The following is a 109,796-nucleotide window of genomic DNA, read 5'->3' as shown; positions in this document are numbered from 1 at the left end:
TGGACTACAATTCCCACCCCACACCGCTGTTTTCTGACTCATTGTGCCTTCCTAAATACTGTGAAATGAGAACAAGAAGCAAGGACCATCTTTTGGCACTTTCGGAGGAACATGAAGACCCAGAATTAAATGTTATCTAATTTTTTGGCAGGTTTCCCTCATGCCCAGCAGAACAATCCCATTGTCCAAAGACAGCATTAGAAAGCAGAACTAGTTTTTCTGAGTGTCAACAAGAAATACACACAACATGAGATCACCTCATATCCAGATCCCTCCTTTTCATGTTGATTTGTAAGAGGGAAAGTGTGTTTAAGAGCAGGGTTTGAGACCCAAGATGGCGATCTGAGTTCCGTCATGTGTAACTACGCTCTCAAGGAACTGCAGGCCACAGAACGGGAAGCGAGTCTTGGTGCAAACCTTGAGGCAAAGAGATTCCTTCCTGCTTTTTGGTCAGAGAGCCTTCAAATCACTTCAGCTGTATTCCACTGCCCTCTCCTGGGCCTAGGATAAGTAATCTCTGCTACCTGTCACTTGATTGTCGCTGCTACCTGTCACTTGATTTATCCCTAGCAAAAGATCCCCCTCGTGTCAAAGAGGTGTGTGTAATGGGACACTTGGATGGCAGGTTCACACATTCAGGTTCCCAACAGATGTGTGTTAACAGCCTTTTCCCCCTCACTCTTTGGCTGGTTCTCTGAACATTGCAAAAAGTTTGTTGGTAGCATTTGACTTATTTATCTGTAACCCAGCCTTTCTACCGGTTTGTTTTTTCTCAATTCTTTTCCACCCTTCCCAATTCATCCCAGTCCATTCATCATTATTTATGTGTGTGTGTGTTATATTGTCTCTTGTCTGTGTCTTAGTTACTTACACTATTAACCTTCAATTAGAATAGTTACTTGGATGGTGTTACTTCCCCCTCTCCCCGCAACCCCCAATTTTGGCCATAGTGTTAAGCTTTGCATTTTATTTATAGCTACATCGTCTCAATTAATCATATTCATTTATCCTTCCGTTCATAACCAACTTACCTTTTGTTAATCCTTTTCCATCCTTTCCAATCCAATATAGTCCCTCCTTTATTATGTAGGTGTGTTGACATGTTTGTGTCTTAATAGTTACTTATATTTATCAATTACTTACTAGTCTTCAGTTCTTAATTATTTGGGCAGCATCACTTCCCCCCCCCATGGCCATGATGTTCTGGTTATGGCCATTTTAAGAGAAATTGTTTTTTAAACAACCAGAAAAAATCCTCAATTTACCTGTCCGAAATCTGGCAGGGTTAAGTCCCCCAGACAGGGGTACTATGTCTATAGGTTTTGTGCACCTGTGTGAAAAAATACGGCCATTTTGGTTTCTCAATGTGACCAAAGCTTTGGTTTTCCAAATATTTCTTCAGATTCATGGTCCAAGGCAAGCCCCCACCCCCTGAAGCAATCCAAAGCAGGCCCTAAAATAAAGCAAGGGGTGGGCTTGTACTTACTTAGTAAATAGCTTGTATTGTCGCTGTGTACTTACTTACTGCCTTTGGTGGCAATACATTAGTAATTCAGTTGAATTGTGTAGATGGACCTCGGTGGAGCTTCATAATGATGAAATATCTGAAGCCACCTATGCCACATTACAATCCTAACAGCCCTAGCGAGCTTCCTTTGTGATTATTAGAAGTTTTATACACAGGCAGAAACTTTGTACTAATCTCCCAAAGCAGATTGTTTTGCTCTAATCAAGGCTGAAGTGGTTCCAGTAGCTGACACGATGATATGTCTGGACTGATTAATTGCAGTGGAATGCAAATGGTGGTCAAATGGTTCTGTGGTCTTCCCTGAGCCAGAAGAGTTTGCCATCACTTTTTCAGCAAAAAGTTTAACAAATGTCGGGCACAATGATGAGAAGAGGGAAAAGGAGATACTTTTAAAAGAGATGCCATAAATTATATTTCCATATTCTTTCTTGTAGATTATCAACAGTGACTTGTTTTTCCTTCAATAACAGGTTCCTAAAATGTGAAGGGGGAAAAATGGAATGGATAGAATTTCTGTCCTACAGAGAGATGGCTTGTGGTAGCCTCCAACTTAGATGGTTTTAAAAGGGGATTAGACAAATTCATGGAAGATTAAACTATCAGTGGCTGCCAGTCATGATAACTATCTGCAGGACCAGAAGCAGCATGTCTCCAAAAATGAGTCACAGGAACAGTGGAAGAGGGCTATTGATTTCATGTCTTACTTTGGGGCTTCTCAAGGATGTCTGGATGGGCACCATGGGAAACGGGATGCTGGAGTACATTCCAAAAGTGGTACTGTATCTTTTCCTCCATGTTACATGAAATTCCCCTGTTGTAAATGTGATCAAACTAAGAAAACCAAATGATTCCTATACAAGAACAAAATAATTGTTTAGGTTGTCTTCTGTCCTGCTTCAGACAAAGATATAATAGGTTGAAGCTAACAGCAAAAATTCTCAATGCATCTTTTTGACAAGGTGAGTGAATGTTTTTGATAATGGAAGTGATACATTTGTTTATGCCCTGAAGCATAATTGGCAGTCTTTTGTCCTATTAACAGTGACTGCAGAAGCTCATTTAGGCATGTTCATCTTGAAACAGGATTTCTTTCTTCAGCAAAGTTCAGTACTTTTGGCATCTAAATGACTCTTACAACTTAATGCCTTTTTAAAAAAAAGCCTGTGAAAGGAAGTCTTAAGTTCTGTTCTATGTTAATGTTTTTCTAGTTTGCTGAAAATAATTTGAAAATGCAGAACATGGACTCCACAGGGTGCCAGTTATCTTCTCTCTAGGGTGCATTTTACTTCAAAAGAAACAGATTGATGTATGTGGCACTTACGAGTTTCAGCAGCATTGCTTGGCGTGGAGGCAAAAAAGAGCTATGTTCCTTTTTGTAGACTTAGGGGCATAGCCTCATGAAATACAATATAGATGCCCTTTTGCATGATCCGTTATTAGTTAGGCAAAACAACACACATGCTTATGCTCTCGTTATGTTGAAGGAACATCATAACTTATTAGCTCAGTCCAAGACTGAACACCAGGACCAGGTTTTCAGATTGAAGGCTTGCTGTTGTCACCATCTCTCACCAGATTAAATAGCCATGCCAGGTAAGAAAATCAGGAGAGCTTAATGTAGTGTAACTACACAGTTGGCTGTGAGCAAACCGCATGGCCACAAGAGCTCCATTGTGCCTGTATCACCATAAAAACATCCTTCAACTCGCAGAGATACAGGATGTCAGAACACAGCATCTTTTGTTTCTTTGATCCTTTCACAAAGAATGCTCATTTTGTATCCTTTGTTGAAAGAGGAGGGTGGGGGAGATAGATTGGAATATCTTTCCACCCCACATGAAATAATGTCTGATTTGGGCCTTCTCTGACTTTTTTCAAATTAAAATGTAAATCTCAACTCTCTTTTGTGTTTGACTCGTGTTATATCATTTTGGCCGTTCTCTGTCTAGTAAAATGAACAAAGCATATGGGCCAGGCACCAGGCACAATCTAACCTCATTAAGGGCTATAACCCTGTGCACACCTATCACTAGAGAGCAAGTTTAATTTAATGTGATAGGACTTATTTCTGAGCAAACATGTTTAGGATTGCCCTGTAAGTCCACAAAGAGCTCCTCCATTCTCTTAAGACCATTAAGAACTGCAGAATGGGGTTTCCATCTTGCCTTCTGCAAAAAAAAAAAGAAAAAAGAAAAAATTCCCTCTAGATGTTTCCACACCGCTGTGTGATTTTTATGGTTGTCTGAGTTGGCTCTAATAAAGATGATACTGTTTTTAAATTCCCTATTTAATTTCAATGGAACTGATTGTAAAAATCATTTCAGCGTGATTTCCTTACCTCCAGTCTTGAATGAAGTGACAATCTCCCATTAATCAGAACAAATCCTGAACCATAATTTGAAAGCTTCTCTAGACTCCAGGGTGGAACAGGACCTCTCCTCATTTCACATGACATAACTGATTCAAAATAAGAATTCAGGTTTTTTTTTTTTAAATCAATGTGGCTTTTGCACTTCTAAACAAAATATGGTTCTAGCCACAGAAAACTAATATCTTTTTTCTAGACTTCTGCATTCTAGCCCCTTTAAGGGTGGGGGAACAACCAGCTGAATCTGTTTGATTTAAGGCTGCAATCCAGTGTGAAGATGAACAGCCTGGTAGAGAAAGGGAGAGAGAACAGTATTTTTTGTCCTACAGAGCATTTACCCCCATGTTGTACTGCTTCATAGCTGTTAAAAGTAGGTTTCACCACTAATAAATAAGCTTTGAACTTTGCATTGCATTTTGCAACTAGGTAGAAGAAGCATCCACGCAAAAGCATCCTGAACTCGGCCGCATCCTTTCTAGTAACCCAAACTGGAAAATGGTAGCCCAATGTGACATGACATAAGGGATGCCAATGCCCAGTGAATGAACAGAACAGCTATCAAAGTTGAAACATGCTTAAAATATTTATTTAGCTTAAGAAACAGTAGTAAGCAGGGAAACAGCTTTATCTTTATCACAATCACATGCCTGCCAATACTATACAAAAACTGATGCACAGTAAATTAAAAGATTGTTGCCAAAAATAAACAGCAGTACACAGAAAAATGAAAGCATAAGAGTTTAGTTTTTTACATTACAATGTTATACATCACTATCATTTTATTATATTTATAGGAATCCTTGGAGGGTTTCCTGAATGCACTCATTTTTGGAACCAGCCAGAATGACTATAAATTCTGATACAGGAAAATGAACATTAATGTGGTTAGGTAGAAGACTACCATTGACTGTTTCAGGGACACAGCGAGAGACATGAAGTAGCATTCAGATGGTGACTGATTTCAGCTGCTTTGTTGGGTTCTTTATTGAAGGACAAATCCAAATTCTACTTTTTCTTCTCTTCCCCTAGCTAAACTGTGACTTCTGGGATGCATGCAGTCATGCACTGACACTCATCCACATAGATGTAGTCATAATTGATGCTTTTGCCATCCTGGCAGGTCAATGTCACCTTTCTCCTGTGGCTCTTGAGCTCCTGGCAGCAGGTACACTTGTGCTGCATTGCCTTTGCCTCATTGGAATACCTGTCCAGGTGAAAGATATTCAGTTAGATGTTTTCCAGAAAATGTAATTGTGTCACACAGACTCATTGCTGGATCTCATGGTTCCCAACTTAGATTTACCAAATCCCAATGATAGGCAAAAACTTCCCTTCTGCTCTAAACCCTAGTAGGAAACAGGTTTAGATGATGTGCTGATTTCAAATATATATCTTTGTTTTCAAGTCTTCCATGCATAGTTCTAGTTTCATAAGCAATTTAGGCTTCAAGGTGTTGGCAAATCAAGGGAGGAACTAAAGCAACTTGGAGGGACAGAAAATATCTACCCAGAACACTTTCCTTACTCACGGTTCAAGTTTTAGTTCCAAACCAGAAGAAATATGGGAAGGGGAAGCTGTTCTGGGGAAATAGGTGTGATATAGATTGGATTTGTCACTCTAATATCACACATTTCTGTGCATAGACTGAAAAACCTGTGCACAGGCCAGGATTCTCCAGGTCTCCTACATGGATGGGAAATCACAGTGCCAAACACATGGGAACAATGTACCTTGTGGGTCTGAGTGCTTGAAATTAGTGAACCTGAATGCCGAAGTGTCTAAACTGGAAGAGTGGTCCAATCGATTTACAATCTTTGATTAATAAGAATGATTAAAATACTGCTGTAACCTCATTTTTCTATTATTTAGGGGAAAGCATAATAAAAAGAGTGCAATATATCCCCAATACAGATGAGAATACAGCAATATTTCTACTGTATATAGTTGTTTTAGAATCAGGATGGTAGTCTTTTATGCTCTGATTGGCTGTGAATACACAAGGGAAGCAATCGTATGCACAACGCTTTATGTTGCAGCTCTAAAAATGATTATTTCTGAATCTGAGGTGATACCCAATTGCAGCATCCTGCTTGTGCTATGGACTTTCCTTTACACAAACAGGGCTTCCCCTTCCTCGGCTCTCCCTTGCAGTCTTCCTTGTGCCCCCAGAATCTGCTCCAGAGAGTAGAGGAACTTTAAAGAGCAGATTTAGAGGATGGAGAGGCTACAGGAAGGAGGAAAAGGGGAAATCCAGTTGCATTCACTAGTGTGACATTGGCTCTCTCTCCTGGTTTTTGACATTAGGAACAGCATGTTTTTGGGTATCGAGTGCAAGCTGTAGTGAGATAATGGCACTGATCTTGTGGTATCAATCAGTATAGCAGTAATCAGTATACTGGTGTATTCATATACAGGAGACAACATAATGGGAGTGTTCATGCTTCAAAATGCATATGAAGCTCATTGTGAAGACCTACATAATTCTGTGCTCAGTATCACTTGAATATCTCAAAAGGAAGTAGATAAGTAGACAGGACTTTTTGTCACTTACACTGAAGAACTTGGACAAGCCCCTTCACAATAGGTCAATTCTACGATTTCAGAAGATATGCATTCATTCTGACGAATAAGAGTTTGGTTCTTGTGGACGTTGCAGACATTTGCTAAAAGAAAAAGAGGGGAAAATCAATAAATATGTCTATGCTTACTACTATGGATCTGTATCTCTATGGCTACAGATGAGCTACAGAAGAAAAGAGGTACACTAGCATCAAACAGCAGCCTTCATTTAGTACTTCAGTAATAGATAGAATTCCACTAAGTGTTATTTATGGAATGTTTCTTGATTTTTTTTTTAAAAAGCAACCATGTTCTGTGATCCTCCTTGGGAAGACTCAATGCAAAATGAAGGTTTCAGCAAAGGGAAACTGGACAAGGGTGGGGGTTTCAGAAGTCGCTTCTCTCTGTCTCAGAGAACAGGTGGCTCTTAACCTGTGGGTGAAGCTAGGCTTGTACCTAGGCATAGCATTGCTCAGCCACTTCTTGTAAAATATCCTCATAATCACCACACTTTTTGATGGAGATAAGCAAAAGCTTCACTTACTTTTAGGTTTACATGTTTCACAGCAGCCATCAGGAGTCAGTTCAGTTTCATTCTATGGAGCAGGGGGAAAAGTTTTTTAAAAAATCACTGCTACACTAGATGTAAAGGCAGAAACTTTCTAGTACTGGGTTTGCATTGTACCCTTACCCGTAACACCTTCCTGCAGTTGAATTTGTAATGAATGCTTCAATTTCTATTGTTTTTAAATGAGCTATTCATCATTTGGCAAGTTATGAACTCCTTTCTCAGTGGGAAGAAATGCCCTGGAAACTCATTTCTGTTCCCTGATCTCTTTTGCAATGCTACAAATATTTTCAGTGAGCAAACAGGTTCAATTTTATTGGTAGATGCATTTTAGATGAGGAATTTAAAATTTTATTTTATTTATTTATTTATTTATACTGGTGACTGGAAAGAGAAGACCACTTCTGGATTCCAATATCAAATGAATATTGCAGCTACAGTATTCAACCTGCTGGCAACAGAAGCCAGAATCTCAAGGAAGTTGTGAGGAAGCATGACACTGAAAAGAACCAGCAATGTTCTTGAGAGGACTATCGTTTCCATTCGTACCACAAAATAGGGTTTTTTCCTGCCTTATCAAGAGTTTGCCATTGATCCAGCTCTTCACCTACAGGGGGACTCTGATTAACAGTGGCTCTCCAAGTTCTCAGGCAGAGATCTAGTGAAGATCTTTAACTTACAGCTTTTAAGGGTTGAACCTGGGACTTTATATACCGTATATTCTGGCATATAAGACGACTGGGCGTATAAGACGACCCCCAACTTTTCCAGTTAAAATATAGAGTTTGGGATATACTCGCCGTATAAGACTACCCCTGCTTATGACATGCAGGTACTTAGCAGGAAAACTGTCACTTATAAACTTATAAATATTAATATTTGGATTGTCCAGTTGTTTTGTTTTTGTGCCTAGGAATTACCACCAAAAACTGGGGAAAGATGTGAGAAATCTTTTTTTTAAAAGCAACATTAAATGCCTAGACTCTAGTTTCCAACACTATGGAGTATTTATTGATTGATTAAGAGAATTTATATCCTGCCCTTTTGCTGTTAAAAACAGAGCTCAGCACAGCTTACAAATATAGTAAAAACAATAAAAATACACAGAGAAAAACAAGCCAAAATGTCAGGAAAAGGAGTCTTTCACACCACATGCTCAGTTCTAAATACTGTTGCAGCAAGTTTTACAAGTTCCTCCAGTATTCCACTGGTGCAGGCACTCAGACATTCAAAGTACTGTATGTTTCTTAGGTTTTATAAAAGCAGAGCTTTGCTTAACTCAAAATTTCTTCTCCCTTTGATAACCACATCTACACAGGTTCCACCTCCATACTCAAAACGAAACTGAGCCTGGAAGTGTACAACAACCCCACACATACCTTGCTAATTCGATTATCAATGCCAGGATGTCTGTCTTATCGACTACTCTCCTGCTCCCCCCCCCCACACACACACACACCGGGCATCATGAAAGACCCAGTCCTGGGCTCAGAAAGAAAATAAATATCTGGTCCTCTTCAAAGTATTGATAAGCCTCTTGTTTTAATTGAAATAATAATTATAAATTCTTGTTCTTATCACTAATGGGAGTTAATTATCTTGCATATGCTGCTGTTGCTTCCATGGCTGTAACGGAGTGAGGTTAAAGATAAGTGAAATGCAAATAGGAAAAAAAAATACAGAAGGCAGTAACACTTTCCTAAATGTAATACCATACCAACCACAACAAGATTCCTATAAGGCAAAAAACTAAGCATCTCACAACCAGTCAGGATTCCTAACCAAAAACCAAAAATATGATAAATGAAGAAATATTTATATAAGCATAACTATCAAATATATTTATTATTTACACAAACTGTAAAGATATTTATAGTGCAATCCTAAATTTATTTATTCAGAAGCAAGTCCCAGCATATTCAATGGGGCTTACTCAAACAGGGACAGAAATGCAACCTCAAGTGATAAGCAACTTCATTCACACAACCCAAAATTCCGAATCATGCCACTTTACACTGTTTTGCAACTGTTTATACTTGTTTTTATGGTTATTGGATTTTAAATGGCTTTATTTCTTGTTGTGAGCTGCCTTGGTTTCCAACCCTACCTCACAGGGGTGTTGGAAAGACTCCATACACACACGCACACACTGCAGATGTATAAATACATACAGCCCATATAATAGTTTATTGTCAAACCAATTGGTCATTGCAGAAAAATCAGTATTAGTTTTTTAAAAATCAGTATTAGTTTCCTACAGAATAAAAACTGCAATACCTAAGTAAGCCCTGCCTACTTGCTTTAAAATAGGACTGGGGGGGGGCAGAAAGAGAACACAAACACAATTCTTTTTTACATTCACTCCAAAGTCCCATTGATTTTCAGCACATTCATAATCGTGTCTACTCAAAAGTAATTCCTACTGAATTCAATGGGATTTACTCTGGACATATGGGATTAGCACTGTTTTTACCCCCAAAAGCAACTATTGGGAAGGTTTTCAAAACACTGCCCAGGATCTGACTCCTACACACAACGGGGGGAAAAACTGAAATGTACATACCTACCCAATTTATGAGATTTTCAGATAAACAGGAGGGGAAACCACCATTTTTTGGCCTCGCAATTGCAGACACTGCCACCAAACAAACACTTCACTGATTGGCTGAAATCCTGAACGGGTGGGGTTAAAGCTACGAAGTGCTATACAGTAGTTTAAAAAAAGATTTAACCAGGGGGGGGTGCCTGACGTTTTTATATATATCTCGAGAACCGCACCACCTAGAAACTTAATTTTTTTAAAAATGAAAGCTGAGAATCCGGGCCACCTAAGGGGCTATCCGGGCGCCGGGTGGCATGCTTAGAATCCGGGTAAAACCCGGCTATCCGGGCAATATGGCAACCCTAATAAGACGACCCCCGACGTATAAGACGACCCCCGACTTTGGAGAAGATTTTCCAGGGTTAAAAAGTCGTTTTATACGCCAGAATATACGGTATGCCAAATGTAAAAAACCACAGAACTAAGGCCCTTCCCTAGTAAGCTTTTATAAATGGCATTTGTCAGGTAGCCACGCATCAAGTAGCAATGATTTCATACATATGATTCAAATTATGAATGCACAATAAGAAGCAACAATTCCTGCACCTGTGTAATTATTACACACTACTGGAATCCCCAGGGATGTTGTGTCTGAGTGGGTGCTATCAGAATGCCTCTTCTGGAGCCTTTCTTTCAAAGATTTTCACTATGTCTCAGCACTGGTGAATACGATGTTGCCAATGCTAGCCTAGCTTGATGCTTTAGTTGTCACCTGTTCCACTTGATCAAGTAGATTAGTCCCCAAGTGGCAGATGCATTGTCCAGGAGACAACAACCAAGTGCTCAATATATGTAATAAGAGTTCTTAGCAAGAATGCTCCTGATAAACATGCATAAGTCTCACCCTTGAATGACCCAGCAATAGTGGAGGTACATATACTCTAAACTTACTAAAAACACATGATTACTTTTATATTGTCTGAGTTTCAACGGAGTAGAAATAGTTTTAAAAACTTACAGATTCACATTCCGTAGGGTCAAAGATAGGGCATTTTCTTTTAAGATGGACCGAAATGAATGTATTATTATTTTGCTCACATTCATATTGTCTGCACTTATTGCCTTCTGGTTGCCAAATCTCACCAGGCTGTTATGAGTAAAACAGAGCATTATTATTTTTGTTTGCAAGCTTCAGCAGAGCAAATGCAGTCTAAAGATTTTAATTAGCTAGATTTCCCCCCATCACTTCTCAGTGGCTCCGGACATGTCACAGTTCATTCTAACTGCCCATCTTGATCACAACTCTGTCATTACAATCCCAAATACATTTGCTTGAAATTTGGATCTTTTGATTTATACCCAAGTAAGTCGGCTTAGGTCCTCTGTGTGTGAGATATATGGTGCTGAGAGACACTGACTTGTCCCAGGGCCAGTCACCCTGTGAAATTTATGTCCAACCTGGCATTTGAACTATCTTCTCCTGTCATCCAAATCCAGCACATTATAACTATATTTGATAAGCAGTTATGGATTTAAGACTACTTTTAAATGCTACTAGATCAATTCAAACGGTGGCATTAATGTCACTGTAAGAAGCCATTCTTCTTCCTTGTCCTATTGATTTTCATTTAAGCCAGGGGTGGGGACCCTGTGGCCCTTCAGATATTGCTAGACTACAACTCCTATCATCCCTGATGACTAAGGTTGAAGGGAGTTGGAGTCCAACAACATGTGGAGGGCTATTGGTTCCCTGCCAATGATTTAAGCACTGGAACAGTTTGACCAACTGATCTCACTGGACGGAGCTCGAACTCAGTGCTTGATAAACACAAGGCAACTGTATAATTTGGTTTCGGTTGCTATGAATTACTGGCGCAGAGAGCCCAAGTGTGGAGATGACAATTTGCTCCATTTCAGCCCAGTTATAGATTGGGCCATGATCTCATTTTTCAGCACAATGGATGGCTAGGATGGAGAGGGGTTCTTCATTGTATCTTTTATCTGCTTTTTACTTTATGACTGGACATCATTTATGGCCTATTCGATTATTTTCAGAATCAGGTTCTTTACCTTCTACAGGTAACTCCTAATCTTTCTGGTACCTAGCTTCTGTATTTCCTTATTTGATGTGTCACAGCTCACTAAATCCTTGCTTCACAGAGCATTCGCATATCATCCTTCTGGCCTCCTAGCCAAGGCATATACAAGTTCTCACATACCATGTAGACAGCTGCTACCATTATAGTCATACTTGGAAATACTGCATGATCATTCAATTTTTAGCAGAATTGCCTGTTCTTTTTAGCCTATTCACATTTCAGTAGATATATTGACCCCTCAGTGTGCATTTGAGCATGCACTGTGGACTTTATCTAAATACATTTGTCCTAATTTGAAAAGAAGGCCAAGAATGAGAATTAGTATGAGCAAGAAACATAAATGCAGGAAAGAGATTGGAATTGCCCAGTGTCAGCTTTGCCTACAATTGTCATTGTTTGTTGGTAAACAAAGTACAAGACGAATGAGAAGGCATTATTACCTTGAGAATTTCAGTGGTGTGATTAATGCTGATTATGCAGGCCACTTGGACACACTTTCCACAACACTCTCCAGCCTCTACCTGGTACTCGTAACCCTGTTGGGCAGACAGTAAGAGTTAACCATGCACAATATGTATGGAAGAAGCAGCCATAATGACTAAGGCTGCAATCCTAACCCCGCTTACCTGAGGGGAAGGCCCATTGAGTTCAATAGTACTTATTTTTGAGTAGCATAGTTAATATTGTGCTGTTAGAAAATAAGCAATAAGAGGGAAATAGCCTTGCGCTTACCATTGGGCATTCTGTATCACATGTAACTGGTTTACATTCAACAAGATTTCTCTGGGTGGCTGGGTCCTGTTCAGAACCACAGATGCATGTTTCACAAGGCTTACTAGGAACTGGCATTCCAGGCTGGGAAAAGTAAAAAAAACAGGAGTTGTAGTTATAAGCAAACTGACTGCATAAAGCAACTTTGTGAACTGTAGATCATATTCTTCTTAAACGTTTCTAGCATACAGTGTTTTCAATTCTTGATTTCATTTAACTTTACAAGAACCACAGTTGTATACTAAATAAACACATGGGGAATGGATAAGTGATGAATTATAACTTGTCTAAGGCTACTCAAGTGAGTTCAAAACTGAGCGAGGGTTTGAATTCACATTTCTAAGAATCCAAGTTTTAGGATTAATTCACACTTTATAAGACAACTGTGCTTGTCATGGCTACACCAAAATTATATTTGCATTTCCTTCAGTAAGCATGTAAAGTGTGAAAAGATATTCATGCCTAATAGGGTTGCAGCCTTTTCACCAACCTCAGCTGCTGTGTCTTTAACAGCAGTATGACCTGGGGAGATTAGAGAGTGATAATGCTTATCTCCATACCATGAAAAACTTCACCTGTTAATTTTTGAAAATCAAGCTGCTGCTAAAGGCACAAGAGCAGGCCAGGTCAGTTTTTTTCTAGACAGTTGGCAACCCCAGCCTAATCATGCAGTGGGCACTCCCTGGCATGTGTCCCTGAATATTTTGGAATGTGTATCTGCCCTTCATGCATTACATGTTTACTGTGGAAAACAGCAATATCACACCAATGTAACCAAAGCAAAATATGGTTGTGAAGCAGCTCTAAAAGAGTGAGCCTAGGGCTGAACTCCTGAGCATATTTATTACCAAATGGATGGGGAACTGAAAGCCCTTAATAAAATTCACTAATAAGCAAAAAACCTTGCAGTTTAAGAATGTACCTATAGCCGACAGATATTTCTATCAAAGTTTAAAAGGCAGGGAAATTGGGCAGCTATAATGAATACACCAGGGGAGCAGGAGGCCTGACCTCCTCTCTGAGATATTGTACTGCCCTACAAATTTGTCAAAATGCAAACACAATTTGCGTTGGCCTTTCACAGTCTAATCCGCTTCCTGTGTAGCTTGGAAGAAATTGGTAAAGTGCCTCTGAGCATAAAAAAAGTTGAAATCAGCAGCTGACATACCCCCCTCCCCACACTTCCCTTGTTCCACTAAACAGTTGATATACAAATATCAGCTCTTTAAAAAGGGCTTTATGCATGCTGCCCCTAAATTCAGAGGGACTTACTTCCAAGTAAGCATGCTGAACAGTAAGCCAGAACATACCTAGTGAATTAATTTTACTCTATTAATTGTTAGAACATCTAGACATGTGGCAGAGCATAAGAAGAGCCTGCTGGATCAGGCCAATGACCTATTGAGTCCAGCATGCTGTTTGCATAGCAGCTAGCCAGATGTCTGGGGGACTCCTGAAAACAGGACTTGAGTGAAACAGCACTCTTCCCACTTGTGGTTCCTAGCTACTGGCATTCGGAAGCATACCGTCTCTGACAGTGGACATGGAACATAGCCTTATCCTCCATGAATTTGTCTAATCCTCTTTTGAAGCCATCCAGGTTGGTGGCCATCACTGCCCCTTGTGAGAGCTAATTCCATAGTTTAACTATGTGCTGTGTGAAGAAGTACTTCCTTTTGTCTGTCCTGATTCCAACATTCAGCTTCATTGGATGTCCATGAGTTTTAGTTTTATGAAAGAGAAAATTGTTCTCTATCCACTTTCTCCACTCAATGCATCTATTTTCAACACAGAAAATAGGCAGAAGAGTCTTCTGCTTATTATCAAACATTTTTCAGAGTTAATGAAGCAGGCATCCCTTTAAAATGGTTATTTAATATGCTCCCTATTTTGACACTTAAATAGTGGTTTAAATATTCATTTCATTTACACCTTTCCTCAAAAATTGCTTGCTTGGAAAGCCCCCTACCCGCTCTGCTGTAGTATTCTAATCATGAACCTGAAGTTTTCATCTTGCATCTTTCCCAACCAAATAGGATGCTCAGAGTAGCTTGCAGGAAAAAAAATCATAGAACAGAACAACAAAACAAGCAATAAAATAACCAATACGGCAGTGAACAGCCCATTAAAATCATTATAGGGCTGAGGCAGGGATGGGGAAACCAGATGTTGTTGTACTCCAACTCACATCACTCTCAGACAGTATTCCTAATGCTCAGGGATTATGGGAGTTGTAATTCTTCCACCCCTGTAGAATCATTAATTTCCCAATCCTGGTTTAGGAGAACAGGTGTCTAAGGTCTGCTTGCCCTGTCTAGATGGAGCCATTTGTGGGGATGCCTTGCCTTCTGGGGTGAAATATATAGTAACCTAGAATAGGGCCTTTTCTCTGGTGGTGCCCCCTCTGGAACACCTTCCCCAGGGTAGCTCACCTGGCACTGATACTGCTGTTTTTTTTGACACCAGGCAAAGACCTTCTTTTATCTCCCCAGAACATTCTGATGTTTGTTTTATTGTGTGTTTTTATATTATGTGATTTTTAACTTCCATTTTTATAGATGTTTGGCTATTCTGCTGTTTCACTGCTGTTATTAGTTGTTTTTATATGGTTGTTTTTAATCATCATTAGCTACTTTGGGAATACTTCACAGCTGAAAGGAATAAAAACATCTGAAACAAAATAAGTAAAAAAAAGCAAACTCAAAACAGCATTGCTTTCACTTGAGATCTTAATGTGCTCAGGAATGTGGCTGGCCATGTACCCCTATACAATGAATTTCAAAGTCTGGATGCTGCTGTCATAATCTCTGCCTATGACCATAAAACAAACAATAGACAAGAAGGATATTATATATATATATAGGAATAACTCTAACATTCTCACCCTGTAAACTGTTCCATTGACCACACAGATATCTGGGACTCGTTCTGAAAAAAGAAACATCAAATTACTTAAAAATATAGTGGGAAAATTATGATTATATTTGAAAATGTCCTAAATGAAATAAAAATGTCCACTATGTAATAATAGAAATACTGTATTCTTTAAATCAGCGGAGAACAGTCTTGCAGGATCTTTGTTGTGTTTTTACTAGAACCATGAGAGCCACCAGCTGGAACCAGGTGCAAAAGTCATACACTTAGAATTAAAGCATTTGGTGCCTCTGGGCGACTGATGAGCAAAGGAATGTGTCTTGACTACCAAAGGTGAGCTGTGCTCACAGTCCTTCCACACAAAGGTCCATTCCTGGATCCTGGTTACCCCAAGATTTCTTCATTAATTTTCAGCAGTCTAATTTAGGGGGTGGGGGATCATTTTGTTGTTGCTATTGTTTCCCAAGTTGGAGTCAGATATATTTGCAGATCTAGTGCAAACCAGCTGGAGATCTACCAGTTTGTTTTCAGAATGTTTTTAATAATATTGATATGTTTGCGGCCTTAAGTTCCTTTGGGAGAAAGAGCAGGATATAAATTGAATAAATGGTAATAATAAGAGATCCCAATCTACCTTCTGCTCACGTCAGCTTTAAATAACCTAGCTGACAGGAGAACTTTCCAAAGCAGACTGGGGGGGCGCAGGGGGAAGCACGGGGATTACATGAGGGAAAGAGAGGAAGGTGAAGTCCCATTGCTCATGTGGGGTTTTCTCTCCCTCTCTCTGCATGCCAAAAAGCTAGTGCTTACCACACTTGACACAGCAGTCTCCTTCAAAAAGGACTGACTTGTATCCAGGTTCACAAGTTTTGTTTTGGTTGGGGCAGGCACTGGTATTGCATTCTGTGGAATAATCAGAAAACAAAGAGCTGAATAAGTAGTCTAGCACACCAGTCTTAAATGTTTGGTCCACCATATCTTCCTGTGATGCTAGGACAATAATCTTATAATACTGATTCAAAATCATGATAGATGGGTGATAGTTAGGGATGGGCAAATCTGCCAATTTCAATTTTTCTCACTTTCTCATTTTTCCAGTCTTAAATACAGTTCTTCACATTTTTACATTAGTTTGTGAAGTTTTTTTCCTAAAAAAAAACCCTTCTGAAAAATTCATCAGCATTTCAGTGCAAATTTCTTTTAATAAACACATTTTTCTATGCACCTTTGCCTAATACACACAATTTTGCAAATATATTTGTGAATTTTTTCACTAATATATGCATTTTATGCACACGTTAGTCTAATATATGCATTTTTGAATACATTATTTGGCTAGGGAACTGCCTTGCAAAATTTGGAGAAGTGCAAATTTCAAAGGATGGCTGTGTTCCAGTTTGCGTATGGTTTTGGAAAGTGCAAATTAGCTAGGTTTGCTTTTAAATGCAAGCTGAATTGAATTTCTCCCCCATCCCTAGTGACAGTGAACTGGGGCTGGGCAAGCACAAGACCACCTTGACCCCTCCAAGTAAATGTGTATAGGACTGCAGACTAAGGGTTGTATCCAACTAAGTGCTACTCAGAGTAGGCCCATTGAAATTAATGAAAGTAAGTTAGTCATGTCTATTAACTTCAATGGGTCTACTCTGAGTAGAACCAGCATTTATTTATTTATGCTTGTCAGCTAATTTGTTAGAATACCACCCTCACTGCAGTAAAGCTGTTTGGACAGATGGTGAACAAAGAATATGATCCCAGAGGGCTTTTTTTAGTGGGGGTGCACAGCTTCTGTACATCAAACATATGGCTTGGCTGTTCAGTTGCTTTTAGTAGGGTCCATTTAGTATTGCCTGTCAGATCTTCTCTCTAATGAGAAAAAATATTACATATAGCTCATGACAGAAGGGCTATCCCCATCTTCTAAGGAAACATGATATACAGATACTAAACTACATAACAATAATTTTAACATTTTTCCTTCTTGATACTCCTGCCATTTCTCATGGACAAAATGGACTGCTTTCAAGTCGATCCCGACTTATGGCGACCCTATGAATAGGGGTTTCATGGTAAGCGGTATTCAGAGGAGGTTCCTCTGAGGCTGAGAAGCAGTCACTGGCCCAAGGTCACCCAGTGAGCTTCATGGCTATGTGGGGATTCGAACCCTGGTCTCCCAGGTCGTAGTCCAACACTCCAACCACTACACCACACTGGCTCTCACCATTTCCCATATGACAACAGAAAAATATTTTTAAAAGCAGCTCAGTGTGCTTATTTACTGTACAGATAATTAAGTTGGGATAGAAAGGTGCCATTGATGCTACCTGTCAACATGTAACGACTGAATGCCTCTGTTACCTGGCAACCAAAATAACAGCAACCAATACACGACCAATTATTTTATCTCACTCATAGTTGTGAAGGGGTGGACCCCATCTTCAAGCTATAGGTCTCACTGATTTTTTTCCTTTTCTTTTTTGCTACCCCTGCAGCATATCTTGTTTAAATAGGCTCTGAAGATTAAGCTGTGTGCAGACATAAGCGGAGGGCAGAATTTGGGCAAAGTGACTGCTTGGGATTGGCTAATAATAAAGAATACTAGCAAATACATACTGCATTGCATTTCTGGACAGCATGGATCTTCCAGTGTCAGCACAGGGACAGCCACGAACCCTTCTTTCTCACATTTGGGTGTTCCTGATGTCTCACAGGCCTGTGGCTTACATTGTACACTCACAGACAATGGGTCACAGATACACTCTTGACAGTTGCTCTTCCATTTGGTACCAGGCTATAAAAGAAAGAACGTATTATTTGTTCTTAAGACTTCTGTAATATCAAACATAACTGTGCAGCAAGCTTTGGGCTAGAGTCATATATCACAACTTGGAGGGGCTTCTTAGGGATTTTGTTTTTGGTAATAAACTTTTTTAAATGGTTGTAAAGAATCTTCTTATGTTATAAGCTACAGAAAGTTGTGGTGAATTAGATTCAATTTCCTTGTAACCAGTTTTTGGGAGATGTGGCTGGCACTGGATCTATATCTCATAAGCGGGAACTTCTTAGCTCCCCTGGACAGCTTGTTGGTTTTCCTTTGAGACCCAAGCAGAGAATCTATGATGGAGGCTGCAACATCTATACAATGCTGCCTTTTGCATTACTTCCATGCAGAGTCAGTCTCTGGGGTCACAAGGATTGTATCCAATGTACTTCTACTCAGATCTAGGGTCGGGTGAGAAATTTGATAAAAGTGAACTGTACATTGGACTACTCTACAGTTTGCCCTCTTTGTGGACCCATTTTGTTTGCTACAAGCTTCTGTGGGTTTTCCTGATACCAAATTTCTTTTTTGAAAAACCAGCAGCAAATATAACAACATTGTTATTGATGACATCTTTGATCTGAACTGCTTAAATGTGTATTTCCTTTAACTTCTGTGTCACTGAGGTGATGACAGTAGCCATTAACATTCCTTGTTTGATTCTTAACCTGTCTCCCCCTTGTATCTGTTTTTCTCCCATCTCTGTGACTTCAGCCATACTCACAGTTCTTTACTAGTCTGTTGCCTGAGGCAAGCAAAGAGTATCTCATCACCAGCACACTGAAAAACTGATCAAGGTGTGGGTGGAGGAGGAAGAAGCAAAATAAGCTGGTTAACTTCAAATAGGCTAACTGTAAGGTCAAGAACTCAGCAGAGAGCAGTGCTCAAGGCTTGAAGATAAACTGGGTTCAGTTTTCAGCTTTCAAAATTACATCACAGAGCTGAGCGGGGGAGAAATCAACTGCAGAAGCCTCGTTTAATTGCAGGGGGGGGCACACCTGTGTCTCCTTTCATCGAACAGACAATAACCCAGAGCCAAGATGCCTGCTTGATGGGCAATTACCTGGCTCATTTACTGTTGAATAAAAAATTGCAGGCCATTGTTAGAAAAATTGAAAACAATAATGCTGTTTTTCAGCAATGGAAAAGGTTGAAATGGGAAAAGCAGAAGATAATGAAGCGATAGGTGCAACAGGCTGTATCTAGCTGCCAGTTTGTTGAAATCACCAAACTGGCACCAAACTATGAAGTACATCCCTCCTCACCGCAAACCTATTTACATTAATAGGCATGAGTAACTTAAGTCCATTAATTTTAATGGGTCTACTCTGAGTATATCTTGGTTGGATCTAACCCAGAATGTTTCAAAGGCTTCAGGGGATGACCTATGCATTCCCCAACGCAGAAGGGTGTGGAAAGTGTGCTGGTACTTTTGTATAATCCACTTGACAATTATGGAGGCCAAGAGAGGCTGTTTCAGATTGTGTCTTCTTCAGGAGCACCTATATACTTCTGATCAAGTCACTGTTTCTGCATACTGAGTGAATGTTATTATAAACAATGAAGTGGATCCATGCACCAGATATGAATACCAAAACTGCAAATCTCTCTGCTAAAAAGGAGTGTGACTATTTGACCTGCATTGCTTTCTTTTTGGTATTCTTCCTGATGGAGTTGGTCAATCAGGAAAAAATATATAAATGTCATAGGACTTTTTAAAGATAAGCTAAAATGTCATGAAATAGTGAACAGGCTTTTGAGTTCTCCAGCTTTTCCCTCTTCTCCTACCTCACTGTTTTGTTTAACACCCAGCCTAAAGAACAGTTCTGGGCATTTTGAAAGCTTGCTCACTACTTTGTGACATTGTAGTTAGTCCACAGGAGATGATTTTTTTTTCAGGTAGTTTAAACTTGACTAAATCTAAGATCAAGCATTTGACGCATACTGTGAATTCTGCCTCCCTCAACTGAAAGATTTTTCTCTTCCCTCCTAAAATTTGGAACGGTTTCCTGTCCCCATTAATATATAAAATGGTGCCCTTGTCTAGTAAAGCAGCTTAGGGCTAACAAGAACAACAGCTGGCCTTGTTGTGAATGTGTGTGTTGGAATGTAGGGTGTTGGAGTCATATTGAGGCCAATTAATGGTCCTTGTTAGTTCTGGATGATTGTCCAGGTGATAGACTATGTTGCCCGTGTACTGGCAACAGCCTAGGTATCATGTGCTCAGTGACATACTCACCAGTTTGGGCAATCCATCTGGTCCCACGCAACCTGTAAAAAAATTAAGGCATAAGAATTCATACAGCTCCCTTATATATAAGCTGGCTAAACTTTAACGCAAGGGACGTCATTTGTTTCCCACTTCCATAATCATTTGCTTTTAAAAATTACCATGAGCGATACAGGTAGATTCCATACAATAGTGGGCAAAATGAACATTTCTTTTAATTGTCCCTTCTTAAAGCAGTTGTAAGTATTCTTCTCCCACTACACCAAAAAGGATGCCTCTCAGAAATTTATGCTGGTTTGTGTTTATTTTTTCCAGCTGGGTGAGCAATTTATACATGGAATGTCATCATAAGTATCTAAAGGATTCTTCTTAAATTAATCTTTAAAAATGTGCCACCGTGAGATAGAATCAAAATACCAGCTTACCAATGCTGTGTTAGTTTTCAATCACATCGTAGTAAAACTTAGGAACACCGGAAGCTGCCTTATACCGAGTCAGACCATTGGTCCATCTAGCTCAGTATTGTCTACAGTGACTGGCAGTGACTGTCTAGTGTTTCAGTCAGGCACAGAGTCTCTCCCAGTTCTACCTGGAGATGCCGGGGATTGAACTTGGTGCCTTCTGCATGCAAGGCAGATGCTCTGCCTCTGAAGTACAGCCCTTCCCCAGTTAATTTCATCACATGGAGGAGGTGCCCTTATTTGTAATCCCACAAGAAAAGCAGAGAAATGGAACTTCAGGGTGCCACAACACTCTGCTAACCATGCCATTGTGGCATGCATGCTGCAGGCTGACCACACATGTTGAACATACAGACAGAATTTGAAATTACAAAAATGCCAATAAATGTTATAAAAAGCTAAAATTACACATGCATTATTGAGGCTCCAATCATATACGCACACTTACCTAGAAGCAAGTCCCACTGACCTCAATAGGACTTACTTTCTGAGTAGATATGTATAGGATTGCCCTGCAAAGCACTTTAAAATGGCCAACTACAAAAAAAGTTTCTACATTTTTTAAATAATATGTTTTAACCTTTTTTTAAAAAAAAGATGTTTTTAAAGTTTTTTAAGAATGTCTTTAATGTTGTTTTGTTTTAATGTATTTTAAGGTCTTTTTATGATGTTTTAAAGTGTTTTTAGCGTTTCTGTTTGCCACCCTGGGCTCCTGCTGGGAGGAAGGGCGGGATATAAATAAAATAATAAATAAAATAAAAATAATATCCGCCTCTTATGAGCATCATAATAAGTTTACTATGGTCAACAGACTAGAAATAAGACCAGAAATAAACCTTACAGGGCAATACAAAAAAGTGTTAACATAACAATTTGGCCTCACTGCCACTGTTCTAGATGGGGTTACACTCCCCTTGAAGGAACAGGTTCATAGTTTGGGGGTCCTTCTTGACCCTTCCTTGTCGCTTGAGGCTCAAGTGGCCTCGGTGGCACGGAATGCGTTTTACCATCTTCGCTTAGTACCCCAACTACGCCCCTATCTGGACAGTGACGATCTCGCCTCTGTTGTTCACGCTCTGGTAACTTCTAGATTGGACTACTGTAATGCGCTCTACGTAGGGCTGCCCTTGAAGACTGTTCGGAAACTTCAGCTAGTGCAAAACGCGGTGGCCAGGTTGTTGACGAGGACCCATTGGTCCGCGCATATAACACCTGTCCTGGCCCGTTTGCACTGGCTACCTATTTGTTTCCGAGCCAGATTCAAGGTGCTGGTTTTGACCTATAAAGCCTTACACGGTGTGGGACCGCAATACCTTGTGGAACGCCTCTCCCGCTATGAACCTACCCGTTCACTTCGTTCAGTATCTAAGGCCCTCCTCCAGGTACCAACTCATCAGGATGCCCGGAGGATTGTTATTAGATCTAGGGCCTTTTCTGTGGTGGCCCCCAAACTGTGGAACAGCTTACCTGAGGAGATACGCCTGGTGCCTACGGTACTTTCTTTTAGGCGCCAGGTTAAGACCTGGTTATACTCCCAGGCATTTTAACGTTCATGTTTTATATTCAATGTTTTTTACTCTACCTTGCTGTCATTTGTTATTGATTTTATTGTAACCTTGTATTTTAATCCTGTTTGTTCACTGCCCAGAGAGCTACTCGCTATGGGCGGTTTATAAATAAAATGAAATAAATAAATAAAATAAATAAATAGAAACTTTGCCACTATCAAAGAAACCTGTGGGATTTTATCTCCCAGTTAGAATATAACATAGCATTGATCTGACCTTCCTGGAAGCTTGGTCAATAAAGGATCAGTCATTAGCTGATGAGCTCCACCACCTTTAATTATGTACCTGCTCCTGGTTTAACTTGTGTCATCATCACTCCACCATGAAAAGAGAAACTTACCACATTCTTCAACACATATGTCAGTGTATGAATTGAATAGGATTTTGTCCTTAGGGCAGAAGCAACCTTCAGCGACATGCTCGCTAGTATCCTGGGTTTGTCTGCCAAGAAAAGAGGATCATATCATATTTCTAATTTTGTCATCCAACAGTTTAATAGCATCACCAAGCGCCACAGCAGACATAAATATACAATTTTCACAAAAATCATATTTCTCTAAGAGATTCTTTAAATGCAAAAGAAAATTGGCATTTTCCTAAGAAGGAAATAACTATTTAAGGGCTTCAGTTCTTGAATGGCTCCAATAAGCTCTGGGAAACAGCTTAAAGACCTTATCTTGGAAGACAATCTTACTCGGCCACGAGTGATCGGCAGTGAAAAAAATGATAGATGGCATAATAAGAGATTGCAGGTTAATTGGAACAGTTTATGTATAGAGTAAATATCGGAGGTGGGGGGCGGGAATCCTATCAGCACCATCTGATGCATGTCTACTTAGAGTAATCATTGGATTCCATGGTTTTTACATCTTAGCGTGTATACAATTGTAGACTATCACCATAATCCTAATAATGTCTACTCAGAAGTACTTTTTTTTATTGAGTTCAATGGGGCTTATTTCTGAGTAAATGGGGTTAGGATATGGGGTTGAGACTAAGTATATGCATGACTAGGAAGTAAAACAATAATGTCTGTTTAGATGCAGATGTACTGTAGAGCCCACAACATCTTCAAGTGTGCAGGCCACACATGTCCCCTGCAGGCATGACATGGAGTTTGAATCATAGTATGTGGGTAAGGAAGATCCTCCGTGGCACAGAGTGGTAAGCGGCGGTAACGCAGCCGAAGCTCTGCTCACGGCTGGAGTTCGATTCCAACAGAAGGAGGAAGTCGAATCTCTGGTAAAAGGAGTCGAGGTCCACTCAGCCTTCCATCCATCCGTGGTTGGTAAAATAAGTACCCGGCATATGCTGGGGGGTAAAGAAAGGCCGGGGAAGGAACTGGCAATCCCACCCCATATATATGGTCTGCCTAGTAAATGTCGCAAGACGTCACCCTAAGAGTCAGAAACGACTCGGACTACAAGTGCGGGGACACCTTTACCTTTTTTATGTGGGTAAGGTAAGGTAAATCCTTCTCTCTTCAGCTGTGACTCCCCACAATATCCTGCCCCCCATGGAAGAATAACTTAGGGGAAAAGTTTCCATTGGCACCAATGAAAGCTTGCTTCATAAGCCTAATTGCTGTTCACGGGGGTGGGCAGAGGCAAGGAGGGAGGGCCAAGGGCTTGATCAAAAAGTACTGTGGGCTGAATCTGGCCTACAGGCTGCCATGTCTTCATCCCTAATTTAAACCAACGAAAGGCTGTCTGCCAGCCCACTCTGAACTCTGATCAAGTTGGGAATACTAGAAGAAAGAAAAGAGTTGAAAGGATCTATTTTACAACATCTGTTTTACAATGCCATCTGATGACATTGTGCATATGATCAAGATGGAAACAGAATCCTTTTTCTGAATTGATGTCAAGATAATGTGGAAAATTCTGGCCTTAATCTCTTTTCATCCGCCCTTCTTTACTTAGTTCAGAAAGTTTATGGAACAAAACCCACCTTTTAACACTCCTAACTTAAGGTATGCAAGCTGAATAAAAAGAGTTAAGGCTAGGATAAGTATTCTGCATTACCATGATTTTCTTTCTTTCTTTACTACACTTATAGCCCACCTTTCTTCCAAGGAGCTCAGTGTGGCATACATGGTTCTCATCCTCCCCATTTTATCCTCACATCAAACCTGTGAGGTAGGTTAGGCTGAGAGGCAATGACTGGTCCATGGTCACCCACTGAGCTTCATGGCTGAGCAGGGATTTGAACCCTGGTCTCCAAGGTCCAAGTCTAACACTCTAACCACTACATCACACTGGCTTTGTTATGGTGCCAAGTATGAACTCTAATCCTGGTATGTGGCCCAGATTTGTATTTATGCCACATTAACTAATGCAGAGTACAAGGGAGTATGGGATTCTATCTAGAATAGAAGCAGTTAGCCCTAGACACTAGAATTACTGTGCCCTGGATTAGCACAGGGTTAAGGCCTGGAAAATTTCAAAGGGGAGGGTTTGTGCTGCCCAGCAGGCGTGGATGAACCCTTAGACTATCATTGTAAAATGAGGAACTGAGCAGAAAGGCCAAGACTGGGACTTCCATGGTAGGGATTCCTCAGAAATGATTGTGGCTGTGGCAGGTTTAAAGTATCTACCATAAAAGAGTGGAGTTAGCCAGGGGTAGAAACCTGAAGTTGACATTCATGATCATTGGGTGGGGGGATGGATTTGGCATGAATGATCATATAAATAGGTAAGATTTTCCTATTTCTACTAAATAATATAGCATTCCCCTACTATTTAACACATCAGTTGTCTACTGCTGACATACTTGGGACCAAACTAAGGAAATCAAATCATCATCCAAGTATAAGCACATTCATAATATTCTAGCAAGTCATATCCATATTTCACATTGGTCTCTTATGCAAAAGATACAGAGGGGCAGCCATTAACATTCATTACAGAAGAACTAATTATTTGGTTCATTCATACCCATTATCACAGGTGGCAGGATGAATAGGGCCACAGGCATCGTACACCTTGTCTTTGGGGCAATGGTATGCTGTATATAAAAGAACAAATGATTTCATAAATAAGCAAAAAGAAAATGTCTCCAATACGAGGCCTTCTGGGGCAGAACTGTTACATGATGTTTTTTCCTGACAGCTTTTTTTTAAATCACATAAAGCAACCATGTCTGGCTTCAAACTGAGTGAAGGAGTGGCTTTTTGCGGTGGATGCAGTGTGGGGGATGGGTCACAAAGGACTCTGAAAGCACAGAGGCCCTGATAAGCCCTTGGGCATGTTCAGTCCTGACCTACAAATGGATATACCCATAGCTAGGACCAAAATATATAATGGATTTTGATCCAGTGGAGAAAACCTGCTTTGAAAACAGGGGGAGGCAACTTTTGCTAATTTCCCCATCTCCCTGGTGCACAGTTGCAAAGGCTGCAGGGGAATGGAGAAACTGCCAAAAATTAACTCCCCTCTCTGGCATAACCACCCTTTAAGCGGAACTCCATTCTGCAGGATCACAGTCTGGATCCTATCCAATATGAAGTGCAGAAACTGGAATCTTTGCTATTATTTTAATATAAGGTTCTAGCTAGGGATGGGATCCATTCGCCGGTGCTAGTTCAAAAACATTCTGTTGACCTAACAGGCCAGTATCAATTCGAGTTTGTCCACTAGCCACTGCTTTTACCAATCTGTTGTTTCCCTGGCAAAAAATATTGATATTAATATAGATATTTTTAATTTATATTTTGAAAGGAAATATTGATAAAATTATCATTCTTAATATTGATATTTTAGAGCTTTGTTTTTATAAAAAACATTTTCAAAATTAGCTGCAGAAAATCGCTAAATAAAAATCCAATTTGCAGCGACAGAGAATAAGGGAATTAATGGAAAATTTGGTACCAAATCCGCATTGGGCAGAATTCTAACACATCCCCAGTACTAGCTGAGGGAAAAGGCTGATGATGGTTGCAGAGAGAGTCCTAGAACATTAGAGGGAGTCAGAGCTTATGTTTCACCCATGGCTCCTGACCTCTTCACCTTTTGCTCCCTTAATACCCCTTGCTGCTTTTCCTTCTGCCTTTTCGATCCTGGTGTGTGTGTGTGTGTGGAAATAGAAAATGACAAGCATTGTGGGAAACAAAAGAAAGAATAACACATGCAAATGAAGGTATTAACACAGCGATTTGTTCCGTTTGCATTGATTGCTGTTCATCTGCTGGCACAGTTTTGAATGCATGATTGATTGATTAGGTCTCTCAGCTGTTACTGCTCTATGATAAATGGTTGTTTTTAACTGTGGGATGAGCAAATATATGTCATCTTCTACTTACGACATTTTCCTTGGGTTCTGCTCCTCCAGTCAGTACAAATCCCTTTAGCTGTGCAGAGGGAAGCATACATCTCTACATTGTAGCAAGTCAGAGAATCATTGGAATTCCGACAGGCTTCAAGGAGGCAGGCTTCATAGAATTCTCTGGGAGGCAAGACTTTATGGCAATCTGCAAAGAGACTTTAAATACAGAAGACACAGTTGAACCCCATTGTATAAAGCCCATTTTCTTTAGTATGAAACTGTAACAGAAAGGATAATATCTTGACAAAGATGTACATTTTGAGTTGATGTTAATTTAGAAATATCAACTGTGTATTACACAGTAAAAATCCTGGAGTGTTGCAATATCCCTGTTCTTTATGATACAAAAGGAAACTAAAGCTAGCTTGAGCTCCTAGAAGATGCTAAAGTAACACTATGCTTAGCATTTGATGAATCTGTGAAATATCCCAAGAGCAAGAAAGGAAAGTGGTGCTATATATCGCTAGAAAATAAAAGCATACATTTCTGATGTCCTGGCAAAATATACGAATATAAGAAGAGGCCTGATGGACCAGACCAAAGCTCTATCTATCTAGTCCAGTGGTCAACCTGTCGTTTATATCCTGCATACAAGCAAGACAGGATAGTGTGCTTCCTGTGTGTTATTAGAGGTCATGGTCTTGTTATTTTGTGTTAATATTTATTTATTTATTATTGATTTATATCCTGCCCTTCCTCCCAACAGGAGCCCAGGGTGGCAATATGTGTGCATCAGTTCATTTTTTTAAACAAAGTTGCCAAATTAAGTGTTTGCTCTGCAGCACATAATAGCTAAAATGTTTGTAAGAGCTGCATTTAACTTACTCGCTCACAATCAGCTCACACAGAGGAGATGGAGTAGTGCAGGGTGTTGGTGGTTGTGGTGGTGGTTCTGTTGGTGTCACTCCATGACAATAGGGCTTATTCTTATCATAAACCTTCCAGTAGGAAGCCATTTCTGAACAAGAGGAAGCATTATGACCATTGGGCAGGCGGCAATCATCTGACCTGTCATTTGAACAAATCCCTGGAAGGAAGAAAAGGCCACATCATAACCGTGCTGAATATACAGCATGCATTAGTGTTAACTCATCTACTTCGAGTGGCATCAAGATTATGAAGCTGATTTCCTAACTGAAAAATTATATCGTTATTATTTAGCTATCAGAAAGTGTACATAATATGCATATTATGTTTCCTCCTCTTGGATATGAGTCAGACCAATGGTCTATCCAGCTCATTTTGGTCTACTTTGACTGGCAGCAAATCTTTCTTAGCTCTGAGATCCTTCAAATGTAAATAACAGGGACTGAACTTGGAACACTCTAACACCAGACGCATGGATTCTACCATTAAGTTATGGCCCCTCCCTCCAGTTGTGACGTTTTCTTTATTATTTTTTTATAATGCTCTGCATTCTGATGTGTATAGAAATTTGTTTGGATGGGATGGCCTTGCGGGAAAGGATTTGAAGTGCAGTGATGTTTTAATCCCTTTACTTACCACACTGCCCCTCTGTGTTGTGTTGAAATAGGCTAAATGGAAGTTGTACCAAGAAGGTGAGCCCATTGAAGGATATAAAGGCATGGATGGCAGCAATTTCAACAGTCATTACAGTACCAGCACTAGTAACCGAAATGCCATCTTTGGTGAAACCTCCACTGACTGGTTCATTGTTGAAAAGAACCTAAAAACAGCAATATAAAATAGCCAAAAGAATGTAAATCTGGACAATTTAGCTTAAAGTCTTTCAGAGCAGTTTAAATCATTTATGTTCATGTTGATATATGTTAGCTGCCCTGCTATTATACTACTTTGAATACTGCAAACATTGTTTTATAATATTTTATATCAAAATTCGTTAAGTCTTTCTGGTAGTTTTAATTGAAAACTGGTATATATATATTTTTAAAAATTAAGTCTGCAATCCTACACCCATTAACTGGAAGTAAGTTCTACTGAACTCAGTGGGACTTACTTCTGAGCAGATTATTATAGAGTTTCACTGTCTGAAGAATGGCAGTCCGCATAATGCAATTAAGTAGGGGATTATTCTACAAATACACATGTTCCCATGATAGTTTTGTAAGTGATACAACCATTAGCTGGCTTATATAGTGTAATTTTGACATTTTTTGTTTTGTTTTGGTAAAATTATTATTGTAGGAAATAACATAATTTAAAAAATCTATGACACATTACCTTGTTAATTCTCACTCCTTCATGCATTTGACTGCTTAACACAACTTCCATTGAGTTGTAATTTACAATGATGGATCTGGAACAGGATTGATTATTATCTGCATCACAGAAATAGTTGTCAACCAAAACACTGAAGTTTCCATGTTTATTCAAAATCTCTTTTACCAGGATGTAAGTGCAGTTATCCTGGAAAGTGTAATAAGTGCCACCAAATGTCTCATAGTTAGAGTTGTCCCAACCGGTGCAAATACCTATAATGTAGAAATAAAAAGATCAAAAAGTGTACACTTAGAGTTCAGTCTTGAGCAAACTTGAAACAAAATAAAATTTACAGTGTAAAATCATTAGTAATAATCCTATTGTTTCTATTAACTTTGAAGGGATATATTATTGACTGGTACACCAATTAGAAAGTATGAATAATAAGTGAAGACAAAGAGAACAATTCTATGGTGGTGCAGATTCTGTGGTGGAACAACTGCTACTGGGCCAAGTTCAAGGTTCTAGTTTTGGTGTACAAAGCCCTATACAGCTTGGGACCAGGATACCTGAAAGACCATCTTATCCTTTATGTACCCAGTCGATTACTGCGCTCTGCAGGTGAGGGCCTCCTGCAGATACCATCTTATCAGGAGGTTTGTTCTACACAGTATAGGAAACGGACCTTTAGTGTGGCAGCACCTACCCTGTGGAATTCCCTCCCACGCCAGTCTGCGTCTGTGTCAGAATTGTTTAATATGTTTTTTAATAATGCTTTTAACCCTTTTTTAAAGTTGTTTTTTTAATGTTTTTTAACGCTGTTTTATTTTAATGTATTTTAAGATCTGTTTTTATGATGTTTTAAAGTGTTTTTAGCACTTTGTTTGTCGCCCTGGGCTCCTGCTGGGAGGAAGGGCGGGATACAAATTAAATAATAAACAAACAAACAAACAAACAAACTGCCACATTCAAGGCCCTGCTGGCTAGCTGCAGGCAGGAGCCAGTGGAGGCACAGCTTTCCCCCCCCTTCCATTTAATATATATATATATATATATATATATATATATATATATATATATATATATATATATATTCCCTCTCATGGGCTCAACCAGGAGTATGTTGGAGAAACCAGAGGGCTTAGGTTCCTGCAAATCCACAGCCTCCCCTGACACTCCCTCAAAACATCTGATTTCCCCCTCCTCAGCATGGACAGAATTGCACCTGCAGATCATTACGTCAACTGAGCTTTATGTGGTTGCCTCTGGCAGTGTGGGTGCCATCCCATCAGAGGACCTCCAACAGCAGAGTGGCACTTACAACTCCTCCAATGGCCCCTCAGCTGGACGGCTTTAGGGATTGCTCTGTTTGTTAGGAAAATGAACTGTATATCTGTAGTATCATGCAATTCTGTAAGTTACATATCTTAACCTCTTATTCCATATAATTAAAATATGTGTATTTTCTCTTAATGCTCACTAAATAATTATACTTACATTCACACTCATAGCGTTCGGTACAGCCATCTTTATCTACTATTTTTATCGGCGGGAGTCCACTCACACATTCTGGTTTTTCTACAGGTATTTCAGGCACCACAACAATTTTGTTGTTTCCTTCGCAAGTTGCCATAGTGCAGTTGTTTAACATCCACGTTTCATTGGTCTGGGAGTGAACCACAAGAAGTTTATTATAAAATTGTTGGACTGTTAGGAAGAGTTCATCTCTCCTGACAAGGGTTCATGTCCCACTAGGAGAGTAAAATGCATATGGGGGCAAAAATGAGGCCTTCGGGGGACGCTGTTGCTAATTCATAGAGTGCATAGTTTGCATGCAAAAGGTCCCATGTTCAATCCTTGGCAACTGTAGGTAGCATTGGGGAAGACTCCTGTCTGAGACTCTGAAGAGCCACTACTAGTCAGTGAAGACAATCATGAGATCCATAGCCTGCCTCAGTTTAAGTAAGCTTCCTATGTTTTAGAAAGGTGTGATAAACAAGAATATTTGGAACAGATTGAGATTACTCCACATGTAGCTATGCGGCAGGGATGGGCCCTCCCAATGTTGGATTCCAATTCCCATTAGTTCCAGCCACCACAGACAGTGGTCAGGCATGATGGGAGTTTGAGTCCAATAACATCTGGATGGCCAGAGTTTCCCCATTCCTGTTCTGTGAATATCAAGGATAAGAGCCATGTTTAAAAACAAAAGTGATAATTGTGACCAAGTGCATGTTCACAAGGGAGCTCCCCAGTCCAACAATGTTCACACTATAGGAACTGTAGGCAAATATCCCTGGAATAGCAAGGATTTTTTTTCTACTTAGACATCCCATTCACCAAGATTGGACTCATCTGATGATTTTTAAGAGCTGAAAATGGTACAAGAGAGGCAGTGTTGCCTTTGTTATACAACTGCTTCCCCCAACCTAGAGTCCTCCTGACCTTTTGGACTATAACCCCCATCAGCCACAGCAAGCATGGCCAATGGTCATGAATGATAGTCAATTGTGGTTCAATACATATGGAAGGATGGTGTATTTTTGACTCACTGCTGTCTCTGCTATACAGGTTTACCACTTTCTGAAACACAATAAAAGCCCCCAAATCCTGTATACCAGAGATAATGGAATGAGTGTTCACACCACAAGCAATGATGTCTTTCTCATATCACCTTTCATACTGCAAAAACAATCAGCCATCCTCCATCTTTACAGTGAAAATCTTGTTGTATAGGTTGTACAGCATGTGTAGTTTCTACATTTGTCCCTTTAAGCTGTATGCATGAGCAGAAGATAACTGCATGTTAAATGCCAGGATATATGCATGTAGACTGTGGAAATCAAATACGCTGGTCTGATGTAGCTATCGAGCATGTGTAACACTTGCTGAATCAGGAAACATGGGCATAAGGTGCATATCTAACTAAGACTCTTACTATTTGCACTGTATGGCTTTCAACAATATTCAAATGCACATTCAAAAACACACTCCATTGTGGTGCAACCAGTCATGCATTGTTGCTTTTTTCTGTAAATGGAAAATTAATAATAAGACTAGAAGGTTAATCATTTGTTTTCTCAGGAATGTTACTGGTTTTTATTGAGAGCATATCTTTAGGGGGATCACACTATACCAAATTACATGGAAAATTCACATATAACCTACAAAATTCACGAGTAGTTCCATTTAATATTTTAATGGAAAATTTGTCATTAATGCATGTATGAGAAACAATGCTAATTACCTTTCTAGGTGGATCAATATCAGGGCAACCTGGTACAGGAGTTGGAATTATTATTTGGTGAGTTGGTATCGCTGTGGTAGTGTATAGTGCAGTTGATGGAACAATAACAGTGGGTTTGGAGACGGATGGAGACAATGATGTTCCTGCAGTTGTAACTGATGGAGTTGATGGATGGGAAGTTGTTGAAGGACATGGTTCCTGGAACCTTTCAATTTCACAGTTTTTGTTGCAAAGTGCATAAAAACTGCATCCAGAACTATCAGTTCTATTGTATATTACTTCCCCTATTTAAAAAGAGGGAGGGATTAATTGTAAAGCAACATGTACAAAAATGGTAAAACAGAATACATCGTAACATTTTCAAATGCAAACATAGTTCAAATGTATTTATTTACCTAAGCATGTTTTCTCAGAAGTCTGAGTAAATGCCACACATTGGACTGAGTTGTTATTTATAATTGGCAAGATCCAACCCCACACCACAATGAGTATAGCTGCATTCATGGGAGGGGATCAGCATGAGGTCTAACAGAGGCTTTTCCCCTCCTTAGCTAGTAAGCCATATGTAACTTATGACTCCTCATCCTAGGGAGAAAAGGTACACTGTGGGTGGCCTAATGACTGGAACTTGCTAGTAGATGTGCATGAATAAGAGCCACCTAAGAAATGGTATGGGAGAAAGATGGATCCATTGAATTCTCTGTGGATCAATGCCACTCAAAGAGTGTGTGGTCTGTTAGAACTACAGAACTGATCATAGACAATACCTTAATACCATAGGTTGATAAAACATGCAAAGCAGTGCATAGTAAAAGAAAGCACCTATATAAAATCAATAAAACACTGAAAATATCAGCCTAAAACTGGCAAAAGCCAGATAAAATGGGATTTTAAAACCCTGCATAAGTAAAAATATTTCTACTAGTCATCTCAGCCTGCACAGTGGAGAACCAAAGTGGACTTTTCTGGGCACAGTAGTCTAGAATTGTGATGCAGGTATGAGAAAGGAACTATTAAAAGCAGATGTATAATCAAAGCAACATGAAAATGAAAATTTTACTTCATGTGCTTCTCAAATTCATTAAGATTCGTTAAGACAAACTTACCAGGAGAAAACAACCCCCCAGTAGCTCCAGACACATGGCAGAAACACGGAGTTGTTCTGCTTAAAGGAACAGTTGGAGATCCTATTGTAGAACCTATGGAAGTACTTGACGCTCCTCAAGACATGAGATAAAAGAAAGAAATTAGTACAGCAGTTATTTTGTGAACTATGCCAATTAAAGATGTACTAGTGGAAACTGGTGTTCTTCACTTACCTGCTGTAAAGGCAGAGGTTAAAGAAGGTACAGTTCCAGAGACCAAGGGCAAAGTAGAAAATGGAACTGTGAGAGTGGATGAAGTGCCAACAGGCAGTGTAGATGACCGTAAAGTGGAACCGGTGGTGGGTATCGTTGACGTTTGTTTGGAAATGGGGGAAGATTGGAGAGATGTGGAGGTCACAGTGAAGACCTCTCCGGTGGTGGCAGAAGGTGTGCTGAGCTCGGCTGGTGATGTGACCAGAAGAGTGGTAAGGGGAGTTGAAAGGGTGGTGGTTGTTTGCTTTCCGCTTGTTACTCCTGGAGTTGTAGAAAGAACTGTGGTACTCTGGGTGGTGGTGGATAAAAGAGGAGGTAGAGTGGAGCCTGTGGAGGATGCTGGAGGTGTGGTCTTGCCTGGAGTGCTGCCCGGTGTTTCTGTGGTGGCGGGAGTTGTTGGGCCCAGTGGTGTGGAAATTCCTTCTCGCGTTGTGGACACTAGGGGTGGCAGAGTGGTTGTAGAGCTCTGAGGGACCGTGGATGGTGGTAAAGTGGTCCCGGTGGTGGTTATCGTTGACGTTGGTTTGGAAATAGGGGTAGAGTGGAGAGATGTGGCTGTCACAGTGGAGATCTCTCTGGTGGTGGCAGAAGGTGTGCTGAGCTCGGCTGGTGATGTGACCAGAAAAGTAGTAAGGGGAGTTGAAAGGGTGGTGGTCACTGGCTTTCCGCTTGTTACTCCTGGAGTTGTGGAAAGAACTGTGGTGCTCTGGGTGGTGGTGGATACAAGAGGAGGTGGTTTGGAGCCTGTGGAGGATGCTGGAGGTGTGGTCTTGCCCGGAGTGCTGCTTGGTGTTTCTGTGGTGGCGGTAGTTGTTACACCCAGTGGCGTTGTGCTTGTTTGGCAGTGCTTGTAGTCGCAGCAGAGGAACCTGACCTCATAGTCATAGCACATCTTGAACTTCCCTGTCTGCTCCTCATTCTTGCAGAGGAGTCCGACACCAGTGTTGCACTGCAAGTTCTGTCCAAGGAGAGACAGGCTCAGCTCAGGGTAGTCTACGGCCCTGCATTCGATGTCTTGGGGGTGCTCACAGACATTGCCTCCGGCTCCTCGGATCATATCAGGATTCTCAATATCGCCATCACCTGGACTGGAACTTGGATTGTGCTCACTATACCAAGAGGTCCATTGGCAGTTGGGCTGGCAAATGGTAGAGGTGCTTTCTGGCGTAGTGGAAACTGCAGGAGGCAGAGTAGTCGTAGTGACAACAGGCACTGTAGATGACTGCAAAGTGGTCCCGGTGGTGGGTATTGTTGACGTTGGTTTGGAAATAGGGGTAGATTGGAGAGATGTGGCTGTCACAGTGGAGATCTCTCCGGTGGTGGCAGAAGGTGTGCTGAGCTTGCCTGGTGATGTGACCAGAAGAGTGGTATGGGGAGTTGAAAGGGTGGTGGTTGTTTGCTTTCCGCTTGTTACTCCTGGAGTTGTAGAAAGAACAGTGGTACTCTGGGTGGTGGTGGATACAAGAGGAGGTGGAGTGGAGCCTGTGGAGGATGATGGAGGTGTGGTGTTGCCTGGAGTGCTGCCCGGTGTTTCTGTGGTGGCGGGAGTTGTTGGGCCCAGTGGTGTGGAAATTCCTTCTCGCGTTGTGGACACTAGGGGTGGCAGAGTGGTTGTAGAGCTCTGAGGGACCGTGGATGGTGGTAAAGTGGTCCCGGTGGTGGTTATCATTGACGTTGGTTTGGAAATAGGGGTAGAGTGGAGAGATGTGGCTGTCACAGTGGAGATCTCTCCGGTGGTGGCAGAAGGTGTGCTGAGCTCGCCTGGTGATGTGACTAGAACAGTAGTAAGGGGAGTTGAAAGGGTGGTGGTCACTGGCTTTCCGCTTGTTACTCCTGGAGTTGTGGAAAGAACTGTGGTGCTCTGGGTGGTGGTGGATACAAGAGGAGATGGCGTGGAGCCTGTGGAGGATGCTGGAGGTGTGGTCTTGCCCGGAGTGCTGCTTGGTGTTTCTGTGGTGGCGGTAGTTGTTACACCCAGTGGCGTTGTGCTTGTTTGGCAGTGCTTGTAGTCGCAGCAGAGGAACCTGACCTCATAGTCATAGCACATCTTGAACTTCCCTGTCTGCTCCTTATTCTTGCAGAGGAGTCCGACACCAGTGTTGCACTGCAAGTTCTGTCCAAGGAGAGACAGGCTCAGCTCAGGGTAGTCTACGGCCCTGCATTCGATGTCTTCGGGGTGCTCACAGACATTGCCTCCGGCTCCTCGGATCTTATCAGGATTCTCAATATCGCCATCACCTGGACTGGAACTTGGATTGTGCTCACTATACCAAGAGGTCCAGTGGCAGTTGGGCTGGCAAATGGTAGAGGTGCTTTCTTCCGTAGTGGAAACTGCAGGAGGCAGAGTAGTCGTAGTGACAACAGGCACTGTAGATGACTGCAAAGTGGTCCCGGTGGTGGGTATTGTTGACGTTGGTTTGGAAATAGGGGTAGATTGGAGAGATGTGGCTGTCACAGTGGAGATCTCTCCGGTGGTGGCAGAGGGTGTGCTGAGCTCGCCTGGTGATGTGACCAGAAGAGTGGTAAGGGGAGTTGAAAGGGTGGTGGTTGTTTGCTTTCCGCTTGTTACTCCTGGAGTTGTAGAAAGAACTGTGGTACTCTGGGTGGTGGTGGATACAAGAGGAGGTGGAGTGGAGCCTGTGGAGGATGCTGGAGGTGTGGTCTTGCCTGGAGTGCTGCCCGGTGTTTCTGTGGTGGCGGGAGTTGTTGGGCCCAGTGGTGTGGAAATTCCTTCTTGTGTTGTGGACACTAGGGGTGGCAGAGTGGTTGTAGAGCTCTGAGGGACCGTGGATGGTGGTAAAGTGGTCCCGGTGGTGGTTATCATTGACGTTGGTTTGGAAATAGGGGTAGAGTGGAGAGATGTGGCTGTCACAGTGGAGATCTCTCTGGTGGTGGCAGAAGGTGTGCTGAGCTCGCCTGGTGATGTGACTAGAACAGTAGTAAGGGGAGTGGAAAGGGTGGTGGTCACTGGCTTTCCGCTTGTTACTCCTGGAGTTGTGGAAAGAACTGTGGTGCTCTGGGTGGTGGTGGATACAAGAGGAGGTGGTTTGGAGCCTGTGGAGGATGCTGGAGGTGTGGTCTTGCCCGGAGTGCTGCTTGGTGTTTCTGTGGTGGCGGTAGTTGTTACACCCAGTGGCGTTGTGCTTGTTTGGCAGTGCTTGTAGTCGCAGCAGAGGAACCTGACCTCATAGTCATAGCACATCTTGAACTTCCCTGTCTGCTCCTTATTCTTGCAGAGGAGTCCGACACCAGTGTTGCACTGCAAGTTCTGTCCAAGGAGAGACAGGCTCAGCTCAGGGTAGTCTACGGCCCTGCATTCGATGTCTTCGGGGTGCTCACAGACATTGCCTCCGGCTCCTCGGATCTTATCAGGATTCTCAATATCGCCATCACCTGGACTGGAACTTGGATTGTGCTCACTATACCAAGAGGTCCATTGGCATTTGGGCTGGCAGATGGTAGAGGTGCTTTCTGGCGTAGTGGAAACTGCAGGAGGCAGAGTAGTCGCAGTGACAACAGGCACTGTAGATGACTGCAAAGTGGTCCCGGTGGTGGGTATTGTTGACGTTGGTTTGGAAAAAGGGGTAGATTGGAGAGATGTGGATGTCACAGTGGAGATCTCTCCGGTGGTGGCAGAGGGTGTGCTGAGCTCGCCTGGTGATGTGACCAGAAGAGTGGTAAGGGGAGTTGAAAGGATGGTGGTCGTTTGCTTTCCGCTCGTTACTCCTGGAGTTGTGGAAAGAACTGTGGTGCTCTGGGTGGTGGTGGATACAAGAGGAGGTGGAGTGGAGCCTGTGGAGGATGCTGGAGGTGTGGTGTTGCCTGGAGTGCTGCCCGGTGTTTCTGTGGTGGCGGGAGTTGTTGGGCCCAGTGGTGTGGAAATTCCTTCTCGCGTTGTGGACACTAGGGGTGGCAGAGTGGTTGTAGAGCTCTGAGGGACCGTGGATGGTGGTAAAGTGGTCCCGGTGGTGGTTATCATTGATGTTGGTTTGGAAATAGGGGTAGAGTGGAGAGATGTGGCTGTCACAGTGGAGATCTCTCCGGTGGTGGCAGAAGGTGTGCTGAGCTCGCCTGGTGATGTGACTAGAACAGTAGTAAGGGGAGTTGAAAGGGTGGTGGTCACTGGCTTTCCGCTTGTTACTCCTGGAGTTGTGGAAAGAACTGTGGTGCTCTGGGTGGTGGTGGATACAAGAGGAGGTGGCGTGGAGCCTGTGGAGGATGCTGGAGGTGAGGTCTTGCCCGGAGTGCTGCTTGGTGTTTCTGTGGTGGCGGTAGTTGTTACACCCAGTGGCGTTGTGCTTGTTTGGCAGTGCTTGTAGTCGCAGCAGAGGAACCTGACCTCATAGTCATAGCACATCTTGAACTTCCCTGTCTGCTCCTTATTCTTGCAGAGGAGTCCGACACCAGTGTTGCACTGCAAGTTCTGTCCAAGGAGAGACAGGCTCAGCTCAGGGTAGTCTACGGCCCTGCATTCGATGTCTTGGGGGTGCTCACAGACATTGCCTCCGGCTCCTCGGATCTTATCAGGATTCTCAATATCGCCATCACCTGGACTGGAACTTGGATTGTGCTCACTATACCAAGAGGTCCATTGGCAGTTCGGCTGGCAAATGGTAGAGGTGCTTTCTGGCGTAGTGGAAACTGCAGGAGACAGAGTAGTCGTAGTGACAACAGGCACTGTAGATGACTGCAAAGTGGTCCCGGTGGTGGGTATTGTTGACGTTGGTTTGGAAATAGGGGTAGATTGGAGAGATGTGGCTGTCACAGTGGAGATCTCTCCGGTGGTGGCAGAAGGTGTGCTGAGCTTGCCTGGTGATGTGACCAGAAGAGTAGTATGGGGAGTTGAAAGGGTGGTGGTTGTTTGCTTTCCGCTTGTTACTCCTGGAGTTGTGGAAAGAACTGTGGTGCTCTGGGTGGTGGTGGATACAAGAGGAGGTGGAGTGGAGCCTGTGGAGGATGCTGGAGGTGTGGTGTTGCCTGGAGTGCTGCCCGGTGTTTCTGTGGTGGCGGGAGTTGTTGGGCCCAGTGGTGTGGAAATTCCTTCTCGCGTTGTGGACACTAGGGGTGGCAGAGTGGTTGTAGAGCTCTGAGGGACCGTGGATGGTGGTAAAGTGGTCCCGGTGGTGGTTATCATTGATGTTGGTTTGGAAATAGGGGTAGAGTGGAGAGATGTGGCTGTCACAGTGGAGATCTCTCCGGTGGTGGCAGAAGGTGTGCTGAGCTCGCCTGGTGATGTGACTAGAACAGTAGTAAGGGGAGTTGAAAGGGTGGTGGTCACTGGCTTTCCGCTTGTTACTCCTGGAGTTGTGGAAAGAACTGTGGTGCTCTGGGTGGTGGTGGATGCAAGAGGAGGTGGTGTGGAGCCTGTGGAGGATGCTGGAGGTGTGGTCTTGCCCGGAGTGCTGCTTGGTGTTTCTGTGGTGGCGGTAGTTGTTATACCTAGTGGCGTTGTGCTTGTTTGGCAGTGCTTGTAGTCGCAGCAGAGGAACCTGACCTCATAATCATAGCACATCTTGAACTTCCCTGTCTGCTCCTTATTCTTGCAGAGGAGTCCGACACCAGTGTTGCACTGCAAGTTCTGTCCAAGGAGAGACAGGCTCAGCTCAGGGTAGTCTACGGCCCTGCATTCGATGTCTTGGGGGTGCTCACAGACATTGCCTCCGGCTCCTCGGATCTTATCAGGATTCTCAATATCGCCATCACCTGGACTGGAACTTGGATTGTGCTCACTATACCAAGAGGTCCAGTGGCAGTTCGGCTGGCAAAAGGTAGAGGTGCTTTCTGGCGTAGTGGAAACTGCAGGAGGCAGAGTAGTCGTAGTGACAACAGGCACTGTAGATGACTGCAAAGTGGTCCCGGTGGTGGGTATTGTTGACGTTGGTTTGGAAATAGGGGTAGATTGGAGAGATGTGGCTGTCACAGTGGAGATCTCTCCGGTGGTGGCAGAAGGTGTGCTGAGCTTGCCTGGTGATGTGACCAGAAGAGTGGTATGGGGAGTTGAAAGGGTGGTGGTTGTTTGCTTTCCGCTTGTTACTCCTGGAGTTGTAGAAAGAACAGTGGTACTCTGGGTGGTGGTGGATACAAGAGGAGGTGGAGTGGAGCCTGTGGAGGATGATGGAGGTGTGGTGTTGCCTGGAGTGCTGCCCGGTGTTTCTGTGGTGGCGGGAGTTGTTGGGCCCAGTGGTGTGGAAATTCCTTCTCGCGTTGTGGACACTAGGGGTGGCAGAGTGGTTGTAGAGCTCTGAGGGACCGTGGATGGTGGTAAAGTGGTCCCGGTGGTGGTTATCATTGACGTTGGTTTGGAAATAGGGGTAGAGTGGAGAGATGTGGCTGTCACAGTGGAGATCTCTCCGGTGGTGGCAGAAGGTGTGCTGAGCTCGCCTGGTGATGTGACTAGAACAGTAGTAAGGGGAGTTGAAAGGGTGGTGGTCACTGGCTTTCCGCTTGTTACTCCTGGAGTTGTGGAAAGAACTGTGGTGCTCTGGGTGGTGGTGGATGCAAGAGGAGGTGGTGTGGAGCCTGTGGAGGATGCTGGAGGTGTGGTCTTGCCCGGAGTGCTGCTTGGTGTTTCTGTGGTGGCGGTAGTTGTTATACCTAGTGGCGTTGTGCTTGTTTGGCAGTGCTTGTAGTCGCAGCAGAGGAACCTGACCTCATAATCATAGCACATCTTGAACTTCCCTGTCTGCTCCTTATTCTTGCAGAGGAGTCCGACACCAGTGTTGCACTGCAAGTTCTGTCCAAGGAGAGACAGGCTCAGCTCAGGGTAGTCTACGGCCCTGCATTCGATGTCTTGGGGGTGCTCACAGACATTGCCTCCGGCTCCTCGGATCTTATCAGGATTCTCAATATCGCCATCACCTGGACTGGAACTTGGATTGTGCTCACTATACCAAGAGGTCCAGTGGCAGTTCGGCTGGCAAAAGGTAGAGGTGCTTTCTGGCGTAGTGGAAACTGCAGGAGGCAGAGTAGTCGTAGTGACAACAGGCACTGTAGATGACTGCAAAGTGGTCCCGGTGGTGGGTATTGTTGACGTTGGTTTGGAAATAGGGGTAGATTGGAGAGATGTGGCTGTCACAGTGGAGATCTCTCCGGTGGTGGCAGAAGGTGTGCTGAGCTTGCCTGGTGATGTGACCAGAAGAGTGGTATGGGGAGTTGAAAGGGTGGTGGTTGTTTGCTTTCCGCTTGTTACTCCTGGAGTTGTAGAAAGAACAGTGGTACTCTGGGTGGTGGTGGATACAAGAGGAGGTGGAGTGGAGCCTGTGGAGGATGATGGAGGTGTGGTGTTGCCTGGAGTGCTGCCCGGTGTTTCTGTGGTGGCGGGAGTTGTTGGGCCCAGTGGTGTGGAAATTCCTTCTCGCGTTGTGGACACTAGGGGTGGCAGAGTGGTTGTAGAGCTCTGAGGGACCGTGGATGGTGGTAAAGTGGTCCCGGTGGTGGTTATCATTGACGTTGGTTTGGAAATAGGGGTAGAGTGGAGAGATGTGGCTGTCACAGTGGAGATCTCTCCGGTGGTGGCAGAAGGTGTGCTGAGCTCGCCTGGTGATGTGACTAGAACAGTAGTAAGGGGAGTTGAAAGGGTGGTGGTCACTGGCTTTCCGCTTGTTACTCCTGGAGTTGTGGAAAGAACTGTGGTGCTCTGGGTGGTGGTGGATACAAGAGGAGGTGGCGTGGAGCCTGTGGAGGATGCTGGAGGTGTGGTCTTGCCCGGAGTGCTGCTTGGTGTTTCTGTGGTGGCGGTAGTTGTTACACCCAGTGGCGTTGTGCTTGTTTGGCAGTGCTTGTAGTCGCAGCAGAGGAACCTGACCTCATAGTCATAGCACATCTTGAACTTCCCTGTCTGCTCCTTATTCTTGCAGAGGAGTCCGACACCAGTGTTGCACTGCAAGTTCTGTCCAAGGAGAGACAGGCTCAGCTCAGGGTAGTCTACGGCCCTGCATTCGATGTCTTCGGGGTGCTCACAGACATTGCCTCCGGCTCCTCGGATCTTATCAGGATTCTCAATATCGCCATCACCTGGACTGGAACTTGGATTGTGCTCACTATACCAAGAGGTCCATTGGCATTTGGGCTGGCAGATGGTAGAGGTGCTTTCTGGCGTAGTGGAAACTGCAGGAGGCAGAGTAGTCGCAGTGACAACAGGCACTGTAGATGACTGCAAAGTGGTCCCGGTGGTGGGTATTGTTGACGTTGGTTTGGAAAAAGGGGTAGATTGGAGAGATGTGGATGTCACAGTGGAGATCTCTCCGGTGGTGGCAGAGGGTGTGCTGAGCTCGCCTGGTGATGTGACCAGAAGAGTGGTAAGGGGAGTTGAAAGGATGGTGGTCGTTTGCTTTCCGCTTGTTACTCCTGGAGTTGTGGAAAGAACTGTGGTGCTCTGGGTGGTGGTGGATACAAGAGGAGGTGGAGTGGAGCCTGTGGAGGATGCTGGAGGTGTGGTGTTGCCTGGAGTGCTGCCCGGTGTTTCTGTGGTGGCGGGAGTTGTTGGGCCCAGTGGTGTGGAAATTCCTTCTCGCGTTGTGGACACTAGGGGTGGCAGAGTGGTTGTAGAGCTCTGAGGGACCGTGGATGGTGGTAAAGTGGTCCCGGTGGTGGTTATCATTGATGTTGGTTTGGAAATAGGGGTAGAGTGGAGAGATGTGGCTGTCACAGTGGAGATCTCTCCGGTGGTGGCAGAAGGTGTGCTGAGCTCGCCTGGTGATGTGACTAGAACAGTAGTAAGGGGAGTTGAAAGGGTGGTGGTCACTGGCTTTCCGCTTGTTACTCCTGGAGTTGTGGAAAGAACTGTGGTGCTCTGGGTGGTGGTGGATACAAGAGGAGGTGGCGTGGAGCCTGTGGAGGATGCTGGAGGTGAGGTCTTGCCCGGAGTGCTGCTTGGTGTTTCTGTGGTGGCGGTAGTTGTTACACCCAGTGGCGTTGTGCTTGTTTGGCAGTGCTTGTAGTCGCAGCAGAGGAACCTGACCTCATAGTCATAGCACATCTTGAACTTCCCTGTCTGCTCCTTATTCTTGCAGAGGAGTCCGACACCAGTGTTGCACTGCAAGTTCTGTCCAAGGAGAGACAGGCTCAGCTCAGGGTAGTCTACGGCCCTGCATTCGATGTCTTGGGGGTGCTCACAGACATTGCCTCCGGCTCCTCGGATCTTATCAGGATTCTCAATATCGCCATCACCTGGACTGGAACTTGGATTGTGCTCACTATACCAAGAGGTCCATTGGCAGTTGGGCTGGCAAATGGTAGAGGTGCTTTCTGGCGTAGTGGAAACTGCAGGAGGCAGAGTAGTCGTAGTGACAACAGGCACTGTAGATGACTGCAAAGTGGTCCCGGTGGTGGGTATTGTTGACGTTGGTTTGGAAATAGGGGTAGATTGGAGAGATGTGGCTGTCACAGTGGAGATCTCTCCGGTGGTGGCAGAAGGTGTGCTGAGCTTGCCTGGTGATGTGACCAGAAGAGTGGTATGGGGAGTTGAAAGGGTGGTGGTTGTTTGCTTTCCGCTTGTTACTCCTGGAGTTGTGGAAAGAACTGTGGTGCTCTGGGTGGTGGTGGATACAAGAGGAGGTGGAGTGGAGCCTGTGGAGGATGATGGAGGTGTGGTGTTGCCTGGAGTGCTGCCCGGTGTTTCTGTGGTGGCGGGAGTTGTTGGGCCCAGTGGTGTGGAAATTCCTTCTCGCGTTGTGGACACTAGGGGTGGCAGAGTGGTTGTAGAGCTCTGAGGGACCGTGGATGGTGGTAAAGTGGTCCCGGTGGTGGTTATCATTGATGTTGGTTTGGAAATAGGGGTAGAGTGGAGAGATGTGGCTGTCACAGTGGAGATCTCTCCGGTGGTGGCAGAAGGTGTGCTGAGCTCGCCTGGTGATGTGACTAGAACAGTAGTAAGGGGAGTTGAAAGGGTGGTGGTCACTGGCTTTCCGCTTGTTACTCCTGGAGTTGTGGAAAGAACTGTGGTGCTCTGGGTGGTGGTGGATGCAAGAGGAGGTGGCGTGGAGCCTGTGGAGGATGCTGGAGGTGTGGTCTTGCCCGGAGTGCTGCTTGGTGTTTCTGTGGTGGCGGTAGTTGTTATACCTAGTGGCGTTGTGCTTGTTTGGCAGTGCTTGTAGTCGCAGCAGAGGAACCTGACCTCATAATCATAGCACATCTTGAACTTCCCTGTCTGCTCCTTATTCTTGCAGAGGAGTCCGACACCAGTGTTGCACTGCAAGTTCTGTCCAAGGAGAGACAGGCTCAGCTCAGGGTAGTCTACGGCCCTGCATTCGATGTCTTCGGGGTGCTCACAGACATTGCCTCCGGCTCCTCGGATCTTATCAGGGTTCTCAATATCGCCATCACCTGGACTGGAACTTGGATTGTGCTCACTATACCAAGAGGTCCAGTGGCAGTTCGGCTGGCAAAAGGTAGAGGTGCTTTCTGGCGTAGTGGAAACTGCAGGAGGCAGAGTAGTCGTAGTGACAACAGGCACTGTAGATGACTGCAAAGTGGTCCCGGTGGTGGGTATTGTTGACGTTGGTTTGGAAATAGGGGTAGATTGGAGAGATGTGGCTGTCACAGTGGAGATCTCTCCAGTGGTGGCAGAAGGTGTGCTGAGCTCGCCTGGTGATGTGACTAGAACAGTAGTAAGGGGAGTTGAAAGGGTCGTGGTCACTGGCTTTCCGCTTGTTACTCCTGGAGTTGTGGAAAGAACTGTGGTGCTCTGGGTGGTGGTGGATACAAGAGGAGGTGGTGTGGAGCCTGTGGAGGATGCTGGAGGTGTGGTCTTGCCCGGAGTGCTGCTTGGTGTTTCTGTGGTGGCGGTAGTTGTTACACCCAGTGGCGTTGTGCTTGTTTGGCAGTGCTTGTAGTCGCAGCAGAGGAACCTGACCTCATAGTCATAGCACATCTTGAACTTCCCTGTCTGCTCCTTATTCTTGCAGAGGAGTCCGACACCAGTGTTGCACTGCAAGTTCTGTCCAAGGAGAGACAGGCTCAGCTCAGGGTAGTCTACGGCCCTGCATTCGATGTCTTCGGGGTGCTCACAGACATTGCCTCCGGCTCCTCGGATCTTATCAGGATTCTCAATATCGCCATCACCTGGACTGGAACTTGGATTGTGCTCACTATACCAAGAGGTCCAGTGGCAGTTGGGCTGGCAAATGGTAGAGGTGCTTTCTTCCGTAGTGGAAACTGCAGGAGGCAGAGTAGTCGTAGTGACAACAGGCACTGTAGATGACTGCAAAGTGGTCCCGGTGGTGGGTATTGTTGACGTTGGTTTGGAAATAGGGGTAGATTGGAGAGATGTGGCTGTCACAGTGGAGATCTCTCCGGTGGTGGCAGAGGGTGTGCTGAGCTCGCCTGGTGATGTGACCAGAAGAGTGGTAAGGGGAGTTGAAAGGGTGGTGGTTGTTTGCTTTCCGCTTGTTACTCCTGGAGTTGTAGAAAGAACTGTGGTACTCTGGGTGGTGGTGGATACAAGAGGAGGTGGAGTGGAGCCTGTGGAGGATGCTGGAGGTGTGGTCTTGCCTGGAGTGCTGCCCGGTGTTTCTGTGGTGGCGGGAGTTGTTGGGCCCAGTGGTGTGGAAATTCCTTCTTGTGTTGTGGACACTAGGGGTGGCAGAGTGGTTGTAGAGCTCTGAGGGACCGTGGATGGTGGTAAAGTGGTCCCGGTGGTGGTTATCATTGACGTTGGTTTGGAAATAGGGGTAGAGTGGAGAGATGTGGCTGTCACAGTGGAGATCTCTCTGGTGGTGGCAGAAGGTGTGCTGAGCTCGCCTGGTGATGTGACTAGAACAGTAGTAAGGGGAGTGGAAAGGGTGGTGGTCACTGGCTTTCCGCTTGTTACTCCTGGAGTTGTGGAAAGAACTGTGGTGCTCTGGGTGGTGGTGGATACAAGAGGAGGTGGTGTGGAGCCTGTAGAGGATGCTGGAGGTGTGGTCTTGCCCAGAGTGCTGCTTGGTGTTTCTGTGGTGGCGGTAGTTGTTACACCCAGTGGCGTTGTGCTTGTTTGGCAGTGCTTGTAGTCGCAGCAGAGGAACCTGACCTCATAGTCATAGCACATCTTGAACTTCCCTGTCTGCTCCTTATTCTTGCAGAGGAGTCCGACACCAGTGTTGCACTGCAAGTTCTGTCCAAGGAGAGACAGGCTCAGCTCAGGGTAGTCTACGGCCCTGCATTCGATGTCTTGGGGGTGCTCACAGACATTGCCTCCGGCTCCTCGGATCTTATCAGGATTCTCAATATCGCCATCACCTGGACTGGAACTTGGATTGTGCTCACTATACCAAGAGGTCCATTGGCAGTTGGGCTGGCAAAAGGTAGAGGTGCTTTCTGGCGTAGTGGAAACTGCAGGAGGCAGAGTAGTCGTAGTGACAACAGGCACTGTAGATGACTGCAAAGTGGTCCCGGTGGTGGGTATTGTTGACGTTGGTTTGGAAATAGGGGTAGATTGGAGAGATGTGGCTGTCACAGTGGAGATCTCTCCGGTGGTGGCAGAAGGTGTGCTGAGCTCGCCTGGTGATGTGACCAGAAGAGTGGTAAGGGGAGTTGAAAGGGTGGTGGTTGTTTGCTTTCCGCTTGTTACTCCTGGAGTTGTAGAAAGAACAGTGGTACTCTGGGTGGTGGTGGATACAAGAGGAGGTGGAGTGGAGCCTGTGGAGGATGCTGGAGGTGTGGTCTTGCCTGGAGTGCTGCCCGGTGTTTCTGTGGTGGCGGGAGTTGTTGGGCCCAGTGGTGTGGAAATTCCTTCTCGTGTTGTGGACACTAGGGGTGGCAGAGTGGTTGTAGAGCTCTGAGGGACCGTGGATGGTGGTAAAGTGGTCCCGGTGGTGGTTATCATTGACGTTGGTTTGGAAATAGGGGTAGAGTGGAGAGATGTGGCTGTCGCAGTGGAGATCTCTCCGGTGGTGGTAGAAGGTGTGCTGAGCTCGCCTGGTGATGTTACTAGAACAGTAGTAAGGGGAGTTGAAAGGGTGGTGGTCACTGGCTTTCCGCTTGTTACTCCTGGAGTTGTGGAAAGAACTGTGGTGCTCTGGGTGGTGGTGGATACAAGAGGAGGTGGCGTGGAGCCTGTGGAGGATGCTGGAGGTGTGGTCTTGCCCGGAGTGCTGCTTGGTGTTTCTGTGGTGGCGGTAGTTGTTACACCCAGTGGCGTTGTGCTTGTTTGGCAGTGCTTGTAGTCGCAGCAGAGGAACCTGACCTCATAGTCATAGCACATCTTGAACTTCCCGGTCTGCTCCTCATTCTTACAGAGGAGCCCGACACCAGTGTTGCACTGCAAGTTCTGTCCAAGGAGAGACAGGCTCAGCTCAGGGTAGTCTACAGCCCTGCATTCGATGTCTTGGGGGTGCTCACAGACATTGCCTCCAGCTCCTCGGATCTTATCAGGATTCTCAATATCGCCATCACCTGGACTGGAACTTGGATTGTGCTCACTATACCAAGAGGTCCATTGGCATTTGGGCTGGCAAAAGGTAGAGGTGCTTTCTGGCGTAGTGGAAACTGCAAGAGGCAGAGTAGTCGTAGTGACAACAGGCACTGTAGATGACTGCAAATTGGTCCCGGTGGTGGGTATTGTTGACGTTGGTTTGGAAATAGGGATAGATTGGAGAGATGTGGCTGTCACAGTGGAGATCTCTCCAGTGGTGGCAGAAGGTGTGCTGAGCTCGGGTGGTGATGTGACTAGAACAGTAGTAAGGGGAGTTGAAAGGGTGGTGGTCACTGGCTTTCCGCTTGTTACTCCTGGAGTTGTGGAAAGAACTGTGGTGCTCTGGGTGGTGGTGGATGCAAGAGGAGGTGGCGTGGAGCCTGTGGAGGATGCTGGAGGTGTGGTCTTGCCCGGAGTGCTGCTTGGTGTTTCTGTGGTGGCGGTAGTTGTTACACCCAGTGGCGTTGTGCTTGTTTGGCAGTGCTTGTAGTTGCAGCAGAGGAACCTGACCTCATAGTCATAGCACATCTTGAACTTCCCTGTCTGCTCCTCATTCTTGCAGAGGAGTCCGACACCAGTGTTGCACTGCAAGTTCTGTCCAAGGAGAGACAGGCTCAGCTCAGGGTAGTCTACGGCCCTGCATTCGATGTCTTGGGGGTGCTCACAGACATTGCCTCCGGCTCCTCGGATCTTATCAGGATTCTCAATATCGCCATCACCTGGACTGGAACTTGGATTGTGCTCACTATACCAAGAGGTCCATTGGCAGTTGGGCTGGCAAATGGTAGAGGTGCTTTCTGGCGTAGTGGAAACTGCAGGAGGCAGAGTAGTCGTAGTGACAACAGGCACTGTAGATGACTGCAAAGTGGTCCCGGTGGTGGGTATTGTTGACGTTGGTTTGGAAATAGGGGTAGATTGGAGAGATGTGGCTGTCACAGTGGAGATCTCTCCGGTGGTGGCAGAAGGTGTGCTGAGCTCGGGTGGTGATGTGACTAGAATAGTAGTAAGGGGAGTTGAAAGGGTGGTGGTCACTGGCTTTCCGCTTGTTACTCCTGGAGTTGTGGAAAGAACTGTGGTGCTCTGGGTGGTGGTGGATGCAAGAGGAGGTGGCGTGGAGCCTGTGGAGGATGCTGGAGGTGTGGTCTTGCCCGGAGTGCTGCTTGGTGTTTCTGTGGTGGTGGTAGTTGTTACACCCAGTGGCGTTGTGCTTGTTTGGCAGTGCTTGTAGTTGCAGCAGAGGAACCTGACCTCATAGTCATAGCACATCTTGAACTTCCCTGTCTGCTCCTCATTCTTGCAGAGGAGTCCGACACCAGTGTTGCACTGCAAGTTCTGTCCAAGGAGAGACAGGCTCAGCTCAGGGTAGTCTACGGCCCTGCATTCGATGTCTTGGGGGTGCTCACAGACATTGCCTCCGGCTCCTCGGATCTTATCAGGATTCTCAATATCGCCATCACCTGGACTGGAACTTGGATTGTGCTCACTATACCAAGAGGTCCATTGGCATTTGGGCTGGCAAATGGTGGAGGTGCTTTCTGGCGTAGTGGAAATTAGATGTGGCATAGTAGTTGTTGTGCCAGCTGTGACCCTGGATGTTGTTTTGCCTGTTGTTATTATCGGTGTGATTGCTGGTGATGTAGATGTTGTTTCTGGAGTGCTTGTACTAGTGGATATGGGTGTTGACGTCCCACATGGTATGTACTGGCAGCAGTGGAACCTGATTTCATAATTGTAGCAGATTGGTGGAATCTGATCTTTGTTGTTACAAATCAAACCATTAGTTTTAGAACAGTGTATGTTTTGACCAAGGGAATCTAGTTTTTCAGTAGGAAAGTTCTGAGCTCTGCATTCCACTTCATCTGGCATTTTACATACATTGTGTCCTTTTGCTCTTATGTTATCTGGTGTTTCGTAATCCCCATTGCTTGTTCCAACTTTTGGGTAGCTAACATCGTACCATTCTGTCCATTCACATATTTTATGTACACATGCTGTTGTTTCTGGTGTCGTTGATTCTGTAAAAGGGGTGAATTTTTAAATTTTAATCAGGTTTATTTAGTTTATAAATTTATTTTTATTTTAGGACAAATGTCATTCTGTACTTAATTGTTGTTTTTGTTATTATTATTATTAAATCTGGCATGACGCTTGATTTTATAGACAGAAAACAGAAAACTTCACATTTTTAGATATGCAATATATAACAAAATACGTGAGATTGGTATATTCCAGAATGTTTCCCCCTATTTTAGAGGATTTATAAAGTTTTCATAATCATTTTATTTACTTATATATGTTGTTCATAAATGCTGATTATTGATTAAGCTACATTGACATCCAATATAGTTGAGACTACTGGTAAAATTTACATTACAAAGTTAGCTGAGATTCTTTTACCATTTTTGTGTGTGTTTTACAGTGTTTTTTGGCAACCGTGATTCTAACACCAGGACCAAGATGTGGAACAATCTGTGCTATTACTCCAGTTTACTACAGGTAGGAGCTATTGTTCTGCTCTCTGGTGCAATATAGTGCATGTCTACTGAGATGTATGTCCCATTGAGTTCAATGAAGCTCACTCCCAGATAAGTATGGAGAGAACTGAAGCCAAAGATTTGTATTGAAATACCTGCTACACTTGATGGTGTGGATGAAATGGTTGTGAATGTAAATGGTGGTGCGGTAGTACCACCACATTTGTAGAGTTCTCTGTGGATTGTTCCATTGACATCACAGGTTGCAATCATGCACCAGCCCAAGCCATCTGTGGTGTTGTAGATGACATCCTTGTAGATATAAGTCTTTCCTTCATAATAGCAGTAGCATGCTGAAATTTAAGAGTGTAAGAATGGCTTGCGGTTAGACAACATGATATGAAATAGGTCATAAGGTGTCATTTAGAAATCACTATATACAACTTACCTTTGGCATCGTAGCTACACTCTATGCCTGTACTGGTGCATTCACTGTAAGAAATGGCAGGAAAGTATGAGACTCTGGAGTCATAAAACCACACGCTGCTGTTTATTTTCTACTTAGTTCTTCCTGAAGGTTACTTTCATTGTGTTTTTATTTTATTTTTTAAAAAAGGATTCAGCTGATATTTACTTTTAAAAAGACATATCCTTCAACATTTCACAGATGAAAAAAAGGGACACTCCTGTAACACCTTGTTGTTACATTAAGGACTACTTGCATTAACCCTCTCTCCCATGCTGTACATTGCTGAAGGCAATTTATTTGATTACATTTATTTTTAAATGTACCTCCAACTGTTTTTGCCTTCCAACAACATTCAGCAACATTTACTATCTGGATTGCTAGTTACCAGGGAATGGAAAGGAAGCCACATCCCTGCCTCCAAGACACCCTGTCTGGGGACTTACTGCCACCAAGGATCTCACCAGTGGCACTCCTTCTTGCCCACACATTTGGCAGGCAGAAGGGGGAATGCTGTATGGGTGTCACTTCATTGGTGGCAGCTGGCAGGAGGCTGGTTTAGCCAGGAGAACTGGGCAGAGGGACACCTCTGCCCAATCCCACTCCAGGCCTAGCCCAAGGGGGATTTCAATTGCTCTGCCTGGTCCCTTCCCTTCACAGACCATTTGACAACTTGTTTCTTGTTCTTCATAGTTATTTTTGGCAGTGTCTGGGCCCGAGCAGGAACTACTTTTTGAGGGTTTCTTCCTCTTTTGTTTTTGTTTTCTGCTGTAACACCAACTTCTTTTCTTACATATTTTATATGTTATATTTTATATATTCTGTTATGGACAATAATATTATGGGAAATAATGACAATATCATGGAAAATTTTGTCATGGCTGTAGTTTCTACAATCATTTCCTTAGTAATAAATCCCAGTGCTTACTCTGGAATGAACCTCTTGCACATGACTATTCACACTAATCAGAAAAAGGTATTCATACCTTATAGAGAAACTCATTAAATATGAGATACACATGAATACTTTCTGTCGGTATTGAATACACTTGAGAAAAACAAGGGAGATTTCATCTACCACTTTGACACAGAATTGCAAACAAGAACATTTTAATAATTTTCTTGTTTTGGTCTTCAGTATTTATTTTGTATGTAAAATCAAATAAAAGATATTAGGTTGTATTCAGGTAACATTTACTAGATTATACCCATTGAAATTAATAGACCCAAGTTAGTCATGGACAGTTAATTTTAATGGGTTTACTCTGAGTAAATGTTAGGTGACTACAATCCATTACTTCCACCGATTAGATTCTCAGCATATCCCACTTTAACACAATCACGTGTGTATCTGATAAAGCATGTAATTGGATCAACAAAATTCATTCTGGAATCAACAAGAATAAAATCTCATAACGTATACTGAGAATAAATAGCAACCCAACTCTGCTATGATTATTTTCTCTTACTGTTGCCAGGCTATACACACTTACCATGACTGACATGTCTCTCTTGAGTCAAAGGTTTTCCCTAATGGATGATAGTTACCCTGAGCATCATAACAGCCACAAACATCAACACAATTCATTTCATCCTCATTGAAATAGGGCTTATCTGCTGGACAGTGTGGGTAGCAGCCTGAAAGAAAGGACGTTATGAAGGAGAGAAGAAGAATATATGACCAAAAAGAAATTCCATATCATCTTTTATCTAAAATTATCTAAAACTTTATGCTTGTTTGTTTTAGCCAATGCTGGGATCTGGCCACCACCAGCTTTTCCACATGCTTCCAAGTTTCCATGAGAAGAAAAAGGTGTGGTCATTTGAAGTTCTGTGCAACAATCCCAAGATACTTGACCTGTTTTCATTGGTTCATAATTTAGCAAATATGAGCAGCAGCAAACAAATTCAAATGAAGCTGATTTAAATGGTTTGTCATCTTATCAGATTGAGGATCAAGATTCCACTCTGACTGCAGATTGGCCTAATTTCTGTTTAAAAAATGTGTTCTAAAGTCTAGAAACTGGCAGTATTTTTTTAGAATAGAGCGCCTAAGCTGTAAATTAGAATGTGTAGATTGGATTCTATCTCACCAGTACTTCAAAAAGTCTTCACTACTTGCCAGTTTGTTTCTGAATGAAGTCCAAAGTGCTGTGTTGACATCCCATTTCTGCATCTCCCTCTCCATTTTTAGCACCTACTTCATTTGTATATAGATGCCAGGTAAACAACATTCTCCTCCACCCCTAGGCACCAGGTATTAGTCGAAACTAGGCTGTCCTTAAGATCTGCTTTTCTCTGGCTTTTCCTATGTACTGAGTATTTTATAGTTTTGATTATCTTACAATGCAATTCTACGCATGTCTCCTCAGTAGTAACTTCCATTGAAATTGCTGCAGTGATAAAATAATCCAGATAACCAAAACTATAAAGTACACAGTGCATAAGAAAAGCCAGAGAAAAACAAATCATTAACAACATTTAAATTGTGCGCGATCGGCTGTAAAACACTTCGGGGCTCCTTTAACTCGTGCCACCTCCCATGCCATTTCCCTGATGAGTGATATCTTCCCAAACAGATCTCTGAAACTGCTATTAGCCCTGGAGAGGGAAAAAAATAGGTACAACACTGGCACATGTCTTTTTTCGAATTACAGCTAATAGTAGCTTGAGGGAGAGATGATTTAAATTGTGGAAATATTGCAGAGGGAAAGGCCCCTTCCCAGAGCTTGGTGACCCCAGTCCAATTGAAAGCCTTACATGGGCAAAGCAAAATATGTCAAGAGAATCAGTGATAGATCTCCTGAATCACATCTAGGCTGGCCCTTAGAATTTAAGCCTAATTGCAAACTATTTGGAGCCAGAAAAGAAGCACATGGGAACTGAAGGTGACCTATTTTCTATTGATTTAGACAAAACAACCCCAAACCTGAAACCTATTACATGTTGTGTATAGTAGACAGCTCACTAAGCACAAAAAACACTCATAGTCTCTTTACCTTCCAAGCCAGGCAATTGATAAAGGCATCTGCCACTTGGATTCCTACATGTCTTCATGCATGGGGCTCCACAAGGCTTGTAGTGCCATTCACATTCTCCTTCAGTGTTGTAATAGTCACAGAACATTGCTAAGGGGAATCAGGAGAAAAATGTTAAGAACAAATATTCCAGCACGGATATGTATTGCTGTCAGTGCCTTTAAAATAATTGTGGATGCTATGACAAGTATGTTTCTGAAGTCTGTATGTAAATTGATCAGAAGATGCCTAGCAAAAGATAGTGCTGAATATTGGCTTGAGTCAAATTAGATTATTTCTAATTACTGTGACATGGTCGTTATGGGAATTCAATGGTAGGGATCATTCAGTTTGTACATTAAGGGTTAGTGTTAAAGTTAACTAGTAAAGAAGGGGACAGGTGGAGGTGTTGGTTAGCAACCAGGCAGAGTGGCATGATCTTTGCTGAGATAGCACATGCTCTGATTGGCTGTGTAGTTCTAAGGAAGTTTTTTCTCTGTATGTTTGGTTGTATATCTCCCTGCTATGTACAATGCCTAAGAAAGGCAATACCTAAGAAAGACAAAATCTCTCTTTCTTCTCAAATTATACACTGTTTTTTGTTCAGTTTGTTCAGGAAAGAGTTATCAGAACTTTTCTCTTTGGACTCATTCTGCATTATTTAAATGACTTTGCTAACAGTTGTATCAGTCATCAGTTTGACATCCTACATCAGGGCATTGCTGATTCATAAGAGGCATTCGCAGTACCAAAAAAATAAATAAATCCAGACATTTTCTTCACTGTCTCATGTATATTTGATGGAAAAACTATCTTTGAAGCTAATATTTCATTTCCCTTTCTCCCTCCTCCCACTTTCACAAATACATTCAAGTGTGTACTCACGACAGAATGATGGTGTTCTCCATGATATGCACACTCCAAATTCACTACATGCTTGAGCATAGGCAGCAACAGCTGTACAGAAACATTCACAATCTCCCCCAGTGTCACAAGCACAGGAATCAGTTACACAAGCTTCATAATATTTTGTTGGTTCAACCTGTTAAGACATTAAAGCATGAGCTATGAATCTTGTTGGTGTTTCCTAAACTTGATCCACTGGTGACAATTCCTTTGAAAAGTTTGTTGATACTATTTTTACCCCTTTGGGTTTGTGATTGTTCTCATAGGCTTTAAGCTACTGGGCAAAAGATTCTAAGGATCAAGCTAAATGTAAAGTCTAAATGCATCTTTGCATTTAATATGTGTAAACAATAATTATCATTCCCCCACCTTCAGCTGATGCTAATTGCATTTTTCAAAAATGTGCATGATAAATACAAAGTCACGTTTAACATCATGTCTAGTTTAGTTCTAAACGGATGAAGATATAGGCCCTGAATCTGATTCAGAGATGTTCAAACACAGATGTGCACCTGTGCACCTGCTGCTTTGCTTATGCATCCTCTGCAAAATGTCTGCACTGCTCATTCTGACAGCGTTGATCACCTCTTGTAGAGGGGAGGGGTGCCTGTACTGCCAGTACTGACTCCAGTACCCACTTTTTCTCCAAACAGGTGATCAGAATCGACAAACTGACAGTCTGTTCAGAGATGTGAGTGTGACAATCATAAAGTACACAAACTACCTCCCAATATTATTTTGCACAGGCAGAAAGATAGGTCTCTAAGCAAAATTCTATTTATGGTGCTTGTCTGCTGTATTAGGATGATAAAAGTCTCATAGCTGAATATTCACATCTAGAATTATTAGTAAAGGGTTGCAATAAAATGCATTCTTGTGATTTGTATACAAGCGTCAGAATATTCAGTAAGATACTTCCTTTTAAAATAGGAAAGAAATATATTAGCATGAGCTAATTTTCTGAATGGTCTGCCTTTATTTAGCTTGCATTCTTGGCGGGGGGGGGCTTTTCCAAATGGTTTGTTCCCAGTCCAATATATATATATTAGAAACATGATCTAGTGATAAAGATAGTCCAAAATCTAGATAATGAAGCAGTGGGTCAACATAAGGATGCTACCAGACAGCCTTCAGTGTGGGTGACATCCTGCGGGCGTTACCTGCCTTCTAAAATGGTCAGTTGAAATCAATGGAACCATGTGTATAACTACAGACTTGCAATTGCTCAGAAGTATGCTACTGGGGATCGCTGATTCATAGCATCGCCATAAGTTGTAATTGAAGCCATATAACAACAACAACAGAAGTGGTAAACACCTGAATGAATTCTATACTTCAGGAAAATTCTGCCCCAAGGATTTGGTGTACCTGAGAGTGGCAGGCAGCAAAGGCCTTACTGTTGATAATGCTGCATTGCTTCTGTGACCAGGACTTTCTGTATGGGTTCTTGGAACAAGGATCCTTTGTGCATTTGGCATCAGGACAAGAGGGAGACACCTTCCAACTGTTTCCAAACTCCAGCACATCACCTACTACAGACTGACTCCGGGTAGTAAAGTCATTAATTCCATTGCCATCATAGTTCCCACATAAGCCACAGACCTGACCCTGCACAAAGAGGCAAGAAAATAACTAAGTTATAGATAAGATGCACGAATCTCTCAGACCAGCTTAATGCTTGACTTTTTCCTATTTAGTTAATTAACTCATTGCCATTTCTTATTGTAGGAAAACAATCAGTTCATTCTTTGTTTAGTTTAATGAATACTAGTCATGTGTGCCTGAAAGTAAGGGTTTGTTTGTTTTTTTCTTTTACTTCCTATGAAAATTATTTTAAACCTTTGAACAAAAGAACAAAAACAGAATTTTGCATTTTGTTCTATTTCTAAGAAGTTCATGTTAATCTACAATTTAGTACCTACTTATACATCCTATTCTTTCTTTCTCTTATTGTAGTGTTGAACAATTGCCACATGTAGCTCAAACAGACTAGCAAACTTACATTGAAAATATACTGCGTTGGTATAGCATTTGTTCATTGGTCATTCCTCAGATGTTTAAATGATAATGGCAATATTGTATAACTACAATATTTGGTATCTCTACCAAAACATTGTGGCTTCCGGGTCAATGGGAAAATAGACATTTTGGGACTGGGACAGATAATCATCTAAAGCAGAATTATATTACTGTATACTAATGATACTTTTCAAAATATGGCTGCCAGGCAGAGGCTGCTTGAAACTTCTTCCAAGTGCCATTAGCTCCATGTGGAGATGACCCATTTGTATGATGTACCTCTATGCCATCTTCAAACATTCCTAGTAGTGGGAACTGCAAGAAGGCATACAATGGGAACCATTATATACTGAACAGACTAGGCATATGAAATAGCTCCCTTTGTGGACCAGTCCTTTTGCAAAGGCCATTTCAGATTACTTCCCCATGGTGCCTATGTCATGAAAACCAGCTTTTAGGTTGTGCTCCTAAGTGTAACATATGTGTGACACTTATGGAAGTAATTGCCATTGAGATGAATGGGGTTTACATCTGTGATTTTAAACTCAATATATAAAAGACACTAGATTTTATAGTAAAGAGTACCTCACCTTGAAATCAGCACTTAATTTGATAAATATGCTGGTTTTCTTATCCCATAAGAGGATCAGCCCATTGTTGGCCTCAATAACCAAATACATGCCCATGTAGCGAATTTTGTAAGGTAGTTGGCCTCCATCACCCCTTTGTACCAATTCATGATGCTCCTCACTGAGTATCAGCTCATAGTTCTAGGAGAGCAAAATAATTAATGGAAAAAGTAAAGAACAAAGCCTGGAGTTACTTATCAACAATTCATGAAAAGAAGTTTAAACTGCATGCTTAGCCATTTTATTTAGCTAGCGTGACTTGACAATATCTTGATGCATATTTATTTAAGGAAAAATGAACACATCATCTGTATATGACCGATCATTTAGTCAAAAACAATACTGTCATCTGGGCATAATTTGGGAATTAGTTGGGAAAGGTTGGGAAGGGTTGTGGCTCAATGGAAGAGCATATGCTTTGCATGAAGCAGGTCCCAGATTTAATCCCAAGCATCTCCAGGTAGAGCTGGGAATGTCCCCCATGTAAAACCCTGGAGAGCCACTGCCAGTCAGTGTAGACAGTACTTTACTAGATGGCCTGATGGCCTGACTGGCATGATGGGGTACAATTTTAACCCATGGAGGGATTCAAAATGGGATCAGTAGAACTCTGATCCTTCCCCATGTCCCTCACATCAATGCATGAGCTTCAGCTCACAGAAAACAGCATACCAGGATGTTTCAGGGAGTGGGAAGTATGCCATTTCCATGTGTGTCTTTATGCACTGAGCATTTGGGGAATACAGGCAATCCCTCTATGCATGGGTGCTGCACTCATGTGAGAGGATGAATAGTACCATAAGAAAATTCTTTTAGGCTTGAACTAGTTTCCAGAATATTGACCTTGACTGAATTTAAAATTGTTAGCTCCAAGATAAAGGGCTGGGACCCAAAATGCAAGGCCATGGATTTTTTTCATCCAATAGGAAGTTGACCTCCCCCCCCATTGCACAATATACCCCACCATACCATAGCACAAACTGCTTTTGAAACTTCTCTTGATTTCTCTGAACCTCTTGGTGTGGTGCTTCATTGCTAAAAATCAGCAACAGTTTGGCAAGGGAGAGTGAGAACTACTAGTTGACAATCATGAGTAGTTGATGAATGTTTGGACCCTTACTAATACTTAATACAAATACGTTTTTTCACTTAAGATATTATATTTTAGAAAGTTCATTGTTTGGAGCCTAGTGTGTAGACCAGAACATTTCTGAACATTAGCATAAACACTAAGCCCTAATGCTATTTGCTACTCACCCCGAAGAACACTTTAATAGATTTCGAGCAAGTGGTTCCAGTGGTGCCACAGGGAAGATTTTCAGTGATGACTCGGAATGTTCCTTGGATGGAATTGTTCTGTCCACAGTGATCCTAAGAAGGAAGGATGTGGGTGTGAAATGAGGGAAGAGATTGTTTTGTACGTCGCCTAGAGTGGCCTTTGGCCAGATAGGCAACACAAAAATTAAATTTATTTATTTATTATTTATTATTCTATCTGTGGTATATATAAGTTCTTTCTTAGTTTATAATGCCAAGACAAATTGCTCAGTACCTGGACTAGTGTATATTCACACTTCCCATTGAAAGTGTAACGCTTGTCATCAAAGGTGATATAATGTCCATCTCCATAAACAGCGCAGGTACCTAAGCACCTGTCCTTGGTGCATTGCCACATCCTGTTCTTACATACACTGGAAAAAAGGGTGAACAGACAGCATTTTAAAGTGATTCCTCATATCTGCACAATTTTTAGGTATTTATTTAGATATGATATTTGCAGGTATATTCCATTATTATTAATAATAATAATAAGAAGAATATTTATACCACTTTTCAACAAGAAGTTTTCAAAGCAGTTTACATAACATGGCAACAATATCAACATCCTAAACCAGTCTTAATTCTGAGTTTCCACTTATGTTGCCTCTGCATGAGTTTTGCAGCCCTGGATTTAGCAGGTAGTATCAATGGATCCTGGCTTTTACATTGGAGGGAAAACATTTGTGTACATACAAATAAAGTAATACGTGAAGTGACCCCATGTCTATCTGCCAACCCCTTGTTCAACCTGGCAATCTTTCATAATGTTGTTCATTTTAGGAATATGTAAGATGATGATAACAAGAGGCGTTATCTTTGAGAAATTCTTACCAGGTGTTACAGTCGACTTTAATCTTCTCTCCTGGCCGATAAGTGGCATCATTGTGAATGCATGGACACTCTTCCTTAGGGATGCAGCCCCCTTTACCATCTGACACCAGCCCAGTAGGGCACACACAGCCAGAGACACACTGTGTGTTGTACTGTAAGAGCCAAGAAAGCAGAACTTCAGAAGACAGAGTAACACTGATATTAACCACATTTGCTTCTGTCTCTAGTCCACTAAAACAGGGCTGGCTCAAAAGACTACAGGCTGTGAGAATCCAAGTGGGTGAAAGTCCTTGCTTGTTAAATAGTGAACTATCGCCTATCAGCTGTAGTGCATACCCAGGACCTCCAGTTCATGAGGGAAGGCTCCAGGGTATACATAAAAGTCTGAAAGAGCAGTAGCTGGTTCACTGACATTGATGTAGGTGTGTGGGAAGAGCGTTCCCTGACACTGAAGAGAATGGAATATCCCCTGCTTATGCGGAGCTCCAATATATGCATTAGAGTCCATAGATCAGGGACAGGGAACCCTTTTCAGCCCAGGGACCACATTCCTTTGTTGACAGCCTTCCAGGAGCTTCATGCCAGTGGTGGGCAGGGCCAGAGGCAAAAGTGGGTGGAACAACAGATGTAACTCTTACCTTTCATGCAAAAGTCAGAGGTTTACGCACACGCACACACACACACACCCCTCCATCCTCCACGAGGACACATCCCAGGCAGCCAAAAGCCCCTGAGGGCATGAAGCAGGGCTGGTGAGGGACATGGCCTGAAGAGACATCTGAGGGATGAATAAAGACACCTGGAGGTCCATATTCAGCTCACATCCAAGATTCCCCACCTCTGCTGTACATGGGGATGGGAGTGAGGATAGGAGGGAGTGGTTTGCTCAACACCAGCTAATGAGTCCATGGCACAAGCAAGGAGCTTTCTGATTTATAGCACAGTCTCTAAGACAACACCAGTTCCTGCACACTTACACAGTGCATATCAAGGGTCTGGCAGCTCTTCTGGCATTCAGCTCCAATGCTGCCTACAGTGGCATTTCTGCAGTCAAAGTAGACCATGGGGGCAATACAGGCTAGCAGGGAGAAAAGAGAAAATGTGACATAAGAGATGAAAGAACTGTTTGAAGAGAAGTGTGCTATGGTTTGCAGAATTATAATTTATAAAGTGCTATGAGTTCTGCACCAATTTGAAGCTTTTAAAGAATACAATCTTCCAGTGAATATACAATAATTGTATTCCTTGTCCAGTTGTATTTTTGTAACCATCTGCACAATAAAGGCTACTAATTAAAAAAAAACCTTGCAGCCCAATCCTATGCATCCTTCCAAGATGAAAAGTAAGTGTACATTAAATATTTTATAGGCATAGATATATTTTTCTTACTTGGCTTTGAGTCACCATCACCAATGCAGTTCAACTTTCCTTGGCTACATGTGCTGTGTTAAAGAAAAGAGAATTATGTTTGCTTTTATATAATTTTTATTTATTGAAATAGTTCTAATCTGCACTTTCATAACAGTATATCAAGCCAGTATGCAACATATGAAATATAATAAAATCAGTAAAAGCATCCTCAAAATAAATAAATAAATAAAAAGACAGTAACTTGAATCCTCTTACCACAAGACACCAACGTCGTGGAGCACTTCACCAGAGAGGACAGGCGTTCCTTTGTAATAGCAGGGGCATTTGTTAGCAGGCACACATTTTCCAGAGTCATCCATGTAGGTTCCACTTTCACATGTGCATCCATCAACTGGGACAAATTTGACATTGCAGGTGACATCAGGTTCACTCAGGGATCGGCAGGTAGGTTGACAGGAATGGATAGTATAACTGTAATTCAGGGATTTGGGGCACAAAGTGGTGTATTTGGCTGGAAGGAGAAAACAAACAGCATTATTTATTTATTCATTGAAAGCATATCTGCAGCCTGTCTTTTGGTCCTAAGACACTTCCCCCAGCTCCTTCAGTAGTTTACAAACAAGGATTAAAAATGGTCAGTTAAAATATTAAAGGGAGAATACAATATCTGCATATAGTTAAATGACTACTGAAACTGAAGTAAGGAAGCTTCAGGAGGGCATTTCAGTTACATGGCCACAACTGAAAAGGTCGTGTCACTACTGTCCACCTGCCACACTGTGATGGAGAGACATAGAGCAGGGCCTCAGTTGTTGATCTGAAAGTGTGGGCAGATTCATACGGGTAAAGGTGGTCCTTTAGATATCCAGGTTGCAGACTACTTAGAGATTTAATGGTCAAGACCAGTACTTGGAATTGAGAGCCGAAGCAAATAGGCAGCCAATTAAAATGGAATAGTATTACTGATGTGTTCCATACATGTACCTCAGTTAGTGGTATGGTTGCTGCATTTTGAACCAATTGGAGTTTGAAAGGCACCTCTGCATAGAGTGCATTACAGAAATCTAGTCTGGAATGAATGTCCATGACAAGGTTTGTAATTTTCTAGGAATGTGGTAGCTGGAAATCATTAGAAAAAAATATGCCCTGAAGTCTATTCCTTCAAAGCATCACCAGCAAGACTAGGAAAATGCTAAAATTCATTGGCAGAAAAGTTCTTTCATTTAATCCCTGAGAAGTCCTGCTCAGAACACTTACAACAGACATTGGTCCTCCATCCTACAAGTTGAATTCCTTTGGCTGCACAGGCTGTGACATAGGAGGAGAGGGCAGCACACATGCAATCCTCACTTCTCTCACAGTTGCAGGTGTCAAACATGCAATTCTAGTAAAATGGAAAGTGCTCTTATTAAAAACAATTCTTTCAAAGTCAATTCACTTTATGTTTTTCCTACCATTTCTCAGCTTTACTAGATTAGATTTCACTTGTAACATTTTTCAGACTGTCTGACTTATATCCTATTCAGAGTAGTCTCCTATCCAAGTAGCAGGCGGGCCCTGACATACTTGGCTTCAGCAGCAGAAATGCATCATATGCCTTCAGACCATTTTGGCACTATAACAATTCCTGATCCAAATTTGATTTTCTGTTCTGACTGTTTTGACTTTCCCTATTGACAGTCTTACATTTTAGTCCATTACTGGAAAGGAAAATTAACACTTTTTGCAAGCAATTCAGGATTGTAAGTATTAACTTCAAAACAAAAATGCAGTGAAGTATCAATTGTAGTATATGTTAAATAAAAGGGGGGAGGAGTTTAATGATATTCAGGCCCAGAAACAGAGGATTCAAACATTCATCCGGCATGGAAGTCTTCAAGCCAGTTTACACATACATAAGCAACACTTCATTTCCCATCAGTTGAATACTCCATTGAAAAGTTTTGTACGTGAGGGGATATGGCAGGGGTGGGAAACCTTTGGCCCTCCAGATGTTGCTGAACTGCGTATCCCATCAGCTCCAGCAAGCATGGCCAATGTCCAGGGATGATGGCAGTTGTAGTGCAGCAACATCTGGCAGGCCAAAGGCATACCTGTGATATGGAATGACATGAAAACCTTGTTTGTTGTATTTGATTTGTAATGGCCAATTCACAAATGGAATCACTATTGATATCAAGCGATGAACATGCATTTGTGAACTAGACCTTAGAATATTCCTGTGCCTTCTAGTCAGATGGGCTCTTCTCCTAGACTTCAGAAGGTCTGAAATCTCTTTGAAATTCTTTCACATCAGCTCAACTCCTGGACATTCTGTGGATAGTCTCTGGCCAGTAAGCCAAGACTTCTCTGTGTGCACATGGCCCATGTTTGTTGCCCTTACTCTCATACCAGTTTCATCTTACCTCACAACTGCTCCCCCTCCAGTTATGGATATCTGCTTTTCTCTGTGTGACCACATACCTTGTCTCATTGCTGAAATGAGCAAAGGTATGGATTGGACTCCAGTTACCCAACATTTATGACATCCTCTAAACCACAGCCATTTAGTTTCACCCTCTTGACCATGTACTAACAGTTTGCTTCCTCATGGATCAAGGGTAGTCAGCTAGGTCCTCTTCAGATGTTTTCGACTACCACTCTCATCAGTCCCAGTAAGCATGGCCAATGGTTATGAATGATGGGAGTTGTAACCCAAAATATCTGCAGGCCACCAAGTTGATTACCCCTGTCATAGATACTTTTAAGCTCTCTCCAGCCAACTTTTGATTTTTAAGAGGTAACAGCCGGTTTAGTACCGTGTGATGAGCAGCTGGATTCACTGAGGGATGGCATGTAGCAAAAGGTCCTTCAGAGTCAGTCAGCAATCCACACCAATGATGGGCGTACTTTTCTACAAAGAGAAGAAATTAATCCATATCACTTTGAGAATGTCTACAGGTGCAACCGGCAGCTTACATCTCTGACTCAGGTTAAGATATCCTGGTGTTGCAACAATACTTACTTTGCTCACTGCAGTATTTGCTGAACCTGCCAGAGCCACTGATTGAGAAAGGAAATGATCTAAATCTTGAATATATGCATGCTACAGATACACGAGACACACAATTCTGCATAGGGCCATTAGTTTACAGACTACTTTCAAAACATACAAGCAACAATCTGAAAAAAAAAGGCGTGCACAACCCACTTATTTCAATGGGCTTAGACATGCCTAACTTTTCTTTTCAGATTGCAGGCACTGGATCTTAATTTGCAAGGTTTCGGTGTTATTTCCCTGTTTTTCCCCTTTATTAATATTTCATTTTCAGTAAGTTCTTCTATTTCTATCAATCCCCGCCTTCTGACCTAGGTAGAATAATAGGTTAAAATGTTTGTGTGTCTTGCTTATAATACTCAAAAGATGCCTACCATTTTCAATGCTAAGCGTGCAAGGGTCCTCAAAATTCTGTCTGATATTGGGACATGCAGCCTGAATTTTCCAGGTGTTAGCAAATGCAGGTGCTGTTCCTTCCACTACTCCATTTATGGCTGTGAAGTCATCTATCTGGCGGCTGTCAAAATTTCCACAGAGCCCTTTAAAAGAAACCCAAAGAGTTTTATAATAGTTCAGGAAATAATAAATACATTGCCTCTGGAGCATTTCACATATCTTGTTTTTGTTTTAACAATATTTCTTACCACAGGTCCTCCCTTTGAAAGATGGATCCAGATGAATATACAATTGCATAATGGGTATGAGCTGGATTTCTAGTTGAAGGCCAAAGTTTGTATGCACCACGATGAAGAAAGATGAAGGTCTGAAGATGGTTACATTAGCTATGGATAAAGAAGACACCATTATTGTGAGATTCATAGTTGTAACTGCCATCTAATCTTCAGGAAATGAGGAACCAAATTTGTGAAGGTCAGTTTAAGCAATCACATTGGCATGTTGAGAATGTGAGTTGAATGGATGTGTGTAGGGCTTGATACAAGCTAAAACAGTTATATGATTACTTTTAGCTTGTGTCCAACCATCAGCTCAATCCACATTGACCATACCACTGCTTACTCCAGTTGTGATGATTATGTAGTGGTGTCAGATGAGAGAATAATGTAACTTCTTCAGCAGCCTCTACTGAACAAATCATAACCATCAAAGGCCTGGGGAAACACAATCAAATTGCCTGGCACCAAAAAGATAACAGAGATGATGCCACCACAGAAAAAGTCTTATTTCTGGTAGCCAACTCCATACGGTTGTTGTTATGTGCCTTCAAGTCAATTTCAACTTATGGCGACCATATGAATCAGCGACCTCCAATAGCATCTGTTATAAATCACCCTGTTCAGATCTTGTAAGTTCAGGTCTGTGGCTTCCTTTATGGAATCAATCCATCTCTTGTTTGGTCTTCTCTTTTTCTACTCGCTTCTGTTTTTCCCAGCATTATTGTCTTTTCTAGTGAATCATGTCTTCTCATTATGTGTCCAAAGTACGATAACCTCAGTTTCATCATTTTAGTTTCTAGTAATAGTTCTGGTTTAATTTGTTCTAACACCCAATTATTTGTCTTTTTCACAGTCCATGGTATCCGTAAAACTCTCCTCTAACACCACATTTCAAATGAGTTGATTTTTCTCTTATCCGCTTTTTTCACTGTCCAACTTTCACATCCATACATAGAGATCGGGAATACCATGGTCTGAATGATCCTGACTTTAGTGTTCAATGATACAGAGGCCTTTTTTTAAAAAAAAGATCTCAACTGATAAGCGGGTTCCTTTAGGTGATGGCAGGCCTTCATGTACTCTGATCTCAGTTACTGAGATTGTATGGGGCCTTATAATAAACACCAGCAGTAAATGGTGCTTGGAAACAAACTGGGAGCCACTGAAGATCTTCAAGGTGAACTATGCTCATTATAGGGTTAACTATATTTTAGGTGAACTATGGCCATACTACCCTGAACATGCCCAATCTCATCTGATCTCGGAAGCTAAGCAGGCTCAGGCCTGGTTAGTACTTGGATGGGAGAAAGCCTGGGAATACTGGGTGCCATAGGCTTAGAGGAAGGCAATGGTAAACCACCTCTGAATACCTCTTACCATGAAAAGCCTATGTATATAAAATTCATAGGGTCGCCATATGCCAACACGCCATAAGTTGTAATCGACTTGAAGGCATATAACAACAAAATGCTCATTATGGGGACTCCTGGTTAACAAACTGGCTGCTGGACCAGTTGAAGTTTCCAAAGACTTTTTAAAGGTAGTCTTTCATATAATGCATTATATTATCGTAACTGAAGATGGATGTTATTCAAGCATGATTAATCATAAGAGAACCATTTATTTCCAGGGGAAACCTCTATACAAACCCAAATTTCTTTTTCCAGCAGAAATGAAAAAAGGAGATAGTAACCAAATCAAATCTTGGGTTGGCAATCTTCTGGATTGGCAAGCCATTCTGCTGAACTCACTCCTAAAATGTCAAAACTTTTAAGGCTGCTCGAGAAGATAGAAGTTTCTGGTGTGCAACATACCTGCTGAGATAGGCAGCTGAGTGTAGAGCCAGTTGACAAATACAGCACCATTAGGCTTGACCACAATGCTCTGGTGACAAAGATCAAAGGAATAATAATGAGTGTAGTTATAAATCACACCATAATTTCATGATCTGGTAAAGATAGAAAGATAATATCCCCATGTGGGTCCTGAACAATCCTATTGACCGGTTTTGGCCCGCTTGCATTGGCTGCCTATATGTTTCCGGGCTTGATTCAAGGTGCTGGTTTTAACCTATAAAGCCTTACATGGCCTGGGACCACGATACTTGATGGAACGCCTCTCCCGATATGAACCTACCTGTACACTGCGCTCAACATCGAAGGCCCTTCTCCGGGTGCCCACTCAGAGGGAAGCCCGGAGGATGGTAACAAGAAAAAGGGCCTTCTCAGTGGTGGCCCCCGAATTGTGGAATAATCTCCCTGATCAGGTACGCCTGGCGCCAACATTGTTGTCTTTTCGGCGCCAGGTTAAGACCTACCTCTTCTCCCAGGCATTCTAGCATTTTAGCCTTTTAGTACTGTAGTATTTAGCATTTTGTATTTTTAGTATTTTAGTATTTTAGTTCAGTATAGGTTTTTTGGAAATTTAATGTTATGTTTTTGATTAATTGATTAATGTGTGGTTTTTAAATTGTATGTTGATATTTTGATGTTGTGAACCGCCCAGAGAGCTTCGGCTATGGGGCGGTATAAACATTTAATAAATAATAATAATAAATAATTGACAGTGTTTGCTTTTATTATTTAAAATCTTAGCTAGTTATTCCCCCTCTCCTCCTTCTTACAAAGAATTGCTTTGAGGACATTCTTCCAACTCATTTAAAACACATTTTGTAGTCATCTAATTGAACTTTTGTAGGAATTAAATCATCCTGCTTTTCATGGACCTGATGCCTTTCCTGAGCTGATTGTTGTCAGGAGTAGAAATGTGAAGGCCTGGAAAGAAAACTGGGAAAAGAAATTCTTGAATTTTTCATTTTTTCCATGCCTTCACAATTCCAGTCAGGAGACTGCCATTGTCTCTTTGCAGTAGCTACACCTAAATTGGGATCTGCTCATGGAAGAGCCCCTTTTGCAGAGACTCCTGCTGACAGAAAAGTGGAAGTGGATACCATTTTCACTAGTTTCCCCTGCATCTTATTGCACCACTTCCCATGCCATTCCAGAAGGTCTTGCAACTCTCTAGAGCAGCTTTTTGGTAGGGGCAGGGTTGGGCAGGAGGAAAGGGGAATCAGCAAAAATAACCTCTCTCCACTTCTATGGGGAGTTCTCTGGATCTGACCCACTGTCTTTTTGGCCTGAGTACCTAAGGCTCAATATAGACAGCTCATTATTCTGACAGAAAATAGCAATTCTTGAAATGGCTGACAAAAGCAAGTTATCTTCACTTTACATTAGGGATGTAAGAGAATTCTGCCAAAAAAGAAATAGGAATGGAAATTGTTGATGTTTGCTTATTTGTCCAATGTCCAGGACAGAAATCAATCCAGCAAATACAATCAGAATTTGCTATTGTTACATTCAGTCTGCAAGCGATACATAATTAATTACGTCTTCCCCACATTTCTATTGTGTTTCCTTTGCAATGAAATGAAAGGGGTTGAATAACATAATGACAGCATAATTACATAATTTAAATAATTAAGGGTGTAAATTAAATAAGTTACATAATTTCACCACAGTGGACAGTGTGATGAATAACATACTTTTTGGCAGAAGATGAACTGCAGCGGAACAGAAACAGTGCTGCATGTGACAAATACAGGGTGGAACGGAATACAATGCCTTCTTACATAAGGATTATTTTACAAACTTTTCATACAGATTCTGTTGCTACTGTCCCTTGAACCAACTTGGCTTATAAGGTATCTTCTGCCCATTGGTTTGGAAACTTACAGTCTGCCCTCCATTGATGTTGAGGGCCACCATCTTTAAGCATGTCTCAGTCTCTGTCAGGCCACATCTGCGGAGTTCTCCAAGAACAGTAAATGTGTCTTCTTCACAAAACTATAAAAAAACAACCCAGCATTTACCATCTGCATCACAGACTTACTGCAACAGAGCCTATAATTTAAGATTGCACTGAGAAATTACTGCAGACACACAGTCGAACATTTCTTAAGCTCAAAAGTATTTTGCAGTTAGGATTTGTCTTAACTTCTTAGAAGGGTTGTTTTAGCTAAGAAAACTGATTTTGGGTCTTTTAAGGGAGAGAGTAAACATTTTGAATCAAAGCTACTGAAACAGGAAAATATGGCACTTTGTGGATATTGAATGTTTCAGGCTTCTTAAAAATAAGCAAGCAAACACTCCTGGTTGTTTCAGGGCATTTTCATAATCCTTTAGTTTAATGTGTGGCATCTCCCTGATCTAATCACTTCAACTAAAATATGTTACAGGAAGGGTTCTATATTCTTTTAAAAAGTACTCTCTAGCTTGGTTCCAGACATTGCTCCTACCTGCACAAGCACCCCTTAATAGGAGTTCCTCTCAGAGTATCAATATCTATTATGTTGCCTACAATACTGCTTTAGGGGAAATGACAGTGCCGTGATGAAGAAGCAATAAGGATGTGAGATGGATTTAAAACTTAGAAGAAAGAAGAAACTGAATAAACGGTGTGAAATGATATCCAAAACAAGGTATTTACCTCAGGAACAATTATTCGATTTTAAAATCCCACAAATGAAGATATGTGTGTGTGTGTGTGTGACTGGTGTCTGCGTGTGTAGTGCAGTGGAGATGGGGACATTTTTGCTCATTATAGCAATGGTAAATCCCAGATGACTTGCCTTTGAAAGAACGTAAGTACAGTCTCCATGGACATTATAACGTTTTTCATCATAAGTGGAGATGTGTGATCCACCTTCTACTGAGCAAATGCCTGGACATGGAAGTTCTGTGCAGCTCCACTGGCCTCCAGCACAGGAACTTGAAAGAAAGGAAGAAAGAGAATCCAGATGAAGACACAAAGATTTTTACGGGATTTATTTTTACTCAATTAGCTTGTATTGTTTTGCTCCAGCTCCATGCTTTGTATCTTTTGTGGAAACAAACATTTGTAGAGTGTAGGTGCAAGTACTGTTTTATGTTGTAAGAGTCAATGCGTACTAATTTAAAAATTGCGTTGGGAACCACAGCTCATTGGTAAGCATATATTTTACATACGGAAGGTCCCAGGTTCAACTCTGGGGCTCTCTAGTTAAAAGGATCAGGTGGCAGATGATGAATAAGACTTCTGTCTGCGGGTCAGAGTAGACAACAGTGGTCAAGATGAACAAATAGTCTAATCTGGTATAAGGTAGTTTCCTAGGTTCCTATTTTTACTGAAGAATTTTAGCTTTATTTATTTATTTATCTGTTATTTGATTTATATCCCGCCCTTCCTCCCAGCAGGAGCCTAGGGCGGCAATGAGGTGAAAGCCACTAGTAAACAATCTCAGTGGTTATCCTGACCAAATTGAATTGTACAGAAGAGTGGTTTCATTTTATCATACCCAAATAGCAGGTTAATATTTGACAGTGGCTAGCAGAAACCTTATGGATAAGAATAATGTGGCAAGCAGGAGAGTACACTGTAAGTTGGAGTATGGCCACTAGACCAGGACCAGGATCAGGAATCTGTCACAAATATAGTTGAACTCTGACTGGGAACCAAGTTTGGGAATCACTCATTTTAATAATTGGACAGTGCTTTTTAAATGTTGAAATCATGGGTGAAGGCTAGATTCTTACACAAAGTATTAGTTCATAATATGAAAGGATGTAAATTACCAGGAACGACAGTTGTCTGAATAAGTTGTCCCTGGAGCATAGGATTTGCCATTGTAAACACAGGAACACTGCTCAAGGGGGATGCAGCCAGCATTGTTGATGTCGTCATATACAGTTCCTAAAGGAATAAATAACACAAACATTACGATAAATATTTTTAACACATGTCAAAAGACAGTTGGCTACATGAAGAACTCAAGAAGGGGAAGCCATTATTGGATCTGACCTTCGACCAAAAGTGCTCCCCACCCTTGTGCAAGATGGGAAACAAGCACAGCTTCCCTGAGACAGAAAGTAATCATGAATAATAATCAAGAACAACATGCCTTTTCTGCAAGAGATTTCCTTGCCTGCACTGTTCATACCATGAGATGAGTGCCCCATTTAGATGAATGACACTTACTCTTGAGCAAATGTGTAAAAGGCTTCAGCCACTACAATGGTGTGAGATGAACGTGGAAGCTTACCTGGTGGACAGAAACAGCCATCCACACAGTGGTCCTCACACAGCTGAGATCTTTCAGAGTTGGTGCAAGTGTCAGTACAGGGTGATCCACATTCCTGATATTGCATGTTGAAAGAGCATGCCATTGCTGAAAGGAAGGATATTAATTCTAATTCAGTCCCCTTTCTATAAGTATGGCGTAATCTGCTTTAAAAAAATAAAGCCTTATAGTGAACCAGTGTTAAGTAGAGAAGTACTATTAGCTACCTTCTATGAGTTGCACATTATGCTTTTGGCCAGGTAACTCCCAGTGGCATGCACTTTCTTTTGTAAGCACATGCCACTAATGCTGAATGTTTTGACTGTGGCCTGTTATAATTTAATTCCAGGGATTTTTTCATTATGCTAGGGAATAATGGGACGCCTCCACCCTCATTCGACTAGCTTTCCTGTTGCGCCTTATGTCATATGATGCCAAGCATGGGAAAGATCAAGCCATGGGGAAAATTTCAAGCTCTGGCTTGAATGTGATACTGTTTGAATTTGGCACCTTATTATGTGATCCTGCATGGTAACAGAAAAAGGCACCAAATTAAAACAAAGCCAAATTCAAGCTATGACTGCAAATGAAGAATGTGCTCCTGATTCTTTCTTTGCAAAAATGACTTGAATTTGGTGCTTTTTGAATTCAAGTCACAGCTGGCAAGGAAAAGTCTTCCCTTGTAGCTACAGTTTAGAAAATGCCTGACATCGTATGATGCTCCTGATGTCATAAAATGTGAGGTGATTGAGAGGTGCGAAGCCCGTCCACCTGTCAAAGTGGCCCATGCAGGGGAAACCATTATTAGATCTGACCTTCCAGCCATCAGTGCTCCCCACCATTGTGCAAGAGAACAGCCCTACACAACACTTTTCCAACCAGGCATATATTGTGGTTTGTCATGTGCTCAACTGTGTATACACTTTGTTTCTGCAGCCTAAAGCAGCCTAGTTGGTATTCACCATACATTTGTTCTCCCCCTCCAAACAATATTTTCATATCTGTTTCTGAACACATCTACCTATGGGCTTTCTTTCCTTCTTTGATACATTATTGTTCAAGAAGTGGGACTGTGGAAAGGGGACCTCTCAAAAGCAGGAACAATATGAGCTGGGGGCTCTGCATTGACTTCACTCCTCTGCATGGATTAATCAGCTTGGAAAAGTTACTTTTTTGAACTACAGCTCCCATCAGCCCAATCCAGTGGCCGTGCTGGCTGGGGCTGATGGGAGTTGTAGTTCAAAAAAGTAACTTTTCCAAGCTCTGATTAATCCATGGATCATGGATACATCATTAAACCAAGATGGATTATACACCATTAAATTACTTTATTTGCCATTGATTATCTATGATTTACACTTACGGCAAAGGTCTGGGGTTCTCCAGTTCTGGGGCTGCCCGCCAGCATGAGCACACTGCCGGGAATATTCAGCAAAAGTGTTACAGAGACAGGAGGTTACATCAGCTTGGTCACAGATGCACAGGTCTTGTACACAAGATTCAATGTAGTCATCGACCCCCACCAGAGCATTACACTCAGAGAATGAAGGGCCAGTTAATACTTGTTGACAAACATCCTAGATGGAAAAGGAAAACCAAAATATTTTATTAAGATAACACAGTCTGCGAATTCAAGAAGGTTTATTTTTAATGCTGAAAAATTGATCTTGGATCAGGGAATCTGCGGCTTTCCAGATGTTGTTGAACTCAACATCTCTGATCAGCGGCTATGGTGGCTGGAGCCAATGGGAACTGGAGTCCAGAAATATCTGAAGAGCCACAGGTGTCCCATCCCTGACTTGGATGATGATACCATCAGTGTATATGGCATTTTGTAAAGTGCCATAAAATATAAGGGAAAAAAGTCAGTTTCTTGCACCAAGGAGTTTATAATATAAATTTCAGGAGGAGGGGGTGGGGTTTTCTCTGCCACGGCATCTGGCAACTCTTTCTTAAGACTCTAGCATCTTTCTGGAAAAAAATGAATGCAAACCATAAGAATAAGCAAAGAAATTCTTACATATTCATCAGTGCAGTTGCTCAGAGAGGACGGTGTAGGATCCTCACAGTCTTCTGTTGGCCCATTCAGCTTCTGCATATTCCCAAACTGCAAAACAGTTATCTGGGCACCTGTAATTAAAAACAACAACACATAAATCCATGACATTAAAAAGATTTATACTGAAAGAGTGTTTCCTGTACAGGTTCTCTTCCAGGAATTCCATTCCAATTTGGCAAATGAGAATTCATAGGGATGTCCACATGGCTGTTTCTCCTACTCTTAGTAAAGCATTATAACACAACTTGGTGTTCAGTAAATATTATTGTGGAAAACAAGATGGTTTTCCCTTTGGGACATCCCCCAATACTCTACTTAATATACTAGCGGGAAGGACTGTGTAGTTCACTGGCTCTCAGCAGCAGTCTCTGTCAGCTGATTTGACAGTAGAGAACCAGCATGAACTGAAGCACTTTCAATAGGGGAGGAGCTAATCACAGTATTTTTTTGAAATTAGGTTCATCGAAGCCACTTTTCCATGGGTGGATCCTGTACGGCTAAGGCAATGTTTAAACAACCCAATTATGTGGGTAGGGGTCCCAACTTCAGATTTGATTTTCAGGAGAGCTGTCTATTCCATGGAGAAATCATGTGATTGTCCCTCATGTCCCAACAAAATCGTTGTCTCATTTTAATTATTTACTGCAGCTGTCTGGGAGCTGTTCACATAAAAGCAGCTCCCATGTGGCAAAGGTAACATTCAAAGGACCCTTGAATATATACAAACTCAGTGAATAAGTGCTGACATGATGGTAGCAAGAATCAGCCAAGAAAGAAGGGAAACAAGAGGGAGGTATCAGCATTCTCAGTTTGCAGAAATTTAAAAAAAAAAAACCTTACAGGGGAATCTTCAGTCCCCCCTTCCCCCAGAACAGCCCAATGAGGGTATGCTGAGTGGCCACAGAATGCTGAATGTCTGCTAGGGAGGGAAAAAAGAAAAAACTGGAGAAGAGGGAATGGGGTGGAGACTTCTGGAAGAGACTGGCTTGCTGGAACCCTGAACAGGGGCACCACACATTGCAATATATTTTGTGTGCACTTGTATCCAGTATAGGTATCATAATGGTTTCTTTCCCTGAAATTAACTTCCAGTAAGGTATTAGAAGAAGAATTTTCTTGTGGGTATGCCTCACATTTCTCATGTTTGCTTTTGTACTGCAGTGCTTAAAGAGGAACACATGGAGTGGGGAGAAAGATACACAGAGTCCAGACATCCCACATATGAGTCCTCCACTGGGCCTTCTCGAAATGCACCTGGAAGGTACTCTCACTGCTGTTTGTGCTGCTTTTTGCAATATGTAAAGCAATATGTAAAGCCGTTCAGTTGTGGGAAAATATACACTGAAACTGACACTGGAAATTATGTGGCTGAGTTTCCCGCATTTATTTATTTATTATTTATTTATATCCCGCCCTTCCTCCCAGCAGGAGCCCAGGGCGGAGTTGGAGGAAATCACGGAAGTCAGCACACCCGGAGTGCAATGGATGAGCCTCACCTTAGGAAAACCACCTTTGAGATCATGGCATCTTCCCTGCTAGGTCATTCCTCCTTGTTAAGTGAGATTATGATTGAAAGGGGTCTATATATTAAAATAAAGCACAGCCTCTTATATCCCAGGGAACTGAAGTACATTACAACACAAAACTTGGGAAAATGAAATCAGTCCTTGACATGGTACAGTCCTGTCATATGATTATACCATCTCGGATTTCAGGGAGAGAAAGCTAGCCCTCTCTCTGACCTGTAAGCTTTTCACTTGAGATTATTTTGATGGAGTGGTTTAGGGAGCTTTTTGTAAGCAACTCTTCTCCATGTGAAATCTGAGGTAATATGGTAGGGTTCCAAATGCAAAAAAGGTCAGGGCTTCTGCACCTTTAATAGTTGTGTAGAAGAGGGAATGTCAGCATGACAGATGTTAAAGTCGATAGTTTAGTTCTCAGCTGCTTTCATAAAAAACCTGAAATGGAAAGGCTAGGAAAGACCTTTGCCTGAGAGAACCCAGAGAATTACCACCAGTAATATTAGACAGTACTGGACAAAATGCTGAACAGACTGTAGCTCCAAAGCACTGGGTGAATGATGCTGACGTAAAAACAGTGAGTACCCAACTTCAAGAAGTAGTGTTTTTGATACTTACTGTTTGAAAAGAACTCATTGTATGTTGGAATGCCATTGAAATCCCCACAAAGCCCACAGGTCTGATTGGCATATTTTTCATCAAGTTCCAGCTGAAATTATATAGGAGAAAGTTGATAAAAGTTAATAGGCTCTCCATTATATAGACGGAAAATCCAAGACAGCAGCTGCACTAGATACACCAAAATAGTTTCCATCAACGTTGTGTTTCAACAATCTAATTTAAATTTAGTGAACAGAAAATTGGTGTTTCATTTGTTTGTCTCAGTCAGTGTTTGCTATTCATAATAACCTAGTTTTCAATGTAATATTTATAAGAGAAACAGCTCCCTCTCCCCCCTTTATGCTTTCTAGACTTTGGAGCCCCTCTCCCCAATTTACAGAGAATGTTATAGCCTATAAATGTAAAACTTTACTGTTTATTTATTTATTAGATTTATATCCCACCCTTCCTCCCAGTAGGAGCCCAAGGCGGTATGCTAGAAAATGAAAAATTGAAGTAACAGGTGGTACCGCCAGCAAACATGTGACTATGTTAAATGTGTAATCGAAATGTGTTTCATCTTTAAAAATAGAGATAACATGTCAAGTGGGAACTTCTTGTATGCAAACTACAAATAGGATATCTATGGGAAGTAAGAACTTATTGTGAACTGAGTAGAATGACAGATATGCTGCTTACACACACACACACACGCGAGCAACAGGAATAAACATAGCAAATAACATTCTACATCTTCATGCCCAGTCTGAGGACTTGGGGCCAAACTAAGCATTCTCTTATGTAGCATGAAACTATGCATCTCATTTCTCCTTCATTACAGGCAAAGTGGGGGGTTCTTACTGGGCAAGCAGCAGGTGAGGCTTATCTCTTCACTCCCCTCCCACCCCCCATGATTCAAACAGAGATCTTTTTCCCCACCCAAGCATGGCTGAAAGCCTTAAAAAATAATCCCCTTTTTTCCTAAGACTCTGCAGAGGGATCTCAGTTTTGATCATGGGAGAGTGGAGCAAAGAGATAAGCTCCCATCTCCACATGCTGCCTTCCCAGAAAGAATCCCGTCCCCCATTCCAGTAACTAAGTAAAGAAAAACAACTGCATACTATGTATTAAGCAAACATCTAGTTTGGTCCTTAGAAGCAATTACTTAGGGAGAGTCTTTTCATTAGTTACTGAATATGTGCAATGTGAACTTTCATGAAGTGGGTGAGTTTGCAGTAGAGCATGCTGCAAGTATCCTACTCAACAAACTGCTGAATGGTATGGAAATGGACTGCCTTCAAGTCAATTCCGACTTATGGTGACCCTGTAAACAGGGTTTTCATGGTAAGTGGTATTCTGAGGTGGTTTACCATTGCCTTCCTCTGAGGCTGAGAGGCAGTGACTGGCCCAAGGTCACCCAGTGAGCTTCATGGCTGTGTGGGGATTTGAACCCTGTTCTCCCTGATCATAGTCCAACACTCTAACTACTATGCCACACTGGTACAATAATTTTATTTCTAATTTTATTTAGGGGATATAATATATATTACTAATAAACAGATGCTGAGTTACGATGGTTGTGAAGCCAAAACAGGGCTACTGGGAAAAAAAAGGGAGAAAGCATGGCTGGCTGGAACACTGAACAGGAAATTCTACACTGAAATATTCTGCTGGGGATCCCATTTGTCAATAATCTATATTATGCAGCACTTACCATTAGGCTATCTTTTTCATTCCACATTAAGGTTAGGCCTGACTTGACAGTCAGTTTCATATAGACGGTAAATTTCTCAATATTGAAACCTGTTCCACTGTAAGGCAGCTGAACCCTGATAAGAAAGCATCAGAAATACTGAATGTATGTAACTTAAGACAATGAGGCAGGCAGCTTCCTCTCAGGACATGTAATTCTGCCAAATCTCCATCAGGAGTGATTGAATGATTGAGTCACAGAACTCACCGCAGAATTGCTCATGCCCAGCTATGACCACAGCCGCAAATCATGTCTAGAGGCAGCTAGCAGCCTCCTTCTCTGAGGATGGGAAGTTTGAGCTCACAACAACCTCTAATTGTTTCATTAATAATGCATTTCTCATGGTACACCAACAATTCTCTTGTAGCACACCAGTGCGCCCTGGTATGCAGTTTGGGAATTTCTAAGTTAGTTGGGTGTGGGACCACAGATTGATCCTGAACATGGCATCACTCCAACCACTGGCTGGCATCAGGCAGGACACTGACACATGCACATATTAGAAGTGGCTACCATGATTCTAGCGATCAAGTTTAGTGGGTGTTAGATAATTGTGGTGGTGGGGGAGTGAGCTACCTGCCTATTAAGGAGCCTATTTGAGGAAATGGCTCTGTTTAGGACACAGGCCTATGTTGTTACCTTTCACCATTCACCACAATGGTATCTGGTTCCATTTCAAAATCTATCCCATCCAGCCTCATGGTGACAGAGCTGATTGTGGGAGTGTTTCCCACCACTGTGCGCCTGATCTGGATGTTGAAGTCCTCAAAAGCAGTGTTGCAATGGGAGGCAAAGACATAGTTGCAGGTCCCGGGGAAGTGATAGATGTCCCCATCAAAGGTCTTGAAGTGGAAGTGGCCCCACGTGCTACAGATGTGCCTGTTGTGAGCTGAGTTGAAGGCTGCGGATTCACAAGAGGTTGTAAAGGTACATGTCCTATGTTAATGTGAATATCATTATCTACATTTCTTGTTGATGACAGTTTGATTTCTTAAGGTCTTTTCCTATGCCTGCTTACATAGTGACATTACTAGCATATCATCCATTTAAAAGTTTTTTGTTCCTTGCCTGCTTTTGCCCTGGTTGGGTGCTGATATTTCTGTTGGTTTCTGTATGTGCTCAGCTCAGAAGTAGGCTGACATTGATACCAGATTTCCTCTAGACCAGAGTGGGGAACCTGTGGTCCTCCAGGTGTTGTTGGACTCCAGCTCTCATCACTGCCAACCAGCATAGCCAACAGTCTGAGATAATAGGACCTGGAATTCAGCAACATCTGGAGGGTCACAGATTTCCTGCCGCTTATCTAAGCCAAGCTGAGTGGGAAGAAGAGACAAGAGCAAGACCCATGATCCCTCAAGTTACTCTCTTGTTCAGCATCAACTGGAGACCTAGGGTCCTGACAGGGTCCTACATGCTCAGTACAGCAGTGGAAGGCATGTGCCCTTTTGTTTCCCACAACTGGATTCAGATTTCACTGCATGCGAGAAACTGCATGCAAATTAAGTTTAAATTAAGGAACAGAGGATCTGACATGGTGTAATGTGTTATTTAACACTGAAAGGGAACTAAAACGTCTAAAAAGGGGGAGGAGGGGAGTGTACAGTCCTATTTATTATGAAAAATTTACAATAGTAAAATAATCTTCAGAACTGAAAGAAACATAGTATACTCAGTCTGACTCCTTGTAGTCATTGCGCTGACCTTTGGTGGCTGTCACAATGGGCTACCTTCACACACACATTCACACACACAAAACTTGGGGCAGGAATTAAGTAATCCCGTCACAATGAGAAATATGTAGGTGCTTTCCAAGTGACAGCACAACAGGAAAGCAAATAGTTTAGATTTCAGTTATCTCTTTGCTCTAGATTGAGATCCGCCAAAGGCTAGAAGGAAGTGTGAGACGTATCCCTTTACTTCTACCTTTCATTAGGAGTGGGCAAATATTGGCAGATATATCCCAAGTCTCAAACTAAGAGTGCTGCACTGGACATTTCTTCTGTTTTCTTTTTCTTTTTTACCATTCTCCATCAGTTAATGAGAAAGAAGTTGCATGCAAAAATTATCGAAGGGGATATAATATTTCCATGAAATTCTCATAAATGGAGGGTAGGGATGGATGAATCCGTCCATTTCAGTTTCTCTAAGTTTGTCATTTTTCCAGTCTTCAGAGAATCATAGAATGGTAGAGTTGGAAGGGGCCTATAAGGCCATCAAATTCAGTTCTCCACATCAGTCTGTCATTTTTTTGTGTATGCAAAAAAAAGGCCTCATGATAATTCATCAGTTTAGGGCAAATTTCCCCTAATATACACATTTTATATACAATTTTGCTTAATGTATACCTTCAGCAAGGCATTTCCTCCTACTATAATGCATTATGTATATTATTTTCACTATTATATGCATTTATATGCACACTTTATACCATTATATGCGTTTTGTACACTTCATTTGGCTGGAGAACTGCATAATTTGGAGAAGTGTAAATTCTGAAAGATGGCTGTGTTTCAGTTCATATCTTGTTTCAGAAAGAGCCAATCAGGTAAATTTGCCTATAAATGCAAACTGAATCAAATTTCTCCACCATCACTAGTGGGATGCAATGATTTTGTTGTGCTTTCTTTACTTTTGAGGTGGCCAATTGGTGTTTGGGAGTGTCCTTTCTTTCATTTTAAAAATTATCTCTCTAGTGGTCTCCATTCTGCAGCCTTCCAGGGTGCCCATGTTTTCTCAAAATTCATGACATCTTTGGCTGAGCTTTATTTAATTTTATTTATAGTCCAATTCTATGCATTTCTGTTCAGAAGCAAGTCCCACTGAGTTCAATGGACCTTACTCCCATGCTCCCTTACTCATTTACTAAATGAGTAAAGAATTCTAGCCCTTCTCCGGGTGCCTACTCTGAGGGAAGCTCAAAGAATGGCAATAACACCTTCTCAGTGGTGGCCCTCAAATTATGGAATTATTTCTCTAATGAGGTGCGCCTGGCACCAACAATGTTATCTTTTCGGCGCCAGGTCAAGACTTTCCTCTTCTCCCAGGCATTTTAGCATGTGTTTTTAAATTGCTTTTTAAAAATGTGTTTTTAAATTTGTATATTTGTTTTTAATGTTTTTAATTGTTGTAAACCTCTCAGACAACTTTGTCTATGGGGCGGTATACAAATGCAATAAATAAATAAATAGCCTAAAAAATGTTTTGAGTCAGCTTACAGATAAAAATAAAGATCAAACTAAACGAAACCCATAAAGTGACAAACAAAATAAAAGCCACAACAAGAGTAAAAACAGTATAGCAACAAATAACAAAACTGTTCAGGTAAAATCCCAAATCTAAACCCAGCACAAAAAACAACAACCCAGCAATATGCCATGCTAACATACCTGAGTATTTTAACCATTTACCTGGGACCAAAAACTGATAAGGTATGGTGCCAGGTGTACAGACCCAAGGAGGGCATTACACAGACAGGAAATGCATTGTTTTCCAAGTCTGCCAAGGTGTTTTTGTCTCATTAGTTACCTGATGAATCATCTTCCTATCTATTCATCTGTTTCTTAACTTTATCCATTTTGCCTTTCTTATGAACATATCAGATAGATACAAAGGAATGACTAATACAATTCCATTTATAGACTTACATGTTATTACTGGTGTTGTCGTCAATGGTGGGATGATGGTAACCTTTCCAGGTACACCTTCTGTGCTAGAAGCTACAAAAGGAACAAAAAAACATAATTTGTATGTATGTTCATTGGTGTGGCTGGGGCTGATGGGAGTTGTAGTTCAAAAAAGTAACTTTTCCAAGCTCTGTGTGTGCATATATATTTGTCTCTGTGTGTCTATATTATTTTTTTTTGAGATTATGATCCATAATCCAGGCTTTCAGGGGTTAGAAAAGCACTTTTGGGGGAAGGTTGCAATCCAAAAGTGACCCACAAAAGCCTTAGAGAAGCACACCTACCACAAAGTGTAAAAGAACAGGAGTCACTGAGATTGTTGGAGAGTCTAAATATAGAAGCTACTGAAAGTCATTCTCTTCTCTGCATTAATTATATTGAAATTGTAGACACGCCTTTTGCTTTCAGTTTGTATACCAAATTAACAGAACTTGTGAATTGGCACAATCCACCCAAAGTTAAGCATTTTAAAATCCCCTGGATTTCACTGGGAAAGTTAAGTGCACGTTTAAGCTTTCCCACTGAAATAAATTATATTTAAAAGTGCTTTCATTGTAGGGCATATGATCTATACAGCAACCCTACACCAGTTTCATATCACTTTTAAGTGTCACGGAATACATAGGTACATAAAAAGCTGCTTGTACTGAATCAGACCCTTGGTATTATCAACAGTGCCTGGTAGCAATTCTCTAGGGTGTCAGGCAGGGGTCTTTCCCAGCCCCACCTGAGACACCACGGACTGAACCTGGGACTTTTAGCACAGAAAGTGCATGCTCTACCACTAAGCTACAGACTGTTTGTTCCCCATAATGATTTCTGACCAACATTTAAACCATCATAATAGGAGCAATTTTGGTTCTGGAGGGCCTTACGGTAACAAGAAATTATACAGCCCTGAGAGTGGCTGTATACTATAGCCAGCATGGATTTTTCGCATTCCGCAATGTTAATTTGAAAATACCCCCCTTCCCATTAGCTCATTTGAAAACAAAACTTTACAAAACTAATACAGTAGGGCCCTGCTTTTCTGCGGCCCGCTTTTCGGTGTTCTGCTAATACAGCGGTTTTCAATTGCAGTAAGGCCCCACTCATATGGCGTTTGTTCTGCTTTTACAGCGTTTTTTGGGTGTCAGGCGCCATTTTATTGATGCAGTTCCGCTTTTCGGTGGGTTTCACTTTTCGGCGGGGGTCTGGAACGTAACCCGCCGTATGAGTGGGGCCCTACTGTAGTCCTGAACTCAGAAATGCTTGCTTAACAACCCTATCAATTTTCATGGCAATAAACAAAACAGTCAGAAAGAATCGAGAGTTCAAAGTCTAAAGAGAGAGAGAAAAAACCCAGACCCCTTTTGGACTTTTTTCTCTGAGTTCTCATAATCTGTTGAAATTCATTAAAAATCAGCCATGGTCATACAGTACCTGTTATCCTGTTACTGACCTTGCCCCATACACTGACCTTCATCTTCTGCAGTTTAAAAGTTAAAAAATGCCTGGCTGATTTTTAATTAATTTAATAAATTTGGGCTGGGACCCTATGATAAGCCCAGGCATGCTCAGTAAGAACCAACTGTCAGTGTTCTAAAAGCCAGACTTCCAGCTGCTTGGCTTGGCTAATCAGGGGGCCACACCCACACCAGACTTTGATTTCACTTGAGACAGTCATGGCTTCTCTCAGAGAATCCTGGGAAGTGTAGTTTGTGAAGGGTGCTGAGAGGAGATTCCTGTTCCCCTGAGAGAGCTCCAGTGGCCAGACTGGTTTAATAGTCAGCTGCTCTGACTGAAGGTCTATGAGGGGAACAGGGTGTCTCCTAGCAACTCTCAGCACCCTTCACTAACTACACTTCCCAGGATTCTTTGAGAGAAGCCATGACTGTCCAAAGTGAAATAAAGACCTGGTGTGGATATGGCCAGGACAGCTTTGGTTTAAATTTGGGTGGGAGGCTACATGTGCCTGCTGTAGAATAAAAAGGTGGGGGAAATCCTGAAAAGCAATGACACTATTCACAATGTTTTCCATTTGGAAAGGAAAGGGGCTTCCCCTCTGCCCAGTGCCCACCCACCCAATCTCCTACCCTCTCCCTTCCTACCCTCCCTGCCCCTCCCCCAGGTCAGTGTTGGATTACAACCTGGGAGACAAGGGTTCAAATCCCCACACAGCCATGGAGCTCACTGGGTGACTTTGGGCCAGTCACTGCCTCTTATCCTCAGAGGAAGGCAATAGTAAAACCACCTCTGAATACCATTTACCATGAAAACCCTATTCATAGGGTCGTCGTAAGTCAGGATCGACTTGAAGGCAGTCATTTCCATTTTCAAACATGATTGACCAGAAATATATCCCACTGAACTCAAAAAGGATGCAACTGATCAAACCCACCCTCCCTTCTCCTCCTTCCTATCTCCTCCCTCTTGCCCCTTCCTTCCCCTCCAAGCTAATTCTTCCAAGCGACATAGGAAGTAGATTGGACTGTGAAAGACCAACCCAAATTGTGTTTGCATTTTGACCAATTTGTAGGGCAGTCTAATATCTCAGAGAAGAGGTCAGATCTCCTGCTCCCCTGGTGCATTCACTATAGCTGCCCAATTTCCCTGCTTTTTAAAGTTTGATAGAAATATCTGTAGGCTATAGGTACGTTCTTAAACCGCAAGGTTTTTTTTGCCTATTAGTGAATATTCTATATACCTGATTTTCAAACTGAAGAAAAAGTCAATATTAAGGATGACCTTTCTTTCTAAAACTGACTGGTGACTGTCATTTATTAAATTGTAAAGGAGCTCACATTTAAAAGAATTTATGTCCCTCCATCAAACAGGGTCAGCACCAGATTGGGGGGCTTGAAATGGTGTTGAGGATGGTCCCACCCCCAACACATACATGTCAACAAGGGCAGGGTAGGACATTATATTTTGGGTAGATTAAAATGGGAAGCAACTGCCACAGATGGGAGCTGAACTTGTTCCTATTCAAAAGTGGCATTGCTATCTGCTGCTTAAAAGCTTCTGGGGTAATGAATGATGGCACATGCTAGGTTGGGCCAGAGCTTGGAAAAGTTACTTTTTTGAACTACAACTCCCATCAGTCCCAGCCAGCATGGTCACTGGGCTGATGGGAGTTGTAGTTCAACAAAGTAACTTTTCCAAGCTCTGGGTTGGGCCAATGAAGAATGCCCAACATAGCTGACTGCTGGCACCACACCTACTTTCAGTTGCCCAAGCTGGAAGGCCTAGGACACAATCTAACTGAAGATATTTTGGTATAAGTCTTACAGATGTCAGTGGAGGCTTAATTAATGCCTAAAAATTAGACAAATATATATAAAACTCAAGAAAGCATCCCTCATTCAGGTCAATGGGAAATTGTATTGACATAAGAGGCTTTGCCTATAATAAAAAGGAATGAACCTGGCACAAGCCCTCTAAATATCCAGCCTTCTAGTCCTATTGATAGGAAGTGATATTGATTTTAATGGAACTTGCTTCCAAAATAGTTTTCTTAGGACAGGGTGTTTATTCGTATAAAATCAAAATGTATCCCAGCCTGGGAATCTCATACCTGCTCTGAAAAAGCTCTACTCCTTCATCAGTTGTGCAGGTTGTAATTCATCATCATTTCTCCTTTCTTTTTCATAACTATTTCACATTTTCCAATCCTGAACTTTGGCACTGAATATAGGCTGTGGACCTAAATCCTGGTAAGGACCTTTACATATTAACTAATTCCCAGCATGTAATTCACATGACGTCATTAATGTTTCTTGACCCAAAGGAAGCTCTGGTACCCTTTAAAATGTAATGATACAGAGAACATTCGGGACTAAGCAGGGGTTCTGATTCTTCTGCTATGCTGCCCTTTTTGTGCCTCTTCTGTGGTATCTCTTAGCCAATGTAATCCAGGAAATGGAATGAGAGATCTGAATTAAAAGATGAGTTCAAGCACAAAGACTTGTAAATGACTCTCAGACCCATTTGTAAATTAGAGATGGTTGCAGTACTTTTTTTTCTGGGGTGGTAAAATTTGAATTTTGTGTTTGGGAACTATTTCATGTAAAAATAACACACACATATCAGAATTTACACATCAAATACATGCATGGGAACTGGGCCTCAAAGAGGTAATGCAAAGTGGTAGATAAAGAGAGACTTTGGAGTTTAGAAATTGTACATTCTAATATACACCTTTAAAAAGCTTGAGAAGACATCAGAGAAATCTTGCATGTTAGTATTCTGATAGACTTCTAACCAGGAGATATATATTTTATGCTATATAATGCAACCAAATTATTATTTTTTTAACAGAAGCTCATATTTTTAGTGAAAGGGCAACTTTCAAGGAGAGGAACAATTATACTGTTCTATTCAGTCCCCAAAGCTGTCTTCATCAGGATGTCACTAAATGTTTGTGCTTCAGGCATAGCTAAATTAAAATACCCCAGTCAATAGAGAAGCGTTAAATATTTAACTGAAACAGTATGAACAGGGAGAAAACTAATTGAAATTCAAACATGTGTATGGCTCACAAAACAAAATGAGTTATAATTTTAAAAGTGAATTAAGATATCTAATTGCATTGGCTTTCTTAATTGAAAGCAAAAGCATTTTTACCTTTCTGTTGGATGCTGCAGACCATTAACGTTAGGGCCCATAATGGCACCCTCAGCCCTCTACCAAACCCCATACTGAATGGAGTTTGGTGCAAAGACACTCAGCCGGCTTCTGGCCAGAAGGACTAGTTCATCTGTACTCTCAGAGTCTTATATAGCAGGAGATTTTGGATATTTTCCCAGCTTGTTTGACAGGGTCTAATAAGGTGGGGCTGTGAGGATCTTAGTAGATGCTGGGGTAAATAGAGGATGCTCTTCCAGTTCCTTGATGACTGGCCAAGCATGTTTGCCTTTGGGGAGGTGTATTATTTTTTTGTCAAGGTTCCATCTAATAAAGGAAACTAGAAATAAATAGCAAAAAGGTAATATTTCTTCCCCAGAAAAAGCCACTGAAGATCCTGGAAAAAGTCAAAGATCTTTTGAGTCAGCATGTGGTTTTCTGAATGACAGACAGGTCACTGTTGAGGATTCTGGTTACTATGTTAAGTGATGCCCATCAATTGTGGCAAAAAACTCCTTTTCCTTGTCCAAGAGGAGAGTCAGCAGGGAACAGTGCAGAGAATGACAACATCCCTTTTCTATACACCAGGTTGCCTGTAGGATGCTATGTTGATCCCAAAGGTAGCTACGGTAAGAGCAGAACGAGACTTTGCCTTTAATTTAAAAAGCAGGCATATGAGCTAGCTAGCATAGTATTTGCTGCTGAAAAAACATTTCTCAAAAGTTTTCAAATAGCTAGTAGAAGACATTGAGTGCTGATTATTGACAGCATAAGCCCCTTATTGCAATTCTGAAGTTAGGTTTTCCAGCTCTCTGTATTGGAGGTCGCTGATTCATAGGGTCGCCATAAGTCATAATTGACTTGAAGACACCCCCCCCTATATATAGCTTGGGCAGTGACAAAGCCAAAGGAATGTTATTGCAGTGTTTGAAAGATGCTTCATTTCAGAACTGGGCTGATATATCTTTCTGTAAACCAAATCTATTATATACCTCAGCATAATTATTGTTCCTGTTCAAGGCAGAGATTTCCTTTACACAAGCTCAGTTAAATGTTCTTCCTGTGGTAGAATTCACTGGATGTATAATATCCCTCAGAGTGCTAGGATGTGTTTCTGTAATTCATTAGCAGCTGAGGATCTTACACGTCTTTAATTTGAGTATAAAATGAATAAGGATCTCCAAGTTAAATATATTCTGTCATTATTGTTAAAATTCAGAAGGAACCCCATTCGCAAGGAATTAGTCTGTACTGTCCAGTCAAAATAGCAAAATTCACAGGAATACAGGAAGATGCTTTATAAGTCCATCTAGCTCAGTACCGTCTACACTGACTGCAGCAGCTCTATAGGCTTTCAGACAGACAGTCTTTCCTGGCTATCTGGGGAACCTAGACATTGAACTTGGGACCTTCTGCATGTAAAGTGGATGCTCTACCACTGAGCTACAGCCCTTCATTGTAACGACTTTGAAAATGCACTAGAACTTCAAGGAACCTACGCACTATTGAAACGAAATTCTAGCTGGGAATTTTCCTTCTATAACATATGAACCTATAGCAAGTTTAAGCAAGACTGGATTGGTTTAAAAAACCTGTAATATCTTAACACTGCTGAAGCATACTTATTATGAGAGAGAGGAAAGCGGAGAAATTAATAGTTTCATAGAAAGATAGCCAGTTTTTATTATGTTTTGGAATGATAAATACTTGGAGAATATATATCCATATAACTTATTTGCACTTACTGTAATGTGATATGATATTTATTTATTATTCAATTTATATCCTGCCTTTGCTCCCACAGGAGCCCAGGACAGCAAACAAACACACTAAAGACACTAAAATATAATAAAAACAGACTTTAAAATACATTAAAACAAAACAACTTTAAAAACATTTTTTTAAAAAGCTTTGAAGACATCTCTAAAAAAGTTAAAAACATTGTTTTTTAAAAAAGGTTTAAAACATATTAAAAAGCAATTCTAACACAGAAGCAGACTGGGAAAAGGTATCTACTTAAAAGGCTTGTTGAAAGAGGAAGGTGTTCAATAGGCACAGAAAAGATAACAGAGATGGTGCCTCTCTAATATTTAAAGGGAGAGAGTTCCACAGGGTAGGTGCTGCCACACTAAAGGTTCATTTCCTATGTAGTGCAGAACGGACCTCCTGATAAGATGGTATCTGCAGGGGGCCCTCACCTGCAGAGGGCAGTGATCGACTGGGTATATAAGGGATATGACGGTCTTTCAGGTATCCTGGTCCCAAGCTCTATAGGGTTTTGTACACCAAAACTAGAACCTTGAACTTGGCCTGGTAGCAAATGGGCAGCCAGTGCAATTCTTTCAGCAGCGGGGTAACATGTTGGCAATACCCTGCCCCAGTGAGCAGTCTCGCTGCCGCATTTTACACTACCCTGCATCTTCTGGACCAACCTTGAGGGCAGCCCCACATAGACTGCATTACAGTTATCCAGCCTGGAGGTGTCCAGGGCATGGACAACAGTGGTCAGGCTATCCTGGTCCAGAAACAGCCGCAGCTGTCTTACCAGATGGCAAAAAGGCACTTCTAGCCACTAAGGTCACCTGGGCCTCTAGCGACAAAGATGGATATAGGAGCACCCCCCAGACTATGGACCTGTTCTTTCAGAGGGAGTACGGCCCCATCCAAAGCAGGCAACTGACCAATTATCTGAACGCTGAACTCTGAGCCACCCACCCACAGCACCTCCATCTTGCTAGGATTCAGACTCAGTTTAGTGGCCCTCATCCAGCCCACCACCGAGTCCAGACCGCAGTCCAGGGTTTGCATGGCCTCTCCCGATTCAGATGTTACAGAGAAATAGAGCTGGGTATCATCAGCGTACTGCTGATGCCTCACCCCAAATCTCCTGATGACTGCTCCCAAGGGCTTCATATAGATGTTAAACAGCATGGGGGACAAGATGGTACCCTGCGGCACCTCACAGCACAACTGCCAGGGGGCCAAAAGACAATCACCCAATGCTATTCTCTGAAAACGACTCTGGAGATAGGATCGGACCCAATGTAAAAAAGTGCCTCCAATAACCATCTCACCAAGTCGGCCCAGAAGGATACCATGGTCAATGGTATCAAAAGCCACTAAGAGATCAAGTAAGAGTAACAGGGTCGCACTCCCCCTGTCCTCCTGATAAAGGTCATCCATCAGGTTGACCAAGGCCAATTCAGTCCCATAACCAGGCTTGAACCGAGGCTGGGATGGGTCAAGACAATCTATTTCATCTAAGAGTACCTGCAATTGCTGTGCTACAACCCTCTCAATCACCTTCCCTAAGAAGGGGGTATTTGCAAGCAGTCGGTAGTTGTCACAAACCAATGGGTCCAGGGTGGGCTTTTTCAGGAGCGGTTGGATCACCACCTCTTTCAGGGCAGCTGAAACCACTCCCTCCCACAAAAATGCATTGACCACACCCTGGATCCACTCGGTCACACACCCCTCAGCAAGCTTTAATAAGCCAAGAGGGGCAAGGGTCGATATGATGTCATTTGGTCATAATATAATGTCATTTGGTTAAGTCAACTATAAACAAAACAATTTAATTAATTCCCCCTTTCCCTTTTTAATGTATTACTAATAGTTGTCATATATGCACTACGTTTATTTGTATTTTATTTCTCTGCATAGTTTTGTATCTTTTTGTGTGTTCAATCTTATGCTGGATAAATGCTCAATGTGAAACTAAATGGCTAGAGAATTTCTTATTGGACAGGATGTATTTTAAAATATTAAACATATACCTGGGTCCAGCCTGCCATTAGCCAATTGCGGATGGTGGGGGAGCGGAGGCAGTGGCAGCAGTCCCCCCGGCCATTCCCATCCTCCTAAACTGATGCTCTGGTGGTGGTGTTGCTTGCTTGCAGCTGGTCCAGCCTAGTTCTCCCAGTCCACCACAGACAGAACTATTAGTAAAGGCCCCTGATTGAGTGAGCAGTCAGAGAGGCAGGCAGCCCAGCAGAGGCCACACATTCTAGCAGGCTCTGTGTAATGTAAATGGCAATGTACCCTTATTTGTGAGTAAGTCCCACCGAATCCATCTTTTTCTCAATAAACATCCGTAGGATGTACTGCTCATCTTTTAAATGTTAGCAGTTTGGTTTCCCCCCCATTTTGATATACATCTCAATGCTTATACATTAAATGTGTATTTAGATTATTTGGACTGTAATTTGAGTTTTTCTTACAACCCAGAGTAGTTTAACAGTTAGCCTCTTTTCCCAGAGGACTCTGGGAATTGAAGCTCTATGAGGGGAATAGGGGTCTCCTCTCAGCGAATGTGGGCAAAGTATCAAGACCAATGATTACATCCACGCCATTCTATTTATTTGGCAGAGGCACAATATGAATGTAATACTTGTCATCTATAGTATTTGTATCCTTTGGTTTTGTAAGCCAGCAGGAAAGTGTTCTTGTAAAATTCTTGCTCTGACAACGTAGACACGTATCTCTTGCTGAAAAGAATATTGACGCTGTATACACATTCGTCACTGAAGTGATTACCTGCGTAGAGTGCTGTTTCTAATTATGAATGTGCATGTGGCTATGACTATGTAGAAAGTAATGCAGCTCCATACTATGGTTCTGACCTGTGGGTGGCGGGTGGAAGGTTAAATGAGGGCCCATAAACTGAAGCTGAATCCTAACAAGATGGAGGTACTGTGGGTTGGTGGTTCCCGGCTCTGGGAAGATGGTCCATTGCCTGCTCTGGATGGTTTGTGCTTCCCCTGAAGGAGCAAGTGTGCTGCTTTGGAGTGCTGCTTGATCCATCATTGTCACCTTTTCTTGTGCCTGGAATGTCTTTCATCAATTTCAGTTGACTCATCAAATGCTACCTTTCTCGAATAGGGACAGCCTGGCCACAGTGATCTATCCTATAATAACCTCCTGGTTGGATTACTGTTATATGCTAAAAGTGGAGCTGCCCTTGAAAATGATTCAGCCACCATCTAGTACAGAATTTGGTTGCTACAATTCTGGCTGATTTATCTACCAGGAACTGCATTACATTAGTTCTGAAGGGAGATACGCTGTATTATTTCCAGTCCCAGGTTAAAACATTTTTATTTGTCCAGGCATTTTAAATTATTGTACTTTTGGCTGGTCAGTGTTACTGGGATCTATGTTTGTTTTAATATTGCATTGTGGATTTTATTTATTTATTTATTTGATTGTATTTATATCCCACCTTTCTTCCATCATTGAACCTAAGGCAATATGCCCAAGCACTGACAAGGCCAAGACTTTGCTTCAGCAAGGTGGTAGTCTTATGTACCTTAAGTTTTTATGTGTACCATCCTGAAATATACAATTGATGAAGGTGCAGTTTATAAATCCTTGCAATAATAGATAATTAGGTAAATGGGAATGTGACCTTCTGGGATGAGGAAGGGGCAACTACTGTATCTTAATCATATGATTTATGAATTTTATAGGAGAAGCTGATAAGAGGCAAATAAAAATTACTTGGAGCCTTTTCCTCATGATTGTAACAAGGGCATAGGTACACTGCAACAACACAATATGGTTTATTCCAGAGGGCAGGAGTGGAATCAGTGGGTGGAAATTGCAGGGAGCCATGTTTCAGCTGAACTTTCAGAAAAAGGTCTGATTGATAAGAACTGTTTACTGGTGGAACAGGCTGTTCTCAGGAAGAGCTTCTCTCCTTCACTGGAGGTATTTAAGCAGAACCTGGATAGGATGGTCATAGCTGTACTTGCATCCTGTATTTTAGAGACTGCAGTAAGTAGAGGGATAGACTAGATGATCTCTAAGATCTCTTTAATTCTATATTTAGCGTAACTAAGCTATAAGCACAGTATTCTGCACTATCCCAGAAGGACTATACAGGGACACAGGAGGAAGCAAGTAGAAGTCATTAAAACTTGCAGAACAGAAATGTATTGTAGTGGCTCCTTGTACCTGTTACAAAACTAGGGTGGCCATGTGCCCTCTTTTGCAGAGGACAGTCCTCTAATTTGAAGGGTTGTCAGAGGACAATCCTCTATTTGAAGGTATCCTCAGACAAGAAGTGGGAAATCTTTTCTGGCTGCTGGGCCAGAACTTTATCTCTCCACCCCTTCCAACATTGATAGACGACTCTTATTCCTCATTAGAGAATTGCATACTGATAACAATGCAAGAGTTAGGGTGGGAAATTCAGGCTCCTTAACAGATCCTATTGCTGTTAACAAGGGAGTAAAGCAGGGGTGTTTGTTAGCCCCTATTCTTTTTAATTTATATTTGAATAATATAGTCACCGAACTGACGGGCCCTGAATTTCTTCCCCCTGCATTAGGGAAAAGGAAAGTCCTGATACTCTTATATGCAGATGATATGATCTTACTCTCCATGACGTGCAACGGCTTAAGGAGATTACTTATGAAATGCAGCGCCTATTGTACAAAAGAAAAACTGCAAATCAATTATTCCAAAACAAAAGTTATGGTTTTCGGCAAGAGGCGCTGCAATTTTTCCTGGTCAATGGACGGACACCCAATTGAGCAATGCTGCTTTTTTAAATACCTGGGTATTCTTTTTCAGGATAACCTCTCATGGAAAAAACATATTGCCCACTCTAAAGCTGCCGCACTTAGAGCATGTGGAGCTTTATTGAGCTTTTACAGGATAACAGGAGGCAACCTTATTCCCCCTGCGCTGAAAATTTATGAAAGTAAAGTTCTCCCACAGATTTTATATGGCGCTCCAGTTTGGGGATGGGAGAGCCCGTTGCTTCTCACTCTTGAGGCTGTTCAAAATGTTTTTTTTAAAAAACTTTTGCATTTGCCTATTGGTACCCCAGCACCATTAGTCCGTGCTGAGCTAGGTGTGGCCCCAATCAGGGCCCATATCCATTGCGCCCTGCTTAAATTTTGGGAATCATTGGAAAATCCCCAATCTAAACCATTGCTGAAAGCATGTTGTAACTCAGGCTTTATGGATAAATTCTGGCGCGACAGAATAACTGAATTATACCATTCTTATCATATCTCTCCACTTGACCCAGTCGTACATGACAAAGTACAGCTGAAAGAAGTAATTTTTGGGCACTGTGGCTGGTTAGATAGATTGGTTATAATAAATTCCAAATTCTCTGGATGGTTTGGGTTAATAAAACAGGACCATCAACGGACGACCTATTTGGCCTATCCTATGTCACCTAATCTTAGGCAGGCTTTTACCGCATTGTGGTTCCAGACAATACCAACTGCCGTGATGGCTGGACGCTATAAACAGGTCCCGTGGAATCAGCGACTCTGCATTTGTGGCTCTGGGGTGGTCGAGGATTTACCCCACTATCTGTTAGAATGCCTTTTATACTCCCATCCACGGACCAAATTTTTGAGCGGTTGGCTGTCATTGCCACAAGGGAGGCCTTTGCAGGACACCATAGCCTTCCTCTTAGCAGCTAAGGACTTCTCGGTTACCCATAGGGTTGCCCTTTTTGCCCTTGCGGCACAAAATATATGGGCAAAGCAGTCAGAAAAACTGCCGAGTACTTCCTAGAGGGGTTTAAAGATAACCAACTTGAGTTGTATTGTTACATGTTTTTATTATATTTATTTACTGTTTTTAAAGTACGTCTTGAATGTTTGTTTATGTATGTTGCAATGGCCCATGGCTAGGCAATAAAGCTTGATGATGATAATACCCCTTCTAATACTGCATCTTGTCTCCATTTTGCACTCCATTAAATATCATTATTACCTTTTTCTTATGTTACTTGTCACCCCATAATTGATGGTTACCAATGGAAATGGAATTTTATTATTGCTTTCAGATCAACAGAATCCAAACAACGTTTTCCTTTTGCCTTTGTTGAGTCAAATCCTGGCTGGCAGCTGAACCCTCAATTCATCTGAGCCTTTCAGATTCAGGATGAAGTATGGCATGTGGGTTTCTCTTTCTCTCTCTTCTGCTTGTTTAAAGTTTATGTTTTCTTAATACATACAGTGAGCTGTCCTCCCAGCTTTTTTACTTTCCTGCCCATTTATGATATCTATCTTGCTAGGCATGTTATTTACTTTTACTTATATTTGACCTTCAGCCTCAGGATACAACTTGGAAAAACAATAGTTTGCTACCCATTTTTTTGAGAGATTTATTTCCCATGCAACTTCATGCATATTTAGGGCCAAACTACATGTGATGTTAAATATATGGTTTAATGTTATGTGCTTTTTAAAAAACTACTACTAGTAGTGGCTTATGGTAGGTTTAATGCTTCCCTCTGAAGCTGCTGTTTGCACTGGGAGGGAAGTACATTGTCACCAATTGGAGCTTCCCTCCTATGCATCAGCATCCCTGGAGGGACATTATTTGTTGGGACCACCACAAAACTTTCCCTTCTCACCTGCCTTGTTCCTCACCCTGATAAGCCCCCCCCCCGGCTGCAATTTGCAGTTAAAAATAACTGTATATTTAACATCACATGTAGTTTGGCACTGAGTCTCAATGAGTTCCACGGAAAGCTTACTCCCAGGTAAGGGTGTGTAGGATTGCAGCCTTTAGAATATAATTAACCAGTTGGACCTGCAACAGAACGTTGCACTGTGGAGTTGTGTCATGCTGAACATTCAATAGTCTTTTTTTTTGACCCTTCAAAAGGTAGGAGCCAAACTGAACGTGCCCTTGGAGAGGATGGAGTGCAAGCAAAAATTGGAAAATATTTTTATTGTTTTTGAGGAGCAGCAGGTTGCACTTACCTTATTTTACTATACAAGGTTGCTGGGGTATTGGGAGGGCGGGCATTTATGTCTCTCCATGATGATTTCCAGCCAAGCAGCACTTCCTGGGACACCCATGTGACTTCATGATGTTGCTTGGTCCCACGAGCATCCTGGAAAGTGCTGCTGGGTTGGAAGCCAGCAGGGAAAGTGCTGTGTGCTACTGTGAGCACACATAGGGCTTTTAATTACACAGTGTTTAAACAAAAATAAAGTTCCCTGGGCCACCTTGCTCAGTAAAATAAGGCAGATGCAGCTCCCTGCCACCCTCAGTTTTCTCTCTCCCCATAAATTATCACTGCAGTTGTGAAAGGTGCAGATGATAGCTTCCATAATTCACAAGGGGGGTGTATGGGGCAAATCAAGGATCAGGTTTTGGCGCAGCACTAATGTGGACTAGTCTTGTTCAGATACTCTATTTCCTGCCATCCTTCCCAACCTAACAGCATGCTGGGTGATATTCAACAAAATCATACTCAGAGTAAACTTCAGTCCATTGATTTCAGTGGCTCTAATCTAAATATGGCCAACATTGGATATCAGCCTCTGAGATCACTGAGTCCTCATTGGGCTGTCCCCTCCGTTTAAGGTTTTTTCTTCTAAATATTTTTCATATTTCTGCACACCTTGGGGCTTTCTCCTTAGTCGATACTTCCCTCTTGCACAAGAATGGAACTGTTTTGGCTACATAAGGATCCACACTCACAGAATGAGTTCACTGTTATCTGCAGATGCATAATTATACAGATACCAAGATTTGCTTTATGTCTGACAACAATATCTAATGGAAATCTTTCATTATATTAATTTCATTCTTGATGCTGTAATTTAGTTATTTATTATTTATTTATTAAATTTATATCCTGCCTTTCCTCCCAGAAAGAGCCCTGGGTGGCAAACAAAAACACTAAAAGCACTATAAAACATCTTAAAAACAGAAGACTTTAAAACATATTAAAACAAAACATCTTTAAAAAACAACTTTGAAAACATCTTAGAAAGCAATTCCAGCATAGACGCACACTGGGATAAAGTCTCTACTTAAAAGGCTTGTTGAAAGAGGAAGGTCTTCAGTAGGTGTGAGAAAGATATGGTGCCTATCTAATATTTAAGGGGAGTGAATTCCAAAGGTGCCACAACACTAAAGGTTTGCTTCCTATGTTGTGCAGAATGGACCTCCTGATAAGGTGGTATCTGCAGGGGGCCGTCAACTGCAGAATGCAGTGAGACAAATGTGTCTCAGTTATCATGGTAAGAAATTTTATAAACTATATTACACATGCGAAGATTTATGCTCATTAGAGATTTCTTGTCTGTGGCCTCAAAGGCAGTAAGATTTTTTTAACTGAATTGTATGTTTTGACCTTTGAATAAATCTGTTCCTCACTCTCTTACTGATTGTTCTTGACTTGAGCTTAGTTTGGAAGCAATTTTCTTGCTGGACTACTGATAGTTGAACCCAGGAGGCTTAATCTGTAGGTCAACACATTTGTCTTCTTCTTATACAATGTTATGTGATGTTTTTCAAGCTGTCCAGGATGTTTGATGAAACTACTTCTGAATCAGTGGTTAGCTGTTTACACATTCTAAGTTTACATCTTCACGGTTCATAAAACTTGGAAAATAGAATGTAGAAAAGAAAAAGGCCAGGACTTCCTGCCTGTAGAAATCGGGGTGTGTGTGTGTGGTGTGTGTGTGTGTGTGCGTGCGTGCCAGCACCTTAAATGGAATACAAATACCTCTGTACATGCAAGATGTACCTGACATCTCAGTAGCATGACCCCTGAAACCAGCAAAATGTTTTAAATAAATATTATACACTTGTTTAGCTATGCATTCTAATTAAGTACAAGATGGCAAAGTAGATAGCCAGCAACCCTTGAACATACATTTAAAGTCATACTATAGCCATAGCTCAGTGGTAGAACATCTACCTTGCCTGCAGAAGGTCCCAGGTTCAATCCCTGGTAGGGCTGGGAATATTCCCTGTCTGAAACCTGAACAGCCACTGCCAGTCAGTATAGACAATATACAGTATAAGGTAGCTTCCTATATCCCTAAATTATTAAAAGAGGGATGTTTACATATGTATATCCAACTCTACCCTTCTGTCATGGAATCATATCATTTGAAGATGCCAAATGTCATCTGGTCTAATCCTTCCATTCAAGGAAGAGCCAATCACACGGCAGTTCGCTTATGATCATTTCACATGATCCAAATCATGGTGTTGCCATTGCCAGAAAGTAAGTCTGTTCCTTAACAATACCGACAGAGCAAATAGCACCAAACGACAGATGCAAGGTAGCAAAAAGGCTCCCAGGGCCCTTGATCAGTCTGATCCCAAATATGGTGATCAGTCAGGCCCTGGTATATGACAGTCATTTCACCTATGAGAAAATGTGCCCCTGGGGGTCAAGGTCTCAGTGAAGGCAAAGTCAGTTCCCTGCACCCCTGAGTCTGTGTTGTCCAGCATTTCCTGAGAGCAACCACATCAGAAGAGGTGCAATTTCTGTCATAGCACACAGAGGTACACTGTGTCCTTGTCACCTCAACGCTTGTAGTTTACAGTACTTCTCTCCAGCTAGTTCTCAGTAACACGTGGTATTTGTTTTCAAAAGGAGTTTCTCTTGGAAACTTGACTTCTTTCCAATATAAAATTTTTATATCAGCATAAAACATCATTCATTTTTGTTTCATGGGTTTTTATCAAAGCCACATGCTTATCAGATTAGAAAGATTTTAGTGTGTGATTCATGTTGTAGATAATTCAGTATAGATGAATAAAATGAGGAAAGAGGTAAAATGTATGCATAATTCAAAAGTGAAAGCTTTGGCTCAGAGCGCCCATTTATGCACACTTCTTGTGTCCAGGAAGTGGGCACAATCTAGGCAGTATATCCAGATAATAGGATACTATCATGCCTGAATTATATTTTTGCCATGCTACCCTTCAAGTGGCTACTTAAAAAACAAATCCCCTCATGATGAGTTTTTTAAAGCTACTTGTGATGCCACTGTGTGCAAAAGATTATTTTATGTTCCTCACTCTTCTCTCCATCCACCCCTGTTTTGGGCATGTCTTGAAGGTATCTATCTTTGGTACTTTGGTAGAAGATCTTTACTTGCCTAGCCAATCCTACTGTCCAGTGTAGGGTACCTGCACATTGGAAGGAGTTTGCAAATATTATTATGTAAATATTAGCAAAATTCAAGCTCACCCCATCTTGGAGATGGGATGGAACCAGATTTTCCTGCTTAGGCTGGATGCCATCTTATATCCATTGTTTTCAACCGAGATGACTTGGTAAAAGTCAAACATGTATTGGACCAAGCTGCATAGTGCTCAGAGGTCCTGGGAGCAAATTCCAGGAGGCACATTCCTACCCTTGTGAAACGTGGACACATATTTTATAGCCATTGCTGGGATTTTCTCTCCAGCCCTCTTAGTGCTTCTAACTGCCCAAACCTCAGCCCAAGACATTTGCTTGCTTGCTTGTTTTGGAGGAATAAACGCAGAGCTTGGAAAAGTTACTTTTTTGAACTACAGCTCCCATCAGCCCCAGCCAGCATGGCCACTGGATTGGGCTGATGGGAGTTGTAGTTCAAAAAAGTAACTTTTCCAAGCTCTGGAAGTAATGGGTAGCTGGTAGCCTTGTGTACTGCACATCCCTAGATCAGCTCACAGGGTAGTAGGGAAGCACTTCACGTGCTCACACAACATTTCAGTGTGGATTACTCACTGGAAAATAGCTGAGAATTGGAAAATGTAATAGTGACTCTGTGCCTTGTGAACACTGAAGCAGGGTCAGCATCAGAGGCTGACATTGTTGGGCACCTGCCAAGGCCAACACTCCAGCAGGAAGCCCACAGCTAACTCTAGAAATCCCTGACCCTGCCACTCCTCCTCTTTGCCTCTTTGTTCACCTGCCCTACCTCTGCAAGTGAGGAGTGATAGCAGCAAAGGAACATAGAATTGCAAACAGGGGCACTTGTCTGCAAGTAGATTAGCTTGCAGTCAGGCATGCCAGTTTGGTGCCTGAAACACTAACCTGGGATGGTGGCTTTCCAAGAGATCATCTGAAAGCCAGTGTGGTGTAGTGGTTAGAGTGTCAGACTGGGACCTGGGAGAGCAGGGTTCAAATCCCCACATGCCCATGAAGCTCACTGTCAGTCACTGTCTCTCACCCCAACCTACCTCAAAGGTTTGTTGTGAGGATAAAATCAGGAGGAGGAGAACCATGTTTGGATGCCACCATGAGATCTTTGGAAGAAAGGTGGGATATAAATACAATAAATAAATAAATAAAATAGAAAGCTACCCCATACCGATTCAGACTACTGGCCCACGTTACTCAGTGTTGTCCACACTGACTGGCAGCAGCTCTTCAGGGTTTCACGTGGGACTCTTCCCAAGCCCTACCTGGAGACACCAGGGATTGAATTATTTGTTCTACCACTGAGCTATGGAGTAGCAGTCTCCTCTTGCAATGCCCTCTCCCTGGCTCAGAAGGACAGAGAATGAGTCAGAGAGACAGGCAACAGCTCTGAGGGAGAAGTGGGGCTCTGGGTGTCTTGGCCAATGGCCCCTCAAGACTAAGAGCTTATCTTGTACGTCGCCCAGAGTGGCTGGTCAACCAGCCAGATGGGCGACTAATAAATTAAATAATAAATAAATAAATAAATAAGAGCTGACATCACTGAATTGTCATATATAAAATAGCATTTTACATATGAGGCAGATAATTACTATTTTCTATGAGAATTGTGAAGTTTGTGCTCAGTTTATTCGTGGAATTTATTTCATCATCAAGTTTATTTATATACCACATTTCCAAATTATGCTCAAATTATATTGATAAGTATGTCGATAAGCACATTTCATAATATTAAAATCCATGCTAGCAAGCTAACAAGCATTACAGTTAACATTTCTCTAAATATATGAAAAACATTCTTTTCATCATAAAAATATCCACTTTTAGTTAGCAAAAATTTCAGGATTTAATCCAAATTGCTAAATTATCAATAGCCAAAAATACATAAATATCAAAATGTCAGACTTTTCCCAGTCCCCGTGTTGCACAAACATACCTCAGGACGAGAGAGACAGATTAAAAGAAAAAAAAAGAAAGAAGACCATGTGGACCTCCCCAGTTTTCTGTTGTCCAGGCTGCTGTGACAAAGTACAGATCTGTTGAACTGTGAATTGTTCAGATATTTTTATTGTGTGTGTGTATTATATTACTGATGACTTGAATTCCTATTCCAACGAAGATTTATGGCACCTTGAGGAACAGATTGACCTTCACTTTCCCTTGGAACGTATTTACCTTGAGGTCAATAAATCTCGGTCCTCATTTCAGCAGAAGTCAATTATCTAGACAGGATCATTCCTTTAAAATGGGAAACAGCTTTCACAATTCTCTGCAAAAGAACAATTTCAGAGATACGAAAGTTGCACTGAATTTGACAGGACATTTGTGGAGCAGGGGAAGGTTATCAATAGGGTCCAAAATGCTTACAATGCATGTATAAATTTTACTTATTTGGGGGACAGGATCCAAAACATTGAGCTCCATTCCCCAAAACCAAGGAACTGCCTTTGGAATAGAGAGGATGGACAACACTCTCCCATCAACAGGCCCCTGATGGTGCTGAGTCACCCACTTATCAGCGGGAAGGACAGGTTTTGCTCCCACCGGACATCCTGAAGTGCAGCACTTAACTTTAGCCCATAAGAACACAAGGCAGCTATTCATCTATTCAGGGAAAGTATTGGAATTGAGGGTCTCAGCAGTTAAGACTAAAACTTGTGTTTATTTGCATACACCCATGTGGGTTATGTTGCTTGGTTGCCCTGGAGTGTGACACAAAGTTGGGAGACTGACACAGAATATTGGGAACTGGCTTTCTGTAGGAGTGACCAAGAACATTCTACAGAAATGTCCTTATCCTGATGATGTCTTTGCCTTTCTTCACACCTGCAGAAACTTTGCAAGATTAGCTGTTGGCTGGTCTGCCAGGCTGAGGGACAGCCAGTGAATGCTGTATTATCATCTCCTGTCAGTGGAATGTATGTGTCAAATTGAAGCTTTCGTTAATGCTAACTAATTCAGTATTAACTTAAGAGAGCATCCGGCACACCCTTGTAGCCTAGCTTCCTGCTGTTGTCCTCGATTGCTGTTGCTTACATTCCCATACATTCCCAATCTTGCATTCTTCTTTCATTCTCTTGCTCACCATATTCATCCATGTGCATCTATGGATTAGGAAAACCTTCAAGATTGATCTGCATGTTAGATAGTCATAGCACAGACATCACTCCCCTGGAAACACTCCCATTGGCTAGCCTCTTTCAGCGATCCTACAGTCCAGTGGTTATACTGTAGTGCTTTAGCCCAGTTGTGAACAGTTGGTGGTCAAGCCAGCACCACAGCAGCATTGCTCAAAGATGTTGCACAGCACCAAATGAATAAACTATGCACCAGAAGCATTTGGAACATAATCAGGATACTACTTATGTCAATGTCTACATGTGACCTTTATATGTGATACTGGTAACCTATTAAAATATCACTGACATATTCACTGTAGCAGAACAGACTTGCACAATTTGTTTGGCAAAGGATAGTCCTGTGCTGGCACATCTATTTTATTTGGTTCTGTAACCCACCCCATTCTGAGAAGAGATAAAACTTGAAAACAAATTATTATAATATGACATTAATGTTCAGTTGGACAATTTAAACATGGCATAAACATAGTAGCAAACATATTGCTCAGTGCAGTGTTTTGCTATTATTGGCTGTTGTTGTTGTTTTGTTATTGCTGTTATCCAGGTCCCAGGGAGGCTTACAGCAATATCAAAATACATGATTAATGTTAGTTAAAACAGTTTAAAATCAGAAAAATAGAGTGGGTCCTAAAATATATAAACAGCCAGGGTAAAGAGGCATATCTTCAGCATATGGTGGAAGCTAAACATATGAACATTAGAAGATCCTGCTGGATCATGCCAGTGGCCCATCTAGTCCAGCATCCTGTTCTCACAGTGGCAAACCAGATGCCTATAGGAAGCCTGCAATCAGGACCAGAGTGCAAGAGTACTCTTCCCTTCTGCAGGTTCCAGCAACTGGTATTTGGAAACATACTGCCTCCAACCCTAGAGGAAGAACATAGCCATCATGGCTAGCAGCCATTGATAGCCTTATCCTCCATGAATTTGTCTAATGCTCTTTTAAAGCTGTCCAAGTTGGTAGCCATCACAGCTTCTTGTGGAAGTGAATTTCATAGTTTCACTATGCAATGAAGGTGCCAGACACACCTTTGTAAGGTGGAAATTGCACAGTTTGAGGACTGCCACACAGAATGCCACTACCCCAAACTGGGTGGTCACACAGGAAGCATCCAACTATCAGGCCTTTACCCTGGGTTGCTCCTGAGTTCACTGTAGAAAGTCAGCCATATGCAGGGGCAGTTTTACTATGAAATGATATATAACAGTTAATTTGGGCATCAGATTCTAGAGATGGTGCCATTTTCTTGACCCTGACGTCCATCTCTATGTGCTATTTCAACAATGAATGTCATGAGCCCTGCGGAGTGATGAAGAAGATGGTCAAGATACAGAATCGGACCTGGGGGAGGGTCCTAGCAACTTGCAACCAGGAAGTGTCAAGACAGTAGGCTTCAGTACTTTTGAAAAGGACAGCTCCTCCCCCTTAGCTCCAGGCACAGCAGAAGAAATCCCAGCTGATCAGGAGCCCATCCCGTCTTCTTCCCTTCACCACCCTCTTCTCCCAGGGCATTGCCTCTGCGCACACCTCCTCTAGAGGAGATCTCGATAAAGTGCCACCACCCCAGACATGCAGACAACTGAATTGGCAGGCTCAGCTGCCTTCCACTTTCCCACTTAGGAGGAGTGCTCACATGGACACTCATTCCCATTCTGTGACACCTTTCTCATGCAAGTAGAAAGAGCCCACCTGAATGTACTTAAGGGTTGTAAGGGGGTGTGCCTAACTGCTGAGACAACATCTTAGGATTGAGTAGTCATGTCTAGTAATGCTGTATAGAGTTGAAGAATGTTGTGTGATCTGTAAACTCATCCATTAAGTGCTCTAAACTGAAGTTTTCCATTAAACCTCCTGGAGAAAAATACACCAGTGAGTCTGAGACTGATTCCAATGGGCTTGGCCAGGACAATGAGCCAAGAATGGGTGTAATTTGACATTTCTTTCTAGGTACAAAATGTTCTTAGGTCAGCAGTGTGAAGAAAGCTGGAGTTAGCATGTTAAAATAGCCTTGTCCAAAGGCTTCTGGGAATCCATCTTGTGTCAATCTGATGGGTAAATGTTGAGATGCAGCCGGCCTGGTGAGAACAGGCCTTCTGAGTGGTGGCCCCCAAATTATGGAATGATCTCCCTGATGAGGTGCGCCTGGTGCCAACACTGTTATCTTTTCAGTGCCAGGTTAAGACTTTCCTCTTCTCCCAGGCATTTTAGCATGTGTTTTTAAATTGTTTTTTTAAAAATGTGTTTTTAAATTTGTATATTTGTTTTTAATGTTTTAATTGTTGTAAACTGCCCAGACAGCTTCGGCTATGGGACGGTATACAAATGTAATAATAAATAAATAAATAAATAAATCAAAGCTGTTTTTACCAGCTTCTATAGTTAATTGGCAGAGTGAGCTCATCACTTGCACCTGCGTTGTCTTTGATAACAAGGCTTCGTCAAGGCCGTTCAAGTCCCATGAATTAGTTTCACATGCCTATGCTGTGAGGGTTCTCACATAAACCCAGGCCTAGAAGATTCTGCTCAGGCCAACCCTATGATTGGCTAGGGTCTGTTGTAGACCTTGAGGTTCCATCGGTTGTATCCCCTAATTGGTCATATTCCCTCAGGTCCAGAATATTTTCTCCAATTCTTAATTTTAATAGGCTTTGGGATATGTTCCTTGTTGCTCGGCTGATCCTGTAAAAGTATTCTGAACTCCTTTGTAAATTGCTCCCTGCCGTCTGTTCCTGTCCTGATCCACAAACATACCTGAGGGATCAACTAACCTACGTTATCCAGGAAATCTGTTGGTTTGTATAGAGAGGTATATGGTTATTTCTCAACTGTCTTTTTTGTAATTGAAGTTTTGTGCCTAACCTTTTTTGGGTGAACTGGGTTAAAAGGTTTTTGTGTTGCTGTTTTTATGTATTATTAACTTTTGATGCACTATTATACTTTTTATTTGCACTTTTAATATTTAATATTTAATTTTATTTATTTGTTTGTTTGTTTATTAGATGTATAGCCTGCCCTTTCTCCTGGTAGGAGTCCAGGGCAGCAAACAAAAGCACTAAAACACTTTAACACATCATAAAAACAGACTTTAAAATATATTAAAACAAAACAACCATTAAAAACATTTTTAAAAAACTTTAAGAACATATATTTTTTAAAAGAAGGTTTAAAAACATATTAAAAAGCAGTTCCAACACAGATGCAGACTGGGATAAGGTCTCTGCTTAAAAGGCTTGCTGAAAGAGGAAGGTCTTCAGTAGCGTTGAAAAGATAACAGAGATGGTGCCTGTCTAATATTTAAGGGGAGGGAATTCCAAATGGTACATGCCACTGCATGAAAGGTTTGTTTCCTATGTTGTGCAGAACAGACCTCCTGATAAGATGGTATCTGCAGGAGGTCCTCACCTGCAGAGCGTAGTGATCAACTGGGTATATAAGGGATAAGACGGTCTTTCAGTTATCCTGGTCCCAAGCCGTATAGGGTTTTGTACACCAAAACCAGAACCTTGGACTTAGCCTGGTAGCTGCGGCTTCCGGACCAACCTCAAGGGTAGCCCCACATAAAGTACATTACAGTAATCCAGCCTGGAGGTTACCAGTGCATGGATAACAGTGGTTTGGCTATCCCAGTCCAGAAACAGCTGCAGCTGGACCTCTACCGACAAAGATAGAAACAGGAGCACCCCCAGACTACGGACCTGATCTTTCAGAGGGAGTATAACCCCATCTAAAGCAGGCAACTGGCCAATTATCTGAACTTGGGAACCACCAAGTTCATCTAGCCCACCACCAAGTCCAGGCAGCGGTCAAGGGATTGCACAGCCTCTCCCGATTCAGATGTTACAGAAAAATAGAGCTGGGCATCATCAGCGTACTGCTGATGCCTCACCCCAAATCTCCAGATGACCGCTCCCAAGGGCTTCATATAGATGTTAAACAGCATGCAGGACAAGATGGTACCCTGCAACACCCCACAGCACAACTGTCAGGGGGCCGAAATACAATCATCCAATGGTATTCTCTGAAAATAACCCTGTGTGTAGGATTGGAATCACTCTAAAACAGTGCCTCCAATACCCATCTCACCAAGTCGGCCCAGAAGGATACCATGGTCAATGGTATCAAAAGCCACTGAGAGATCAAGTAAGAATAACAGGGTCGTACTCACCCTGTCTTTCTCCTGATAAAGGTCATCCATCAGGGTGACCAAGGCCAATTCAGTCCCATAACCAGGCCTGAACCCAGACTGGAATGGGTCAAGATAATCTGTTTCATCCAAGAGTACTTGCAATTGCTGTGGCACAATCCTTTCAATCACCTTCCCTAAGAAGGGGGTATTTGTGATCGGGTGGTAGTTGTCGCAAACCAATGGGTCCAGGGTGGGCTTTTTCAGGAGTGGTCGGATCACCGCCTCTTTCTGGGAGGTTGGAACCATTTTCTCCAGCAATGATGCATTGACCACACCCTGGATCTACTCGATCAAATCCCATTGGCAAACTTTAATAAGCCAAGAAGGGCAAGGGTTGAGAGGACACATTGTTGGCCACATTGTGGCATGCACTTTGTCCATGTCATCAGGCCACATCAACTGAAACCACTCCCAAGAATTGTAGCAGACGTTGCACTGGACATCTCATAGGGGACTACAGTAGATGTCGATGAGGCATCGAGATCGCTATGGAGGTGAGCAACCTTTCCCTCAAAGTTCCTTGTAAACAATTCACAGTGGGCCTCCGAAGGGTCTAAAACTTGATTTCCTGGAGTTGCTTTCAACAGACCCCTGACAATACGGAAAAGCTCCACTGGACAGATACTTGAGGATGCGATGGTGGCAGAGAAGTGGGCCTTTTTCACCACCCTTGCTGCCATACAATAAGCATGCTTATGATGTTTTACTAATGCCTAATCAGCCTCACAGCATGCATTTTGCCACTTGCGCTCTAGCCGTCACCCAGCCTGTTTCATTGCCCTTAGTGCACTGGTGTACCAAGGTGCAAACCAGGCTCCACATTGCCAGAGAGGGAGTTCAAGGGCAACTGTTTCAAGAGCCTGATGCGCTTCGCTGTTCTACAGCGTGACAAGGGCTTCAACAGGGTCACTTGCTCTATCTACTGGGAACTCCCCCAGGGCATTCAGGAATCCTGTGCATTCCATTAGTCTTCAAGGGTGGACTTTCTTAATCTGTCCTGCAGGGGAGGATCGGAACTGTAATTCTAAACTTCACCAGGAAGTGGTCTGACCATGACAATGGAGTAACATCTATCCCCCATCTCCAGACTACCCCTTCCTCCATCTGGACCAAAACCCAAGGGTATCCCCTGCTCTATGTATTGGGCCGGTGACAACTTGAGACAGCCACATGGACGTCATAGAGGCCATGAAGTCCCAATCTGGAACACTAGAAGCAGCCTCAACATGGACATTGAAATCACCCAGAACTATCTTCTGGGCTTCTCCAACACCACAGCTGAGATAGCCTCCACCAGCTCGCTCAAAGAAGCTGTCATGCAGCAGAGTAGATGGTACACCAGCAGCAACCCTAGTTTACTGTCTCCTTTACCCAACACCAGGTACAGGCCCTCACAGCCAGCTCCAAGACAGAGTGGTTTCCTGGTGACAGAGAAGAAAGTTCTGTAGACCACAGCAACTCCTCCCCCCCCTCCTTGAAGCCTGTGCTGGTGTTGCACGGAGTATCCAGATGGACAAAGCTGGGTCAGATCAACTCCTCCCAGTTCACCTACCCAGGTCTCGGTAATGCACACCAAATTGGCACCTTCATCCATGATCAATTCATGGATGAGTGTGGTCTTACTGTGTACCAATCTGGCATTAAACAACAGCACACACAGGCCAGTGGGCACAGCAGATGAGCAAAAAGGAACCTGTCCATGAGGGGAGTGGGAGCGAAGAACAAGGCACAGATAGCCTCGCCCTCGTCTTCTATGGTAGTTCACCACCTCCCCATGGCCATACCTCCCTTTACCCATGATCACTGAAATTGGGGTGGCATCACCCATGTTCCTCCTTATAAGGCTCCTCCTTATAAGACTCCTAAACACTTCATATGGACCCAACAAGAGCCCATCAACAAAACCTACCTGAACCAGTTATCCCAGTAGGCCTCTGAGAGAATTGGGAACAATCAGACCCACTCAATATTTTTCCCACAGGGCACATCTACTCCCCCCCATCTCACACCCAGAGAGGGCCAGCCTTCTGCCTGTTACAGACTCTTACTCTGAAGGCATCTGGCGACTTTCTCCTGCCGTTCAGTTCACTGCACAGACTCTCACCTTGCGCAGGAACTACACATGCGCCATATGCCCTCCCCACTACCAATCTCCTCTAGATTGGTTAAAAACAATAGAAGGGGATAGCACCCTCACCCTCAGGACTCCCTAAGGGGCTCCCCAAAGGGCAACCCCACCAGCAGCAAACCCACCGCCCAAGGTCAGCAGGGCTTTTATGGCCCCTGACCCAGCCAGGAGCTGATGCAAGAGGCTGCCAGATTGACTGCAGCCTCTCTCTGGAATCAGGGTCAGGCAGGGGGTCCCAGTCCTTGCAGCATTTACCAAGGACTTCAGTTGTCTCAAGAGACAGCAACCCAGAGGAGCAAGCAAGCAAGCACCCAGATGCTCAGGTACTCAATCCCAGGGCAAGTCTTCTCCAGTCCCCCAGTGCTGCAGCTGTTCCCCATCTTTGTGTGCTTTTGTGGGGAACCTCAGGGCTGAATTGTCTTAGATTGCTTGTGGCTACAGAGTTCCTGGTTAAGCTTTTTGGGCTTGAGACTCTGAGAGCACAGCTTTAGCTTTTTTCTTTTGGAATCCTAAGTCCTGTAAAGGGGCTAGTGGTATTTTTTCCCTAGTAAAGGGTGGTGCCAGCCTACCTAAGAGGGCTGGTCTGTGGCATTTTGATTAGCTCTGGTCAGTAGGCACCTACTGGTATGTAATCGCAAAGTTGGGGCCTCAGCATCCCCCACCCCGGCTTTGACAGAATTGAATATACAGACTTGAATCTGGGACATATTGGCCTAAGTCCCATCTTTGCTATGAACTAATTGGTCTTGGGCATGTTACTCAGTGCCTAGATACAGGAGGCGGAGCTAACATGGCCACATGACATCAGAGTGGAACCAGTGGTGTGGTCCCAGTTCTTCTACATGTGACTCCATTGCAGAGCTTGGAAAAGTTACTTTTTTGAACTACAACTCCCATCAGCCCCAGCCAACATGGCCACTGGATTGGGCTGATGGGAGTTGTAGTTCAAAAATGTAACTTTTCCAAGCTCTGCTGCATTGATGTGGATTTAGAGACATCATATTATTGTTGGAGAGGTTTAGCCCCAAAAGGTCTTTGTTAAATATGTGTACACTTAGAAAAGCATAACTAATTATGGAGCTGAATTCTGAGTGAAGATGCCTTTATTATTGCAGTGGGAAGAAGGTACAAAGCAACTGTAACTGTCAGTGAATTAACATGCTCATAGTTTCTTTCAGAGGCTGTTAGAATGTCAACAGGATCTCACGCGAACAAGTTTTACTTTTGGGTGGAACTATAAACACCCCTTTATTTTATTTAATATTTGCTCACCATAACCTTTCTTTATGTGTATGCAGATAAATGTTGCTCTATTAGTATAACTAGAAGTGATTGCAGCACAAACCACAAGGACAAACAACCCTTGCCATTGGGGGATAGCTTTTTCATGTTGATTTGCAAATCCCCAGCAGCCAGCAAAGCCAAAACTCAGGTTTGTCCACAATAGAATCAAAGACTGGGAAGGGTCCTTGTAAGCCATCTAGTCCATCTCCCCCTGTCCCTCACCTCATGCTCAGTGCAGGGAATCTAGAGCTAGAGCATCCCCAACAGATGGCTGTCCTGATTTTGCTTGAAGACCTCCAGAAAGGAAAATCCCACCCCATCTTCAGGTAATTGGTTCTATAGTTAAACTGAAACCATTAAGACATTTCCTAATACTCAAACAAAATCTACCCTCCTATAACTTAAGTTCATAAAATTGTATTTTATCTTGTACGTCGCCCAGAGTGGCTGGTCAACCAGCCAGATGGGCGACTAATAAATATAATAATAATAATAATAATAATAATAATAATAATAATAATAATAATAATAATAATAATAATAATAATAATAATTAGATCTAGTCTTACCACCTGGGGCAGCAGAAAGCAAGAATTTGGCTTCTTTTATGTGACAGCCCTTCAGATATTTGAAGAGTTTTATTATATCCTCCCTTTGTTGTTTCTTCTCCAAACTAACCCATTCCCTTTGACCTTTCCTCATAGAACTTATTTTCCATACTGCTGACCGTCTTTATTGCCTTCCTCTGAACCCATTCCAATCTACATCCTTCTTAAAGTGTGGCATCCAGAACTCGGCACAGTACTCCAGATGATGTCTGACTAGCATGCAATAAAGTTGAAATATTAGTTTTCGTTATTTGGAAACTATTGTTAGGGCTATAAGAAGGCATCGATTTCCATTCTGCCCCATCTTTGTTGGATGCACCGCTGTTTCTGTTCTGCTGCACTTCAGCTTCCAACAAAAACTACGTTATTTGTCTTGCTGTCTGCTGTGATGAAATTGTATGTAATTAGTCCCAAAATCCTTTCCAATTGTACCTGCCATGCCAGGTAGGCTGCATCCCAGAAGTTCCCAAATGGTGGTCTGTGGACCACTAGTACTCCACAAGATTCATTCAGGTAGTCCACAATGGGTCTGTAAAAATACAATTTAAAATCATACAGCATTTTGCACAGTTCATTACAATGGCTAGAAGAGGCAGAAAAATCATTGTGGTCTGCCAAGATCCCCAGTAATTTTCAAGTGGTCCATGAGGGGAAATGTTTGGGAGCCACTGCTCCATTCTATACCTGTGTATTGGAATCCCCCACCCCTAAATACAGAACTTTGCATTTATCTCTGTTGAATTTCAGTTTGTTTCAACCTAGTTTTCCATTCTGTCAGGGTTTATGTGTGTGTGTATGTTATTGACTTACAGCGTATGTATTTTATTGTGTTTTATTGATACTGGTGCCCATTTTGTGACTGCTTGTAGTGAAAAGTGGGTAAACCAACTTCATATATCTGAATTTTCAGTTTTATTTGTTTTCTGAAGTGTTAGCTATCCCTCCCAGTTTTGTGTCCTCCACAAATCTCCCCCTTATTTAAGTCATTGGTTTAAAAGACATTGAAAAATCCCAGGTTCAGGACACAGTCTACTTGAAAATCTCCCTCCACTTTACTGAGGATCTCTTGATGAACACTCTTGAGTGCAGTTTTCCAAAGAACTATGGATCCACCTGACGGAATTACCCTGTAGCCCACAATTAACCAGTTTGCTTACCAAAATATAACGAGGAACTTTGTTAAATGCTTTGTTGGAAACAAGTTGAATTATAGCCAAAGCATTACAAAAACCCACTAAGATAGTAACCCAACAAAGAAAGATATAAGAATAGTCTGGTTGAATTTGTCCTTTGCAAGTCCATGCTGCTGGCTTCCACTAATCACTGCACTGTTATCAAAATGCTGGCAAATCGACCCCTTTATAATCCGTTCTAGCACCTTCCTTGGTATCAATCTATAGTTTATTGAACTGAAGATTGGGACATTTGCCTGTCTCCAGTCCTGTGGCACCTCACCTGCTGCCCAGGGTTTAGCAAAGATAATAGGTGGGGCTTCTGAGAGTACATCCATAAGTTCTTATAGTGCCCTAGCATGCAATTCATCTCGACCTGAACAGACTCATTTAAATGTGTTTCCTAACTAACTCCAACATCTGTTGAGGGGAGAAAAATCATGGCATTTTTAATAGTAGATATTTTAGATTTAACATATCTGCTTGTTATTTTAGCTAAGTTCATAAGAAAGGTTCCTCTTGTTTCTATATTATAAAAGACTTTGCAATATAAGCAATGAAACAAATTCAATTCTCAAATCTGCTGGTGAAACTCCAGTAAAGTAGTTCACAATCCTGATGATGGATAAAAGAATTCAGAAAAAAAAACAATTTCTCCATCCTGACACCCAGCTGGGGTTAATCAAGTCCTTCCTACCATTGCCTTTTCCCTGATGTCTGCTGAAACAAGGCATTTCTCTTACCATGGTTTACAAAGACAGGTTTGCATTCAAAGACAATAATGGCTTGCTTTGCCTCTGTTGTGTGTAAAGTGCCCACTTTTAGTTGACATATCTAGCTGCCATATTCTTCCCAACAGTTTTTCTATGCACCCATATTCATCTGCATGGTCCCACCCTGATTTCTCACCACTGGTTTAGTCCATCACTGGTTTTGTGGTTTAGTCCATCACTGTTTTCCAATACTCTTGGAGTACTTGTCTTTGCAAAACTTTTAAGACTGCAGTCCTATACACACACATAACTGAATGGGGCTTGTTTCTGAGTAATGCTTAGAATAGGACTATAATGAAGTTTTTAAACATGGGATCCTTTTATTATTTGCCTTCTGGATTTTTAAATGAGGCAGAATGAGGGGGACAACAGGAAAGGAAACTACTAATACTGTACATGGTTGATTCAACTCTAATTCGTTTATCTACCTATGCCCATTATATTGCCATTGGGTTTATGCTATCTTGAAATATCATTCCAGACTGAAATTTTGGCATGTTAAAAATATCCCTTAATGAAATGCACCTATCATTTAGGAGGACAGAAATAGCATCCAGAAGAATCTTGCCACCAGGTGAACATTCTTTTGGGTGTAACCATTCAGTTGGCATTATTTTAGCTAATATTTGCACATTAAG

The 109,796-nt window shown here is 42.3% G+C and overlaps 1 protein-coding gene and 1 pseudogene across 1 annotated transcript; one reads left to right on the top strand and one right to left on the bottom strand.

Annotated features, from left to right (window-relative positions):
* Positions 1–4,516: 4,516 nt before the first annotated feature.
* LOC133377980 (mucin-5B-like) lies at positions 4,517–84,022 on the bottom strand. Its single transcript, XM_061612767.1, has 51 exons — positions 83,950–84,022; positions 79,306–79,377; positions 76,301–76,562; positions 75,623–75,737; positions 73,927–74,017; positions 71,750–71,859; positions 71,093–71,306; positions 69,712–69,837; positions 69,245–69,362; positions 68,263–68,401; positions 67,367–67,477; positions 65,447–65,516; positions 63,603–63,740; positions 63,333–63,497; positions 62,720–62,814; positions 61,179–61,305; positions 60,177–60,432; positions 59,940–59,992; positions 59,528–59,628; positions 58,551–58,702; positions 57,952–58,090; positions 57,657–57,770; positions 56,361–56,540; positions 55,120–55,359; positions 53,731–53,887; positions 52,828–52,956; positions 51,322–51,466; positions 49,811–49,854; positions 49,518–49,715; positions 36,478–48,903; positions 36,327–36,414; positions 35,743–35,762; positions 33,247–33,357; positions 32,141–32,424; positions 30,391–30,559; positions 28,915–29,165; positions 28,216–28,399; positions 27,538–27,739; positions 26,690–26,868; positions 25,326–25,395; positions 22,730–22,830; positions 20,370–20,401; positions 17,923–18,100; positions 16,120–16,212; positions 15,320–15,363; positions 12,397–12,519; positions 12,105–12,200; positions 10,584–10,712; positions 7,000–7,051; positions 6,448–6,559; positions 4,517–5,100 (listed from the first exon to the last, which is right to left on the bottom strand). Exons 1-51 carry the CDS (start codon positions 84,020–84,022, stop codon positions 4,926–4,928), a joined length of 19,053 nt encoding a protein of 6,350 aa, XP_061468751.1. The 3' UTR covers positions 4,517–4,925.
* Positions 64,850–64,968, top strand: LOC133378561 (5S ribosomal RNA; annotated as a pseudogene).
* Positions 84,023–109,796: the final 25,774 nt, after the last annotated feature.

Source organism: Rhineura floridana, chromosome 2, assembly GCF_030035675.1.
Source record: "Rhineura floridana isolate rRhiFlo1 chromosome 2, rRhiFlo1.hap2, whole genome shotgun sequence".
In the NCBI taxonomy this organism is placed as follows: Eukaryota; Metazoa; Chordata; class Lepidosauria; order Squamata; family Rhineuridae; genus Rhineura; species Rhineura floridana.
This window is presented reverse-complemented; position numbering and strand designations above follow the sequence as displayed.

Excerpts from the sequence above, each read along its gene's own strand:
- LOC133377980 (XM_061612767.1), bottom strand. The coding sequence starts at position 84,022 with ATGGGGTTTGGTAGAGGGCTGAGGGTGCCATTATGGGCCCTAACGTTA. Across the intron at positions 49,855-51,321 it reads AGAGAGACATGTCAGTCATG|TGAATGCACCAGTACAGGCA; the intron begins GTAAGTGTGTAT and ends CATTTCTTACAG. Across the intron at positions 12,201-12,396 it reads GTGATACAGAATGCCCAATG|GGTTACGAGTACCAGGTAGA; the intron begins GTAAGCGCAAGG and ends TCTGCCCAACAG.